Genomic DNA, 142,982 nt, shown 5'->3' on the forward strand with positions numbered 1-142,982 from the left:
TGCTAAGTATTGTTATGGTGTCAGATTTTAATGTTGATCCAGATCTAGTTGCATGCATCCAGCCATCTCAAACAGACGGATGGGGGTTGTATATTTGGATGCTTGTCTACAGCATCCACATGGGACCTCTCTCACTGAATCAGGGCAAAAGGTAATTATTCTTGTGAAATGGGAAGCAGCATTCTCATTGTGCAGTCCTGTTCATATGACCTGGGCCCCACTCACATTCACAAATTCCTCCATTTCAGAGGCTTTGCAAAGTACATTTACCTTGAAGTCTGCTCTGTAGCTAGATTCTTGCACAAAGTGATCTTCTGGGATAATGAACCCTTGTGTTGTCTTTGTGGGCCTTGATCGTTTTGCCCCAGTCCATGGACGATATTCATGCCTAAAATGATTTTGCAACATGATAGCGAGGTGTCTAACGTGGTACAATGCTTGAACATTCCAGTGCTTGGAAGGTTAGAAGGCAAGCTTGGACTGCTTGCTTATCACACTATAAACGGAAATCAATACTGGCCAACAGCCAAACCCTAAAAATGCGCTATAACAACAGTAAGCCAAGAAAGACAGCAACGCTTTGCACGATCAATAATATAAAATCTTAGGACCTGCATCAAATGGCTGGGATCAGGGACAAAAAGTACCTTGAGCTGGGAAAACGACAATGTTGGCATCAGGGGAACCTCACTGGGGAGCTCTCCACAGTCAGCCAGGAAAACGTCTGTCTTGTCATCCTCTAAACCTCACTCAGAGGTGGTTGGAGGAGGCAGTCCAATGAAGTGTACAGTCGTCAACCTTAAAACCTCTTAGGGATTTAGCCATAAATAAACGCTACTAATAAATATATCAGTACATTCACATCTGGAGAGGTGCTTTCAATATGAGACTACTATAATGCTTATATTAAATGTACTCCAGTTGCCCTCACCCATCTAAAACTAAGATAAAGTTATTAGAGAATTCAAGTTCACTGCAATATTCTTAAATCAGCAGAAAATGTGAGATGGCTGCAGTTCTGATTCAACTGCATTATACATAGGCTTCAGACTAAAATTTTAAAAATCTCCCCACTTCTTTGGAGGTGTTATGCCTAGAAGACATTCTCCGTGTCCTGCCAAATGTATTGCCCTTCCCCTTCCTTTGATAATTACTGGAGAACTTTACTATTTCAATACAGGCTCTTGCATTGCATTTCACCAAATAGCAGGTTCAACGCACCAAACACAGCTTATGTATTTGGGGGGGCCGCAAACCAAGTCATGCTGCACACAGAACATCTGACCCATCTTGGAACAAGCTGAGCCAAGATTAAAAACAAATCAGCATGGGTTTGGTGGTGGTGATGTGTGCATGGTTTAAAAGCATGATCTCCAGAGGGCTATGTACTCTAGGATATTGCCATGGAAGAAAGAGAGCAACTAATGAGCCAGTCAATGGACCCCTGTACCTAGAAGGCGCTGGGCATGGGAGTGACTGAATGAGTCCAGGATTTGGGAAACAGGGCTGTTCTGCTCAGCTGAGGGAGAATGATCCTGGCTGCAGCATGGCTTGTCTGTAACAAGAAGGCTGTACTGGTTATCTGTGGAACTAACAGGGTGGCAGGAATCAAAGAGTCCTCCATGTTTGGGATTTCTCTCTCAAACTGGCAAGGTGGCAGAAGAGATGAGCACACTTGAGAAAAGTATATGAAAGAAGAAATAACTGTTTTCTGCTATTTGCTTTCTCTATAAAGTACACAAATCCGTGCTTGTCTTACTGGATTCTGCAGAAAAGATGTACATTAAGTCACCTATAGAAATTTCGGCTGCAATCCTATAGGCACTTCCTTGGCAGTATACCCCATTTAATGCAGTCTAGTAGATTTGTATAGGATTCTACTGCAAGACTCCTAAAATAGCATTTCTTGACTTGATGTCCCTAGGTATTTTGGACTTCAGCTCTGATCAGCCCCAGCTAATAGGGCTGATATTCAGGAATGCTGGGAAGTGCAGCCCAAAGCATCTGGAGGTGCCATGCTAAAAAGATTGCCTTGTTATTTCCCTTTCTAGTGTCTTGTTTTGAATCAATGTCTGTCCCATTTATCTGCAGACAGTTGAAGGACTAGAAACATTGGGTGTTGTTGGGAAAGCACAGTGGGAGCTCCCATAGCTGAAGCCTGTGTCTGGGAGGTCCTGACCACCATTTCCTGGATCCCAGATCACACTGTGGTGACCTGGACTATTTAATATATAGAGTGCTTCAGCACTGGAGGGCAGGAAGGGGATATGCAGATCACACAGATACATGTTGTTGTGTGTAAATGCACCAAGATGCCATAGGGGGTTTTCAAGCACATGCATGTGGCGGCTGCCAGTGTCGGACAGTGGGAGACTGCTGGACTAGGAAGGCCCTAGGCTTGAACTCCCTACTCAGCTCATTGGGTGACTTCAGAATGTAGATCAGGTCCTATAACTTCGCTTAACCTACACACAGGGTTGTTGCAAGAATATCATGGGCAACGAATTATGTACTCCATCTTGAGTTCTTTTGAGGACAAGTGGCTATAATAAATATCCCATGTAAGTGGGATATGAATGGATAATAAAATGGACTGGAAGAGCACATAAGCACATTGGTTTCTTTGCAAGAGGAAAAATGGTGGCATTGAAATGGAAAAATAAATAAGTAAACGTATACAGACAGGATGACTCGAAATACCTAGCCTACCAAATGCCCACACTTCTATGGTAGTGCCTTCTGTGCGGAAAAAAGGAAAAGAAAAAAAGATGCAGTGCACACGATGGCAAAGAAGTTGGGGGCCAATGCACTCTACTCATGCTCCGGAACGCCGCCTTCCTTCCTTCCTTCCTTCCTTCCTTCCTTCCTTCCTTCCTTCCTTCCTTCCTTCCTTCCTTCCTTCCTTCCTTGCTCCCACTTTTGCGAGGCCGAGCCCTGGCCCGGGAAGGGGAGCCGTTCTGCTGACCGCAGCGAAGCCCTGCAGAGGCAGCGAATGCCGCCCTCACCTACCTGTAGGAGGTGGTCTTGGGGACGCCTGGCGGCGAGGAGGAGGCCCACACCTGCTTGAAGCCTCCGCTGTACTTGCTGCCCACCTGCTGGCCGCCCGCTGGCAGCACGTACACGTGGGAGCCCCCCGGGACCATCCCTGCGTGGGCGGCCTCGGCGGAGGCTCCCGCCGCGACGGGGGGCGCTCCCGGGGGCTCCCCCCTCCTGCTGTCGCCGACCCACGGCAAGGCGTCCCTCTTCTGTACCGGCCACGCGCGGAAATCCTGCTGGTACTGAGTCTCGGCGGCGAAGGGCTCCTTGCGGTGGCTCGTCTTTTTCGACGGCCTCCTGGCGCCCACCAGGCTGTCCGGCTGCTGCTGCTGCTGCTGCAGCGACGGGGCGGACGCCGACACGGGCAGCGCAGCGGTCGCCCGCGGCTGGGCAGGGGCTCGGCTGCCGGTGCCGGTGCCGGTGCTGCCACCTGTTGGGATCCGAGGCTGCTGGGGGCCGCTGCCGCCGGCCGCGTCCGCCCCCTCTTCGGCCGGCTCTTCGATGTCGGAGTAATTGTGGATGGTGAGCGGCACGGCCAGGTCCGACTTGTCCAGCTGGTTCCAGAAGCGCGCCAGGCAGCACACTCGGCTGATGCAGGGCCAAGCCATGGCGGCGGCGGCGGCACCACCATGCAAGGTTGCAGGAACGGGTGATGAGAGGGATGGAGGCGGCGGCGGCGGCGGCGGCGGAGGGGGTCTCTCACCGGGAGGAGGGGGGAGATCTGCAGCAGCAGAAGTGGCTTCCCCTGCGCACAGTTACACTTTCAGCTCGCCCCGTCACTTGTCAATATCAGCACCTCCTCCTTCTCACTTGCTTCCTTCCTCCTCTCCCCCACCCCCCGGTTTGGTCAATATCAGTCCCTCTTCAGGAGGTTGCCAAACACGTGATGCCCCTGTGCACCATCATTCCCCCCTCCCCGGGTGACAGCGGAGCTTAATGCTGCAGCATCTGCCAGGAATGCAAAAAAGAGTGGGGTGTGGGGAGGAAGGAAAGGGGCGGGGGGGGGGGGTGACACACAGCGCCAGTCTCTCAGGCTTTCAGCCATCCCATCCTCCCGCTTTGCCCTCTCTCTAGGAAATACCCTGCGCTGCTTGTCTCTTTAATCATCGCATCCAGCCCAGCCGAATTATTACGCATACCTAAACGCTTTTAAAGATTTTCTGACAGAGTTGACTATTCGACTCCGAGATCTATTGAGAGGCAGAGGAGAGAAACGATCAGATGCTAGGATGACCTAACGGGAATCAAAGTAAAGAGGGAAATAAGTCGGAAGCGGTGTGCCTTTGCCAATCTGAGGCACCGTTCATGCGTTTCCCAAGAAAAGCTGGAGCCATAATGCACAAATTGCAGGAACTACCCCAAAACACACTCCTAAAGCACTGACATTAGCGTTTCCCCCCTCCACTCTCCTTAGCTTGCTGTGTTCAAGTAGAATATTTAATAGGGAAGCGTATTTTGGAAACCATGAAGTATGCAACTTCTGTCCAGTAAAAAACTCAAGCTGAAGCACATACAAATCTGGTATTTAACACTTTACATGGACACGTTCGCATGGTCTGCTGCCTGTGAGAAGCTTACACGGAGATCAAGAGCAGCTCTAGGGGCAAGTAAGGCAACCAGGCAAGGTGGGAGTTGTCCTTTGCAATGAAGGCTGCAAGTCTACACATACTTTGCGAGAAGTAAGCCCCACTGAACACGGTGGCTCTTCCACACAGATATGCAAGCTAGAGTACTAACACTGTGATCCAACTGGCACAATCAGTGACAGTAATCTACTGAGTAATTAAATTGCATAATGAACAAGATTGTAAGAGGTTGATCATAGTAAGATTAGTTTCAGTGAACTATTGAAAAAATACACTGAATAATTTAAAAGATGTCCGATTTTAGAGATATTCCTGATCAAATCGCTATTTGATATTTTTCACACCATACATAAAGCAGTCACCTTGGGTTCAATCCAAAGATAATAGCAAAAATTCTAGTAATTGTGCTGCTCCATGTTCAAGAGCTAGTGGAGACGGTCTGAAACATTGTGCAGTGCTTTGAGCAAACAGAAGCATACCACTGGATTTGTTTCAGTTGAGCAGCTTGTTCCAAGTCAAAAAGCTCCCAACCCATTTAGAATACAGGTGCTGCAATCACCCCCATTCAATATCCTGCCCTGGTTTCATTTTTGTATCACAGTAGAAACAAAAGTGAACTGGGAGCACATTACAAAAATAGATAAAATATAGAAACAGGCATATGATTTACACTATCTATTATAATTTCATGTGGTTTTTAATTCTATTTTCAGTTTATATATTTTGCCCTTCCAGTTTGCAGGATGATAAGTCATACTTATAATCTATTGACCAATAGGGTGTAAAGTTAATCATGATTTCAGTGGCTCCATCCTCTGTACAATTAACTCCAGATCCAATCCCAAATTCTTTTCAATAGGTTAACAGTGTTTTCCAGAGTTGCCAGCATGTGCATATATTGCAGCAAAAAAGCAACAAAACAGGAATCTGGAAGAACCTTAAAGACAAACACATTTATTGCTGTGTAGAACGGTGTTTCTTCTTAAATGCTAGCATTCAAAGAATGATGGCATGTCTTCCAAACTGAGTAGTGGTTGTTCTAACTTGATGTTTGTTAACCAACTTGATCATTTTTCTTGACCAACCTGTAGGCAATGCCAATACCAACTTAAAAAATAAGGACTCATATAGAACAGCATTTTCAGCACTTGGTTTATGCCTATTTTGATCTGGTTTGCCATAGTCCTATGCACTTGTCCCAGTGTGTGATTTATATCTTTGGTTGTTGTTTTTTAAATCTATGTAGGCATAAGTGCCTTCTAAGGCAGAGGATGAGGTGGCTAGATGGAGTCACTGAAGCAGTTGGTGTGAGCTTAGGTGGACTCCGGGAGATGGTGGAGGACAGGAAGGCCTGGAGGAGTGTTGTCCATGGGGTCGCGATGGGTCTGACACGACTTCTCAACTAACATGTTCAGAGTCCCTTTTCATTAAGGAAAAGCCTCCCTGAAAAGGTTGTGTGTGTGGATCGACTTTCCTTGACCCCTAAACAAAAATGCTTTCTTGCCTGGCTAGAGGCTAAACAAAAGTATTTGGCCTCAGACCTGCTAAGTGGCTACTTGAAAGATTGTTGGAAAGAGATGGCAGGCAGTAGTGTTGGCAACGGTGAGCCATTTGTACAGATAAACACATGTGCAGTCTTGCTGAATGCACCAAACAAAACAGTACAACCCACGTGTTTTCTTAATAAGGTACTGGAGCTGTACAGCTGTGCATGTTTTCACACTCACAGTTCCAAGCATCTCCTTCAAGCACATGTAGCCACCTCATCCCAATTCATTACAGTATGTATTCATGTTAACAACGAGAACAAATTAATCATGTGCTGTGGCATTTTCTTCTGGTTTTGTTTCCTTCAATACTGCCTGCCAGCTTGCCAGGAGGGTAAAATGTCTGGCCAGGCCAGCAAAGTCTGCTTGGAAGTATATGTTATGCTTCTTCCTGAACCATGTGTCCCACTTCTTCAGAAATGCCAGCTGTTAAGGCAAATTGCCAGCAGGAAAAACTAGGCCAGATGGCTTAAGTGGGAAGGGCAGAAATTCTCTGGAGCGCGCAGCATAGCAGCAGGTGTTTTTTGGAATGTATGAGACCCTAACGCCGCTAAGGTTAGGAATCCCTCACCCCATCAATTACCCAGTATTCCAGCCATGGAAGGTGCTATGTAAACAAGTGAAATAAAATAAATCTAAACGATGGTAGTATTTGCCAGACAAATACTGGCATAAGGATAAATGACAAAGCATCAGGCAACAGAAGGGCTATGCAACAGCATAGTATTATTTTTTTCCTCTCCTTGCAGCTATCCAAGACAGAGATGGGTCAGACCTAACCAACATTCTTATTTGGAAGACTAGGAATAAGCCCTACCTTCATATGCTTGACCTATTGGGCAACTCCCTGAATTGATCAAACCAGAATTAACCAGATCATATGTAATAGCAAGTTCTGGTTTAAAAGTTCTTTAATAGAGAAGTAGTACAGGACTTGTTTTTGACCCTCCTTGGTCTTGGAGGAACAGAACTGCTGCATCTATAACCAAGGGTGATCTTTCATCAGTGGCTTTCAGCCCCACCAATTCCATTGCACAAGTGGTGCCCACTATGTATTTTAAGGGAACACTCATTTCTGGAATGAGGCAGGTCAACAAAACTTGGATAAGGAAGCTCTGCTGTCAGGGTCTGTTCCTGCTAGTTTAGGAGTATGTCCTTGCGAGTCACTTGTGCAACAGAATTGGCGGGACTCCCATTGTTGAATGGGAGTTGCAGTGGTCCATGCTGCTGGATACAGCCCCAAGCTATTAAGTAATCTTTGGCTGGATGCTTTTCAAAAATATTCCTGTGGCATCAAAATCCATCAGCAGAGATTTAATTTTCAGATGCCACTATTTACTAACTAGTTTATGTTATTGTATGCTTTCAACATGATTAGCCATAAAAATGAGCGATTAAAAACCGTACAGTTATATTTAACTCATTACAAAACTTTATTCACAACAAGCTGATAGCTTTCCTGTAGGAGGAACACAATCATCCTGGGGGGGGGGGGGGGTTCTTTTCTAATGTTTTTATTAAATTCTAAAGAGAAGATGCAGCTCTGTTCTAGTAATGAACTTTGGCTAAACTTTTTTTTAACTGAAGTGAAAGGAAAAATCAATCCTTGTTTAGAAGTGTCACAGCTTTTTTTCTGTCTTTAAACACTGCCAAATCAGGATAATCTGTGACAGTTTTCAAGCTTTGCAATCCCAAAATGTAATCTTGAGGAAGGAACCTTTGCACTGAGCAGGCTGTGATGTGGCATTGGGGTTTGTGGCTATAGATGACCCCCCCACAAAAAAAATCAAGAGGGCATTCTCAAGCCTTTTGAAGTGCTTAAAGTAGCTCTTTGGATCTCTGCATTGCAGCAACCAGTGTTCAGTGTTAAAGCAAATGCTTTGAATATAAGAAGTCCCCTTCAGGTGAAAGAATCAGGTAAGAGCATAAGAAAGGCGTTTCTTGAGATTCTGGAGAGCCAATACCCGTGAAAATATTTTAAAACTGTATTTATATCCCACTGTTTCCTTTCAAGGAACTCAAGCCAGTTTATGTAATTCTTCTCCTCTCAACTGTATCCTCACAATAACCACGCTCACCCAGTTAGCTCTAAGGCTGAGTGGGGACTAGAATCTAGATCTCCTGAGTCCTAGTCCTACAGTCTTCACCACTATACTGCACTGGCTCTCACTGAGAGTAAGTCAACAAAAGAGGACTTCAGAGTACCTATCATCAGAAGTGGTTTTGCAGCCCACAATCCCAATTTAGGTTGACATCTTGTGCACCTAAGAGGCTAAAGATTCTATACATTTCCTCTGAACCACAGTGGCTTGTTTTGATTCTGTCTTTACATTGTCCTTTGATGTCTGCACAATAATTAAGATAAATTCAATATTCTTTTGATTGTGGTGGAATATATCAAATTTTCAGGTTTGATATGATGTAACTATTAAAAAAAACTTTTTTTCTAAAGTAACAGGCAATAGCGAGTGAAAAATTGTGTGCTCAATCATAAGAAAGGTTACGAAACCCTTATCAGTACAAAAGAGTTTAGTTGAGATAACTTTCTTTGGAAGAAAGGTTTTCAGAACTACAGCCATTACATACCTCAATTCACAAATTGCTAATCACTTGAACAGAAGAGTTCATCCGATTTTACACATGTAGAACACTGCTGCAACAACTTTAATAGGAGAATCTAACAATGACCATGATGTAAAACAAATTATGTAATTAATTCCATGTACAAGAGAGCGCTGGAGTTATTTCTTAAGCAGCAACCTACCATGCAACATGGAAACTCACTTTTTGGAAAGAGGAGTTTCACAAGCTGATTGTGATACAGAATGTATGTTGGCCATTCAAAAAGAGAGTGAGCGAGAGAACATCACTAAACATGGAGAAGCCTCATACTGCTCTTAGAGTTCAGCCAATGTTTTAGACACTGCATATATACATGTGAATGATGCATGGTTTACTCAGCTATCATTTGATATAATTTGTGTACAAGTCTCTGAAGTTATTACTGGTCTTTTGAGAATTTGTACCTGCATTGTTCCTCTTTTCTGTTGATAAATACAACTGAAATAATAACGCTGTGTATTATATAACAGTTTTATAGAAAAAATTATTCTAATACACGCCAGATGATGGCATTCAGTTCCTTTTCACATGTAGAATTGTATTATATCCATCAATTACAATTCTTGCTTATTATCTCTAATCCCACATATGGACCAAGCTAGATGTGATCTGTACTCACTTTTCTTTTCCCTTTTTGAATAACAAAGCACAACCCTGGGGAGTTACAAGTTTGAACAGAGGAATGTAGAGGAAAGAGGTATAGTTTCATGATTTCTTTTCCAAGGCTCCCTCCTGGTTCAATTACGATCAGAGAAAGATATACATGACTTGTGTGTCTTGTCTAATTTGTAACACAGGATGCTTCCCAACATTTATAATGCATTTCCAAAATATGGTCTGGGTCTGTGTAAATGTGTGCCTATAAAATTAGAGCATCTGTCACTACTTGTCAGGCTCTGGCCTGCTCTGGTGGCCAGAACCAGAGGAACCACCACCTTATATGTAGGATCAGTTCTAGGCCTTGCTAAAGCTCTTAGGCTACTGACAAGCATCAGCTGGGAGTTCTGGGAAAAGAGGTATATAAGAGCCAGCTCTTCCCTCCAAAACTGGCCTCAGCAACACAGGGCCTTCTGTTTGCTGTAGTGCCGGCTCCTGGTTCCTGCTGTGCCTCCTGCCTTGCCATGTCTTCTGCATCTTGCCTGACCTTGGCTGCAGCTGGTTCCTGTCACGCAGTGTCTTTTGCCTTGTTATCCTGTCCAAGGTACCTGGCACTTCTGTTTTTCCTCCTGGTTCTCAACGCTTAGCTTGTTTCTGACCACATTCTTATTCTGCCCTAATGCATTTTTTTGGTTCCTGACCTCAGCCTGTACCATGACAATGATTTGAATTTTCCATTAAACTCTGCTTTTGGACTCTGTCTTTCATGAAGTTCTGTTGCCCTGATCCTGGTGCCTCTGTTGCTCTTGTCTTGTCTCTGGTCACAGACCCTGACACTACTCATATCAAACACAGACTGCAAAAGAATAAGGCAAGGAGAACATACCAAAGCAATATTGTATCAGGACTACTACTTGGATTGTTTCCTTAGCTACTGAAAAATACATTAGGCAAATGATGTCATTTTATTTCTGCTCCTAAATATTCTGTGAAACTGACAGATTCATTTAATAAAGCACTGATACAAATCTTTATTGTTTTAATTCTGCCATATTTCTTACCAAATGCATTATTTTCAAGCAGAAAGTTACCACAGGAGGACCTAAAGATTCCAGTATGTCTTGTGTAGCAACTCACTTTCCTTGTCTTCATCCGAGTAGCACACCATTTCTGTACAAGTGTCTTCTACAATGCAGCAGCCATGAGCCCCACCTCATTTCCTTGGCTTCCAAGTCCTCACTGTATGCCAAGCCTTTACAATTGGTTCTCTATTATTCCATATTAGACTGTTCCCATATGCTACATACCATCTTGAAGAAATAAAAACATAACCGCAGTGAAAAATATTTTCACATAACATTACAGATAAATAAAGTTTCAGTGAGTATTGTTCAGCCTCCTGACAAAATACAATTCCTAGCAATAACAGGATTAGTATATTTTAGCAAGCTTTAAATAAACAGAAAAGATATTCTCCCAAATGTCACCCCTTCATGGTAACAGCAAAATGTAAAAACTTACATTCCAAACAGAGCTCCACCGAGGTGTGCAGCATGATCAAAAAACTTCCAGCCCAGAACAAGTCCTGCACTGTCCAATGCGATAATTGCTTTTAAAGCCTAGAAGTAGGTAAATAATAAACAGCGATATTGAGAAGACTAGGACACCAGGCAGCACAACTTCGTGTTATCAGCTAATCGAACAGGGAAATGTCTTAACAACTTTCCCAAAAATGCATCTATTCCACGTTTGTCAACACTCTTCTGCTAATAGCTTGTCAACAGCTTATGAGACAGCAAGTCTGTACACAGATCTGAGTTAAAAGTCTCACTGTTGTCATGGACACAGTGGCTGCCCTTGATCAAGAAACTCTCTCCCAGCCCCAGTTCCCTGCATGTAAACTTGACATTTTAACAGGATGTAAGAGAAATGCATGAAGTGTTGTTGTATTTCAACTGTATCTGACATTATGATAGTAAATTATTGTAATGGCCCTGAATAATACATAGGCACTAGAAAGATGGGATAAAAATCTCCCTGAACTGTTTCAATTTCAGCTGCTCATTATAAAAAACTATAGAGTAACTTTAATCACTGCTGCTTTGGTCTCCTTGATTTGCTTTCCCTTCTTCATCCTATTATGTCTAAACCGTGTGGGCAGACTTGTTTTTACTGATTTTAAATAAGCTACTCCTGAAGCAAACATGTTTGTGGTGCAATCAAGATGTCTATACCCCCTGAACTCAAAGGACAACTGGCTTCTTATGGAGGGTGGAAAGGTCTGCTGAGGCAAAGGTTGCTTCCACATTCCTCCCACCCTGCAAAATGAGGTGCTGCTGGTTTACCTTGTATCTCACCTCCTCCCCACTGCACACCACAGGATAACCCTAAAGCCCTTTCTGCACTGACTGAAGGAATGGGAATCGAGAGCCAAGTGCAGATCCCCAGTCATGAATTTGACCTTGTACCTTTAAAATAAAAAATCCTATGGCTTAGACACTGCCCAAGAGCCACAGAACTGTGCTCTTTCAAGAGTAACTGGGAAAAAAGCGGCAGCTGTAATAAGGACAAACAAAAGACGCAACATGGTTCAAATAATGAAATGATAAAGATATGACAAATTGGGTTTTAGTAGATGGAGGCCTCTTTCATCTGCTATGCCAACTGAGAATTTGTCAGCAAATTTACAATTCATCAGTTAATATTGACAGATATACTGCTACAAGCTAAATTTTGAAAATGCAATTGGTTTTGAAATTTTTCTGATTTTTGTGTGTTTGTCTTAAAGAAAGCAGCATTTTTACAGATAACTGATAGCATGTAACATCAGATTTGCAGCAGATAATCTAGTTACATTGAGAAACATTTCAGGCTAAACTTTCATTCAATACTCTGGGAACACCCAATGCTGGACCTGATCCAAAAAACATCTGATCAGAACGCTGAGAGGCCCTATAAAACACTGAGACTGAAACATTAAAAAAAACTTACTGAAAATATGGCTTAGCTGTATGTCATTAAAAATTATGCTTTGTCAGCCAAAAAATACAAGTTCTGCTACTGGGATAAATTTAAGCAAATAAGCAATTTTGTACAGAATTTGCTTAGCCTGGGTGTTTCTATCTATTTGCATACTTGTGCAATTTAGAAGAGCTGTTTTTCCCCTGAATTTGGAATTGTTGAAGGAACTAGGTCTATGGCAGCAGGATGGCAAAGACAGAGGTGAGAGGGAAAATGGTAGGCAGCAGGTTCCACTAAATCAAGGATGGTCTGCTTGTGGCCCTTCACAAACTCTGCTCAAAAGCTTCCATCAGCCCTAGCCAACATAGCCAGTGGTGAGGGATCAAGGAAGCTGTAGGCCAAGAAACTGCACACTCCTGCACTCAATACGTTAGTCCACATCCTGGCCACTGGCATCACCACTCAGACATTTCTACAAGCAGAGTTTAAAAAACAATGTAACTAGTTCCATGTGATCAAGGGCTTTCTCGCTTGTTTAATGTTACTGCTTAAACAGCTACTGACACTGAGAATAAGACAAACTGAGTCATTTCAAAGGCTGTTCATAAAAGGGAAGTCAAGGGCCTACTTTTTAAAGGAATGGCTCCTGTCATGCAGAGAGTAGGACCTTGAATCCCAAACCATTTACTAAAGTATTTTTTCCAGTGTCCATAAGACCCCTTCATAATTTTTCATATTCTTTAGTTTGGAAAGACACCAAGAACTCACAAGTTAAAATCTCTATTATCTAATTCAAATATACACAGTGTAATAGCAGCACAGGATGTTCTGTATCACAGAGAATCTGTCACTTAGGCTTAAATAAGACTAAGCAAAAAATATATGCACCTTTGAAATGCAAACAAATACAAAATTTTGCTCTGGTAACTGATGGATTCCTTCCTTCCTTTATTCAAAGCCACTTACATTTCCAGCTGTAAATGTGAACATTGGAAGAAATAATATAGCTAGCTTGGCTTCTGGGATCTTCATACATACTGATGCAAGGATGGTCATTATAGCGCCTGACTAGAATGACATTAAAATACAAGAATGTACACGTTAAAATGACGGCTAAAATGTAGCCCTATAAATAAATTTAAATTAAATTAAAAACAGATCAGCAAGAAATCAATTTTTATTTGCGTTCACAAAGGTAAAAAAAATTCCTCATCTTTTCCCTGAGATTCAAGACTTTTGTAGAAGTAGTAAGATTTAATCATGGCCATTAATGGTTCCCAATAAGAAGGGGAAACAGTGTAGCAGGATGCCAGCTTATCAGTGGGAAGGATCCAAATGTTAAGTCAAAATCCATGGGCACTTAAAGAAAAGGATTCACTCACTACAGGAATTGTGGCAAATCTCTTGTCTAAAGGAATAATACTATATTTCCTGTCCAAGGATAAGACCTTTTTTCCTAAAATGGTTAAAGTTATCAATATGAGCATGAATACCAATATTTCTCATGAAAAATATATAATAAAACTACACTGGGGGCAAGCAGCTTTATAAGCAGTGCTCAACTGAATTTATTTCAAAATAAGTCTGCAAAGTATCAGGCACTGGTTCTGCAATCCTAAGTATAGCTAAAAGCAGTGGAATTTGCTTCCATACAAATAATTACATTTGAGACCAATTCATAAGTGTAGCCTGGCTCAATTGGTGCGTGCTTTGTCTTATTTTTGTACTATTAAAGGCACAATCCTATGCAAGCCAGGACAGAAAAGAAGCCTACTACTCCCAGCATGCCCCTGCCTTTGTTGGGGCATGCTGGAAATTCTTGGTCTCTTTTCTGTCTAATGCTGCATAGGATTGCATCCTAAAACCCCAAATAATGAAAATTTGAGCAGGCTGAAACATTTACTTCACTGAATAAATTTTGAAATTATCAGAGAAATACAATGTTTTCTTTTTTTAAACTAAGATGAATTAACCAGAATGTAATTATTTATTTTTGCATGAGTAAAGATTATAGAGAAATCCCAAAATTTTATTGCAACTCTATGCTCTTCTCTGCTGTAACATTTTTCAAAGATACCTTGATTTTGGCTTAAAGTAGCACAGACAAAGCTCAAAAAATAGCTTCTGGAAAAACAGGTAAATTAGTGCGTATTCAGTAGGACTCACAGCACCAAGTGATGGTCCAAACCTTCCTGTTGCCGTTTTCCAGGCATAACTGGCAAATGTGGAAATAACGCCTAAAAAAGAGAGAAAAAAATAATAAGGAACAGATTCACTGGGGACCACAAGATACTGACTATGGTTGCACAACACAACAACCCATCACAGGCAATTAGACATGGGACAACAAACCACCCTGATAACCTAACGACTTGTTATATGGGTTTTTTGACCCACAATGAACCAAAGCCACAAAACCTTCATCTGTCACATTTCTTCCTTCACATAAGTATTAAATGAGCCCCATAGCCTTTTTATATGGCAACCCTTCTCAAATGAGCTCTAATTTAAAATAGTGCTGATACCACTGGTGTTATCTACTTTACATGAGGTGGTGAATGGACTAGTAGCCCAAATCTTGTAACCCTACACTTAGGACAGTAGGGTACTGAGGGCTGAATCCAATACTGGATGGAAGGTTCAGGGCTATATATTTGCATACAGCATGCACACAATAACATTCCTTTCACATACGCTTCCCCACTTCCCCTGTCCCCAACAGGGATTCCCTTCCTACTGCTAGCAAGAGCACACTGCCCATATTTCCATTCCATGATGAGAGATTAGAGAAAAGGGAAAGCTTTCCCTTGGTGGGATGCCCATGGCTCCATGTACCACACTGGGAGTGGCTGTAGACAGTACATACTTTGTGGAAGTGTATTAAAAGTAATTTTTAGCAGAAATAGTAATGCTACTTTATTCCAATACCTAAACATCCACAGCTTGTTTACAAATTATCTTTACAGCCTAGAAATAGACAACCAATACAGATTGGCATTTTAACATTACCTGCAGAGAGGTACACTGCCAAGAATTGTTCACGTCCCAGAAGAGCGACTATGCTGGTTGAGAAGCTCCACAAAACATACATGTTGACTGCCATGTGCATAAATGAGAAATGACTAAATGAAGACAGCAACATTGGAGAACACAGGACACCTACGTAAATAGGGAACAAGCAGTTTTTAAATGTTAGCACTTTATTTCTCCATTTATACTTAGTTTTTGAACAGTTCAATTTGCAAAGTGAACAAAAACAGATTAGCTATGTTGTGTTTCTAAAACCATGTGTAAAAAAGGGGAATCACCATTCTGCATTAAGACAACTGATGGAGAAAAAAAAGGATGCCATTGTGAAGTTTTTAAATCAGGTGAAAAGGCATTGAGAGATAGCAGTAGGTATCATGTGGCCCTTTAGAAGATGCAAGACCAATTTTCATAACCAGTGGACCAAAGGTTCCCCAGTTCTGTATTATATGTCACATCCCCCTATTTTTAAAAAAGTATATTTTCTAGAGAATTTCCTTTCTCAAAGGAGCCAACCCTTCTTTAGTGACCAGGAAGAGAGCTCAGCATTCATGCCTATGATGCACCTCTTATGATGTAATTATACCAGAGTTTTCTCTCAAGGGTACGGGAAGGAGGTGTCAGCCCCTGCCTGTGTAATAAGCCTTACTTACCCACCTGCTTACAAATTTGGAACTCCTGGTGACTTAAAGCCCTCAACTGCAAGCAAGTGGGCAGGGAGCTTTGTCCAGAAAAAACAAGAGTTAAGCTGCACACAAAATTGCTACTTTTTTGCATTTAGATTTAGATTGCAAGAGCCTGCTCACACAATTGCGCTGTTGGCAGCTACAGCTGATTATGTCAAAGTACTGCAGCTGCATGCTGCAGAAGCTGCCCATCATTACCAAACATGTTTTTTCTCCTGGATATTTTCACAAATATTTATGACTTTTTAAAAAAAAATACTCGTACTTGAACGACTGCAAATGTATGGGTTTGGGGATGGAGAACCTTAGGTAGGCAGCATGCAGGGGAGGAGCTGCCTGCTAGGCCAAGTCCAGTAGGTAACTGCCTTGGTACTGCCCTTAGAGGTAGCAGACAAGTTTTTGTTCCAGTCCTAATCAACCAACAACAGCTTTTCTAAGGGACCCAGAGTTTTCTCAGCTAGTTAACTGTTAAAAACCCCTTTCCTCTGGGGAAAAATGGTGGAGAATGCACTTCTGCATTTTTCCAAGACTCCTGAAGCTCAGGACAAAGCACAAAATGTGCAATGAGAGAGGTTGAGGATCTTGCTGAAAAGGGGATTTTAATCCTTTCAAAAAGCATGTTTGCAGCTAAGGATCACGTTCACATTTGATTACATCTGACAGCTTGCACTTTGACAACTGCCTGGTGTAACTAAATTGGAGGTGGGATGTTAGCTGGTATGGCTGAGGGGCAATGCAAGTGTGACTACCCAGCTGAATTTGCCAGAAGGTACCTGCATGCACACTGCCCACCCAAGGCTCTCCATCTCTGAACCCGTGCAACTACAAGCATTCACAGTGACTCACGAATGGGCATAAAAATAAGTTTTCAAATATTTGCAAAGAAATTCCAGGTGAAGAGAGACATTTGGCAATGTTTGGCAGCCCTTCCAACATGCCACTGGGCACTTCAAAGCAACAGCTTATAGCTGTCAGAACAGACATCAGGAAATTCAGCTTGACAGACAGCTGTTGCAATCACTGAAAGAAAAGGCAAGAGGCAAAAAAGCTACAGCAAGCCAAAATAGCTTGAAGTTGATATAGAATTATGCTTTCCTCGCAAACTGTCCCTCGGGAAATTGCAGGAAAACAGAGGGGGAAGGCCAAAACCCACCATGAGCCCAATCATTTTTTAGGATTCACCATGAGTTGTCTGTTTGCACAACAACCAGCTAAGGTGGCTTGTCATGATGTGCAAACACAACCATCATCCCAGGTATGGTTAAAATGAACAACCCTGAATTGTTTGAAGAAAGATTCATCCACCGGCTGGTGTTCTACAGGGATTTGATATACTCTTTCCACACGATCATCTTCTTACCTGTCATTCTAAAGAAACTATACCACAAGTTATTACCATAAGGTAAGCAAAACTTTCACTTGTAAAAATGCATGTATTCTGCTATACAATACAAATTGTGATAACTGTCCAGAGAGCTTCAGCTGAGGGGCAGTATAAAATTGAATAATAGTAGTGATACACATGGTAGAATTATATTAAGCTATTAAAAAGCTATGTAGGGTAAATGGTTTCAACAGTTTCAGAATACTTTTATCCTACACCATTTGCATTACAGAAGCCAATTTGCTTGCTTTTCCCTTGAATTATATAGCCAAACCAAAACCTCAACTCAAAACCCAGGTAAGACACTACCTGTATAATTGTGCATGTAGTAATATTACAGTACACTTACGTGAAGCTGGATTAGATGTGAAATATGTGACCATTATTCGATGCAAAGAAGGTACTCGCCATAAACAAAATACCAAGCAATTGGCTGCAATAATGCCTATGAATTTGAGAAAAAAAAGTTTAGAGGCAAGAGAAGCTCTCCAACTATGTAACTCACAAAAATGTTTTTATAAACCCAAGCACTACAAAAGCCATCATGTGATTTAAGCAGGAATCATTAAATCTGAGAATCTAACAAGTAAAAGAAAACCAAGTTTAGGCTGTCATATTCCTTCCAGTTCACAAAATATCAAAATATGTTGTTTACTGGTGTCTCTTTAAGTATGTAAATAATTGCTTATAAGCATGATTTTTAATCATATTTGCTTTTCTACAAGACACTGAAGGGTCACTCACACACACAAAAAATAATGACCTCCTACCCTCAATTTATTTTTCTACTCACTGATGAAATTCTGAGGATTCTGGAGGAAAATGAAAGATTGTTGATTCCCATGTGTAAAACATGTTTTGAATTAGCAATGTAATTCCTGTCTTGAAATGTTGATTTATTATCACCTAATCCACATCTATACAGTAAAATGACTGAGCATATTTAATAAATGCATCAAGCAAATTCCTTGTGATATCCTGTTATAAACAAATTTCTGGGCAAGACAACTAACTCCCATGAAGGGAATGTCACCTTGTGTGAAACCAGCCTCATCACAGAGAAGTTCTACAGAAGGCAAGATGAACAAGTTCATATCAACACTGTGGGATGCATGTGGGCAACTTGCAGGCCTCCACTTGTTTTGGCATACAACTCCCATCAGCCCCTGCCATCACAGGTAATAGTAAGGGCTCATGACACATGTAGGCAAAAATATTGTGGCAGGGGGCACAAATTGTCCAGCCTAATATAGAATCCAAGTATATGACTACATATATATGCTTGCGTCCATATATGCCCTTCTCCGGGAACCCTCTGTGAATGAGATTAGGAGGGTGAGCACCCGGAGGAGGGCTTTCTCTGCAGTGACGCCCCATCTATGGAATGCACTCCCCAGAGAGGTCCGCCAGGCACCGTCGTTATTTGTTTTTCGGCGCCAGGCCAAGACCTTTTTATTTAAAACTTATTTTGTTAAATTTGTATTTATAGGATTTTAAATTTTTAGCCGAGATGCACCAGGGGTTTAAATAATTTTTTTATTGTTATTTATGTATTTTGTTTCTGTTGTGAGTCGCCCTGAGGTTTCGTTGCGATGGGGGTGGCATAAAAATGTTTTAAATAAATAAAGAATACTATATACCATAGCAATTTGCAGGGTGAGTGCCAATGTAACACTACATCCCATGGAAATGGGGGTATCCATATAATATTAACATGTTAGGACAAAACTTAACTATTTAGGGGAGCAAAATAAACAAATGCAGACAAGGCTGCCTTAGATCTAACAACTTCTAAGCATGGTATGAAAGCCATCCAGCGACTGTACTGTACCTGTTTTCCATATTTCTTTTCTCGAGAATGCCTAATACTTGTAAGCTAACACAAACCTGACACAGCCTGCTGCCCGTTGCTCAGACTATTCCACCACAGGTTAATCTGAAAGAGAATGAGTGAAATCAGCATTTTGGTCATCTAATAAACAGCATCTCAAGATAGCAGAATTTAAACTCATTCATCCCTTCATTGTTGTTGTTGTTAGTCACAAAGTCATGTCCAACCCATCGCGAGCCCATGGACAACAATCCTCCAAGACTTCCTGTCCTCCCCCATCCCCTGGAGTCCACTATTTTCAGTATACAAAAATGTGTACAAAATCAAGCTTTTAAATAAAAATCCTCTAATCCAGAACTTTTCCAAAAGACATTACAATTACATATGAAGAAAAGGGTTTATTCAAGTGTTTACACTAAAGCTTCTCCGAGTTAGTGCAAATGTACAAGTCCATTCCTTCCTACATCAGCTCCTTCCAAATGATGACACAGTCTTGTCAAAATCCCATTCCAGCTGGAAGTGATCATAAGGTACAATACCCAGCTTCTCTTGATTGATACAGGCACCAATAGCAAGATTCGAAAACTTACATGAAACATGTTGCAATCTGTTAGTTCCTGTTGCAGTATTCAGCTACACTATTTTAAGGCAATGGGATAAATTAGTCTGCAATTCTGATTGCTATGAACGTACTTACCAAAATACTATCTTCTTGACAAAATTAAAAATACAAACTTTTTTTTCTAAAAAGCTTCATCTCTTATATGATATGTAAGATATTAATCAGGCTCGAATAATATACTCACAGCTCATCATGGTTATTTATCCATGATAAGCCGTGTCCACAGACATCAGGCTGAATATGCAACCCATATATTGGAGTTGGTCATGTTACCCAATGTTGTAGGAACTCAGCTGGTACAGCTAGTTAACTTTCACATAACCCTAAACAGATGATGGGCTTTGTGAGGGTTGTTTACCCTTTGCAGAACCCATGCTCACCAGGTCCACACAGCACAACAACAGAGTATGGTCTGAAACGCATAATGCATCCATCATGTTAAAGCTAAACAGGTCTGGGGCTGACCTGAGCTTGGAGGGGAGACTACCTGGGAACCACATGTAGCCACCTTGAGTTCCACAATGAGAGAAAGGTAGGATATAAATATAAGTTTTGAAACTCGAGACCACACCCCCTCACAGTTCACCATGGGTAAAATAACCCATGGTGTAGTGTTGTATCAAATGAACAGCCTCATTGATTGGTCTACATTCACAGAAATGTCTAATATCAGCTTTGCTCCATGTCAACAATCATTGCTCTCCTATTTCCTTGGACCATCTTTCAGAAATAATGTTTTAAGGTACTTTTGCTCAGGAAATGCTTCTATTTCTTCTATTGAATTCTGGGGACCCCCTTTCCCTGCACTTGCTATCCCATTCAGCGATGTTCCTGCCTGCCCAGGAAAGATATTTTGAATCACTGTTGGGGAGGGAGTTAGGAGGGTCTGTTAAAGAAGGAAGGTGTAGGAAATACAGTCTTCTCCCCCTCTTCTGCAAGCTTTTTCTTTTTTTAACAATCAAATCTTTAATCTTTATTGCTATGTTTGCAATTATAAACAATACACAAAAATGAGAGAATACAAAAGCAGAATAATTTGCATCGGAAACCTTATTTTTTAATTCTATACCAGCGCATACCCATAGGCTCTGAATGGTTTGTATTAATTGTGCTAATTAACAAGGAAGATGTATTACTAGGATCACATCTGGTATTCCAGTAACAAACCAGTTTCATCTAGCCTTGAAATGATTTTCTGCCATCCTACTTTAATACAAATGTGTTGTCTTATTCATGATGACTATGTACAACACCTATTATAAAATGCACTACCTATTCATTTATCTTTTCCCATATGCTTTTCCTTGAAACATGTTAAGATGTTGCCACATGCAGTAAAATTAAGCGGTAACAGGAAACATTTCAATGAACATCTAACAGTGGTTGTATCTCGAATAGCTTCAATTATAGCATTTTATTCCCATTGGTTACCACACAAATCAATGTTCTAATGCAAGAAAACATAACTTTTCTTAACATAAACAGTAAGTTTCTTATACCTGCCTTCTGAAGTCCAGTCCCTTCTGTGGACGCATCCTGTCCATCCAATCTGCACGAGCATCCCCAAAATAATTCTGTACCCTGGCTTTGAGATTTTCATACTGCCAGATAGCAGCTGATCCAAAAGCACAGCCTGAAAACTATAAAACATTAGCAATATATTTACTAAAGTTTCCAGGAAACACATGTTATTAAGATCGTGAAAATGGTAGGTAAAAAATTATATCCTGAACAACAGAAGATAATGCAATGAGTTGTGCACTAAATTCTAGTCATGAGTTTTTTTAAAAAGTTTATAATATCAAAGGACATTTGACAGCTTTACTATAAGAGCTGTTTGTTTAACCTATAGTGAAGCTACAACACATCTAGCCATCACTATAATCCCGCATGTAGTCCTCACTCTGGGTTTGCCCTGTTGCGCAAGCCCAGCAAATGGGGTACATGAGATTTAAATAACTCCCATATAATCTATTTTAGGGTTATGTAACAGCTGTTTAACATAACCCACACTCACCAAGTCTGCATACACAATAACCCCCAAGTAACAGTAACAGGTGCAAGGTCATCATGCATTAAAAAGCCATCCAATGTATCAACCAGATCTGGCCACTAAATTGCTTTTGTGGTTTTAAGATTAGAAAAAAGGCCGTAACTTTCATAGTTCCATAATCAGAAAGTACTGATAAACGCAATTTCACCTGTCATAATGCTCCAATGAGCTTGCCTGCCAAAATCCTACCTCCAAATCCAACCTCCTACAAATCCAAGTTTACCCTTAAGAAATCAGTTTGCTAGATTCTTTTTATTTATGAGCTGCCCTATAGATGAAGCCAACATATATAATAAAAGCAATACAATAAAACAAAAATGGTATAATACATTAAAACTGTTACCTATTAAAAGAAACATCAATAATTCAGAAAAAATTGAGACACACATAACTGAGCAAGGAAAAAGATGGTTTCAGAATACAGCATTAAACATATCATTTAAAATAAAGCGAACAGATGCTAAGGATTCTTTTAAGAGGCCTGGAAGAAACAGACAGGTCATACCAGGTGCTCAACTGTCAACAAGCAGGCACCAGAAGACCTTTCTAACTAGAAACATCCCATACCAATTAGTCACCTAACCAAATCTCAATATCTCGGGGCACTCAAAACAGGGTCTCAGGGCAAAGAAAATAACCTTTTGTTATACAGGAACTGCTGCCAATTATATGCAACAATGAATAAATGCTTACCCCAACTGCAAAGATGAATGGTTTTACAAGCTTCTTCACTGAACGGGAAGTTTCATCAAAGACTGGCTCCGGAACTGGAGGAGACAAGCCACTTTTCTTTGGCTTAGAACCAATTTCTGTCTTTGGCCTCTGCAGAACACCCTTCTGTGCTGGCTTTCTAAATCCATTTCTCTGTTGTGTACACAGAGTAAACCTGATTAAATATATATATAAAATTTAGCACAAAATATTCTAAGTGTTTCAAAGATGCAAAGAAATGTCAGTTTCTTATTCAGACAAAGATAAATGAAAGCACCTTCTCAGCTACTCTGAAATTGTAGGACTTCTTTATTATTTTATTTACACAGAATGTAGCTTTAAAGCTTACATGCTAGCTTCTTTTATGGCTCACATAGTTAACTTGGGAATTGGTACAGCTGTAACACAAGTTTACACTATAAACTCTTTATTAGAATAATTTTGCATTAGTTTTCTTCCTTTTTAATGGAAAATTATATTACCAAAAGTTCATTGCTTTTTCCCCACAGCTGATTTCCATCTTTCCTATCCTCGATGGAGGAGAGAGCAGAGGCACAGAATCTGGACGATAACCATTCTCCACAAATGGCGAATGCATGGCGCCCTCCAACTCCCATCTGCCCCAGTTAGCATATCCAAGGACAAGAATTAGTGGGAGCTACAGCTTAACAATAGTTGGAGGACCACGCATTCTCCGTCGTTACCATAGCCTTTATTTCTTTGGCTGATATCCAAGAAAGCTGGCACTAGAGTGGGAAACCCTGCCAAACATCTTCATTGCCCCCTCCAGGCACACCCTTCCAATGTCCTTTTCAGCGTGCCCCAACAAGCCCCATCCTTGCAACTCGCACTCCCGTCCCCATAACCGTCCCACTTATGTTAAGTTACCTGTGCTCCCGGATTCTTCCACCTGCCAGTAACTCCTGCTTAACCCAAACCCGAGCACAACAACTCCACGCCATTTTTTTTGCCCTCTGAAGTGACGTTTCCGGGTCAAGCAAACATTTCCGCCCGCCATCGTAGAAGCGGGAACCGTGACGCCACTGGAGGACGTCACCCAAAGAAGGGCGGGAGAGAAAATCCCCAAGACCCGGAACGAGCAAAAGCATCTTTACCTTTCTTTGCGTGTCGCCAGAAACAGCGGTTTGGCTGGGTTGGTGGCAGAAGGAAGGGAGAGTGGCCAGTTTGCCGCTTTCTTCACGATGCAGTACTGAAAGCATTTAATTCAGGAACTCTTTGAAATCATATAGACCTTCCAGCTGCTTCCTAGGATCTTCGCATTCCGTGCGCCTCTAGGCGCCATTTTGAGGCAATTGCGGTCCACAGCATTTACGCTCCCATTTTATTAAAGTACTTTCCGTGCGTCCTCACGCCTACAGTGGTGCTGCCCTTGCAAGAGTAGAGTTTTTGCCCCTAGCTCCCTGGGGGAGTAGCTAAACTGGAAGATCCTTTCTCCGGTTATGTTAACACACGAGGGACAAACTGCGGTGAAAACGCAAACTGTTCTTTTAACTACAGTAAATATCGAATATAAGAAAGGCAGGTGCAAATAGGCTCGTTGACAGGAGAGGACTATGATTCAGTCAGGGTTAATTACCGTCATCCCCCCACCCCCATTCTTCACAGGGCTGCGGAGATTTAGCAAAATTCATCAGCAGAAGTTTTCCGTCACTGTTTCTTCGTGTTAAGAAATGGCACAACCTATTGGATTTCTGCCGATAATATAGTCAATGAACAACAGTCTTTCCAGAAAAAAAAGTGGCATATAGTTGTCAAAAAATCATTTAGCAGTTATCTAGCTGTAGGGATATCTTATGCTAATCTTGTAAAATGAGAACAAGCCTTAGCTATGGAAAAGGTTAAAGGGTAGTATTTTCATCTAAATGTCTTAGAATCTAAGACGATGCGGCAAAATAAACAACCATTCCCAGTGTACAGAGTGGGTGGGTTCACACATAATGCCAACAGACACTTCACAGTGATTTACTATGATGGGTTAGCTGAACCCCATGAAGCACCCACCATGAGCTTTACAGATAATTAGGCTGCTCATGACAGTTTCACTCCCTTCTCTTTAAATTATGGGAGCAATAAGTCACCTCTCCTTGAAAGTCACAAGCAAATTTGGCTCATTATGTCTGACTCTTAATTGTCAGAGGCGGCTTTCTCTGCCCCCTTAAGGGGTAGCCCCAGGGGGACTTTGAAGGCTGTCTACTATTTTTAAAATATTTTTTCTTCTTTATCCCCATTGCACAAACAGTGTTTGTTCATTGAAATGCAATCTGACTAACTTCCAGCCTCTGTTGGGACAATATGCAGAAGGCTTTCTGCTGCAAGGAGTCCGTGGCCAGCCCTCTGTGCATTGCTCCAGCCAAGGCTGAAAATCTGCTCCTCAGTAGGCGGCTCGCACAAGGTGCGCCACCCATTGGAACCAAAGGTGGGTGGGATTTTTGCCCACAAGGTGGCGATTGCTGCAAATAGCACTTCCTTTTGGTAAAATGCTTTTTGTTGTTTTCTCCCCCTGTAATCCCTATGAGAAGGCATGCTTGCATTTTCTGCTAAGCTTCTGGGAGGTTGAGGAAGGGTCCAATCTCTCTTGCTTTCTAAGAGAAAACCCATTGACAGGTGCCAAGGTTCACCTGTCAAATTTTGGTTTCCTTTAAAAAAGAGATTTTGAGTGGGGACAGGAAGTTTAGACTGGGACATCTTCAGAGATATTTTGCAGTGCAAATCTACCAATTTTTCCAGATCCTAATTATTGCAGAGTTCAGCTTAGAAAATAAAGCCAACCATGACTGAGGTGCAAGTTTCTTATCACATCACACAAAATACAGTAGGGTAAAAGTTCAAATAAGTAAATTAGAACATTTTTCCATGAAGAGAGATTAGGTTACTATCCTATACAATGTATGCTGGGAGTAAATCCCATTAAATTCACTGGGGCTTATTTCAGGGTAGACACATAGAAGCTTTCACTTCTGATTGATCTTAGATTAAAGCATAGAAGGACATGATGAGTTTCACGTTTGTTTGTTTGTTTATTGTCTCACCCTTTTTTCCTTCAAATGAACTAAAGGTGGCTTACATAATTCTTCGCAGGAGCCAATAGAATACTTTATTTATACCTAATTGCTGTGCAGGGAGAGCACAGCACAAAGAGACAGTTAAACTACGTATATGTTTCTTGCTGTGACACCCTTAAATCATCTCCTGTTGGGTCAAAAATGCTTTCAATTGGCTTAAATGAAATGTTTTTTGCAAATGGTAGTGAGCTTTGGCAAGGATGCCACATTCAGTCTTTGGGTCACTACATCCCTACTGCTGTTTTAAAAGTACCTGGCTGGCTGCTGTTAAAAACTGGAATGGAATTTTTAGGCAGGTGGGATAATCCTTGAAAATACTTCCTGGATTTTGTTTCCCAGCTGAGCTCAGCTGTGTGCAGCAATATACTTTTATGGTGGATCCAGAAATGTTGGGTTTTGGACCATCTCTTATAAGGATCCCCTGATCTTCATGGGTTTGGGGGAATATGGTTACTAAAACATGTTTCAATCAACATTGTGTGAGTAGTCTTTCCCTGGTCCAATGGGATTCAAAAGTAGTCACACTAGAGAGAAGGCTTTGAATAATTTGCAGCATAATACTGTGCATGCCTAATCAGAAGTATGTCCCACTGAGTTTAGAACTGTTTATTCTTAGGTAGGTGTATAGGCTGGTAACCCTAGTTAGTTCATTTGATCAATAAAGACAGTGAACTGGCCGGGAAGCCTTGATTTCTAGAACAAGGGGAAAGGTCCTAAGTATTACAAAACTGCCACTGTCAGTTTGGCAGAACTGACCCTCACAAACTACTGACACAGTGCTGGACTAGAAGAGCTACAGGGGAAGCAGAGGAAAACCCTGAAAGCAAAACTACAAAAGTAAGTCTGTATGAGTGTGTGTGATTTTTTGCCTTTAAAATAAACGTGATTTTAAAAAATTAGCTTTGAAATAATCTGATTAATTAGCTTTAAACTAAATTTGAAACGTTTAGATTAATTGTATATAAATGCCTTGACTGGGTTCACACAACACAAAAACCCATACTCAGAGCTGAGGGGTGGGTTTTTGTTGAACCATGGGTCGCTTTCTTGTCTGAAATTAGCTATGCTAACAGCCATAGTTTGTTAACTGTAAAGAACCCATGAAACAAATGTATGGACCTGGTTCATACAACTCTCCATGGGCAACTAACCTGTATTGGTTGTCACATCATCCAGACCCAGTCCTGGTTACCCACAGTGGCTTGCTTTTTTCAAACATGGGCTGCTCTAATGGTGAGCAACCCTTGGTAGATTGTCATGTCATCTGAACCTGGACAGTCAATCCCACCAGAGATAATTCCAGCAGCCAGAGAGGTGCATAGCAAAAGCCCCTTGCCTTTCTTCCCAAGCTGAACTGGGCCAGTGCCAGCCACCCCACAAGTGCCCAAGCACAAGTGCCCAAGCACTTGAGGGTGGCTAGCACTGACTTGCTGCCTCCTTGCCACAATCAAGAGACATTTTTTGCTCTCTGCACCTTTTATACGCTACACACTTTTTTTCCAGCAATCACAAAGGACAGCTTAATAGCTTTCATGATTCTTGTTTCAACAGCTTCTGACAGCCCCTTCAAAGTGCTTGAGTGACATCTTAGAGGGACTGTCCATGGCTAGCTAACTTTAAAAAAAATCCCTTTGCAAATATTTGTGATAATTATGCTTAAAACATTTTAGCCACACTTACATAACCGCTTCAGTTCAGTGGAGAAATTGGGTGCCGTGGTTGGGCACCTTCACTTCTGCCAAAGTGAAGAAACACCAACCATGGACACTAAAGTAAAGAAGGTCCCAAGAAGATGTTCTCCTCTTTGGTTTGATTAACAGCTGTCAGACTATACCAGAGGCAAATGTGATCTTGGCTTGTGAAAAGAGGATCAAAATTCTGTGTCTGTGGACCTGGACAGGACAAAACAGTTGTTTGGACTGGGTCATATGCAGTCATATGAAAGGATGGAGGTCAGTGGAAGAGTCAGTTTGATACTTTAAAGTGAGAGGATTACATCACTAACTGGAACATGTTGCCCTCCCCACTCCATTTGTGATGCACCTACTTTTGCTGTTTTGCTCCTCTTTTCAATGTTTTTCAGTTGACAACTTAGAATTGGACCTTGGCAACTGTCAGCAAATTTGCTGTGGTTAATTGTGAAACTATAGGCACCCTTGCCTTATCAGTTTTTATGTAAGCTACCTGATCCATTTTGCTACTCCTTCTGTCAACTGAAACATACAAGAAAATTGGCCAGGCAACTGACTTGGCCAGCCATAAGTGTGTATGCACTTGTGAAATACTTAAACTAATAACCATTAAAACTGTGAACACAATCCTGAAATGTTCTGGTCTGGAAAAAAAACAAAATGCTCAACTGCACATTTCGGCACGCCAAAGTCTGTTTTTTAATGGCAAACAGAAGGGATAGTGGGAATGGGGAGACAAGATGGATTCTTCTGCAAAGGACTCTGGGATACTGGCTGGAGGAACCAGTGAGCCTGATCATCTCTCAGGTGCACCATGGGTTGTTTCATGAACCCACGGTGCATAGCTTATTCAAAGACAGTCCTACTGTGTCATGTGAATATGCGCATTGGATTATGGACTGTGTGTTGTTCATGGTTAACAAACCATGGTTATCTCTACAGGATTCAATCCACATGCAACCATATTCAGTCTTGAGTGTGCACGTTAAGTGAACCTAGCCATAGAAACCAAATCTATATGTCAGAGAGCAGTTTTAACCTGACATACAAAGAAACTTCTACTTTACCATATGTTGAATTATGTTTTAATTTTTGCATATGTTTTGTTGTTTGTATCAGTATAGGTCAAATAACTAGCATGATATCATTTGATTTTTATTGCCAGAACATCAACATTTAACATAGGTTCCAGACATCAAAGTTTGAAAAGGTAGCTTCCTTGAAAACGAATCCATCACTGAAGAATGGCATCACGAGCTTTTCAAATTTCTGCACTGCTTCTGGCTTTTCTGGGTCTCCTCCTTGTACTTGGTACCACTGTGTCCAGTAACTGGAAAATTTGCATCACAGTGACAACATTTACTTGGTTTTATGAAGGTCTTTGGATGCACTGCACAACTACTTCTATGAGCGTAGTTCAGTGTGAGAAATTCCACTCCTTCCTATATTTACACAGTAAGTTGCCTGCCATCCTGGATTATACTTTTCCTTTGGACAGTCTGAACTCGCAGGTTAGATACCTAAACATTTAACAGTGTTGTTCATATACATATGCAAGGAGAACTTTTATGCCCTGTAGAAATGAGCTTTCTGTAGGATAGAGTCTATTCTATGAACAAATACTGAGCCAGTTCACATGCATAAACATGCTGGCTCTTGCCTGGTTCTGGTGCACTAAACAATCCAAGGACACAGGATCCATGGGTTCTCTGTGTTATCCAAATCTGGAACACTGAGTTATTGAGGGAGAAACAACCTAGAGTAATAACCCATGGTTTGTTCTTTGGGTTGTTTTAATGTTGGGTTTTCTCTCCCTCAAGAACCCAGAGTTTCATGTTCAAACCTCACAGAGAACAATGCAGGGACAGAGCAACCTTGGACTGTTAAGCACACTAAAAGCAGGCCAGTAGGTAGAAACCAGCTTGCTTGTGCTCAAACGACCACGGTTAATAAAATGCAGATTGTTTTAGCATGCAAACTGGGTCATTGTGTCAACAGCATCCAAGCCCTGTTAGTGAAAACATTCACAGTATTAGAAATAATGTACATACACTGTAAAGCATTAAACTTAAGTCAAAAGCACCACCAAACAGGAAGGAGCAATGCTGAGTGGGGCATGCTGGGAATTGTTTTTCTGTTTAAATTTCCATAGAATTGTGCCCTGAGTCTATTTACTCGTTTTATGATATGTGTCCTACATGAGTTGCTGTCCCTGTTTTTGTCTCTTGGGCATGCTTTGTTAAACCCTTTAGTGTGAAATACTAGAGTTGACATCCTTCAAGGTTCAGCATCTTTCCCAGCACCTCTGGAAATTCAACCTCAAACTGTCAGGAGAGCATTACTTTGATGATATGTGTGTTTTGCCCATGTTGGCTGGGCATCATAGAAGCTGTATCCAACACATTTAGAAGGCAACAAATTGGAGAAAGCTGCGTGATGCGGTCCCATCATATACCTTGCCTGCTGCACTACCTCCACTCCTGCTGCATGACATTATGTGTATATACCTGTGCTGGACACTGATGAACCTTTACCACAGCTAGAAACTCTGCTTGGTTATTGAGAATGCTAGAAAAAGCTGAATGTTTATGCAAGGCAGCTACCTGTAGCGTAGATAGTTTATCTGTCATTTTCACTATTTTCCATGGCACCCAGCTACTGTATAATTAAACTGTCATTTGAATGCTTACAATAAATCAGGAAGATTATCCCTGCATAAACTAATGATTTAAGTAGGAAATTTCTTCCATCTCTTAACTACTTTTTAATGATGCCTAATCTTGGAGACTTTGTCTCATGCTCTGATCCTTGTGCTATGTTAAATAAACATATAAATGATATCAGCTTTTCTTTTGCCTTGAGATTAGAACATAAATGCATGAGAATCTGTCAGCTTCACAAGGAATCTGTTCTTGGTAAATCATTAATGTTTACAAATTAACCATTCTGGAAAGATATTAGGGCCTTGTTCATTTTATGGTTGTTTGATGGAGGTATAGTGGCACAAGTATTCTATTAGATTAGTGACTTGTTCAGCAGAGGTATAACCATTTCCTATAGCAGATTTATGCTCTTAGGAGAGGTAGCTAACCTGGTCAAGACCAAAGAACTAAGAGCAGACTCTCTCTTTCTCTCCCCATCTCTCCCTCCTTCTTCTTTCCTCTGGTCCCCTCACTCCCCTTGCACAACATGTGGCCACATCCAAAGAAAGAATCATAGGGGGACAGAGGGGGACTACCTACTCCCTTTGCTTCTCTGGTTCTCTCCTTCTCCATTGCTAACTTCATTTTCTGTCAGTTCTCTTTCCCATCAGTAGCTTGGCCCAGGGTACGTATGGAGCTGTTTAGTATCTTCATGGAAAGAGTGTGTGTGTGTGTTGTGTTTCAACAGATCCAGGAATGATATGAAAGCACAGAAAGATTGCAAACTCTTTAGAGAGTAAACTAAAAGTTGCACATGATTTTCATACATTACCTATGCTTCAGTTCTCCCTATCTTATACTTTTAGACCCTGATGTATATTTTTCTCTAATTTACTTTGTCTTTTAAAATCATGGTGCATGTAAATTATGAACACAACTTAGCTTCTTCTGTCACACCCCCTGTTGCCTGTCTCAGTAAAAATGTAGATGAATAAGCAATGGCTATTCTACAGTGAATGCAACCAAATAACTCCTGTGAAGTGAAACAGTCTAGACACATTAAACAAAGAAAAGAAATGGACATAAAACTGTTCTGATAGCTAAAATAACCTGCTTGAGTCGCATGTGCATGATAGTATGGACTGCTACTGAGAAGTTTAATATTACAGTGTACAGCTGTCAAGAATACCTTTCACTGGGGAGACAGGGTGATGCTGTACAGTGATTCTTGCTAGATGAACAGGGCTATAATGAGTATACAAGGGTATTCCTATTTTTACCATCAGAATGTTGGAAGGTGCAAAATTGAAGAGCTGTAATTAATTTAGGGTCAGCTTTCCTGTATGACAAGAAAACATACATTTATTTCAGAGGCAGAACATTGGGATTTGAGATACTTAAATCAGGAGTATGGCACCACAACACAATAGTGAATGACTCTTTTGGTAATACTAGTAGAAACATCATTTTCACAGCCAGAGAAGTAATAGCGCTGCTTCTTGACTTGGCAGTAATGAAGTTTCTATAAATGTTTAATTCTTGTTTGACTCCTAGGTTTTAGGAATGCTAAATGAGAGCCATTGTGGTGTATGGTTATGTCTATAATGGTGGCAGCTCCTCCAGATTTTGAACAGGGGTCTTCCTTGTCCTGTCTAGGGATTAAGGCTTGAATTTTGTGCATGTAAAACTGAAGTATGTCTCTTCTCATCACAAGGAATACTCACACAACTGTGTAGGCATGAGGTAATGATAGGAAAAACCATGCTTTTGTTGGCTATCAATAGCTCTGTCTTTCAGAGCTGGGCAACTTTGGGAGATGTGGGGACCATTTTCTCCATTGCACAGACCTATAAGCTGGACTTCCAATTTGGCAGCAGTAGCCCTCTCCATCCTCACCCCCGGAAAATTGCAAAGGAGTGGTAAATAAGTTAGATCAGTTTGCAAATTATTGCTTGGAACAGTAAACAAGTCAGATTTTGCTTGCTTATGCTTTTTAACAGTGTGACTGGGTGAGATAGCAGGTCAGGTCTTGTCCACCTCTGTGGAAACCACTCATGGTTATCTGCCAGTACAAGTGGGATCAGCTTTTGGTACATCACTGCAAGCAAGGGTGCTTTTCAAAAGCAACAAAAAGTTTTGCCATATCTTAAAGACAGCCACACCTATATGGCATATGCTTTCTTCATCAGCTCTATAAAGCATTGCCCTGAGTTTTATACATGTGTGCATGGGCGCACAGGTGCATGTGTGTGTACACATGCATGGTTGATGAGGCAGAGTAAAACTGTAAAAGAGTGAAAGGAAAGTACAGATGCAGTGACCATTGCAGAAATGCAGAAACTACAGGCAGAGATCATTGTACATTGCCTCCCTGACTTGGGCTGAAAGCTTGTTTGTATCCTCAGCTGCCATGCATCCAGGAGGTTCTGGGTGTAGGTCTGAAAAATAAAGGGATTGTAAAATATGTACAGGGAAAACTGAAGTTGGAGCTTGTAACCCAACACACTAAGTGCACACCAAGATAGGGAAGGCTGCTTCAAAGGAAAAGAGAAAGAGAAGGGTATTCTAGGTTAAGTGTTGCATAAAGCACCTGTTGGAAGGTGATTCGAATTTCTGGGTAAGTGACTTGGGCCCTGCCCTGGACAGGGCTGCACTCCCTCTTAGGGACAGGGTCCGCAGCTTAGGAGTGCTCCTCAACCCGGAACTGTCTCTGGAAGCCAAGGTGATGGCGGTGGTGAGGAGCGCTTTCCTTCAGCTTCGGCTGATCCATCAACTACTTCCTAGCAACAGTGACACACGCACTGGTTACTTCCCGCTTGGATCACTGTAACGTGCTCTACATGGGGCTGCCCTTGAAGACAGTCCGAATACTTCAGATGGTGCAAAATAGAGCTGCTAGCATGCTGTCGTGGACTGGTCGTTATTCTCACATAATTCCAGTCCTCTATCAGCTCCATTGGCTTCCCATTGAAGTCCGGCTCAATTCAAGGTGCTGGTTATTACCTATAAAGCCCTAAACAGCTTGGGACCAGGATACCTAAAGGAACATCTTTTTCCCTATATGGCCACGTGCCCTATAAGATTGACAGCAGAGGCCCTCCTCCGGGAACCCTCTTTGAAAGAGGTCAGGAGACAGAGTACTTGGAGGAGAGCCTTCTCTGCAGTGGCGCCCCGACTATGGAATGCGATCCCTAGAGAGGTCTGCCTGGCACCATCATTATATGCTTTTCGGCACCAGATCAAGACCTTTTTATTTGACCAATATTTTAACATAAAGTAATTTTAATTGAATTATATTTATTTAATTTATTTTAAATAGATTAGTTTTATGCTCAGTTGTGGAATGGTTATTTTATTTAGGATTTGAAGTAATGTTGTAAGCTGAGATGACTGTGATAGATGGCCTACAAGTTTTCTAAATAACTAAATAATAAATAGATAAATAAAACTTGCTAACAATAAGAACAGTTATGCAATGAAGCAAATTTCTCCTATGAAGGTTTTCGAGAAAATGCATTACTACTTACAGATTAATATAACTGAGATCATTTCCCAGCCCCCTATTGTATCAGCCTTGATACTTCAGCGCTGATTTGTATCTGCCATTAATTGTCAACTTTGCCAGTATAAAATTATCTTTTGAACTGAAGTTAAGGATAAAATGTCACTCCCATGTATAGAAGGTGACTGGACTGCCAGTAGTTGCAACACTGACAGCAGGATAATATTGTCCACCACATCCTGGCTATTTTAGGAGGCATACGGCAGGTTTTGTGGCACACACAGCTATGTTGTCGAACACCTTTCCCAGCCCACCAGCAACTTCGCTCAGATGCAACTGCCTGTCTTTGTCTGATGGTAGAGCCACTTGGTCCTATTCATTAGCCTTAGCGCAAGAGAGTGACGGTCAGGAAAACTTGGCATAAAATACCACTCCATAATTTTTATCAGAAAAACTGATAAATACTAATTGCTCTTTTGTGAATCCAATACAATTATTTTTCCTTAAACCACTCCCCCAGTTATTAAAAGTGATATGTCACACATCTTATCATTCCATTGACTGAGCAAAGAGCAAAGGTAGCTTCTTTTTGGAGGAAAGTAGCGCTAGGACAGCAAGCAGCCTTGAATGGGGAAATAATAATTGCTTACATTTTGCCTTAGTGTAAAGTAGTTAATTTTATTAATATTTGTTGGTATTTTGAACCATGTCAGTTATTTTGGAGCTTACTGGCTTTGTATTCACATTGAGCGGCTGGGTAATTGTTGGAGCAACTTTATCAAATAGTTACTGGAAAGTCTCCACTTCATTCGGGAATGTGATCACATCCACAGCCGTGTATGAAAACCTGTGGCAGAGCTGTGCAACAGATAGTATGGGAATCTCCGACTGCAAAGAGTTTGGTACTCTTCTGGCACTTCCTGGTATGTTTTTCTTTATCTGGTGAAATAATTTGTTGGGTATGGAAATATATCTCATATCTGGATTAGCCTTCCACAATCTGGCATCCTCCTGTTGCACTGGATTGCAGCTTTTATCATTCTTAGATAGCGTGCTGGCTAGGAACAATAGGAATTTAATAGGGACTGCAATCAAACACATCTGGTGGGCATCAGCTCGAGGAAGACTGCTATGCATCTGTAGGTTGTCTTGCAACAGGAAAGACTAGTAAACTGGCCTTGCACCACCAAAGAGTTATCCAGGCTCTGCAAACAGACTGCTTGATTTAACTTCATGTGGGTTTCACCATGTTTTAGCAGTAACACTAAAAACATGGCTGTGAAAGCCGGACCATACGGAAGGCTGAGCGCCAAAGAATTGAGGCCTTTGAATTGTGGTGCTGGAGGAGACTCCTGCGAGTCCCTTGGACTGCATGGAGATCAAACCAGTCAGTCTTAGAGGAGATCAACCCTGACTGCTCTTTAGAAAGCCAGATCCTGATATTTCTGTTTAACACTTCTAGGATCAATATAAACAACAGTGGTGATAGCGGGCATCCTTGTATTGTACCCTTTTGTGTATCTATTATATTTGTAAATTCTCCATTGATTATAACCCTAGCAGACTGCTTTTAATAGATGCTTAATATCGCATTAATGAACTTTTCACCAAACTCCATTTGAACTAGTTGTTGCTTCATAAATTGCCAATTAACATTGTCAAAAGCCTTCTGTGTGTCCATGAATAACAGTGCCATTGGTTTTTCCGTATGCATCTCATAATACTCTAAAATGTCCAAGATAGTTCTCATATTATTTCTCATTTGTCTTTTAGGTAAAAAACCATTTGGATCTGAATGAATAAAGTCTGTTAAATACTTCTTCAATCTTTCTGCCATTATGGAGGCAAAAATTTTGTAATCCACATTTAATAGTGATATAGGTCTATAGTTCTGAATCTGTGTCAAGTCCATGTCTTCTTTCGGTATTAATGTAATGTTTGCCTCTGTCCAAGTATTTGGTATTTTAGCATCTAACAATGCTGCATTACATATATCCTTAAGAAACGTAGCGAAAATTCGTTCAAAGGATTTATAAAACTCTGCTGGTAGCCCGTCCAGGCCTGGAGCTTTGTCATTCTTTTGTCTCTTAATTGCCTCTATTACTTCTGTGATTGTTACTTCTTGATTCAATACTTTTTGGTATTTCTCCGGTAACTTCGGCAGGTCTCCCTTTTGGATATATTCATTTACTTTCTCAGTTGAAATCTCATCATTCTGGTACAGCTTTGCAAAAAAAGCTTCCACTATTTTCTTAATATGTATACTTTGTACTTGCAGTGGTCCTTTTCCATCCCTCAGTTTACGTATTAGTCTCTTCTCTCTTTCCTTCTTTACTTTATAAACTAACCATCTCCCTGGTTTATTAGCATTTTCAAAGAAGTTCTGTTTAGAAGGCCAGATCCTGAAGATGAAACTCAAATATTTTGGCCACCTAATGAGAGGAAAGGACTCCCTGGAGAATAGCCTAATGCTGGGATCAATAGATGACAAAAGAAGAAGGGGACGGCAGAGGATGAGGTGGCTAGATGGAGTCACTGAAGCAGTTGGTGTGAGCTTGAGTGGACTCCAGGGGATGGTGGAGGACAGGAAGGCCTGGAGGAATGTTGTCCATGCGTGGGGTCGCTATGGGTTGGACACAACTTCACAACTAACAACAACAGTAGTAACACTTATTTTGAAAAGAGAGAATGGCAATGTTTCCCCATTGATAAAGGATTATGTATCAACACACACTGAGGGTAAAGAACAATGCAGCTGTTCCTCACCCCCACGCCCAGATTCCATCTGGACATTTGCATTCACATGTTGAGTGAGACAGCACATAGCCTTCAAAGAGTTTGAAACAAAGGGAAAATGGGATGTGGCATTAGCCAGTGGTTTCTGTGTGTACAATTTTGGGCAGCCAAATATTTTAGAAGGACCACCAAGTTCAGGGTCAGGGGAGAGTGAGGCTCTTTTAAACACAATCAGTCTTCTGTTGTTCATTAAGGAATGGAAATCTGCCTGGTGTCTGAGATCACACATTTTAAAGTTGTGACTAAGTGTTATAGCTGTACCTCCATCCTGCAAGGACAAACTATGTCCTTACAAATAGGCTGTCACCATTCATGCCTTAATAACTCTTATGGATATTAATACTTAAGAACTCATAGTTTCCTATTGAATATTGATACTTAATAATGTATAGCTTGGATATAGTAACTGTTAACTTTAAGATTCCAGTATGGCACTCTGTGTGGGGCAACCTTTGGACTCAGTCCAAAACCTGCAGTTGGTGCAGAAAGCAGTGGTGAGACTCCTAACTTGGCCCTCCTGCTGACAGCAAGCAACACCCTGGCTAAAAGAACTGCACTGGCTGTCAACAAGCTATTGGGCCAAAGGCAAGGTGTTGTTGTTAACATGTAACTCTGAAAAACTCGGAAACAGGTTATCTTTGGTACTGTCCCACCCCTTATGTCCCTGACCAAGAAGGAACTTGATCCAGAGGTTCGCCTCAAGGGCTTTGCAAGTAGAGCATTTAGTGTAGAGCATCCACTCTTTACTGGTTAACATTATACAGGCTGCCATGACTCTGGCTTTCAGACATCTTCTTAAGACTCATCTCCTTACACAAATCTTCCTTGAAATGTGACCCAGCCAGCTTTGGTTTGTAGCACACAGTAAGAGTGCAATTTTATTGTTGCTTAAGCATTTTTACTGTTTTATTGAGAGTTGTTTTTATTCCACTGTTTATATGAGGAAAGCACTATATTAATTCTGAATTTAAAAAAAATATGGAGAAGGGTGGAAACATTTCCTGATCTTCCTTAAGCTTCTTAACAACCAGGCTAGCATGTTTACCAAGCAGTCCAAGTGCAGGAATAAAGTCAACTCTAGGCAAAGCAAGGCAATCAAATCAATTCTAGTTTCCAATTCAGTACATTTATTTAAAAAAATGAAGCTGAGAGAAGTTCAAACATAGTTTGTTTATTTTTAAAAAATAAAACTAACTAGTTAATCTTTACTTATCAAGAGAACCTAAGCATAACCCACCAAATCAGCTTAAGGAGTGGGGTCACCCTAAACCAATTTTGACCTTGGCAACCATCCAAAAAGATGAAAGGTTCACAATACAGGTACTTTCTATGGGGGCAGAGCAAATTCAAACTGCCAGTCAATAGCCTAGAAGGACCTGATGATGATCCTGCTGGTGATTTCTGCTTTGTCTACTTTGCATGATCTGAGTCAGCTTGAAGGCCTTGAGATGGTGATCTTAAGCTGTGATCGTGTACTCCTTAGTTACATCCTGTTTGGACTACTGTATGTGAGACTACCTTTAAGATCTGGCCCAGAAGGCACTGTTGACTAGGGCTGATTACAGGGAGCACATGAGTCCCTTGTTCCAACAACTTCACTGGCTGAATTACAGGGAGAATTCAAAGTGCTAATTCTGAATTTAAATTCCTATATGGCTTTGGACTAGGCTCCCTGAAAGATCATGATTTACCATCTGACCCTACCTGGATCTTAAGGGGCCCTTCTTTTGAGACTTGCCTTTAGAGGTGTGTTTGGTGGCAACCTAAGAAAGGGCTTTCTCAGCTGCCACTCCTAGACTGGGAACTCCCTGCTAAGGCCAGCTAAGTTTTCTCCCTCTCTGCTCTTGTTCTGCTGGCAGGCAAAGACCTTTTTGTTCAAACAGGTTTTGGTGGGTTAATGGGTCTGTTGCATTAGATGCCACTTTTAATTCTGTTGTTGCTGCATAGTCTTATCATTTTAATCAAAAGTGTATTATTTTTTAATAACACTGCCTTGCCATTTTTCTTGGTAGAAAAATTGGGTATCGGTCACATAAAATGGGTCTACAACTGCAGGTTATGTGAGGGGGTGGGGGAATGGGACAGTCTACCAAAGCCTTTCCATGCCTGGCATGCTTTTTATTAGAAGATCTTTCCAGGAAGAGGGGATGGTGGGCAGAGGTTTGGATTGCCATAGATAGGGAGCTGCTGATTTCATTGTTTTAAAAACTGTGTTGTTATATTTGAAATAAATTACTCAGCTTGTCATATAACTGATAAGGGCATCAATAAAAGTCCTGTCGTCATAAGGAAAATAGTAGCCACATATCTTACTGATACGTGCACTTGTGATGGTATATATGGTACTTTCATCCCGGTTGCAGGCCACATGGTCCATCCAGTGCACAAATGTTTCAGTCAGTCATTTTAGCAGTACCAGTGCATAGTCAGAAGGTATTATGGATTCCCCGCTGACCCACCTACTCCGCTGTGTGCATCAATTTAGCTATCCTGGGGCAACCAAAGGAAGTTGCCTGCTGCCTTGCATTCACCGTGCAGTATGAGGGAAGCAGGTGCCTCGTACAATCTCAAAGTGAACGCCAGAATCCCAGGCAAGACCTTGCAGGGGCTCAGGATGCAGATTCCAGAACACGTGCTGCTCACAAGCATTAGGAGCCACAGTGGGCAGGAAGCAGGGGGAGTGCCCCATCTCTCCTGTGATGTCAAGAAGCAAGCCAGGCCACTCAGATTTGTTCCTTGGGGCAACAAAATGTGCTTCTTAATCTGCCTTCAGTCCATCTATTGCAGGAACAGGGGTGGACAAATCAGTGCATTATGTTTCTCTCAATTTCTTTTTGTTTTAATCTTAAATGGGGTTAATCCCAAAATTTGAAAATATATTTTCAACACATATTTTAAACATATAAACATATTTTAACATATATTTTATTATATGTGAAAATCCATACACATTTTTGTGCACATTAATCTGTGTATTTTTGTGCACACTTTTGTCTAATAAGCACATTTTTGCAGGACATTTTAAAATATTAATTCCACAAAGGTATGCATTTTTGTGTGCATTTTGCCTTAATATGCACACTTTTTCTTGCATTATTTTAAGTGAAGAATATTACAAGTTCCTTCTAAGGGCACATTTTGTAGGATAATTTAGTTTTGCTTTGCATATTCCAGGTATTCATTTCATGAACCAACTTCTCTCTGCATCTTCTAGCCAGGAGCAGTATTGTCTGATAACCACATTTTCCAAGGTGCTTACCTTTGGAGTGGGCAACTGTTTTCCTGTCAAGGGCCATGTTCCCTCATGAGGAATCTGTTAGAAATCATGTTGGTGATGGTAGCCCGAAGCAACTGCGTTATCCCTTTTTCTTTCTGTCACCCCTTTCTCTCTTTCTCTTCATTCCCACCCAGCAGATTGCCAGAGAAGTGGCAAATCATTCTTGCTAGTTGTTTCCACAGACTGCATGCAGAGGGCTTTTGAAATTAGGTTGAGGGTGGTGGCCAGAAACCCCATTTTACAAAAGACAATACTTTGTTTGAAGGAGTGCCAGAAAACTGTCCTCTGTTTTGAAGGGCTGTCATCCAAGGCTGGGTCAAAGAGGAAGAGCTGGTCCTTGAAATTGCCTATCAATACTTGGCATGTAGATAGCAGACTGAACTGGAGAAATGTACTGTATTTCTATTCAAATTCCAATAGTAATTTCTATCTGTATAAATGACTATGAGCCACAAACACAAGCCATGAGCAGGATACACAATGTTGTGCAAATCAGTAGCCTCGTATGTGCACTTCTTTTTTGTGATTTGCAAGTGGCCGTTGTAAGGGCTGCAGGTTGCTCTCCACTGCTCTTTGGGTTCAGTCCACAGCACTTAGAGGAATGATTGGTCTCCCCCTTCCCGGGCATGGCCTGAGCACATGGCAAGTAGTCTTGTTTGGCTTCCCTTCAGCGCTCTGTACTTTGAACCTTATTCTCCATTGCTGCTTTATTTTGTTGCTGCAGCAGCAGTGGCAGAAGGCAATGTGCAAATGCGGCCATGGCTCGGTGACTAATCTGAGAGTCACACGAGGTAGCGGAAGGTGTTTTCTGACACCTCTCTTGGAGGAAGTCTGCCTTTGGAAACCTCAGTGTTTTGGGGACCCTTCCGATAATTCTCTCAGCTTTCGGTTCTCTGTGTCCACACGCTGTGCCCAAGGTTCACAAACAGATGAATGATTTAAGTTCACCGAACCACAAGCCCTACTGAGTACGATTGCAACATGGGCCCTGGGTCTTCAGCCAGTGTCCAACAACAGAACAGGATATCTGATGGCTAATAGGTCAACTGTCTGTCTGTGACATTTTTTATCCTTTATCTGCAGTCCTCAGTTTTCAACATACTTATAAGCAGAGCACAGTCAGAACAAAAAGCTTGATTTTTTATCACAGAAGAGTAGAATGGAGGGAAGGACCATCTCCCGGGTGTAGTAAAGAACAGGTGTCATTTATGCAGAGGGCCCCAGTTTCAGTTCCTGGCATTTCCAATCAATATGGTCAGCTAGACTTTCCCAGGCAGCATCACAGCTGGGAGGGCTTTCTCCCTCTCAGAGGATAGGATGCAGATTTCCCTTCTGCATATTTTATATATCCTTTTCCCACCCAGGTTCAGATGAAGAAATCAGGAAAATAAAGATGCAGTCATAGACATGTGAGATAGCATCATGTAAAATGTTTCTGACTGTACAAGTTGCTTAGAGGTTTTTTCAAGAGCCAGTCACTCTCGCGTCTGTCACAACTGGCTTTCAGATGTCGGCTTCTCTTAAAGCAGGGGTCCTCAAACTTTTTTAACAGGGGGCCATTTGAAAGGTGCTGGTGATGGGTGCGGGCTGCCAAGGTGGTGCAGGCGGGGGGGGGGCGGGCCAGAATGGGGGGAGGGGCACATGTGCATGCACATGTGCGGCGAGGCACCAGCTTGCTTGGGCAGAGATCCTTTTCTCCGAATGAGTCCAAAACGATCTCCTTGCGAGCAAGCCACCGCTGGGCACACACACTGAAAGGCGGAGGCTTGCTTGTGGAAGATCCATTTCTCCAAGTGAGTCCAAAACGATCTCTGCATGAGCAAGCCCCCACCTCGCTGTGCATGTGGCGAATCCAAAACCTGTATGGCGGGCCGGATAAATGGGCATGGTGGGCCGGATCTGGCCTGCGGGCCGTAGTTTGAGGACCCATGTCTTAAACCAAATATATGGTTCACAGCTCATAGTCAAGTGTTAGATCAATGAACAGGAATTGCTGTTTGACTTGTTCTATAGAGAAACTGACTCCTTTGGTCGTTTTTTCTTTCCTCTGCAGCTTATATTCAAGCATGCCGAGCCCTGATGATCTTGTCTCTTGTGTTGGGTGTGTCTGGCACTCTTCTGGCATTGCTTGGTTTAAGGTGCACTCAGCTTGGGACCGCAACCGAAACCAAAAAAGCAAAGATTGCCATGATAGGTGGAATGATGTTCATTTTATCAGGCAAGTTTTAAGTAGGCAATATATGAAAAAAAAAATGGGATCACAAGGATAAAAGGAACTACAGGACATCTAGCATAACCCCTGCCATGAGGCCTCTCACCAGTTAAGCAACTGTAGTTGACTAGAGTATGATGCAAGCAGAGAATAGGGACCCCACAGAGGGTGACTTCCTAGAGCAAAGGTTTGTCTGAAACCTGCATAGGGAATATCAATGTGCTTTTCTTTATACACTGTAATCCAATTAGTTAGATAGCCAGCTTGACTATATAAGTGCTATTTTAAATGGAAAGCTAAACAAATCTGTCTTTCAGATTAGTTTCCTCTTGTTCCCAAGATATGCAGGTATTTTTTAATCTTCCCTTTGGGCTAAACTCTTTCAGTTGGTTGTTTGAGTTGTCTGTGTTAATGGACAGGGCTGGCTCAAGACATTTTGTTGTATCAAGGAAAGAACACGCTGGTGCCGATCTCCCCATCCTGTGTATGGCAGCCGAGCAGACTGGCACCTTAATTGCACTTTAACATGGGCCTCAGGACAGTATCCTCCACCACCCTACCTTAGTGCATGTGGCTAGTTCAGAGCAAGGCATGTGGGAGACGCTGCTCTCTTATTCATGGATGATCTGGAATTAGGAGTGAGCAGTGAAGTGGACAAGTTTGTTGATGACACCAAACTATTTAGGGTGGTTAAACCCCAAAAGGATCGTGAGGGTCTCCAAACTGGCATCAAGATGGCAAATGCAGTTCAGTGTAAGCAAGTGTAAAGTAATGCGTGTTGGGTTAACACATCCTAGATTTAAGTATAAAGTGATGAGATCTGAGCTAGCAGTACCCGACCAAGAAAGGGATCTTGGGGTTGTGGTCAACAGCGAAACAAAACGTAGACCCAGTGTGCAGCGGCTGTGAAAAAGCCAAACTCCATGCTACGCATAATTAGGAAAGGAATTGAAAGTAAACTTGCCAACACCATATTCCCCTTATACAAATATACATAGTACATGCTTTAGTACAATGACACTAAAAATATTGTGTACAGGTCTGGTCACAGCACCTGAAAAAAGATAATGTAGAGTTGGAAAAAGTACAAAAAAGGGGACTAAAATGATCAAAAGGTTAATCATGCATGTATTTTCACTGGGCGAGGTTATGGACCTCTTAAACCTCTCAGTCAGCCTTTATTGTTTCCTCAGGTCTCTCATCAATGGTTGCTGTTTCATGGTATGCAGCAAGGGTCATGGCTGAATTTTTTGACTCATTGTATGGTGGAACCAAGTAAGTTAATAGACCTTTGTCTATTTTTACCTTAACTCAGCAATTCCAGTGCAGCAAAAATGCAGAGGATAAGCATTGTATGATTGAAGATTAACATTAGCATATTATCTGGTGTAAGATCTATTGTACGGGAAGCAATACTGTATTTGGCATGCTGTTTTCTGTGTTGTGCTTCTTTTCACAAAGATTAACAGTATTAACAATGCTGTTATCACACGTATTTCTGTAATACCACTTGACTGCTTCCTTGTCTTCCCAGTTCCTGACTTCATTCTCTTGGTCAGATGATCAAGAGGCAGAAAAAATAAGGCTTCATCCTCTTCCCTCTGGGATATCTAAATCTGTGATAGAAGAGGGACTGGGGATGAAGGCTTATCGTATGGGAGAGCCCTACTGTGATCCCGACTCACCTTGCCTCTTGACACAACCCATGAAGGCCACCTTTTAGGTAAAAGAACATTTTACCCTCCTGCCGGAGCAATAGCCTGGAGACCTACAGGTTTTTGAACTTTGCCTCCCCAGCTCCATTTTTATCTTAATGGTGGCCATTGTACAGGTATAATATTCAACAAAAATAATAATAGCCTGATTTGATTGCATGATGCTTCTACAAAATGTTCTTTACTCCAGATATGAACTGGGATCAGCACTGTACCTAGGCTGGGCTGGTTCTACCCTTTCAATACTTGGTGGGATCTTCTTGACATGTGCATCATGCAAAGGAAAACCAAAGTAGGTGAATTGTTCCTATTCAAGAGTAGTAGGTATAAAGTACACATGTTTAACTGTATACTTAAAGAATGTAAGGGGTATATAGTTAAAATGGATGCCTAGAACCAAAGGACTCAATGGAGAAGACAGTCATGCTAGGGACAGTCGAAGGCGGAAGAAGAAAAGGAAGGCCAAATATGGGATGGATTGTCTGCCTAAAGGAAGCCACAGTCTTGACTTTACACGTGCTGAGCAGGGTTGTCAAGGATTTTGGAGGGGTTCCATATGTTGGAGATGACTTGAGGGCACATAACAACAGAACGAAGGGAATGTAACAGAACCTGAACATACCAAACTGTTCACAAAAGCTTAACATAGTACCAAACAACTGACCGGTGTATGTATCAGGTTAGCCTTCTGAAAATTTGATGTGTTGAACTATTACCTATTTGTCACATTTCTAGACTCCCCTTCCTCCAAGTTACTCAGGGCAACATGCACAAGGTGTTGTTTTACCTTCACAACAACCCTGTGAGGTGGGTTAGGGTGAGAATAGGGACTAGCCCACAGTAATGCAAAGAGCTCTGTGACTAGGCATGAGTTTGAATCAAGATCTTCCAACACTCTAACCACTGCACTATACTGACTTTTTAACCTTTAGCATGGGCCTGCAACTGTTAGCTTGGAGAAGGCACTCTGGCTCCAAAATCAGCAGGCAGCAGTCTGTTTCCACTTGTATTGTGCCCCTCTCTGGACTGGGGTACTAATGTGTGAAGCAGCACTCCTTATGATTAATTTGGAGAATCTCATGACTATAGCAGTCTTCCAGATGTTTTTGACAGTTCCCATCAGTCCCAGCCAGCATAGCCAATGGCTAGGAGCACTGGGCATTGTTGTTCAGGACATGTGGAGGGTAATCGCTTGGAGGAGGCTGGGCTTTCTTATTCATGGATTAGATTGCTTGGGAGGAGGTGGGATCTCCTTTACTGCAAGAATTTAAGCAAATGCTGGACTAAGTGATCTTTGAGATCTCTTCAAACTCCATGAATCTGTTGATCTCTGTAAGCTAAAAACTGTTTATGTTGCATTTATATTTTTTCTGAGTAATGTCAAGATCAGTTATAATTCTCCAAAGGAGAAAGAATGGATGAGAGAGGGTGCACAGCACTAGATTAATACCTCTTTTTAATTACAGGGCCCAAAAACATGATTACACCGCTGCACAGAGCACCAGTGAGCCTTGTATTTACATCAAGAAATCTGAGTCAGTCATACCTGCCAAGGATTATGTTTAGATTATTTAACATTTTATATTCTCCAACTCATTGCAACATCACCACCACCATCCCTCCACCTTCAGACAGAAATTTTTCTTCTCAGTACTGAAAGCCACAGCACATATAGAATTTCTGAGAATGCATATGAACTGTAGGGTCATGGGAAGTGGCCATATGAGAATGCTAGTCACAACAATATAGCATATCCCCCAAACTCAACTGGGAATGGCTCTCTTCCCCAGCCCATTTTGTTAAGGGCACAATCCTGTGCATGGCTGACTGGGGAATGTGGGGAATTGTAGGACCTTTTCTGGTCAGAACATGCATAAGATTGCAGCCTAAATGTGTGTTTTTTATTTTACCAGAACACTGTAAACCTATGAGAATTCTCAGGAAGAATATTACTGAGAACTGTCCAGAGGGTTTAATATTCAGCTGAACATTGATAGGTAGTGTCTGATGAATGAGTTAGCTCATCCTGACTAGCTGTCAAGGACTTCTTAATAAAGCTATTATAATAGTAGTGTTTATATAGCTTTGCAATGCAGCCCTATGTATGCCTACACCAGAGTGCGTCTCCTTGTTTGCAGCCTCAAAGTGTTCAAAGTGCTTCATGCACTTATCTCAGAAACCTTTACAACAGCCTGTATGTTAGGCCAGAATGGCCCCATATTGCAGCCAGGGGAGTGAGTGGAGGTGGGGAGTGAGTGGCTGCAGCTGCAGTAGTGGTGAGATTTGAACTGGGGACTTTCAAGTTCACCACTCTTAGCCACTGCTATAGGATCTTTCTGCTGCCAGATGTGTTAAGAGACATTTTGGCAAGAAGCTTAGTTACATTTTTATAGCAACTTTTTAAGAATATAGCATTGTGCCCTCTGTAGTAAGTAGCTTTTTGTGTTTTAAAAAGCAGACTTTGAAGCCTGATTATAATTGGGGTGGGGGGAATGGACATCATAATCTTCTAAGTAGAAGATTGCTTCCACAGCCAAGCTTAGAGGTATTCCCAAACAGTTGCTTTTTATTATGTGATGTTCCATCACTCATCACATTTCTGGTAGAATATGCCAACTCAAGAGTAGAGTACTCTTAGCTGAGAAAAAGATGATGTGATTCTGAGGTAGTTCAGGGCTGGGACTTTGTGAATGTCCTCCAAACATTGTTGGACTCCCACTCATAACAACCTCAGCTAGCGGTATGTCCAGAGATCAGATTATAGAAACTCGTTCAACAGTTTCTGGAAGTGGAATTTAGGCTCCCAATATAGATAAATTATCAGCTAGAAACAAAATTATAAATAGTCATAAAATGCAAATAAGGATAAGTTTACTGAGACCATAAACCCAAACCAACCTTTATTTTGTATTCTAGCAAATAGTTTCATCTCCCGGAAGTAGTTCTGTAGATTCCAACACTTCATTCCTATGATCTTCTGAATTGCTATTTTTGTGTATTGTTTAAGTAAAAGCAAATACTTTATGTATAGCTGATTATCACAATAATGTCTATGCAGATGGCTTGCAACATGTTAAATGCCATATACCATATTTGGTGAAATAAAAATATGTAACTGAAATGCATTAAAACATATTTTATACAACATTTCACTCTTCTCTTTCTTAATACATAATTGACTTGGCCTCATGGAACCCACAAACCAGTCTCAGCTTGTTCAATAAAATCAAGATGTCTCCTTCTAGAACATTTTCTTTCTGGCCATGAAGGATATACTTCTGTTTTCATACATAAAAACTTTTGGAAATGTGTGTGACAGGGTAACACATTTTCAGGTCTGATAAGATATACCACTGGTAGTCACAGTCTTCTAAGCATCTTCAAGCACACATACTTTGAAAGAGTTTCCCCAAAGTATAATCTGAATCAAAATATTTATTGTGAAGTTCTCTTTGGAGAAGAATCCACCTGATGCTCCCTTTGTAAATGTTCTTCATATTTCTGTAGTTGAGACCAAAATCCTGCATTAGGCTCTGCTACTGGCCTGGCAGTCTTCACAATCTAAACAGTAGGAGATGAGGGTACAGAGAAACAGATATTATACACAACAAAGGAAATTACTTTCTCATTCCAGCAGATCAGCTCTAGAAATAAGACATTCATTCAGGGAAGCATGGGCTTATTAGTTTAAATCCTCCACTAACAGCTTGGAAATATGTCACTTCATTAAGTAATAAATGCAAGTTTTAAATGGAGAGCAGGCAATGAAACAAAACTGAATAAAGAGCAAAAGCCTCAGAAAGTTGGTTGTAAATAACAATAGAAAACCACATGCAGTACACTAACAAGACATGAAGGAAGATGCAAACATTCATGGTTATTCATTCAAAAATAAATAAATCCGCCTGATTTCAGTCCAGCTTTAGTTTTTTAGCTCCTGAATCTGACATTTTAAGATTTAGCTTCCATTAAGGTTCTAATGCATAAATATTTCATGAGACCGGGGGCCGGGGGCCGGGGGGGGGGGGGGGGGGAGAACAAGCTCCAGACACAAATTCCTATGTAAATCATGCTTCCTCCATCATTGTCTTTCTGATCGTTTTGTTGGTTTCCGTCTCCGCCCGACGGAGTCAAGGCTACGATACCCCATAGCGTCTAAGGTAAAATGCTGACTCACTTCGTATCTCTTCATTACTGAATTTAAACACGCAAGTTCTCCAGGTCAGTTTCAACAACACAGCTCTACTCGTTTTTCCAGCATGCTGACAGTACCTCAAAGGCATCTCTCAGGCTGAGATGTCGGTGCTTCATCAAGTAGGCAGTGCAGACAGCTGCAGATCGACTGCGACCATTTTTACAGTACACTAAGCACCTTCCGCCACTCCGGACTGTGCTCTCTATGGCATCGCTGCAGCTCTCAAAATATTTAGCCAGGTCCTCTGCTGGATCATCGAAGACCGGGACTCTCCGCGTTTGGACTTGCTGAACATTTGGGAATGGCTGCTGCCTGGAGACATTGACACAAAATGTAATTCCCTCTTGAGCAAGGAGATTCTCGTTGCAGGCTGACTTGGAATTGCTAATAAACAAAGAATCGGTGACCTTACAAAGGGTCAACATTTGATAGGGAGAAACAGCCTTGCAACAAGAGCTGTTGAAGCTGTTCCCAAAGAGTTTGGGACGAAGACAGGAAGTAGCGTGGTATTTAACGCTCAGCTACGTGAAGTCACAGTACTCCGGATAGCTTGTTCTGAAAGTAGCTGTGCACTGTGCTATATTTATTCTGCTTGTAGTTGAAAAGATTACATTGCAGGCTGTTCCAGTACAGTAAAAGTTGCACTAACCTCAATAGAACAATAGAGCTATTCAAAACTTTCCCTAGCAGGTTAAAACAAAAAACAAAAACGGGCACGGGAAGGAGAAGTACAAGCTGAAGGAGCAGGAAGGCAGCTCAAGGTTAATCAGCAAATGGTCAAGGATAATCTAATTGGGTTGAATGAGTTCAAATCTACAGGGCAGGCTGAACTCCATCCTAGAGTCATAAAGGAGCTGGCGGAAGAACTCTCGGAGCAGTGTCTATTCTCTTTGAGAAATCATGAAGGACAAGAAAGTGCCAGATTATTCAAGAAGGGCAAATGTTGTTCTTAACTTCAAGGAGGGTGGGAGGCGGGACCAAAGTCCAGTCAGTCTGACATCAATTCCTGGGAAAATTCTGGAGCAAATTATAAAGCAGTTGGTTTGCAAACACCTTGAAAACAATGCAGTTAATACTACAAGCCAACATGGATTCCTCAAGAAGAAATACTGCCAGACTAATCTGATTTCTTTTTTCTTTTTAATTAGGTAACCTCCTTGATGAATTGTGGGAAAGTTGTGGACATAATCTATCTTGACTTTTGCAAAGCTTTTGACAAAGTGCCCAATGACATCCTGATTAGCAAACTAGCCAAAAGTGGGCTAGATGGAACCTATCAGGTGGATCCAGAGTTGGCTACAGGATCGGACTCATCAATGGCACCATCTCAAACTGGGGAGAGGTTAGGAATTTGGATTTACTCCACACTATTTGCTTATGAGAAGTTGCAGGCTGAGAAGGATAAGGCTGTAGAAGAGAAAGGTCTTCCAGGCACAATGCAATACGCTCTTTTTAAAATACATTGCCCTAGCCATCCAGGTCTCTTTGCTTTTCTCTTTCTCAGCATCCAAAATTAACCCAGAGCATCTTTTAGCTTCCCTGTCTTAGCTACAATTCCATCCAAGGAGTCCATAAGAGACATTTTTAGTGTTTATCCTACATAATGCACAGGACTCCAGTTCTGACAGAGGAACAGTCCTGTCTGAATCAGCCTCTGCCAGCAATGAGAGAGAACAGTCTAGCTTCTCAGACTACTGGAACATCTAATGAAGTGTTTTAACACATAAACCCTCCTAACATGCAGGAGAAAAATAGCAAAAGGGCTACCAAGTGACCAAATAACAGCAGCTGCTCAATAGCAATATCAATGCTTACCCTTATGTTTTAGTTTCCACATCCTGCTGCTGCATGAACCGAAAGAAATATGATTGCTATAAAAACTTGGAACCTTTAGATATGTGGAAATCAATGCCCCCAATTGATATACTGTTTAATCTTGCCTTAAAAAAATAAAAAAATGTGTGCCTCCCCAGCTGTTTACCCATCAAAGAACTTGTTATATGCAGGGGCTCAGAACAGATTCCTGTTTCTTGCTGTGTTATGCAAGAATTACATCTCTGGACAGGATCATTTTATTATAATATAGAAGCCATTGGTCGTCACTAATGCACGGGGACCAGGAGAACAGGAGCAGATTAGATTGTATCCCTATGTACCAAGCATGGAAATCTTGAGCAAGAGTCAGTACGACAATTGAGTTCAGCTGATACTGTAAACGTCACAAGCTGGGCTTCTGAGCCAACAGAGGAAAATGTTGTGTAACACTATGGCCTTATTCTGCGAAGTGTTGTACCTGAATGAGCTAAGTTTCATGCTGATGCTGTAATTTTAAAATTAAAACTGATAAATATATATCAGTCTGGAAAATTTCAGTGTGAAAGGAAGACAACATGCAACTACTTTTTCTGTCACTGCTAAGAGATAGTAGCTGGGATGTTTAGCATGTTTCATTCACTTGTCCAGCTGGTTGGTGATAAAACACCTCCCTCCACTATGCATATGGCAATATATGATGGAAGAGTTTTCCATTTATTTTAACATAACTTTACCCCACTTTATCAACCAAATTATTTCCAAGAATTCCCACAAATATGTAAAATATTCACATGTGTAATTAAAATGTAAATTATGCAGATAATGAGAACAACACAGCAGTCAAGGAAACAATACTAAAAAGCAGCAAGCAAATCCAAGCAATACAGTCCTCAGTTAAAAGGGCCAGGCAAGCAACCTGGGCCTGAAACCCACAAAAGAGTGGGCACCAGGGAGACAAACCTGAAAACTGGAACGCCATTACGAGCTTTGAAGGAATACAGATGTGCGATAAAGAGGCCCCAATCTGCAATCCTTCCCATTCTGAAGTAGTCTAAATTTGATTGTCGACATCAGACATGGAAATACTCAGGCCTGGGGACCACTTCTGAACCTCGAGTGACCCTAATCCGGCCCTCTCGGGCTTCTCAGCTAGCCATATTTTTCTCAGTCACTGACCATTTGGCTATTGTGCCGGACTTCCTATTCCAAAAGGTTGGAATGTGTCCTTTGACTTTGTAAGAGGCAGTCAAGAGGTTTATGTTAAAAGATACTGCTAGACTATCTGTGCAGACAGTTGTTCACACAGAAGACACCTTTGAGTCACATGATAGCCAAGCGTGAATGCAGGAGAGAAAGCAAGCAAAAAGTGGAAGGAGCATGTGTGCACACACAAAGATTAATGATGTGGTCGTCAGCCATCACGGTCTCTAAAAATGGCATATATACAATAGCCAGGCATGCAGAAATCAAGTAAAAACACTGACGATCTCTTCCTGCTTTGAGAAAGGGTTAAGATACCCACCAAACCTGTGAGAGTGGGAGCAGCACTTTCAGAAGATTGAGGCAAGTGGGCAAAACACACTGATTTGTCCAAGCCCATTCCCAAGACCAGGTGGAGGTTCGTTAGTTCATTCGTATTTATTTGTAGCTTTTCTATACCATCCTCTTACCAAGAGTCTCAGGTTCTTCACAGGGCAACGACCGAGAGAGCATCTCCCAGAAACCCATCATGGTTACATCAAATTTCATAGCACCTTAAGCCAGGCAAGCTGAAAAGGGATGCCAAGCTGGCAGATGGTCAGCCTATGCTTGAGAATGGACTGGGAGATCCAAGTCATAATGCAACTGTTCATAATGTGGAGCATCTGTAACATGACTGTAAGGCAACAAAGACCACTAACATACAGTGCAAAGGAAGGTTATAAACATTTGAAGTTTCCCAGGGGACTCACAATAGTATTTATCCTTCTGTAACCCCTAGTAGCCTCCATACTACCATTGCTCCCACCCAGTAGTAACCCCATAGCAGTTCTTGTTCTTTTAAACCAAACACATACAGATTCTCAAGTGATCATTGAATTGTAGGCACTGTCTGCCAGAATATCTGGATGTATGTTCCTGAGACTGGAAGAAATGCAGCAAAATCAACCCAGTTCCATGGATCAGGTGGTGATGTTGCTCAGGAGCTCCTGCCTTCACAGTTCAAGTTGGAAACATGGTGACATGGTCAGGTCAGCACCTCAGTCTTTATGCTCCACCTGTAAAATGGGAGTAACTACCACAGGGTTGGTGTGAATCTCAAGAATTAAAAAGGACCAGAAATCACTCTGTACACTTAAAGTGCTGCATATATAACAAGAACTAATTGCATCACAGGGTCAGTGAAAGATGAGTTCAGCAGCACAATCCATGCCCCATCAACATGGCATGTACCCGAAATTCGACAAACAAGTGGAATCATCACCACAAACAAAACTGGTGAATCCAGAGTAATATTGCAAGGGAGTTTTATTTGAAAAACCATGAAGTTTGAAAAATATTTTCAGTTTCTCAAGGGAAATAAAATTCCATATAAAATGCATGGACAAAAATATTTGGTACAAATATTCATAAAAGGGTTACTGTGAAAACCCTCATAGTATACAGCCATGATTTCCCACACCCCAACAGCCAGCCAGCAATGAAAGGAAACTAAGCAAGAAAAAGCACTGCTTGGATAAAAGACCATCCATTATGCTTGTACCTGGAATATTTATTAATGTGATTCAACATTTTAAATAAGACATGGAGCACTTCTCATAACAACTTCTTCAGATATCAAATCTCCAAAGGAAGGAGAAAGAACCAGAACTGCTACCCAATGTTTCTGCAAAACAAGCAGCAGGGGGACAAAAAGCCAGACGTTTTTGGAATGAAAAAAGGAGGCATCAGATCAATAAATAGGTCAACCCAAGAGCTCTCCACTATTCCAAGTGAGGTGGAGAAGGATTAGAGTTCTTTCCTGGATGCTTGCTAGCACGAGGCTGCCTTGAACATCTGCATCCGCCATCTAAGTAATGTAGTCTGCATGGGAGAAAGAACTCAGGCAACCAAGCATGGTCTGCAACCACCCCTGTAACCGCGCACCTGATCACCTGGAAAGACTAGAGTCCTGAAAACACTGTAGGCCTCACCGTGGAGGTCCTTCTACTTTTCCAGACAAGGTTCCAAAATCGCAGCAGCCCCATAAACACTGCGGTCTCCAACTGGGTTGCTCAGTTGGTGTTCCTCTGAGGGATGGGAAGGTTTTCATGGAGATACTTCATACTCCCTTGCTCAGAGAAGTCAGACACAATGTGATTCTCTCCTCTTAGCAGCCACTTCGTAGTCAACAGGCCCTCAATTCCCACGGGCCCACGAGCATGGATGCGTGATGTGCTGATGCCAACTTCAGCCCCTGCATGGATAGGATGGGAGAATTTAGTTCCAAGCTGGTGAGAAGCTGAGTGGAAAGAAATTCTCCAGTGGTGGAAGTCACGTTTTCCCAGTCACATCCTTCCACATTTTAAAATTCTCCCCAATACTCTCTCACCCTTCTGCACTGCATTGTAAGTCCTATTGGTTTTTTGCCCTGTCCTTCTCAAGGCTTCCCTCTTTACACATCAACAAAGTGTGGATTCTTTTTTTCAGTGTAGTCCCATAATGAAAGCCTGGAAGCAGTTAACTCATCTGCACCCAACCAAGTAATTTCTTCCGAAGTTTCTTTCCACTAGAATTACCACCTTGGGTTAAATTTTCAGCATATCCTGATTTACCCACATGCTTCTGCATAGGTTCGTATACAAGTTGTGTCCAGAAAGTAATGAGAATGAAGTCCCTGTGCTTGAGAAGGACTCTGTGAAGGGAGAAGCTGGCCAAGGTCACTTGGGGTGGGGTGCCAGGAATACCTTAGAACACTGATCAGTTGCATTGCAGCCCTGTCGAGTCGAGACATTCCCTTCTGTGACACCCTGTTCAAGTGCCTCGTGTTAAGAAAAATCAAGTGAGTTTGGAACAGCGGTACGCAATAAATTTCTGCGGGTAAAAGTGCATCAGAAACTTTGGAAATGGTGAGGAAGGCATATGGAGAAGCTGTGCTATCATCTGCACAAGTGTACCAAGGGCACAAGTTGAGATCAGCTCAACTTGGATCCTTCATCACAACAAGGATCACAACAACGCACCAACAATATCACAACAACACACCAAGTCACAGTGCTTTGCCTGTCAGAGTGTTTTTGGCTGAAAAACACATCATGGTACTTTCCCATCCACCCTACAGCCCCAATTTGGCTTCTTGTGACTTTTTCATCTTCCCAAAGATGAAGAATGGTTTGAAAAGACCCCGTTTTGGCACTGTGGATAACGTCCAAAGGGCCACTATGCAGGCTCTGAACGCCATCCCACTTGAAGACTTCCAGGAATGCTATGAAGAATGGAAAAATCACCGGAAGCGCTGTGTACACTCACAAGGTGCATCCTTTGAAGGAGACGCAGTTCAATGGTAAATTTTTAAAATATTCTCATTACTTTCTGGACACAACTCGTAGGTTTACCGGCTTCTGCTACTGATCGCCTCAACTATATCTTGCCTGCAACCCATCCTTATTTGGGGATCTTGATGAGAGATGGGAGAAACAGGAAGGCTCAAGTTCATCGAGATCCTCTAAAGTTCTACCTCAAAGTTTCGCCCAACTCACTCTCACTCCCACTCTGAATTGCAAGCCCTTTTCCCTTTGTTGAAACAGGAAAGATTGTCTCCTTTTAAAGTGCACACTTGAATGCCCATTGGACAAGGCATGCAAATGTGCATTTTTAAAGTGCTCATATTTCTAAAGTACACATCATGTGAATGAGCATCTTCTTGGGAACACACAATCTTTTCCTGCAAAGAGTGTTCATTAAGGCAAATTCTGGTCCTAAATGGCTGGATACAAAATTCACATGCGTCCCTGAGCTCAGCTCCCCTTATTTGTCACCAAGGCCTTTGTCCCAACTTAAGTTTTTAGCTGTCAGCCCCAAACCAGTCAGAACTCCTTTTAGATCCCTCAAATCCTAAAACACCTTAAAGCTTTTTAAGAGATCTTAGGCAAATCTCCTTAAATATTCTTTCAAAAAGGCTGGATCTGTATTAAAAAGGCCCAGTTTCGACCTCAGGCAAGCATTTTCATTTGGCCTCAAGCAGCATGGAGCACTTGGCACACGACTTTACCTAGTCCAAAGCGATAGCCATCCGAGAAGCGGGTGCTGGCATTCCAGAACACACAGGCACTATCCAGGTGCTGGAGGAAGTACTCGGCTGTTTGCTCTGAGGGAGGCAAAAGGAAACGTCTCAACACACACATGGCTTAACAACCAAATAAGTGCCAGATGCAGCCAGTCAGAGACTATTCTGTTACAGCAGGCCTTTGTCAAGGCCTTTATTATTCTGTTTGTTGTTTGCCCATTGATGCACATGTTGCAGGGAAAGCGAGGAACAAACGTTTTATTGCAAAGACTTAAAAAGGACCTACAACAAAACACTGTGGTGCGAAGTGCTCCTGTTCAGAGTCCAGCCATTCATGGCATCTTTCAGATGCTTCATTCCCTCCATCTTGTCCCTCCTGACCTTCCATCTGCACCCCATCAGCTGGCCAACTTTCTGCAACCACAGAGCTGTTTCTGGGGGCTCAACCTCCCCACTTTAGGTTTTTTGTCTAAGGACTTGTTTGTATTTGTACAAACGCTGGGATTTTCTCAAGCCTGCTGATCCCTGCTTTCATGTATGCATGATTATAATGCTTTTTGGCTACAGAAGGAGTTGCATTCTATTTGCTATTAGTACAATGCTTTGTACAATTCTCCCTCTCTTGCTTCCTCTCTTTCACACACACATGCATGGGGAGCTCAGTGTTCAGGGCAAGCAGTCCCCCAAAAGCAGAAATGGCCCTATTAGGGCCCCCTTCTGAGGCTGCTTTTGGACCATGACATCTGCAGGTGCCCGTTCTCCACCTCTGCCGCTCTGCTAGCATCAGACTGAGTCGCCTAAGAAAATCTACTGCCAGTGTGAGCGATGCTCCAGTGCCCGGGAAAGGGAATGCAGGCAAGGGAAGGTGCTGTGTGCCAGTTCTTCTGACACGGCTCGGACAGCAAGAAAGAAGACACAAACCGCAAAGGAAGCCGTGCCCTAGCAGGCCCTTTGCGTCTCAGCTGGGAGTCGCTTCAGAAGTGGCCCTCCAATGCACTCCTGGGCCCTCCAAGGCCAAGCAGAAGTCCCTTGCAATGGAGTCCACCACATACTGCCCGGTGCGCTAGGAGCGTTCGTGGGGCCACTAACCATTCTCTGTGATGATCACATCTGTGTGGGAGCTCCCGTATTTATGAATGTGCTCAATCGCATCCTGTGCACTCTCCACCACTTCAATACAGCACTCCAGGTCCCCATATTCGGTGCGGAGCGACTTCACCTCGGATGGGCTGAACGTCAGATAGGAGGCAAACTTGGGGCCAGCATGAATCTTCACCTGGCGGAAGGCAAAACAGTTCACAACACACTCCTCTTTCATGCACCCCTTATATAAAATGGTGGGAAAGGGTCATGACTCAGCAGCAGGCCGCATGCTTTACGTACAGATGATGTGGGCTCGATCCTTGGTAGGGCTGGGAAAGACCCCCTCCAACATCCCAGGGAGCTACTACCAGTCAGTTTAGATACTAAGGAGCCAGAGCAACCAGTGGTCTGACTCAGCACAATGCAGCTTCCAGAGTCCCTTCCTATGTGCTTCAATAGAAAAGCACCTTCCCCTTTCACTGCTGGAACAGCTACTGGAGCAGTTCTACCCCATATTATGGGAAGTGGCTGCTGGACACTCATAAGAACCTAAGAATTGTCCTGCAGAAGCAGATCAAAGGCTAACCTAATTCAGCATTGAGTTTGCACAGTGGTCAACCAGTTACTTATGGGAAGTGGGACATGAGGGTAACAGCATACAAGGGCATGCCTGCCTCAGTAACACTGCTCAGCTTCTTTCAATGTAGTAATTCAAGACCCTCAGGCTCTGAGGTAGTGGGGGGGGGGGCATTCACCATCCAGCCTCAAGTCCTCCATTCATTCTCCTTCTGTACTGCCTACTCCCCTTGTTGAAGAGTCACATCTCCAAAAAGCTGGGGCTCAGATGGCTTTAATGCAGACCTTTCTAAATATTTGTCTTCAATGGCTCTCTAGCCTAGGCAGAAGCCCCAGTGCCTATCCCAAGACGAGGCTGTGCCACTTGAGCAGAAGGTGTTCTCAGGAAAAGCCACCTGCTCTTCTCAGAATTGCAGAGGGGGGCCAAGCTGTCTCAAGCGACAGTCCCTCCAGATGCACTCTCGAGATCCGGAGGAGGAGGAGGAGGAGGGCAGACGGCTTTGCAGACCCAAGGTTACAAAGCGAAGGCACTCAGACAGAGTGTGAGAAGCTGCCCACCTTGCAAAAGGAAGACAACATTTCAGAACAGGGAGGGAAGGCGACTGAGGGGACAAGAGGTGAAGCAACTGGGCCCGTTAGGACGAGTCTGATATTCCTGCTCTCTAGGCCTGAAGCAGTGGAAACCACCCTGAGGGTGGAGCCAGAATCTCTTGAAAAGGGAGGGAAGGAGGGGACACTTGGTGCTGATTCAACTCTTCGTATGGAGAGACGCTACTCCCGTATCTCAAAGAGATTGTCCCTTCACTTTATGCTGTTTTGAACCCTGTAGAGCTCAAATAAAGGACTGCTCCTAAAGCTTTGTCTGAGAGGGTAAGAGACAGGTGGCTTGACAAAAATAATCCTGCTGTGTGACGAGCGTTCACACTGTGATTGGTGCACATCGCTATCCCTCAAGGACTGCAGTCACATGCAACTCACAGCAGGCGGCCGCCTTCACTTGCCTGCTCCATGCGCAACATGTCAATGATCTGGTCAAACACAGGCGTTCTCAGCAAGTCCCGGTGTATTAGCAACGTCTCCAGGGCATTGCAGGCTGCAGGATATTCACATTTGGAGTCTCTCACTGGATGAAGGACCAAGCAAGCGAGTTACACACACCTTCGTGCTACAAAGCCGGGCTGCAGAGTCCAGCGCAGGGCAGACACCCCTGCCTGCAGCCCCAGGAGGCCTCTCCCCATTCCACTTGCCCCACCCCCATTCTCCAGAATGGGTAGGTACTGTCCCAGCCTTTACAGTTTTCCCCAGTTCCACTGGATTGAAATGGCTCTCCTAAATTGTGCTTTACGCTAAAATAACTGGGAAGATGACAATTTGAGGCTCTGCCCCTTTTGTTCCACCCACCACTGACATGTGCATCCCAGGAAGCTTCTCTGAAACTGAATTTGGCCTGTCAGCTGAGAGAGAGTCAATGTCTGTACTGCAGAACATCTACAATAAGCAGGTTAATGGGAACCACATTGATCATTTCTCCCCTCACTGCCCATCACTGAGCCGCACCCTTTTAGAGACAAAAGCCTCTCTCACCTATTCTAGTGACTTTTTCAACACTGGCCTCCAAGTCCACATACACATGACAAATTCCCTCACTGTGCCCCATCACTGGGATTCCTTTAGAAGCCTTCTGGATGTCTCGAACCAACTGGGATGAGCCGCGGGGGATGATCAAATCGATCAGCTTGTCTAGATGGCAAAGGTCTTCCACCTCCTCCCTCGTATTCACCTGTAAAGACCGTGGCATTAATGAAGCCTGCCCTTAAAAGTAAGGCATAGGATAAAAGCACAGAATGGAAAAGTGAACACAATGGGCAATAAAAGATAAGAGTGCAGCATCAATTTTATGGAAGTGCCCAGTTGTTTCGTGTAAAACCAAGGACTAGCCGTTAAACATGCAGACTGTAGAGCAACCAAGTAAACATTCACCAAAAGTGGTATAAACACATTTACCCTCTACAACAGGTGTGGGGAAACTCAGGCCTGGGAGCCAACCTGCAACCTCTTGGGGTTCCCCAGAGAGCAACGCGCCTTCCCTGGCCTTATTCCCTTCCCCCGACAACCGGTCATTTGGTGGTTTCCTGGCCTTCGTACTGTTTTCCCATTTTAGAAGCCAGAATGCCTCTCCTAAGGATTACGTACTGACAATAAAAGCACCGAACCAAAATATACTGGTGCTTTTAATACTTTTGATCCGTCCCCTTGCCTTCAGCCTCCTACCACCACCACTGGAAAGCGGTTCCCAAGAGTGCTTCTGAAATGGAATTCTGTCCTCCAGCTGAAAGGGGTTCCCTATTTTTGCTTTATAGTAGCAAATGAAAAAGTCCTGAATGGCCCACAGGCTCAGATGCCAAACATTCCCAGGATCCCTGCCTATTCCTAAAGAACTCCCTGTGCTCCGTGAACCCAAAGATCTATATTTGCTTTAGATACACAACACAAAGAACAGAGGAAACATTCAAAGTTGATGCCAAGTAGAATTTAAGTCACCCAATACATTTCAGTGAGGAAAAAAGTCTGCCTGGGATGCAAACTAGAATAGAGTTCTTTTGTGACAGAATAAACTTTGCTGGATTTCTTTCTATTGTGAATTCTCTCTCAGACTTTGTTAACTCATTGTACTAGGAAACCAGCATTTTAAAAATTGGAGCACATGGGCTTTTTGACGTTTTCATCCCAAATATTTCTCGCCCTGACACCTGCTGGAAGCTCCCTTCTCTTCTGGTCCCCTTTCATGCTGCCGCTGCGTCCTCCCTGGCTTCTGTGGTCCTCTCTACTCACCAGCTGCACGGCATCCTTCACATTGTGGAGGGAAAGGGCTTCCTGAGTCAGCTGGTGAAGGATCTGATTGCTGTGAGTTGCCTCTTTGCCCCCTTTAAGCAGCAGCCCATTTCCACTGGCAATAGCCAAGGCAGAGACCTATTGGAGAGAAAACGGAGCAGGGATGGACCTTCATTAGGAAACACCATCTGCAACTACCACAGAGCTTTCAGTGCGTTATTTACTCACTTATTTCATCTTTATTAAAATGTAATTTCATGGTGTTCTGAGCTCCTTGAGCAAATTTATACTGATTCTGCAAGAATAAAATTTATAATGCTGCATACCATGCATCTGGAATCTTTGTTGACCTTAGTTACCACCCAATTCCTATAATTGCCCTCCTTACCTCCTACTATGCAGCATCAAATTGTCATGGTCCAGGCAAGTTAGGATCTCTCCCCAAAATTAAATATATGTTTTTTATTCATTCATCCCATCTACAGCCAAAAATCTAAGGATGACATACATAATAAAAACAAATACACATTATGGGGATAATCCTATCAGGACAAGACCCAGACTTTTGACTCCCTCGGGCAGAAAAGCAAACAGTGGCTCTTTCTTCAGGCCTGTGGGTGGTTAAATAGCTTTGGCATCTGAGAAAAAAGCATCCCATAAACAATTCTCAGGAGAAGTAAAAATAAATGTATCTACTATTATTTGTTTATTGCATTTATATGGTGCCCCATAGCCAAAGGGCACTCTGGGTGGCTTACAATCAAATAATAATAAAACAACAGTAAAAGCAATAGAACAATTAAAAGAGTTAACAACGTAACATCCATTAAAAATACAAAATCTAACAGTCGGCTAAAAGTCACAATAAAGCAACACAGCAATAAATTTAGGACAATATTAAAAAGCCATTAGCCACCAAAGCACCTGTTAAATAAAAACATATTTACCTGGTGCCCAAAGGAGAACCGTAACAGCACCAGGTGCGCCTCCTTAGGGAGGGTGATCCCCAGGTGGGGTGTGATCGCAGAGAAGGCCCTTCCCCAAACCATTTCTCCCCTCACTTCATTTGGGGATGGCTCTTGGAGAAGGACTCTGATTGGTCAGAAAGGGCTAAATGGAGACTGGCGTTTCCTCAGATATCCTGATCCCATAAACCAATACGTAGCAATGCACTAGCCTTTTCCGCACTAGCCTTTTCCAACAACCTAAACCAACCGCTGAAGCCACCTCACTCTGCCCAATGGACAGGACTAGCACGGCATTCCTAAAGCAAGGTGGCCCAGTGGTTAGAGTGCTGGGTTGGGACGCAGGAGAACCAGGATCTAGTCTTCACTTGACTATGGAACTCACTGGGAGGCTTTTGGATAGTCATGGACTTTCAGCCTCACGATCCAGAAAGTGCTAAGCATTACAAGGCTAGCTAGAAAGGAACAGGGCTGGGAAGGGGAAAGATCACTTTCTCTGTGCAGCTACATGGGAGAAAAGAGCATCCTGGAGTGGAGCCCTGGGGGAGGAGTCTGGGCTATCTCTCTGTGGAACTCCCTGCCTCTGGATGTCAGGCAAGCACCACAATTGTTTTGGTTCTGACAGCAGCTGACAGCGGTTTTTATTTAAACAAGCTTTCCTGAATGGGCAGCCACGGTATTATGGTGAAACTTGAGTATGTTAATTCTCTATTTTGACTGTTTTTGCTTTCTATTTATTGTTCACCGCTCAGGAATCTTATGGGCTTAAAGCAGTATATGAATGTGGTAATAAATATATAGCACATATTTCTAACCCAGTTCCACTGCCTTAAACAAGATGACTGCAAAGTAATGGGTAAGTCTGAGGACCTGTGTGGTCAACACCATAATATGAACTCCCTTCACAGCTCTTACTCTCCTTTTTCACAAACTTAAGAAGCAGCACCTTGTTTTATCCTGAAATGAAAGCTTGAGTCTCCCTCTAGAATGTGACTTCTGTTGAGCAAGTGGAATAAATGGCTTGATTCTGATTTGCACATGGGTTCTGGAGGGTTGGTGGGTGCAGAGTCCCAGCTTTTATAGGGACGGGGGAATATTACCGGAGTGCTTGAGCACAGCAGACATGTAGACGCGAGCTCATCCACTTAATCCCAGTTGCATATTTGGGCTAAGATAGTGGGGTGAGTCCATGTTGATTGCAAAGCTCTCGTGTAGTGCTAAATATCAAATGGTTGATCTGCTCATATAAAACTCGGATATTTCAAGGTGCATCTGGACAGCCATCTGAGAGGGATGGTTTAATTTGGTGTCCTGCACTGAGCAGGCGGTTGGACCTGATGACCCTCTGGGCCTTTCCAACTCTATTATTCCATGATTCTACAATTCCACTTTGTTCTCCAAGGAAATAAAGGGGGAAGCTTGCAATAAAAGTTATTTCCATTCCATATTATCTTAAATGGTCTTGCCCTTGTAACTTACCTGCGGGAGACAGTCAGGCCGGGATTCAAAGATCACTAATAAGACCCCAATAGGCACAGTCACTTGCTCCAGCTCCAAGTCCTTTGCTATTCGTGTCCTTCTAAGGACCCGGCCAACACTATCCTGTGAAGATGCTGCAATCTGACGCAGCCCAATGGCCAGGCTATTTAGCTTGGAGGTTGACAGACTCAGTCTCTTCAACAAAGGCAGGGCCAGCCTCCCTGAAATGGAAGCACATGCCAGCACATCAGGGTACATTATCAGGCTGCCAAACTCAGCCACCCAAGCCAACCGTTCAAGTGGTCCAAATTAAGGCGAGTCACAGCCTGAGAAGGCCAAAAAAAGGAGGGGGGGAGGGGGGGAGGGGAGGGAATTTGCCTCTTTCAACCTGGGCCAGGTAGACACAAACACTCAGAATAGGAAGACAGCTCTTGCTAATTTGTGTAGCTAATGAACTTGGATTAAAAAGTGACACATTATGATATATGAAGAGAGAATAACGAAATCAAAGCCACAGACCCGAAGGGCTTCCTTCGAGGCAGCAGAGCATCCTTCCATTGTGTCACAGGAAGACTGAATGGCTCTCATTCCAGGATCCAGATCTTTGAGTGGGGCAGATAATTCATGGGAAGAGGCTCAGCTGAACCAACAACCCAGATGGCCAAAGCCACCTCCATGTTTCCAGGATAAATTCATCCAGTCTGGCAGGCTCAGACATCAGCCCTGGGCCTGATGGAGAATATCCCCACTCCATAAGCAATGGGGGCACTTGTGCTTCCTTACTCTACCCACATTACCTTTATTCTCAGCTTCTTCCATATCCTTTTTGTTGGCCTGAAGAATCTCTTCTCGCTGGTCTGTCAGAAGGTCAGCAAGATGATAGATGATCTCTGCTCTCTGTAGTAAGATAAGCAAGAAGCCGCTCGGCATTTAAGTGTAACAAGCTGTTTTAACTTCATTTGACATTGGAGGCAAGAGTAAGGGACACTCTCACTCAGCGGAACAAGCACTGTGTAGGTGCTGCTCATTATTCTTTCAAATGAAAAAGATTGTATTTCATAATGATACTCAACTGGATAAGGACAGCACTCAAACAAAAAGTACTGATCAGTTTTTAAAATTAAATAAATCTTGAAAAGTACACTTACACATTTCCAGAGTGCCCTTTTTTCCCACTATACTTGGGAAAATCCATCGCTCTAAAATGTTCACAAGAGTTCATCTCTGTGTGGGGTCTACTGTTGCTCTGGCATATTCACAATGAACTGATATAGTGCATTTGAGGGCTTTAAAGTGCATCCACTGGCCAACTGGTTAGCTACCTGTTCAGGCTGCAGCGCTGCCAAACTCCTGCCTCCTGCACGAGCCATTTCGGCCTGCTGCTCCACCGTTGGGCCTTTGAAAAAAGAGCAAGGGGGAACGTCATGTCTACCATAGTGTCAGTCCCAGCCATCGCACACACTGTGGTTAGAAAAGTTACCCTTCCCCACCTGATTCATAAAAGTTGCTTAACACACACCCCAAGTTCAGAAAGAGGGAGCACACATCTCAGAAACAATTTCTCTCCTGCAAAACAGTGGACATCCATCCAATAAAGCATTCCCCTCACAGTTTTCAAGGCCCCAAATGATTTTCATTTTCCCTAGTTTCTTCTGCAGTATTCCCTAACCTTGGTATCCTCCAGATGTGGTGGATTGCAACTCCCATAATTCCCAGCTGGCATGAGCAACAGAATTATGGGAGTTGCAGACTGACATGTTGGGAGAGTGCTAAATGGGGAAGACTGGTTTAATCCTCCTAAATATTCCTTACCCTGGCTGAGTGCCACTCACAAACTATAACCCTACCTGCTGGCTTCACCTCAGAAAAAAACGTGCCGACTTTTTTTCCTTCTACAATGTCTGTGATGACATGACCAGAGATCTTGGGATGAGTTCCATTGGCAATCACTACCGAGGTACCTCCTTGGAGGGCCCACAGGGCAGCCTTCACCTACGAAGAAGAGGTTTTTAAAAATCATATTTCCAAACAAACTTAATCATGATTTTCTGCAGCTTTCTAAGAAATCAAATCATGTTTCTGTGAGACACAAAAACCAGAGGCAGCTTTCACTGTAAGTGCTTTGTAATTGTAGTCTCTCCCAAAGCCAGAGCAGGTGAAGGAGACTCCTCTACCCCCACACACAGAATTGAATCAGTATAAAGGCATCAACTGAAATCTCATCCTGCCCTCAAGCACCCCCCCCCCCCCCCATTAAAAGCAAAGCAACACGGAAGGATGCTGGACCAACCTTGGCCTCCATGCCTCCCATCCCCACCCTCGATTTTGTTCCAAACGTCACAGACTGCTGGTCTCCAGGATAAAATATGTCGATGAGCTTTGCATCATCCGATCCTGGGGGACTGTCAAAGAGGCCTGAAATGAAGGGATGGGAATGAGCAAGAAGTCCCCTTCTTCAAGAAGATTATGGATACATAATTATAAAACAATATCCTTGTATCCTACAAGTTGGAGGCAAGGGAAGAGGGGAAAAGCTTCCATTCAGCTGGCCAAGATCTCAGAACTGAGGGACCCATTTTATTTTTTCACTAAATCCATTTGAACCACCAACCAGAGTCAGCTGCAAAAGGTGCACCAACAATTCTAAAACTCTGAGCCCAGGGATTTGAGTGCCAGAACTGAATGAAGCTAACAGTTCACCATCCATTCCTAGTTATACCAAGCCTTTTCATTTCAGTAGTAAAATGGAGTACAGGAAGTAAGAACAAAAGACTAAAGTTGGGATCTCTTTCCTGTCCACCCCTGAGCTATGGCACTTTCCCAATGGCACAATCAGTATCACGTCAATTGCCAGTCCCACAAGCTATCATACAAAGGGAAAGCAGGTTCAGGATTAGAGCCCCAAAAGCAAAACCAGAGACCCTGCATGCTCCTTTTCCCTTTGGAAATTATTTCATTTGGTGAGATCTGAAGCCATTCCAAAGCTTCCCCTCAAAATCCTTTCTTCTTGACCCCTGCCAGACAAGGTACAGACTGCACTTCTGTTTGTAACAACAGAACACCCCCTCCTTTCAGGTGCGCTTTGTAAACACAGTTGGGTGCGCCACAAGCATCACCCACAGAGTTCTGGTCCAGAGCTCTTCTGAGCCAGAATTCTGCAAGGAGCTCAGAGCTGCACTATCAACTGAGCAAGAAGATAAAATGACTCTGGTACCCTCGACATCTGAAAGAATGATCAGCAGGTCAGTCTTCATTTCTACAGCCAGCCGTGCTGCTAAACTGTCGTTGTCTTTCACGCTAATCACCTGGAACACACATAAGAGCCAATCACAGTGATGTTCTGCCAGGAAGAGTTACCACCTGCCCAGCCAATTCTTAGAAAACCAAGCACACCGTGCACTATTTGTATGGCGAGGAGTCATGCTGCTTGCACTGAGTCAATTCCTGGCCTCTCAAGCAACACCAAATGCTCCTGCCTAATGCGCTGCATCCACAAGCAGCAAGACAAGCATGCCAGTGCCACCGCAGTCCATGCATTGCTGTGCCACTGCGAGACTCCTTGCAGAATCCAAAGCCTTTTGCCATTAGTGTGCAGCACAGCTCAAGAACGAGCACGTTAGCAGGTCTGCGAGTCAGCAAATGCCAACCACCCAACAGAGCATTACCCACGTTTACCCCCTGCAGGTCACTATTTGGCTCTGGGGGAGGAACCACAGCATCATTGGTGTTGATGATGGGGACAATGTTCATCCGCAGCAGCTCATGCAATGTCCCATTTAAGTTGCGCCGCTTCTGTTCGTCGTGGAAATCCAGGTTGGTGACCAAAATCTGGAAAGATGAAAAGAACTGTGCTGACAAAAATTATCCATTATCAGTTTCGGCATGAGCCAGGCCAACAAAAACATAAGTCAAATACTAAGAAACCGTCTACATTTTCAAAAAATCTACAGCAAGGAAATATGCTCCTTGCTGAGTCATGAGAGACCCCTAATTGGTGCAAAATACATGAGGCAGGACTAAGTGAAGAGCAGGACTGGCAGTATCCAAGAAATGCATTTAGGGTAACCTAAGTAAGTAAGTAAATTCCCTCTGCATTTAGGTTTACCTAAGTAAGCAGATTTATTTCAGTGTGCTCCTTAGCAAATGCAGAAAAGAGAACTGAAACTGTCAGAGTGTCCCCTGAAAGGAACAGGTGTCTCTGTTCACAAAGTCCATTGCTTACATAGCATTCCTTGGTTAGACAAAGGGGATTAGAAAGCTAGCCCAATCACTGCAAATTGCAGTAATCATAAATACATCCATTAACAATTAACTTATCTTCTTGTTTTGATGTTGATTTACAACAGGCATGGACTTCATCTTGTGTCACAAAAGAAAGTGTGAGTTATACAAGACACAGTCAACATCCTGGGTTATCCCAGATGGGTATGACTTATGACATCCTGAGTCTTCTCAGGGATGTGTAGTATTTGCCTCCTCGCAGATACATATGGGGAGCTTCCCCCCACCAGCCTAGAATCTTTTCTACTCCTAGATCAGGTACTGGACTGGGAGGGAGGGTCCGTGTGCTGGCAGGACCTGGAGCTCGAGGATGTTGCACGGAAGGCTATTCCAGATGACAGAAGCCATGAGCAGAGCTCACTGTCACTGTAGAACAAATACAAAGCCTCCTACCTGAGCTGCACAGATGCTGTATTGTGTGAACATGGCCTCATACAGAGCCATCAGCCCGCTCTGACCAGCAGCAGCGCAGGCCCGCGCCTCCAGCACAGGAATGGCCTGCAGGGAGCAAAGGACAGGTCAGCTAGTCAGGGCGGCACCTGTACCACTTGTGATGGCCAGGTAAATTCTGACGCGCAGGTGTTCATCACGATGCTGCCTACAGCCATGACTCCAGTGAAAGTCCAAACATTCAGGTGGCTGCGCTGAGCCATATGAACCAGCCACTTCTGGCACTGCAACCTAGAGCAGGTCTGTTGCAAATCGAATGGGCCCTGCTAGCGCATTCGAAGACTGAGCTACCCCCAAACTGTTTGCATTGCAGCAGGAGTCAGTAGGCAGCTGCTGGGGAGATCCGTTTACCCTCTAGTTATGGCGAGGATCGCAGCTAAACACGGAAGGAACAGGGAATTAGTGCTGCACCTCTGCTCACGAAAGGTGTACTGGTGCTACACTGCTGGTAGCAAGGCTGTGGACCACTGGCTCCCCTCCCGGTTACTCACCATGTCCTTGAGTTGGTTCTGCCCCGAGTGCAGAGCCTGCCTCACACTCTGTGACAGCAAGATCTCGTGACGGAGCCGCTGCTTTCCAAAAGCCACAGCCCCACTGGTGACTATCATCATCTCCCGTCCCTGGTTTTGCAGCATGGACACCTGGTGGCAGGAAAGAAGCAGGCTCTTTCTGTTCTAAAGACAAACTCCCTGCCACTAATTTTTGGAGACGGCTGCACCCATTTGTGGGAACCCGCTTTTTCAATGCAGAAGGATGTCTAGCTTCCCCCACCTCCACACACCCCTTTTGATCCTGCCCAATCCATCAGTCCTGTGCTATAGGAGAGTCACCCTCTTCCTGCTATAAGGCCCAAGAATGTTTAGCAGCTTAATGACAGCTGCACTCCCACCTCAACCACTCTGCAACAATCCCGTGCTGGAACATATATTAGAGAGGAGCATTCACACCATGTGCCTTTACTGATGGAAGAGACTGATAGGGCGTGAGCCTATGCATGCTTCGACAGAAAAAAGTCCTACAATCCCCAGCATTCCACAGTCAGGTTGGACATTGTTGTGGGGCTTTTTCTCTGCCTCTGTTTCCTTTTAGCTTGCGCCCAACCTCGGGGGTTTATCAGTTTTGCTAGGAACCAGAGGCAGATTTAAAGATTCCATCTGTCTCTGCGGAAGCCTCAAAAACATCCCCCTTCACCTAAATTCCTGCTTCCCTTCCCACCTCCTTCCCTTCAGGCACTGGCCATGGTTGTGCCCCCAGCACGAAGGGGAGCAAGCTTCTCTTACCCCGGAGCTCCTGTTATAAGGGCTTGGGCTTGCAGACTGGGAGCAGCAAGCAGCCAGCCACCAAGAGGGCCCCCTTGCCACTGACCTGCTCGACAATGGATGCCAGCCGCCCCAAGGCCAAGCCGCATTCGTCCCCTCGAGTCACAACAGCGCTCCCCAGCTTCACCACAATCCTCTTGGCATGCTTCAGTTCACTGCGATGAGCAAAGGACTTGCCGTGGGTTCGGCTGAGGGGTACCGTGATGAAAGGGATGTTACTCCAGCCTCGGGCAGATGTATTCCTGAGCACCAGGTTAGGAGCCAGTAAGCCTGTGGTTGGAACATGGCAAAGGCAAAAGATAAGCACAGCTAAGTACGAATCCTCTCTCCCTTTTCCAGGTCTCAGGTTCTCAGTTTGACACAGAGTGGGGAACCCGAGTACACACACAAAAAACCCCTAGAAGGGTGTCAACTCTTTTTCAGTCTGAGGGCTCAATTCAATTTTGAAAAGCTCTCAGGAGCTGCATTCCCATGGCAGGGGTGGAGGGTGGGGTGGGGGACTCAAAGTAAAAGGGGTGGGGCCAAAACACCAGCATGTTGCAACTTAAAGCTCTTCCTGCTAGTAATGAAGCATGGATGATGCAGTTTAACCTTCCAGAATGGAAGAAAAGAGATCCCCAAAAAAGCTGGGAAGCCACAAAATTACAGGAGTTGGGGAAAGTGAAGTGAGGCCAAGGCAAGGAAGGCTGGATTGGGACCTCAGGCCTCAGGCTTGCTTGGTTTATTACCATCAGGTTCATTACCTCAGTCTTATCACCATCATAATGCATAACCTCAGCAAGGCTCTCCTTCCCCTTGATCTGGGTTTCCAGTGCGTGTTTGGGCAACATAAGCATGAAGCCCGATGGGCTAACAGGGGAGTGGAACTGAGCTCCATAAAACCAGATTGTTATTTTCCAGTACTTTTCCTTTAGACCAAGGACTCCTAGCACTAACAATGAAAAGGCATTGTCCAGCTATCCTGTCTGTGGATTTTCCACAATACAGAAAAACGACAGAAGTGCTGGGAAAACACAGGAGGGTTATGAGTGGAAGTCATCGCCATCTGGGTACACATGCATGGTAAAATTCCATGACTATGGCAGGGCAATGGTGCTAGGAAAGTCTCATCTGGAAGCACCTTGAATGTCAGCCAAGGAAAAGAGGCTTCAGAAATATTTTTTGCCTTCCAGGTTGATGCTTCCACGGGATGATAAAGTAAAAGCAGGGCACTGTCAAGGGAAGCATGCTGCCATTTGGCCGCTTGTCGCTAGCAGTGGGAATCAGGGAAACAAGTCTAGCATCCTGCTGAGGTTTCCCTGTTCTTCAGTAGGAAACACAGGACCCTCCTCCAGGACACCACTCCCTCTGGTCCCCTGCTTTGGGTACTCACAAGGGTGGGAGCCAGCCACATCGGACTGTCGCCAGAATCGTCCCGAGGAACGCAGAGAAGGGAGAAGAGCAGCTCGGCACAGCATTGTGAACACCTTGGTGGAGCACCTTTTTCACCTGCAAAAGAACAAGGAAGCTTCTATGGCTGCCACCCAGACAGTCTCCCCAGCCTGATGTAGGTAATGTGGAAACTCTACAGGAAACAGAAACATTGCAGACGGGGAGAGCGGCACCTTCCTGAAACCAGGATTTCTTTCAGCTTTCCAGTTTGGGGGAAAATGTCAGACTCAAGCATTTTTTTTTCTTTTCCAGAACAGTGCAAAATACTTTTCAAAGTAGCATTTTAAAATACTGCTGTTCCATGGCTGCTGAATCCCTAAATCCAACATTCAGTAAACTCAGCATTTTTCCTGCTTTTGTTTGGATAACTAAATAAACACACCTCTTTGGATTTGAATTGGGGGGGGGGGAATCTTTTCAAAAGTGGTAGAAAATACAAAGTATCTAGTGCAGACTAGAAGTCTGCCAAGCATTTTGCTTTTCATTAATTAAATCTGTGGGAAGGGGAAAGGAGAATCGTGAAAGAAGCTCCTGCAGAAGAGTCAGGAGGAGAGGGTTAGTTCCTGAGCTCCTAACCAGAGCAAACATTTTCTTAGCAACCGCCAGTCCCAGAACTACCACCAGAATGAGCCACATCAGCTGCTGCTAAAAGACAAACGCTGCCAGCAGCTGATGCAACCTGACTGCCAGCACACCAAGCATCACCTCCTTACGCCCCACAGTGCTGCTGCAGCTGATGTACAAGCTCCACGTTGCAGCACAAAATCCAAGCTGAAGGCTGAAATGTCAACAGGGAAGCAGCCTCCAGCACAGACCAGAGCCTTAACCAGCACCAGCCTTTATCTCTTTACTTGCATGCCCTCGTGGTTCCAGTTCCAGAGCAAATTTTCCCAGTTCCAAAAGCTAAAGGGCTGCTGCTTCTGCCGTGCACTTTAAAGGAAGGAAGATGAACAACTTGCATAACCAATCTTGTAACAAGCACTCTTGGTCACACTACACACATTGGTATCTAGACATATATCTGTGCAACGGAGCGTGCCCCCTGAATTTGTGGGTCAACCTCCAAAATACAGGGAAAAGTTGGGGGGGATGGCAATCGGCAGTTGAAACAGTGTGCATGATCCATAGTGCTAGAGATGCCTTTTTTCTTTAAAATAATTGGAAGGAACCGTACAGAGTGGTGTCCAGGAAGGGAACAAAATGGCTCCTGAACTCCCAAAGTAGTCCACTCATGATATTCAACTAGAAGCAAGAGATGGTGGCTTAGCCTTAGCTTAGGAGAGGCTTCTTGGCTGGCATTTGTCCCAGGAAGGCATGGAAACTAACCCGGAGGAAGAGCTCTCATAAGATATCCTTACAATGTAATCCTGCGCACATCCACAATGAAACAGATCCAATGCATCCCCTGGAAGTCAAAAATACATGCTGTAGGATTGCATGCACATCAATGGGTACCTGGGTTGGGGTTAGCATGAGGGCTGGTTGCAGATAAATGTTTCAGTTTGACTTCCATTTTCTCAAGGCACACCACTTTGTTGCCCCCAATTTGTAGTGCTGCCATCATGTCTTTTCTTCTATCACTCCAATATCTTAATAAGGTATTGGAATGCTAAGAAAGAGGATTCATCCAGAATTACAAGACTCTTCAGACACAGTGCCATGACATCGGATATACAACTTTTTCATGCCTCCTGCCCAAGAGGGGGCATGTTACATGCTTTTCTGGCAGCAGCGGAAACATCTAGATTCTAGAAGCATGAAGGATTTAGCTCACAAATCCCATGTGATAACCTCCAGTGTACACTGAGGCAGCACAATTGTGCTGGGACAGAGGTACACAGGGATAACAGTTCCTGCATTCCCTCAGCACAGCCTTGGTTCTGATAGCCTGCCAAACAGCTGTAGTGTTTGTTGCAATTTTTGGAAAGCACACTAAAGCTCTACAATTCACAGATCTATGGCAAGGGACAATGTGAAACGTGACTCTTCTACAAACTATGTTCTACAGATTTTATTCCCAGAGTCCTGTCAGTTATGTCCAAAGAAAGTAACCTGGAATTTGTTCCTGGAATATTTTGTTAGAGACATATGCCTTAGTCTGGTGGTTAAACTTTCTGACAGCAATTTATGTTGCGATGTGTAGCCGAAGAAGCTGAAGGGCAACCTGCCAAGAAGCAGTGAATGGGTTGCAAGGGACATGCATTACGCAAAAAACCAAACGTGCAAGGGTGAAGCCCATAGAAAACAACTAAGCACCACTTTATTTTGGTGTGGAGATAATTTCAGCGTAGGAAATTTGTTCCATAATGTCTGAAGAACTGCACGGATGACTTTGCTGTCCCAATTAGAAGGGTGAACAGGAACCAACAAGAGTATGTTCTATTCACGTACTTAAAAACAGTCATACACTTCAGAGATTACAGCATGCATGTTTCCTTTTGTGGAGACAACTGCCATGAGAACAAGCCACAATGGATGAAAAAGCCCTCAGTGTGATACAATCAAGCAGCCATATAATTGGCATTCTATAGCTACTGAGCAACTCACTTTCCTGGCCTGTTTTGCTGGACATTTTTTAAAAAGAGTCTGTTGTAATTCTGTAACCCTTGGGGTTCTCCTCCCTCTGGTTTCACAGCTTGTTTCCCTTTTGGCTGCACTGCTGACAGTTAGTATGTCAGTAAACGACTCTGCATTTCCTATGAGGAGGGTTAATCCAGAGAAAAGTTGCCAAGTGCAGGATGCAAAAACTGTCTGCAATATTTGTATGAATTTTCTTTCAATGGACTGTGTGGCAATGAGGAATGAGGAGAAAAGGGGCATGGGGATCTGACTGAAATATTCTGTGCAGATAGAAGGGATCTGAAGCCACTGCCAGTCCTGCTCAGTCCTACTGGTGTTCATTTACAAAAAGTCAAACAGCGTAAAGATACAAACAGTCCACCATCAAAACCTTTGATGATGATGATGATGATGGGGTATATTTAAGCGATTTTGATTTCCTTCTGCAAGCAGGGCAGCTAAAATAGCTGCTTTTTTTCGTATGTTCCTTACTCCTTTGTCTAACAGGAGAACAAAGATGGTTTCAGACGTGATGTCACATCTCAGCGTGCCAGACGTCACTGAGGAATGAACAGGAAACACAAGAGCCCCGCACTTCCTCTGCCACATTCTCATGTTTGAAATATGGAATGAAGTTCTCTGCCAGTGAACTCCAGAAGTTCCTCATGTAGGATTACCAAGACCCTGGAGAGCAGCAGCAGAGTGCATTACAATGCTTAAGAGATGACCCCATCTTATTCATCTTCCATCCTTTAAGATACCCTTGGCTATAAATGGGGCAGACTTTCCATTGATAAAGTGAGGTGTTATTAAAAGAACTCTGATGTAAAAGTAGAGAGGATTTATTTGTATCTCTGTTCAAAAGAGATCCAATTCCCATAATCCCATAGCACTGTAAGTCACCCAGAGAACCTTTGAGTTATGGGGCAGCACAGAAATGGAAATTAATTAATTAAGCAATCAATCAATCAATCCCTTCTTTATGGGATAACTCTGGGTCTTTCAGGTAGGGAGAGCAGGCCCAAGGGAGGATGATGAGAATGGGAAGGAGCTTAAGTTTAAGTGAGAATAGGCAGACTTCAGGCTTCTGGGACATCCTTTGTTTTTTAATTAGGGCCTCAAGGTTCATTAGACCTCTGAGAAGTCAAATGTAAAACAATGGTGTGGGGGGGGGGGAGAAGGGACAATTGCAGAGCAGAGCCTCTAGACAAAGGAACATGATTTCAGTGCCAGAACTGAGCTAACAGTTCTTTTACACAGGAATCTACTACTCCTGGTTTCCTTCCCAAGCTTTCTACATTTCAGCAGCCTAATTTCAAAAGGAAATTTTGCCTATTAACTGCTCCTATTGTTAATCAATTAGCTGAAAACCTTGCTAATCAACTGCAAACCACCCAGTGATCTACTGGTAGACCTCAATCTACCTTCTACCCTGTTCCTCTGAACTAGAAGGCCTCCAGAGATTGTGCTGTGCAGACGCAGCACTTACAGGAAGGAAGGTGCTTCCAGATATGGGTTTTATTATATCATCATATGCACAACATTTTAGTTGGACAGATAATGTCATGCTCCACTTATTACTCCCCCATCTTTTCCCATTACTTCTTACATCTTTTGTCTTACCACTTAAAATCCGCTTGCGGGAAAGACATGCTAGCTCTCTGTGTGGAAGCACAAAGAAGGACTGTGTGGGGAATGTGCACCCCACACATTCTGTCTGGGGCTGAGGGTCTAGGGGTACATTTATGCAAAAAGTTATGAACAATGACAACAAGCAGGGAGGGGAGGAAAGTCACCTTGGTTAAGGTTCCTTCAGAATCAGCCTTCAGCTGGCCAGATAAATATTTAAACTACAGACAGAAGGCTAGTTTCTGATAATTCCTCAGGACCAGATTAAATATAAAACTGACCTGCTAGCACTGCATTCCCAAGGAAGCTTCAGAATAGAAGAATTTTAAACAAGCCATCATATGATACACTTTTCCTAGTAAATTTGCCCTAGTGAGGAATTCAAGATTTTATTAATCTTCCTGCTGTTTTCCTTCCTCTCCTTCCTTCTACTATCTCCTCCAGCTGCTTAATGTTAATATACAGCAGTTTAAAAAACCAAAGTAGTTGTTTTGCAGTTATTGTACATGCGCATATTTAAGACAGTGTTGCCTAGTGGTTAGAGTGTTTCAGTGGGGCTTGGGAAGTTCTTGTCCCCAACTGACCGTGAAGTTCCTGGGTGAATTTGGGCCCATCACTTACTTTCAGCCTAACCTACCTCACAGGGTTGTTCTGAGAAGAAAATGGAGGAGAGGAGATTATATCAGTCACTTGGGTTCTGTGCAGTAAAAAGGTGGGATATAAATACAATAAATGAATAAATAAATAGCAGCTGTCACTATCATTAGAATACAGAGCTTTAAAAAAGCCCTGTCCTTCATGACTTTATGGAAGACAGGAATATCAATTCTTTTGCTGACATAGTACTAGTATACATTTGAAGTCTTCCAAAACAGCCCTTGGTCTTCTACTCATCTTTTGAAGTCTGTAGCACTGGGGGACAGAGCTGCAGAATCGCCAGCCAGCAGGGCATTACAGCCTGTTCAAGCTGACCTGATAACTCGGGAATGTGTGTGTGTGTGTTCAAGGTTGAGTAGCTTCCCCAATTCTCAAAGGGACAGCTCTTGGGCAACCTTCCATGTTCCTGAGCAGGCTGGGTAACCGTCTTGTAATTAGAAGAGTTGAGGGGGCTACAACAGAAAAGGCAGACACAGAGCTCTCCTTCCCTTCAGGACACTGTTTTAATCACAGCCATCGGGCTGCAGATACTTCTCTGACTTGTGACTTGCAATCTTAGCAGGTTTTGCCTGCCTTTTCAACCCAGCGCCTTTCTAAGCAGCTCTTTCAGGGACCTGTTCCAGGGACTTGCGGCAGATTGTGTTCAATACTGTTTTTTATTTGCCTTCCACAGGTTTTCTTGAGGTGCTTCGAGTCAGCTTATCCTAGCTGGGAGCCCACTTCAGTCTCTTTATCATTCAATTATATAAGCCACCCTTGGCTAGACAGCCACAATTTGGGGCTTGCCTTGACATTGCCCCTTGCCACTGAGCTCATGCTGATGTGATGGGCAATCTCTCTAGTTCCAAGTCCGGAGATGAGTTTGCTGGCTCGCACCTGCAGGACCAAAGCACTTCAGGTGCCTCAGCACCCAAGCGACAACCCCCAGCCTTTGCCTTATTGAGGACTGTCAGGCTTATGCTGAACTAATCCCTAGCCCCATCTAGAGCTTTTCCAGCCCCACCTGGAGATACCATGGACCAAAGCTGGGGCCCTCTGTGTACAGAGCAGAGCAGGTGCTCAGCCACTGGGCGACAACCCACCCCATCAGCAATATCATCAACAATACTGTTGTTCTACTTCACAAACATTTCCTTACCCAAAAGCTTCAAATTTTGCTTCACTCAGGAATACTGACACGTTCTACTTGCTTGCCGCAATACAGGAAAGGTGAATTGTGCCATTTTTTCACCTTATTTTTCTGAACTAAGCTACCAAGTTTTGCCTCAACTTCTAGCATTCTGCACTTTTAACAGAGCAAAATGAGCCCTTTGGTCCTGTGAGACTTTAGCAAGTTCATTAAGATCTTAGCTACATGGAGATTTGCATTAGTCAGAAACAAGACTCTGGACTGGGTTTGCTACTAACATGAACCTGTAAATCTTGTTTCTTTTCCTGATTGTATTTCCAGCACCCTAGCAGAAGCAGGTTGTATTTAGAAGAGCAGCTGAAAACATGTCCACATCACTACAGAAAAGCAGTGCAGATATCAGGAAAGATTCAAGCCTCAAGCTGTACACTATGGATCAAAACTGTTACACCTTCTTCCAAAAGTGAAATTATTCCAAGTAAGGGGGAAAAAAGCAAAAAGCAATCCTGTAGGGCAGTAACCAAATATATAACTGCCTTGTATAGAGTGAGTCCACTGATCCATTTTGACCAGTGTCGTCGTCACAGATTGGCAGTGGATCTCCAGAGTTTCAGGCAGGAGATGCCATGAATCAAACCTAAACAGGTGCTCTGCCACTTAGCCACAGCTCCTTAGTGGAGAGCAAAGGATGCATCTTTCAGTTGCATGCTGGTTTCTCAGAGCAACATCTGCCCAGATCAACAGATACAACAGCAATATCTCTACTTATACAGCCTCCTAGCTTTGTTCCCTCAAGTAAAACCACAGATCTGGTTTCATCATCATTCTCATGCAAGTAGAACTGTGCTACAGCTACGCAAGCAACTTTGTGTGGTGCCACAAAACAGGACCTACAAACAGGCAGTTCACAGCAGACCATCAGAAAATTCAGGAGACATACTTCTGCCTTGCTTCAGGGCAACACTACCCTCCATATATTTGACTTCATACACAATAAGAGCATTTTGATGTAACAGAAAACTATGGTTCCTTATCACAGAAGAGAATCATCGGGGTAACAGGAAACAATGGTTCATCATCACAGAAGGGCTTCTATGTGGCTGACTTCCAACCTTCCACTGATTAACCACAGTTTAACATTATATGCAAACATTGGACAAATTGCAATTAACTGTGGTTTTCTGAAACAATTTATTTATTTATTAAAACATTTTTATGCCGCCCCATTCACCGAAGCCTCGGGGCGGCTTACAACATAGTTAAAACCTTGTTTTACTAAGTTGTGATTACAAATAACTATTGTATAGGGTTTAGATGCAATGCTAACATTATTTGAATATAAAACAAAAAGACTGATCTTCTTCCATGGACAACTTAAAGGAAAGAGGAACACATATCTAAGATTTGCCTAATCTCTTTTCCGTAATCATCTGATTTATTGTAACACTCAATGATATCTAATGCAAGTTTTAAAATATATTTATCATTTACAAATTTATTGATTACTAATAGGTTTTTGATTTGATTTTACAACTGTTTAATACCTCTAGGAACCATTACTAGATAGCATTTAATGCAGCATGCCAATACTGATGTAACCCAACATCTTATCAGAATTACAAATATATTGCAATTACTTTTTGCTTTGCTGATTTAAACTACTTCCTTTAAAAAGGTAGATAGGACAGGTGAAAGCACCTACTTGAACCAACATATATGTCCCTGTAGTTTAGTCTCTAACCTCCAGAGTTGCAGGTCCTCTCAGCTTTTATTCAATACCTTCAAAAACATTGTTTCCTTGGAAGAAGATATCCAAGCTTCTACAACCAATGAAAATAAGCAGCAATGTGCATACACCAGTAAGAATTTTTTTCACCTGCAGGTTTTCTGGTCAAAAAGTTGCTCCAAAAGACATATCATTATATACTACCTAAACCATTTAAAAATGTATATTCAGGATACATTGTCTGAAAGCAATTTATGGTGTTCAGGCACAGGCATAGTCATTACTTAAATGTGCTTAATAAAAATAAGAGGAAACATTAATAACTTGCTCTTATGTCAAGACTTACCTGTCTAGTTCTGGTTAAGACTATCCCAAAAGCTTCCCTTGGGAAAATTTAAGTCTAGAGCATAACAAGCTTTAGCCAATCCAGCTTGTCTAGTCTAGTCTAGCAATTTTCAGTTGCCCAAACCCAACATTTCAGAGGAAAACTACTGTTACCCCCACCCCACTAATTATCCAACCAAGCTGTGCCAACTGGGGAAAATTCCGGTTCAAATGCTAGCGGTTAACAATAGCACCAAAATAAGATCTAATCTCTGACTTTGGAAGAACTGGCTGTGTTTTGAAGATGCTAGAAAGACTTGGTTAAAAAAAAAATCTATGTTACCGGACAACAGTTCTCACCCATAGAATTCTCTGACCAGTATCCATTTGGTAGCTCTGTTTGGAAGTAAAGCCCCATGAACTCCACTGTTCAATCACCATTATAAAGAACAATAAGCAACAGGAAAATCGGCTGTTTTGAAGTTGGTTGAACTCACCCAAATCAGTCCAAACACTTTTAAAAAGAAAACAGTGAAGACTTTAATTTGCACATCAAACAAAATGAAGCTCTAAAATGCTGACAAAGATTGTATGCACATGTTTGAAGTGTTTTTCCCTGTAAAAATGACAAATATTATTATTCTAATTTAAATGAAGGCCTTCTCTACCAACCCTGGTTCTCATACTGAAGGCTTCTTGGCTTTGGAACTTCCCAGTCATAAACTTATATGGATACATCTGATGAGGTGGCTCTCTAACCCACAAAAATTTTATGCTATAACCAAGACATGATTTTATGCATGTCAAGACAGAAAAAAGGCCTACAGCTCCCAGCATGCCTCAGCTAGCCATGCCAGCTGGGATGTGCTGGGAGCTGTAGGTTTTCGTCTGCCCAAACATGCATAGGATTGCACCCTAAATCTGTTCTTTTTAAGGTGCCACAAGCCCCTTTATTGCTTTTTCTGGTCAAAGGCTAACATGGCTTCTTCCCCTCTCAAAACATTCTGTACAGTTATTGTTAAACCAAGGCTACCATTCATGCACAGTCCTCACTCCTTTATTCTATGATAAAGTGACTCAAGTTGAATAATGGATTTAAGGAAAAGATTTGTGAGTTTGTTTCATTCAAATAGCCAGATACTTATGCTTTGCAAGCTGATACATACATACATACATACATACATACATACTTAAAGGGATGACTTTGCATTGCAGTATGTGCCAAACAGGGTGTCCATCCCTCATTTTCAGCTACCAGATGTATCTGAATGCTGTCAACGAGTCAGATCCATTCCCTTGATTCATGAAACCACTTTTTCACTACAGCAACAGACCAATAAAAAAAAAAAAGAAGCACCAGGGGATTTTGCTCTCCTCCTCATTGTTAAATAATGGCCTCTGTCCCTACCCCATAATCCTAAAAGCAACAAGGTGTATAAAGAGGGAGACACAAGTGTTGAGAGTAGCACAGATGGAACGGTTACATAGACAGGTCTGTGTACACAAGCGTGACATATTTTACCAATCGGCAGCAAAGCTGAATTTATGCCACTCATCAAATGTCAAAGAACAACAAATAATTTTAAAAGTGATTCCATTCAGAGGCTGATTTACAAACTCTTTGTTTCAAAAAGAAGAAAGCAACAGGCTCAGGCAACATCACAGCTTCAAGGAAAGAAAAAGTTACTGAGTCCACTGTTCCTTTTTTAGGTGAGAACTGGGCTTCATCCAAAGGTAGGGTGCAACTGTAATAACTGAGTCCTCATTTATAAATACAAGATCATCAGGACTGGTATAATTATTTATGGCAACACAGTTTAATGAACATTTTCTGTCTGGAATCAGACTTTGCCCTTTGCATTATAACAACTTGGAACTCTGCTCTCTCATAGGGAACTCATCTCAGCCTCCCAAATGTCTATTATAAATTTTATCAGGCTATTCCAGAAAGGCTATCATTGCAAAGGATGTGATGGGATGCACAACTTTCTCTCGCAAAAGCTAAGCTACACTTATATTTGATTTCTTTTTTCTAGATGAATGTGATTTTGCACAGCTATTTCTTTCCTGAAACTGGACTGCATGGTGGAAACCCTACTAGGAAGCTGGTAATCTTCATCATAGGATCCCCACACTGATGATACGAGGCCTGCGCATGAAACCTCAAGCAGGCTAGCAGCAGCGCTGAAGGCACCAGAATGCATTATCACAGAGACACACTGAAAGACTCAAAGACAGCAGAGGATTCAACTGACAGTAACTCACTCTTGGGGAAAGCTCAGCTACACACGCAGCCCTCTTAATAATGCAAAATAACAGTGTTTTACCGCGCCTTAAAGCTAACAGGTTGGTTTAGGTACAGGGTTTCATGCATACTGCTTGCTAAGTGAATGCCTATGCCAAAACAAATCTCTTGATCTTTGAGATGCCATAAAACTGGTTTTTTGCTGCAACAACTCAACACGATCACCCCTCTGGAAATATACAAAGGAATAATCTTTGGACCTGGGGAGCTCTGGTTTCACACCCACAATCTCTACCAAGGATTAGACCCCCAGGACGAAAGGACGGGGAGAAGCCCACCTCTTGCCAGCCTACTTGTGCACACATCCAGGCCAGCAAAGCCCGCTAATAATCCAAATGAAGCGAAGAGAAGGTGTCCTCTCTCCCAGCAGGAGCCGGCCCGCTCAGATCTCAGGGAGGACTGGACGGCGGGGTGAGGTCTATAGCGCCTCACTGCTGGGGCAAGACCCACCCAGCAGGATCCCGCCCTCCTCCGAGGGCACCGTGCGCCAGCAGAGGAGCTACGAAAGCGGCGCGATCAGGGCCCGCTACGAAAGCGGCTGCTACGAAAGCGGCGCGATCAGGGCCCGCTACGAAAGCGGCTGCTACGAAAGCGGCGCGATCAGGGCCCGCCTTCCCCCAGGGCTGCGCCCAGCAGCACCACTTACCAGCTCTCCGGGTCGGGCCGCGGCTCTCGGCGCTCTCGCCCGCCAGCGAATCCGACAGCGGGCCCGATGTCGGTGGAGAGACTTCCGGGAGGCGGCCCCGCCCACCGCTTGCCGCGTGGCGCCTGCTGGGCAGAACCAGGGCTTCTGCTTCTCCGTGCAAATGATGGACGCAACCAGCGCGCGATTGCGCTGTGGAACAGGAGTGGCAAATTTGTTGGATAATGGCAGTAGGTTCATTGAAGGGCTCAAAGAGTCGCTTTGTTTTTGTTGAAGGCTCAAGGTTGTTGACGATCCTCCCCCTAGTTGTCCTCAGAGGCTGCACTCCAGGGAGGGAAGGCACTACTGCAGCACAACTCGAGTAACAAGAGTAATGGCTCCTTAAGTCTCTGGTGTTACTATGACAGTCTACAGGCCTGGCCCCCCAACAAGGGGCTGCAACTGAACCTCGCAATCACCAAACATCACCATCCTTGCATTATAGCTGGCAGTTACATTGTTTCATGCAAGTTTAATTTCCAGTTCCAGCACTAGGACAATGAACTGGTACACTCTTCACTCAAATTACAAGTGTTCTGGTTTATGGGAACACAGCCATACAGGCCTACCTTTGAGACATTTTAGAAAGAAGTTATATTAAGAAAGAAGAGGTGTTCCTTTCTGAAAGTTGCACCCATCAACTTTTCAGAAGCATACTCATGCCTCACTCATACTGAGTCTATAGCATTTGAATGGTGGTGCATGTTTAGCTACTTGTAGGAATTCATCACAAAAAGTGTATTGTCTTCTACCTGTACATCTCTCGTACAGTGTGAAATGGAGTAGCAGTACAACATGAAATGGGATTAGTTTTGTGGGTGTAAGATCCAAATTCACATCCTTAGTCATAAATCTGATATGCAGCCAACTATGCCTCCACGTGCTGTTAAAAAAAGCAGGTTGCTTACCTGTAACTGATCTTCGAGTGGCCATCTGTGCAGTCACACATATGGGTACTGCGCCTGCGCAGTGCCTGTGGCCAGAAGATTGATAGCTAACGGTTTTTGGTGGAAAGCTCCGCTCCCCCTCCCCACTGTGGCCTATAAAGAGTGGAGCATCCGCCATTTTGTTCAGTCTTTGCGACCGAACATATGATATCTTAATAATTTTAAATCTTTTTTTGTGTGTGTGTGTCAGTACCGTAAAAAAGGGGGATGGTCAGTACCGAAGATGCCTTTCTCATCGACACCGAGCTGTCGATGCGTCCACTCACCGACACCGAGCGGGGCTGGCAGGTGGGTTGTGTGACTGCACAGATGGCCAGTCGAAGAACATCAGTTACAGGCAAACAACCTGCTTTTCTTCGTCGTGGCCTCTGTGCATCACACATATGGGTAGATTAACAAGCTTACCATCAAGGAGGGAAGGTGTCCTCAGTGAAGAACAGAGGAGAGTACAGCTCTACCGAAGGAGCAGTCCCGTTGAGCTCGAACATCGAGATGGTAGTGCCTGGCAAAGGTGCAAGGGTTCGCCCAAGTAGCGGCTCGGCAGACGTCATCAATCGAGACCCCCAATGCGAACACAGACGAGGTTGCAACAGCTCTAGTAGAATGGCCTCGGGGAACTGAAGGCAGTTCGAGCTTAGCTAACTGATAGCACAAGACAATAGTGTGGACTATCCACTTAGAAAGTCTTTGTGGAGTGACTGGATCGCCCTGATCCCTAGTAGAATATTTGATGAATAGCTTACTGGATCGTCGAATAGAAACGGTGAACATCAAGTGAGTGCAACAATCTTTCCAAAGGGGTTGACGGTGATGGGAAAAAAGCAGGCAGCACAATGTCTTGTCCTGTATGGAAAACTGTAGACACTTTGGGTAAAAAAGACGGGTCGAGGCATAAAACGACCTTCTCTCTGTGAAAGTTTAGATAAGGAGTGTCTATTCGAAGAGCGCAAAGTTCACTGGCCCTCCGGGCTGAAGTGACAGCTACAAGAAACGCCGTCTTCCAAGAAACCAATTGCAGATCCACCGTCGCTAAAGGTTCAAAGGGGGCCTTCATAAGGGCCTGCAGAACTACAGAAAGGCTCCATGTGGGCATAACAGGTCTAACTGATGGGTTAAGATTATATAGTCCCCTCAAAATTCTCTTGAGGATAGGATGAGAAAACAGAGGTGATCCGTCGACTAATCCATGGTGGTAGGCTATCGCAGCTGTATAAACTTTAATGGACGACGGCTTCAATCCAGAATGGTGCAATTCCAGGAGGAACTGAAGAATTTGTTCAATAGATGAGAGGAATGGGAAGAACGAACGCGACTCGGCAAAGGTGGAAAACCGTTTCCATTTAGCCTTATATGACTTCCTTGTGGACGGCTTTAAGGCAGAGTCAATGATATGCTGAATATCAGGGTGCAAAAACATCGGATTCGAATTGTCTTGTCTCGAACTGGATGGTGCAGAGAGATCAGAGAAAAGGGAAGCACCCGAGTGATTGGATTCAACAATTGGATCCGAGGTGGTCGAAGTCATCGTCGGTACCGATAGATTAGTAGAAGCTGTCGGATTCGTAACTCTCAAAACCATCATCGGCATCGATGGAACGTCAATCACAGAATTCGCCACGCTGTTAGGTTCAATGAGAGCAAGTCCGGGTGGCGAAGTGTGCCATCCACCTGTGTTATAAGATATGGGAGCGATGGAAGATGAAGAAATTCCCTGCGAGAGATGTCAAGTAGTTTTGCAAACCACGCTTGACGTGGCCACCAAGGGGCAACTAGTATCCCTGATGCCCGGTCGTGCACGATCTTTGCTATGACCTTCATCAGAAGAGGGATCGGAGGGAAGGCATAGAAATGCATGTTTTTCCAAGGGATCATGAATGCATCCCCTAGGGATGCGTGTCCGATTCCCGCTCTCGAACAGTAAGCCTCACACACCCTGTTCTGTTGGGTAGCGAGTAAGTCCACATCGGGGAACCCCCAGCGCCTGAAAAGGTGGTTGCGTGTATGAAGGTCCAGTTTCCACTCGTGAGAGGTGAACATGTGCCTGCTGAGAAGGTCTGCGTGCACGTTGTCTATGCCAGCCACATGAACAGCCATCAGCGCGATGTGTCTCTGAATGCACCAGTCCCAAATTTCCATTGAGAGTCTGGCTAGAGTTGGTGACTTCGTCCCTCCTTGTTTGTTCAGATAAAAGACGGTCGCTATATTGTCCGACGTTATCTGAACGATCTGATGATGAAGGAGGTCCTTGAAAGAACGAAGGGCCTTGAAGACTGCCAGTAGCTCCAGGAAGTTGATATGATTCGTGGATTCTAGACGATTCCACGTACCCTGGGTAGATAGGCCAGAGCATATCGCTCCCCATCCTAGGAGAGACGCGTCGGTGCCAAGGGTTATCGTAGGAGGTCGCACCCTGAAGGGGACTCCTAGCGTAAGATTGGTCGGTTTCAGCCACCAGTGCAGAGAGTGGAGCACGGAAGATGGGATCCGAATCAGTTTGGACTGTGGCTCTCTTTGAAGGTGATACACCCTGTTGAAAAATAGTTGTAGTGGGCGAAGCCGAAGTCTGGCATGTGGAACCACGGCAACTGAGGACGCCATATGTCCCAGGACCCTCTGGATAGACCTCGCCGTGACCGTTCCCTCTCGTCGGATTCGATGGATAAGGCGAGCAAGGGTCTGCTGTCTGTCTTGCGGGAGGAAAGCTTTCTCCAACGTCGAATCCAAGCGGGCTCAGATGAAGGTGAGCGTCTGTGTCGGAAGAAGAGAAGATTTCTCTGAATTAATACGTAGGCCTAGGTCGTCTAGTAAGGCACAGGTCTTATGGATGGCCGCCAAGAGTCCTTCTCTGGACTGTGAGACCAACAGCCAGTCATCGAGGTACGGATAAATTTGTATGCCCTGAAGGTGTAGGAAAGCACAGACAGGAGCCATGCACTTGATAAAAACTCTCGGAGCCGTAGCCAGTCCAAAAGGTAAAACTGTGAGCTCATAAAGTTGGCTTGCAATCGCAAAACGAAGGAAACGCCTGTAATTTGGGTGAATTGGAAGTAGGCGTCCTTCAAGTCCAGTGAGGCGAACCAATCCTCTCTCCTTAACAACGGCAAAATGTTTTGAAGGGTAGTCATACGAAACCTTCTCGGTACAATAAACGTATTTAAGTTCCGTAGATCCAAAATCGGACATAGACCACCATCCTGCTTAGGGACCGTGAAGTATCTGGAATACAATCCGTGAAGTCCGTCAGATGGAAATACTTGACGAATCGCTCCTTTACGAAGAGTTGACATATTTCGTCGAGGAGTACTGGTGAGCATACAGTAGACCGGATTGGACTTGATGGAGGAATGATGTCAAATTCTATTCGATAGCCGTGTTGAACAATGGATAATACCCACCGGTCAGATGTGATGGACTCCCAAATGGGGAGTCGGCTTCGAAGCCAATCCCCAAATGAGAGGGGGGTGGGTATTGAAGGAGTGCGAGGAATGGTTTGCCAGTCCCGTCAGTGTTGCCTCCAATCGTCAAAACAACGGCGGCCCTGCTGAAAATGCTGTTGGGGCTGAGGACGGCGGCACTGCTGTTGTTGTTGCTGGTGGTGTTGAGGCTGCTGCCTCGGTTGATAGGATTGCCTGTAGGATGGACAATTCCAGGACCACTTACGTCTGGAGTGAGACTGGATCTCCATCCTGTGTGCCGTCATGGAGCTCCTCGATTCATGGAGCTTCTTGAGCTTATGGTCGGTTCGAGAATGGAAAAGCCCGGATCCATCGAAAGGCATTTCCTCTATCTGCCGCTTGGTTTCTTCCGGGAAATTACAATTCCGGAGCCATGCATGCCTCTGAAGAGAAACGGCACCAACCAAGGCCCGGGAGTCAATATCCACGTGGTGCCTTGCCGTGGATAACTGCTGCACCGTGACCTGCATGGCTTCCTTGATCAGGACCTTCGCGAGATCACCCTGGTGGTCTGGGAGGGTGGAGGCGATGTTGTGGAGGCGCTGCATAATAAAATATTGATATCTCGCCAACATCGCCTCATAATTTGATATGCGAAGCCCCAAGCCCGAAGTAGCATAGACTCACCTGGCCAGGGAGTCTATTTTTCGGCCCTCTCGGTGCCGTGTGTCCTCTCGCCTCTCTGCCCTGCGAGGATTCGATGACCGCAGAGTTCGGTTTCGGGTGTTTGAGGAGGAAGGGAATATCCTCTTCCTGAACCCTGTACATCGACTCATACCTCCTGGACGTCAGCTGAGGATGTGATGGCAGGTCCCAGGGCTGCGTCATTGCCTGCTGCAAGGTGGTTATGAGCGGCAGAACGATAGATGTCGATTGCTCCCCGCGGACGATGTCGTAAAACTTGTCCGTCGATGGTCTTGAGTGCTGGGCAGCGTCAATGTCCAGGGACTGGACAAGTCTCGACATCAGCTCCGCGAAGGAGACATGGGACTCGTCGGGTGACGCAGGACACTGGGATGTCACAGCGATGTCCGGGGAGGTTGAGTCGACCTCCGAGTGAGCCGAATCGGCACCGTAGTAGGGTGGGGCTGAAGATGATGACTCTGCCGGCGAGAAAGAGCGTCTGCTTCCACTTTGTGGGGATCAAGGTGGCACCCGCCTCGAATCCACTGATTGCAGTTGGTCACGGGGTGGAGGGGATGATCGTGCCCTGGGAGCAGGGTAGTACCCTACAGAGTGCGGATTGCCCCAAATATGGTAATAAGGGCGACGCCAACTCTCCGGGCATTGCTCTACCGAGCAGCTCCTCCGGCTCCCTGGTGGAGACAGGCCAACGTCCGTTTCCATCGTCACCGCGGGCATGGGTGTCGGTGACCCCACCCTAGGAGGGGAGTCCTGGATTTCCCCATCGGAAATTGAATCCCGTAGAGTTGGAAGGGGTACAGGTGGGAGGTCAACCGAACGGCGGGGAGACCCTTGAGGGGTAACCCGCATAGCCTCCTGGAGGACCGGTTCGGGCGGGGTCGGTACCGTAACTGCCACTGGTGCCGAGGGTCCCATCGGTTCTGAATTCCGATGTCAGGGACGGTCCGGATGGTCCAAGGTCTCAGACTTTTTTGGAGGCTTGGAGACCTTCTCCTTTCTGGACTTCTTATGGCCTGCCGACTTCTCTTCGGCGTGCTTCCGCTTTTCATGCTTCTTTTTAGGTGAAGCAGAGGGGGCCACTGAAGCAGATGCACCTTCGTCCGAAGGCCGTGAGGGTGGGGCCACAGAAGCGGAGCCAGGTTTTGGGACGGCAACGAGTGGGTCTGATTGCATCAGAGCCCGATCCCAAAGGAGCCTCCGAAGCCGGTTTTCGCAGTTCTTCCTGGCCTGCTTGGAGAAGGCCAGGCAATGCACGCATTTATCCATCCTATGCCCCTCTCCCAGGCAGAGGAGACATAGGTCATGTGGGTCAGTTGGTGCCATTTTTGACCTGCAAGCCGCGCATTTGCGGAAAGCCGCTCGCTGCGCCATTGCAGAAGAAGAGGAAGAAAAAGAGAGAGAGTGAAGAGGATAAGTATATATTTTTGTTTTTTATTTTTTTTGATAGATTGAAAGAAGAAATAACGAGAGAAAAGCTACACAGAATAATAAGCTGGGAGCAAGGAGAGGAAAAAACTAGGATAAGAGGACAATTCGAGAATGAGGTAATAGTCGAAGCGAAAGTCGAAAGCGGCACGAGGCACAGCGAACGGCGGTCGCAAAGACTGAACAAAATGGCGGACGTTCTGCTCTTTAAAGGCCACAGGGGGGAGGGGGAGGGGGAGCGGAGCTTCCCTCCAAAAACCGTTAGCTATCAATCTTCCAGCCACAGGCACTGCGCAGGCACAGTACCCATATGTGTGATGCACAGAGGCCACGACGAAGAATTAATTTATACATTTCAAAATGGGATGTGTGTTTAAATTAAAAATGTTAAAACATTACATATTTTGAACCAGTACTGAGGTGGAACAGAAAAGGAATTGTTTCACCTGAGTGTCCTAAGCAGTGGCACAAGGATCACTTTTTTGTTTCTGGATGTGCACCGATAACTGGGGGAAGCTTGCTTAGAGAATGGAATAAAGTAGCGCTTAAGACCTTTGCTCACTACAGAAGGATCATGCAGCTGAATCTATTGGCTAACAAGAACATAATGCCATGTCCACCTGTTTTTCTTCCACAAAACTAGTCCCAACGTTATTTGAAACAAATGAAGGGACAGCCCCTTTTAAGCTGCAAGTGTTTGAAGGCATGCGGTATACTTTACTTAGTGGTCTGCACTTGTCCCCCAAGCAAGAAGACAGAAGGACAGTTTGGACCTATGAACTGTACTTTAAACAGCTATTATCATATTGTTTTATCAGAAGACTGGTTTATTTTCAGAGAGAAGGAAAAAAGGAACTCAAGAAGCAAGCTTCTTTTGAGACAGCAGAGGCAGGTCAGGAAACAGTCTGTTCCTAAAGGCTATCCATGCAGGAGTTGGCCTCATGCTTAAACTGATAAAGTCAACAAAGATGGACTTTGCTATTATGTGCTCCATGTAGCCTAAATCCAGACAGGTAAAATGTAGTTTACAACAGGGCCACACACCGGAATCATGTGTCCCTCACAAGCAGAACTCAGATTTGTGCACCACAGAAATGAGACCAAGAAACACAAACCATAAAAATAAAATGCATGGAATGGCACAGAACTAGCACTGCAATCCTGAGTACCATCCCTTAGAAGCAAATTATAGTTAAACTGGACTTACTTTAGACTACATATAGCTAATATGCAGCAAACCAGTTAAATATACTTGAATGTCAACTCAAGGAATACACGTACAAATAAAAGAGTAAATGAGGGAGACAGAATGAGTTTTTTAGGTTTAATGCACAATGACAAAAAGAGCATTATGGAGCTTTTGTTAAACAAAGTTTGAGATAGATTCATTTCAAAACTAAGGTTTGTAGAACTAACTCTAACCTTGAACTAAACATGTGGACACAACTTCCCAGCAGTTACTATAAATCTCATCAAAAGGCAGGGAAGGACATACCTTGAACAAAATATATGTTCTTAAAAAGGGAATATACTTCATTCATAGAAACTCCCTTACATACAGAAGTAATTGAGCAATGAAATGTACAAAATTTAAATTCTGTAAACATTGCTTTTGTGTAAAAAAATATAGCCTTCTTATAAACTGTTATAATAAAAATAGCATTAATTTTTAAAGCATTTAAATTGAAATGTTTACAAAAGTATACACAAAATAAAGAAGCCATGTCAGTCATGCTAAAACCAGTCCCTATCATTAGAAGGTTTTTGAAAAGATGGCTATGAAAGCCCAAGTTATCTGGACCATATTATCATAATGGATAAATCAATTGGTATCAACAATGGTTACCCAATAGCTTTGGCTGGTAGTCATATTTTGACTTGTCCTTTTCAAATGTTTCTTCTACCTTACATGTATCTTCCAGAAAAGTGATATATTTGGTAAAATTTCATAAGAAAAATAGGGCGGACACACCCAGTGAAGCAGGGATGATGAAAATTACAGTCCAACACATGTGGACAGCACCAGGTTACAGAAGGCTGCCCTACAGGGACTTGCTCTTACTTTCATGGTCTTGCAAGGCCTACAGTAGTAGAAGTCCACTATTGGCTTGCAGTATACCTCAAGCTAGAAGACTTCATATGTACAGAGGCATTAATCCTGTTACTTCAAGATAGCAAGTCCCTCATCTTGTCAGGGCAGTTTTTAAGATGATGGTTGTGTGACAACAAATATGTGTATATGATTCCAAATACTGGAGAAGAACTTGGATCCTTTTCCATTCCAGGGGAATGCTATGATGCAATCCATACATTAGGACAGGCCTACTCCAATTACTTAGGCCTAGAGAAACACAAAGTAACATGACTGAAAGAAAACATGCTGGGGTTTGGGAATTATAGCATAGTTTGAAGAAGTAGGATAGGCATTCTATTTATACTACATTAGTGTCAGAGAGATGTGTATTTGTAACAGGATGACCCAAGACACATGCTTTCATAATTTTACAATTTTTAGGTATTGGATTTCATTATTAAGGCTTTTTAACAGTGTAACATATTAGGGGGGAAATCTCTATAGAGTATAGATTGTAGCACATATAAAACTAAAGCCCAGTTCTTACTATATACTTAAATTTATACGATACGCTTGAGAATTTACTCTTGAGCATTTAAGTCCTGTCAAATCCAACACCAGAACAACTAAATCAGCAGCCTCAGGTATCACAGAGAGGTTCATTGTTCAGTAATCATGTCCCAGTTTGAACTCCTCTAGGAAAGGCTACAGCCTATCATGGGCAGTAAGGTAAAGGCAAAGAACTCGTGCTTTAGGAACTAATGACACAAGGGCATGATTATTGGAACAGTATCAGTTTTTAAGGATAACCCCTAAAGATAAATAATTTCATTACCAAATGTCCCAAGCTTCCCACTAACAAAAGAGAAGGCAAAAGAGAATGGAAATTACAAAATTCTTCCTACTCTTCTTTTTGGGTGGGCGGGCACTTCAAATATGGCACCTCCCTTAAGGCAAAAGCATTTACTATCATGGGTTGCATGCCCAATTGTTTATTTATTTATTTGGGATATTTATATGCTGTCCTTTGCAAAAGCCTCAAGACGGCTTATTGTCATATATGTGTGTGACCAGCTCACCATGGCTGTTAGCTTGTGTCAGTTCACTTGACACGCAGATTCTGCTCTTCTCCCTCCATTAGTAGTGCAGACAGTTTTGCACACTCCTTCACCGTGGAAGACGGCAGCTGATTCTTGGTAACATCATAGCAAGGCTCTATGATCTTAATTCTCCTGATAGCAAGATGTCCCTTTGGTTCATGAGATGTGTAGTTTGAGAAACATCAAGGACACTAACAGAGTACCAGCCAGGCTGCCTGAGCTGCTCACAGCCCCACTCAATGCCATTTTAAAAGGAAAGAAGAAATCATATGGAAGTTTCCAGTAGACTCTGGGCTGACCACGTGGCGGCTCTGGCCTTTTGGTAACATCTGTGAAGGAAGCCGCAGTTGTCAAAGACAAAACGTTTGTATATATGCCAAGGGACTGGAAGGAAAAAAACACAAAATATCATGTCTCACAGAATTTTGTTTTAGTTCTTCTCTTATATCCAAGCTTTGGGGCAGTTGGGAACAACAGTGGAGAGAAATGTAGGAGAAAATTTCTCCACTTTCCTCTTAGCTGACCATAAATCAAAACTTTAATTTCTTTTAGTTTAGAAAAAGAGAGTCCTGAGACAGTTGCATAGGGAGACGGTACATTAAAAGAAGTGGCGTGTCATGAATATTATTCCTTGCTATTGCTCAGAATGGTGGCACAAGCTACTTTACAACAAAGAAAACTGAAAACTATTTATTTTCCTTGCTATCACCTTCCCACTAATAAAATTGTCCTCTCTGGAGAAGCGGGAATTTGCAGAAGGAAAGTAGGCAGAGCATAATTAATATCCCCCCATACCTTAGCCAAAACATTCTGACATGCATTTGCAAAATTCTTCTATCCTCTGTTTTGTTTCCATTAGCTGTGAGTCTGAAAGCTACTTGCTTCCCTCATGAGCATTACAGTGGCAATTGATGGTACTTTACTAAATGAAGAACAAAGCTCTTGAAGTATAGAACTTTTGGTCTAAGCAGATTAAGTTACATACCATAGATAAGAGTTATATTCATCTTCCCCAAGATCTCCTCTAGACTTAAGTAGATTCCTCCATTTTTCTCCCCAATGTTTTCCTAAAATGCTAGTTAAGTAGTAGGATTTCTGATTTGCCATTGTGATTGTTTTTCCTTTTTAAACACTTTAAAAATAGGAGTGAGCTAAATGAGGAAGTTGTGTGATGGTAAACCATGCCTGAGTGTTATATGCATAAGCCACATCAAACCTTGGGCTTGCATTCTCTTTCTTCCCATTTCCTCCTCTGGCATGTATTAGAGAGGGTGACAGGAACCATCCACTTCCAGCTTTAAATCTAATCACAGTTCCTTATTGCATCTAAACCCAGGGCTCTCTTGTTACTTAAAACTGTAAGCAATCAAGCCAGGATCATAAAGCACATTTTAAACTAACAAAAGTTTAAACAAACCAGAGTTCTTGAGTTTGGATGTAACAGCAAATTTTGTTTAGTTTTAAGACACAATAAAAGCTTTTGATCTCCTCCTCCAGCACACAGAAGAGAGGGGAATTGAAGTAGCTAAGACTCATTGTGGCTCATGTATGCAGTACATTTTATATTCTAGCTAAGACTCATTGTGGCTCATGTATGCAGTACATTTTATATTCTATCTAGACAGGTCCAAAGCAACTAAGAAAACAAACCTTTCGAGGCTTGCAGCGATAATAGTACCGTCCTCCTAACACTTGAATTTCTGGGTTAGACAGGAGGCCCACGTGGGCCCAAATCACCTGAATCTCCAGGGACAAGGGAACCATACAGTCAATGCCCTATAGAGAAATTTAAAAATTAAGTAAGAGTAATCTCAAAGAGCAGTAATTCTGTTGGGTAATTAACAGATTAACTGTGGTAAAAAGAAGATCCATGATTATTTCAGCATCTGTGTCTAACCACTGAGGAAAATGGGAAGAGACAGTTGGTATACATGGGGATTCAGAATGTGAAATCAGCAGTTCTCCTTCAATTGGGAGGAACAACAGAAAATAGAGCAGGGCATTTGGCCCAGTTAAGACATTTTTATGGGTGCAGTAGGAATTATACATGTGCTACTGGCCTTGGCAAAACACAATATGCTCCTGCTTCACAAAGCTGAAAGAAAGAGTTCTCCTAAAGAGTAAATGTTATCATCTTATCCTTCACATGCTGTGGGACAGCTTACAAGGGGAAGCCAGAGACATAGCAGCCTGCTGTCTTTCTGTGTTACCTGGATGTGGCATCTGTGGGTGAAGATGCTGTTCCATTCTCCAGGATGGCCTGAGACAGCATTACCAGTTATTGCCAAGCTCCCTGGGCTCTGTCCTCCCTGGAAGACTTCATATAGCAGTTCCTGCAGATGTGTACAGTTTGCTTCCTGCAGCTTAAAGGGTACACTGTAACCAAGACAGAACAGAGAGAGTACATGTGTATGTTGTTTCAGGGTAACCTAAATCATACAGAAACACATGAAATAGCAGTGACATTTAATTGGCCTTGCTATATTAAATTCTTTTAAAACAAAGGTTTTACAAGTTATTTCATTTATGCATTGAGAAAATGGGGCAAGAAAAGCACAAAATGAGGACACTAAGATGCTGTCCTGAGCTAAAGACATTCAGAATTCAAGTGAATGAATCCCAAACATTACAGAAGTTGAACCTTTGTGGAATATTAATAAATCAGGATGTAATGAAGGCACAACTTGCAATGGGGAACAAGAAAATAAACCCTTGCAAAATTAATTAGTTCATGCACTAAACAGGAAACAATCCTGCTTTGTTATATTTAACTGTGAACCCTGAACAAGTGTGCAAACACGTAAGAGGATATGAAGAGCATTACCTGAACTGGCAGACTGTTATCATATTCTCTCCAAACCGTACTTTGTACCTCTCGGTTACTGAACACTGGCCATTGTCCTGATTCTGTAAAACGGTTACCTGAGGAAAGAGCAGTGTCAAGAAGAAAACTAGCCACTCTTAAGTTTTGTGGAGAGAAAATAACTGCAGCAACAGTATTTTAGCTTCTATACATATTGATTTTTTTAAAACATCTCTTTTCCTAGGGGTCTGGAGTAGGTATTAGTTAAGATAACCTGTTTTAGTTCAATGAAGAAAAAAACCCAAGTCCCCCACTATTTTAGCCTCCATGACTGAAAGAAGCGCAAATATGAAATACTCCACAATGCTTTGTCCCATTAAAGAGAGTTCTCTGCTGCTGATTAAGTGTCACACGTAAGAAGTAAAAAAGAACAGCACTGTCAGTTGGTCAATTTTAGGCACTGTATCAGGACATTTAAGAAATAGCATTTCCCATGCACAAACCTGACATACTTATAATTCCTTGTTGGTTCCATCTCATTGGCAACATCTTAATAAACTAACCAGGCTCTTCATACTTATCTGCTGTGAATAATTACTTTGCTTATTTTGCCTACTATCAAGCTTTAATTGAATTGTCACAGACAGTACTACCTGTACTTCACTCTACACTCCCCCACCCCCATATGCGTGTGCATCCCTCTTGAATAACACTTCATGATCTGATCAGCTCAACTCTAGTTTATGACAGCTTGTGCCATAGTAGGTCTGTTAGTCTATAAGGTGCCAGGAGCCTATTGTTTTTTCTGCAACAAGCTAACACAGCCATTCCTCTAGAAGTTTATATTAATCTGGTACTCCATAACATAATTAAGAGGGAGCTTCACATTCTGCAGTGCTGGTCCCATCCTCACCTAATAGCAACAGTTATGAACAGGGACCACAAATGAAGCCCTATGAGAGTGTGAAAGCACTGGGCATGTTTAGCCTCCAGAAGACAAGACTAAAGGGAAATATGTTAGTAAGTCTGCCACAAAGAGGAAGACCAGCACAACAATGGAACCAATTTCCTAGGGAGGTTGTAGGCTCTCCCACACTAGAGGCTTTCAAGATGCAACTGGACAGTCATCTGAAAGGGATGGTTTAACTTGGGAGTCCTGCACTGAGCACAGGGTTGGACCTGACGGCCCTCTGGCCCTTTCAACTGTATTGTTCTATGATTCTATGAATGGTGACAGCCACATGATTTTTCCAGTGGGCTCAAAAACTGAAAAAACAGAAAGATGCAGCAATAGACTTGATTTGCATATCACCCACTGAACTGCAGTTATTGGATGGCTAAAAGTATGTAGACCTCAAAAGAGAAGAAAAAATCCAGGCATAGAAAGTAAGGAATCATGAGTGCATAAGCATCATTTAGAAAAGCTTTTAATAAAGAACTGAGATCAGTTGACCTAGCAACACAGTATAGCTATTTTTCCTCACTGCAGATAAGGACTGAAAAAGGAAGAAAAGTGAGCTTTCTTAGTCTCATTTGCAGGTTAAAATGGGAAACTGTTGCTTGAGCTTTGAACATTAATTCTAGGCTTGGCTCTCACAGGACAGTGTCACTTCCTTACAAACATTCAGTAATCCAAAATACAGCACAAGGAGAAATCAAAACCCTTCATTTGGTTTTCTTAGGGCATATCACTAAGATCTCTGTAACATACAACTGTCAACTGGGTGGGCAACCTATGACCCCTGGGAAAATTTCAGAAGTCCTCTGGAAGAAGCAATTTGTCCCTTTCTTGGCGAGTAACTGTGTGAGAAGGAAGAAGAGCAGAAAGAAAGAGAAAATAGTTATAGAATGAGAAAAGGGGTTACCCACTTGCTTTGGGCCCTGTCTACTACTGGCTGGCTCGATCTATCCTATTAAGGAGCTGAAATACATTGAGTGTGTGTATTCAAAGGTGTGTGTGTGTGGGGTGGGGGGTTGTCACTTCTGCCAGCGATCAAATATAGACCACCATGTTGCCTAACAGAATCTCTGGCCAAACTCACAGAACTGGTCTCAGATTCCCCCAGACTGTTAATCCTGGGGGATTTCAATGTTGCTTTTGAGTCCAGTTTGTGTCTGTTGCTGCCCAGGAATTCATGTCAACCATGATAGCCATGGGCCTGTCCAAGTTGGTCTCTGGACCCACACATTCTGCCAGGTGCACACTTGATATATTCAGCAGTAAACAGATGGTTTTGAAGACTGAGGTTTCTGCACCCTCAGTCTTGACTTGGTCAGATCATTACCTAGGCAAGCCTAAGACCACAGCCCCTTTTTGTACCCTGTAGAAATGATGGACCCATTAGAATGGTCCACCCACCGAAGACTTCCAGATCAAATAGGTTTCCAGTCAGCCCTAGGGGGTTCTTTGTCACTTCTGTCAGTGATCCTGTTGTGTCCCTAGTCACAAAATGGAATCAGGTGTTGATCAGGGCCCTAGACATATTGAAAACAAACACTGTACTAAGAAGGATACAGGCTGCTGGCTGCCATTGTGGAGAGCTATTAGTGGTGCTCCCATGATATAGCCAGGATTTCCACTTCTCCGTTTGGTGAAAGAAGGGATCCTACTCTGCAAGAGACAAATGGGGTGGGGGGGAATGATGCCAACCATATGATATTATCCTCTACATAATGCTGAAATGTAATAATTAGTAACACAATTAATATGCCAGAGATATAGGTACTGAGTCCACTAATACCAAAGCCAACAAATGCCCAAACTTTTGCTGCTGAAACTCTGACAATATTATCATTACATGAATTCCCTGCCTTTCTTCTTGCAAAGAACTCAAGGCAGCTTACACCTCTTCTCCATTTTCTCCTCACAACAGGTCTATGAGATAGATTAGGCTGAGAGTCTGTGACTGGCCCAAAGTTACTCAGTGGGTTTCCTTGCTGAGAGGGGACTGGAACCCAAGTCTCCTAAATCTCAGTCCAGCACTCTAACCATTAAGATACACTCATTTTTACAACAGTGCATTCAAATACTATACATTAGCCTAGAGGCAGCAACACAAATGCTGAAATGCAGCTGCTCCTGCATTCATTTACCAGACAGATGAATGAATGCAATGGAAGAATACTGTCCAGTTAGGAATCCCTCCATGAAAGTGGCAGCCATTAGAAGAAAACAATTGTAAGAAAAGATAAGAGAGCTTGAAAAGAACATAGGCTTCCACCATCTCCATAACATTTCTTCCACAGCATACACTCAATCCTTTCTCTAAGCACATATGGTTAAAATGTGTATGAAATGACCCTCTCAGAAGCCTCTTCTGAATTATGAGCAGCCAGCTCATTTCCGTACCATCAATACAGCAAGGCCCACAATGATGCGGACTTTTTCTCTCACTAGACAAAGCACAAGGAACAAAAAGATCCATCTGTACCCACCAGCCCCAACTTTGACACTACTCCCCAGTATAAGGAAGCATGAAAGAATAGATACTGACCCCAAAATGCAGAGAAAAGTGTTGCTGCAGTGTGACTCCTGGGTTCCCAGATATACTGACCAGTTTGAACTGGACGGAAACCTTCTGAATTCCATGGGTCCCATTGAACTCCACCTGATATACCACCTAGAAACATGACATGCCAGTCAGTGGCAGGCAGGGCATGAACTTGGGACAGACCTTGTCCCATCTGCACTCTCCTCTACTAACAAGGGGAGCATTTGCTGACCTAATGAGGTACCTCAGAAACAATGTTGTGGCAGGTCCTGCCATTCAGTGAAGGTGATGCAGGTTCTGAAACAGGGATTATGTTTACCTGGGGACACCAAAGCAGATTTTCAATTTTCAAAAATCATTTTGACCCCACATCTTTTCATAACCATACTAAAGCCCAGAATTCCCAGCTTGTATCCATATTGCACATACAGTGCCCACAACTGCTCCCCTGCTTGCAGCCTGATATTTCTGCCTGTTTTGATTCAAGTCTACTGCAAAATCACAGCAATGCATATGCAAACCAACATCCAAACCACATCTATTTGCATATATTTAGAACCCTGCTTCCCACCCAGTCAATTTACTGCGTTATTTCTTCTAGTGATCCTTTTGAGACACAAACTTCATAAAGAACTACATGCAACTTCGGGGGGGAGGGGGATCCTCATAACTCAGGAAGAAAAGGAATTACTATTATTGACATAACCTCACCTGTAAGGGTTGAAAAATAGTCATGTTGACTGGAACCTGTAAGGGAAAAGCCAGATATGCTTTGGTGTCTGTACAGAAACATACAATTTGCAAAGCTTTTATCTCAGTGTGACAACATTTATTACAATGTTGCCTCATGCAGGCATTATTTAGGAATTGCCATCCTTTTCCATAAGGCCAAATCTTATTAATGTCTGAAGCTGTCCAGCATGAATTCCAACTGTTTCCTCAACATTTTCAAGTTATTAAAAAGGAAAGAGAAGGCTTTTAAAAATCAATTCTACATTGGAGAGGCAGCACCAAAAGAGCTGCACTAGAAAAGATGGTCAATATTACACCAGAAGAGCAAGATAATACAGTCCACTGGAGACGAGTGATATGACACCTTCAGCACACTGAAATGATGGTAGTATGAAGCTGCATCCAGTGTAGGGTCAGTGGTACAACTCTTCACCAGGTCAGTAAAGATCCGAATACAGCTTGTGCTCTTACTCTCCAGGAAACCTATGAAATTAATAAGCCAAATAAGAGGAAGAAAAACAAGTAATAAATAGCAGGAGACCACAAGTACAATCAACAGGGGCAACCTGTATTGGTCTTAAAACAGGGCTTCCAGTAGCCAGGAGCCAGCATCATGTCACCTGGCTGTACCATATATGCTGTGTGTCAACCACAGGCTGGCTGAGTGAGCTCTCTGCCTCAAAGAGACAGTCTAGATTGTAGTACAAGTTTTCTCATCTTGCTGAATACTTCAGAAGCCTACAACAAAGATTCAATTTCTGTCTATCAGGCACTATAAAGCCCTAGCCCAGGGATGGCAAACCTTTTAGAGACAGAGTGCCCAAACTGCAACCCAAAACCCACTTATTTTTTTCCAAAGAGCCAACACTACAATAAAACCTGAAAACTGAGGTTTTAGTTTAGAAAAAACACCTCACAGTCAGTTCAAGCAAATATATATATATCTCCTTCATAATGCACTGACTGGCCATGCGAAAGCTCAGACAAGTCGCAGCTAATGAGTCGCGGCTTGTGACATCATCACCTGGTGCCGCTACTCCTTGCCAAGCATGCGCATGGCCCCTATGTGTGCTGTTACCTGACGCTTGACTGCTGGGGTGATGCTGGGGCGGCTTGACTCACATACAGAAAGAGAGGGCTCTGCTTGCCCGCTGTGGCATGCGTGCCATAGGTTCGCCACCATTGGACTAACCCTATCCTGGTGCACTCCCCTAACCCTTTATACCATAGAAAAGAGGGCGATTTTGAAAAAGCCTTCCTTGAGTAGATTTTTCTGCACAGCTCAACATTTCTGCCCATTCTAAACACACTCCAACCATCAAAATCATGCCAGGACACTTAATTTTTCTAAGCTTAACCCAATAATGGTGAACCTTTTGGAGATCGAGTGCCCAAACTGTAACCTAAACCCCACTTATTTATCGCAAAGTGCAAACACTACAATAAAACCTGAAAAATGAGGTTGTAGTTTAGAAAAAACAACTCACAGCCACTCCAAGCAAATACACACACACACACACACCCTTGGCAGCACTGTGCACTGACCGGCCATGCGAAAGCTTGCACGAGTCGCAGCTAATGAGTCGCGGCTTGTGACATCATTGCCTGGTGCCGCTACTCCTTTCCGAGCATGTGCATGGCCCCCATGTGCGCTGTTATCTGATGCTCAGCTGCTGGGGCGATGCCGGGGCGATGCCGGGGCGACTTGGCTTGCATGCCAACAGAGATGGCTGTGTGCGCCTGTTGTGGCACGCGTACCATAGGTTCGCCACCACTGCCCTAGCCTATATAACAACTTGCCTTACTAGAGAAGATCTCACCTGACCAAGCTTTTGCTCCTTTCTAGAGCCTGACCTCCTGGCTGGAATTGTTTTACTTACTAAAGTTCCCCGACAGGTTGTTTTTTTTTTAAACCCAAACAAATATCCACAAACTTGATGGTGGGAAGTAAATAGAGAGAAAAGTTACACACCTGCATAAGCTGTTCCAAATTTCCCCTCCATTTACTTTCAAAGCCATTACATTTGTGTACATTTCCTTCCATTTTCTTCTCAGTTTAAAAAAAAATCACAGATACTTGCAACTGGTTTTTCTTTTAATCCACTGAGGTAGCAAAATGAGATGCACCAATATGGGTGGCATATTTACTTACACCTTCCCCCACTCAAGGGGGCTGTATTCACTTCAACCCATGCAGCTTCCTTTTAAGGGTATTTTTAAAAATTGCTAAGGGAACCACAGTAAGGATCTCCAAAAATGAGCCACAAAAAGCTAAACAGTTAGTATCTCAAATTTCTGGCATAGCTAGAGTATTTTGAAAGTTCTGAAAGGGTAGAGGGCAATTGAAGTGTCAGTTCAACACTTAAAACCAAGAGGATCACATCACTAAGGGGAAAAAATTCTCAACCTTCCCTGCCCGCACAGTCTTTCTGTGCACTTACTCCCTCAGCTTTTACTCTCCATTTTCATCATTTGACACCTGAAATAGGCAAGGAAATTGACCAGCAAAGACTATACATATCAGAGATCCAAAAGAGTATACTTGTGAAAAAGCAACAAAAATAATAAAAATTATGGGCCCAACTGCACATTTCTGAAACACAGATTGTTTTTAAAGCCAGGGAACAAGCAACAGTCCTTCCAAAATGCCATATCAATATTTTTGGAAGGACAGCCACTGGTGAGATCACAAAAAAAGTAAGAGGCACAGGGATTTTTGCTGCTCTTCTCAAGCAGCTCTATAGTTGATTGTCACTACCTGTAATAAAATATGTCCCCTAGGTTCAGAAGACATGGTAAGACATTGCAGGCAAGAAAAACACTACAAGTCAAGGGTTCTCAGCATGGCTTATTCCAAAAGCCACCCCATGGTAAACACTCTTGATACCAGATGACACAACAATCCACTATGACTGGCTGTCCATGGTGGAATGTGCCTCTTTAAAAATAAAGTTAGGCTGTACCTTATGTTTGAATGTACACTGTGTTGCAGGTTACAGCAGAAAGGTTGCTTTGTAACTTGGGCCAATCTCTCCTTGTACCCAGTTAGCAAACAGTGAATAATCAAAAAGGGGGTTGTTTACTCCTAGTTCTTTGGAGCAGGACACAGGAAACCTGAATCTTAGTCACTTTTACAACCTCTCAGTGGCTAGCTACCAAGACAGGCAAAATCTGTGAATCACTGCTAACAACTATTCGGACTTTGCTGAAATCCCTATGCTCACCTGCAGGATTCTCATCAATGCAAAGTTGGCTGGTTCCCATGCCTACTGGTTGTTTGAGTACACTCAATACAGATGTTGAAGGAAAGTATGTCTGAATGGGGTCCCCCACCTGAAATGGAAACAGGAGAGATGAAAAAATCACATCCAGGACCACAGGATAAATATCAGTTTGACTTCATTAGACCTTTTCCACTATACTCATGAAGATGGGCCTTTGAACAAGCTTACATTGTAAACTACTAAGCAGGCTTCATCATCCCAGAAAATCAGAAGAAAGATAGAGACTGAAAGAGAAAATCTAATATTGAATACTTCTGTCTAGGGAATCTGAAGCGCTGAAGATGTTCAACTCCTATTAGTCCCAGCCAATGTGCCAATGCTCAGGCATGATGGAAGTTTCTGGCCAGTATCTGGGGATTCTGTAAAATAACCCATGGTGTTGTGCTGTATCAAATGACAACATTTTGCCAACCTAGTTCCCTCCTGATATTTTGGACCACAGCTCTCACTGTAGTAAGAGTTGTAGTGAACCACATCTGGAGGGCAACGGGTTGGCAAGGGCTGCTTTACTACTCACCCACCATCCTCTTCTTCCTCCTAAGCAGAACTTTACTGCTAGCTGAAAGTCAGCTTACCCGGTAAAAGGGAAATGGAGATGGCTGAACTTGCTCTACTGAGATAAATGATGATCCTCCATATTGTGCTGAAAGGGCTGCAAAGTTCTCTTTTGTAACCGCTTGTGGCTTCTCTAAATAATTCAGTCTTGCTGTATGTAGAAATGAGAAAAAAGTAAGCCCAACAGTAGCATCATTCACTTCATAAATCCATCAGTGGTAAACTACAGATACAACCAGTACTTTTTCAGGGCAAGTTATAAGACTAAGTGCTTGTTAGAAGTTTATCCTTCTGCCCCTTCCAAATGCTGAAAGGCGGCAGTTTTTCTGTGATACCCTGGTTATAAAACACCCTTCTCCAGAAGGCTTTCTTGGTGCCTCCTTTCCTTTCTTTTAGACATCAATTCATGATTTTTAAAATTATTTCATACACTGTAATGTTTTGCAATATAAAATAGTATTGTGAGGGTGCTGTCGGCTTAAACACTGGAATTCAAGTTTTACTTTGCTGTTTTAATAGTGAAACGGATAGTATGCCGATTTGGTTATTGCTTTTAAGTTGGTAATTATGCATTTTATTTTTTTAAAAATACACTGTTAAACACCCAAATTTAATTTTATAAAGAACATATATATGAATATTTTTATGACTCCATCCAATGTAGCTACCTGTAGCCACCTGAACTTAGAGGATTATGGACATCCAATGGAAGGCAGGAGAGTAATTTTAGTCATTAATAATATTAATTTAAAAATTGTTTCCCAGAATGAGTATTCAAGACAATTATAATAATTTAATATAATACAAACGCAGTATATTTGCAGTTGCTCAATCACCTGGCCAGAACCTATCCCATGAATAGATAAATGATATCCAATATTTTTATTAAGTTAATTCTGCCTTTCCATGGCAAATTATAACTTTGAGTGTCATTTTCTGGTACAAAGGCTGGATTAAAATAAAATAGTTATTTTATTTCTCACCATGGCAGTCCAAACTTTTTCCTTTGTACCAGAAGAGGTATCCATGTTGATCACCCAGCTTTTACTAAGAGGATCCTTGCAGCTACTAACATAGAACTCCCCAGAACCACTAAATTTCTGGGGATTTGATATTTAGTATATAAGGGCAAACTGTATTTCATAGTCTGTAAACTCTTTGATTCTGCTTATTGCCTTCTTTCACTATTCCTTAACAAAGTTTTAAGGAACTTTTGTGATTAAGTACAAGTTTCTCTGGCTCAGCTGCTACAAATTACTAAGCACTGTACTGAAGCAACAGCAGCCACTCAGTGCTTCTGCACAAATGTTGGGTAGTTCTGCTCTTCAGTAGAGTGCAAAAACCATGTAAGATTATTTGAGGAAATAGATAAGGGGAAAGCAGGTCTGCTAATAGCACCTTGTAACGTATTTTATGGTTTAGCAGAGAGCATCCACTCTTTCACTCTTCATAAAACATCAATTTCACACCAGCAAATTATTATAGTAAGGTAATACTGAAGTGTTTACAGAACAAGTATGCAGAACTGCATAGGTCAGGTCCTAGTCACTTTAGTAACAGAATGACATCCGATTTTATGAAGCAGATATTTGCAGCTGAATCAGCAAAACAGTGACCTTTTCAATTGCACTATGAGATTCATCTAACTGAATAAACCCATTAAGAGTCTATGCTTACTTCTGTGGCAAGCTGGATATAACGAGCAGGACAACAGTCAAGGACATGAAAATCAAAGGTATAGATCTGGATTCAGATTAAAATGCAATTCTATGCATGTCCATGCCCAATGAGTTCAATGGGGGTTATTTCTCAATCTCAATCAATCAATCAATCCTTTATTTGGTCATTGACCAGCCAATAAATAAAACTCAAATTCAATGGGGGTTATTTTCATGTAAGTCTGCATAGCATTGCAGTCTTAGTCATGCTTGCAGGCAGATGAGTCGTAACTGAATTAATTCCCATTGATTTCACTGGTCTTCTTAAATTAAAGCATAAAATAAATCTAGATCTAACAAAAGGAAACCAATACATTTTGTTTAGCTACTGGATTTTACTAATGCTTTAAATAAAGGGATACCTAAAAAAACCCAACCCCAATGTATTTGCATTTTACTGTCAGAAAAAAAAGGGGAATAGGAGAATGTTGAAGTTATAAAAAGCAGGGTTGACTATTCACACAAACTGAGAAAAACAATCTGTTGTATAATCTATTCAGAAATTCTGGAATTCATTTCACAAGATTTAAAAGGAAAAGCTACATAAACAAAAGGCTATGATACTCCTCTATCTTCAGCAAATGCTGAACAGCACATTTTACACTTATATTCCTGACATGGCTTCAGAGAAGAGTCTTTCATGAGAACAGCAACCATGAGATTGATCCAAACTTACAGTCATTTAGCTGGATACAGAAGAGCACTGTACATCCATCAGCAAGGATTTCAGTACGATAAGGAGTGTTATTTCGGAAAATGAGAGATTTTTCCAGACATATATGACTTGTAGCCCTAAGCAAAAATAAACAAAAACCAAAGAATCATACATTGTTTATGCAGACTCAAGTCTATTCCACACAGTTTTGTCCAACATATATGGCTAAATGCAACATATATGGCTAAATGCAACATATATGGCTAAAGACTCATTTACCGAATAGCCTTTTTTATATTCCTGGCAAACAATGAAGTGCAGTATTATAAATAATTAGAGAGCTGCTTTTCCTCCTGCTGATATTTTTGTGCTGTTTGTGATACAAGGAGACCATACAGAAGCCATACAAATCTGCTTAGTGTCAAAGTTACCTGGAAAAATCATAACATTCATTAAGTGTGTAGAATCTTACAGGTTTTAGTTTCATATTATAGAGTGGAAAACCACTTTTTCCTGTATGAACCTGCCTGTAATTTGTGATCATAATCAAAGGCCCTGCTACTTTATTCTACTACCGAGAAAGGCTAGGTTGATGGGAATTTGAGACAAAACTTTTTCTGTAGTGATATTCTGATTTTTGAACTATCTCTCCAGGAGACAAGATCAGCCCCCTCCTTATTATGCTTCAAACAAGCAATGGTGATGGTTCTGTTATTCTGACCTTTTAATAGTGCTCTTTAATTTTAATGCCAATCTCTACTTTGCATTAAGCACACTGTATTAAATACTTTTGGCTGCTTTGATTTTATCATCTATGCAATTTACCATTATTTTATGTGATTTGTATATTGCCTGGAGCAGTTATTAGGTGACAGGATGGTTAAAAATTTGAAGCTAGCTTACAATGACATACACAATTGAGCCAGCTAGCTCATTGCTATCTACTCACAGCCTTCACCCAACCTCTAGATGTTTTAGAATTCAATTCACATCAGCTCCAACCAGCGTGGCAAATTGTCAGGAAACTGGGAATTGAAATCTAAAACATGTGGCGGGCAGCAGGTTGGGTAAGTCTGCTCTATTGTGACTGGCACCAGCTGTCCAGTGGTGGATGACTTTTCCAGACCAGCTTCCCAATAACATTTTAGTCAAAGATGTCAGGGCTTGAATTGGGAACCTTGTGCATATAAAGCGTATGCCTTACTACCCAACCATAAGCCCTCCTGCAAATACATTTCCAAGAACAAACCAAGGCAGAAGTAATAGCAACCCAGAGAAAGCTCCTTTCCCCCTTTCCATATATTCATAGAAAAGAGAAAGGAATTCTTCCAGTTCTCTGATGCAGTCCAAGCGACACAGTTTCCAAACCTACCAGCCATACTCAGAACACATACTTGAATAACACATAGGAAACGTCAGAGAGGAATCTGCTAAAACTCACATGATTATTTGCAAAAAGCATATCTCTGTCACTCCTTCCAGAACTCTTTTGTACAAGCAATCAAGTCTCTCCTCTCCCAAAAGTCTAGACTTCACTGTTGCCAGATTAATTGGCTCTTCAATCTAGTTGCTACCCTAAAGTACATGTGGATCAAAAGTGCACACACGCAAACACCAAGCAGAGGAAAGTCAAACTTGCTCACTCCTTTCTGGTTCCACAGCCTACCCACTTAATAGCGATTACATAAACTTATTTCACCTGATGCTGCCTGGAAGACAGAAGGAAAAGGGGCACTCGGGGCTGTTCAGGTTGCATTCCGACCCACAGCTAGAATCGCAGCAGCAGTTGAGGTCACAAAAGCCTGGGTGCAGGTCGCACGAGCAAATTGGCAGCAGTCCTGCTTTTTGTCGGGTGGGGAGACAAGAGTGAACGGAAAAGAGGATAAGGGATCAAGAGGGCCGGAAAGGCCGTGAGCCATGAAAAGGGCTCAGTAACGTATCCCCAAAGCGGGGGAGGGTAACAACATCGACTGCCCCGAGCCATCGACAGCCTCTCCCTCACCGTTTCGAGGCCCGAGGCTCTCCGCGCTCTGGTTTTCGGTCGTCTCGCTGGGAGCCGTCGCGTTCGTAGGAAAGTCGTCTGCTCTGAGAGTGCCGTTTTCAATCTCCAGTTCAGCCTTCGCCGACCCCAGCACCGACAGCCGGAGAAAGAGCAACAAAGCGAGGAGCGGCTCCGTCGCGGCCATAACGGACGCATTTCTTCGTTGCTAAGAGATCGGCGTCGCAGCCTCACAACGCGCGAGCGCAGAATGAGCACGTCACGATCCCAACTGCAGCGGAGCTAGGAAGGAGTTGCATTTACGAAGCAGAGATAGGAAGAGCCGTTGGAGTCGTCACTTCCGGTCTCGATACTTTCTCCCGCCCGTGTGGCGCCTTGAGGGAGAGCTGCATGTGGAGAAAAAAGGAGCAATCAGCCTTTGTGCTTGAGTGGCCGAGGTTCTTCAGAAGTAGTGACAACAAAGGCAGCTGTTCATGTGCTGTCCAACTCCGGCCTTACTTTGTGCGAAATACGTACCGTCGGAATGTGAAAACACTGAAATGCAACGTACCTGCCTGCAAGAATGGCGCATAAGGAGTTTGCATGCAATTAGGTGCTTAATTTCGGTGGATGAAATCATAGGGGGAAGGGGTAATCTAGAGAGAATGATTTTATGCTGCCATTGAAGGGTTGTTTATAATGGGGAAATTCGTTTAGAAATACAAGCAGCCTCGCTTCTAACTTGCAGTCTTCTAACTTGCAGTCTTAATGGCTACATTGTTCGGTTGTTAGACCCAACAATGTAGCGTTCTCTCAGCTACTGCCCATCTCCCAGCCTGAATTAGGGGCTTTGTTGGCGTTAGCAGAGTGTTGTTAAGTGTCACAAAGCTTCTAAAGACACTGTTTATGAAGTCCTGCTTATAGTAGTTTCACTGAAATGAATGGAAGTTAGAGTAATTGAATAAAATCTACAGGAAATGAATCCGGAATTAAAGCATGTCCTATCTTCGCTGTTACTTTTTGTTTGGCCAGGGTGGATTTCTGTCACAGCTAAGATTAAATCCTGGATTTCTGTGTTGATTTATATGGGCAGTTCCAATTTCTGCTCTAAGGTTTTTACTGTAAATTTGGCAGTACTGCAACTAGAAAGTATCATTAATGTACTTGGAAAATGCAGACTGACTTTCCCCAATCTGAGGTCACCCAAATGTGCTGGACCTCAGCTCATATTGTCCTTCAGCCAGTGAGTCCGCATCTAAAAGGCATCAGTTAGGGAAGGCTGCTATAGTGCGTGCATGCGTGTGTAAAGGGGATATGTAGGGAAAAGACACATGTATTTCAAAGCAACAACTACTACAATGCTTTGCAGCCTGGAGCTAGAGTTGAGCTTCTGGAAAAAGCGGGGGGGGGGGGGAAGCAAAGGACCATGAGGACTCCATAGACAAGAGTAGGCAACCACTTATAGGCACCACTGTTCTACCAGACATCTTTCTTTCCTGTCAGGGAAGGCACTCAACCTTGGTAGGCTCCCCCTTCCACTTTTTAAAAATTAACATTTTCTAACTGGCAGCTGGGATTGCTGTGAAATAGGTTTCTTTTAGTGCTGAAAACTGGCTTCGAAGGAGTTGTTTATTGTGCTTCGAAGGAGTTGTTTATTGTTTATTCAGACCCCACCTCTTCCTTTTACTTAGCCATTTGGGTGGAAGTATTTGTATTTTCCCATTCCTGCCATGGTAGCTATTTTGTAATGGCTCCTGGGACAGTTTCTCAAATTGCCATGTGGGCCCATAGTCCCAACATTTGCCTACCCCTTGGAGAAAGAATGAGGAGGAAAGATAATGCAAGTGAAAAGAGTATAATTCAAAGACCAAATGGCATGAGTTCATTTCTTTCTTCTCAGAAATGCAGACTATGGTAAGAGGAATTCTAAGAGAAGTCATGCTTTCCCGGGGTAGGGATATGCTAGCTTCAGTGTTGTGGAACAGCTAAAAAAATACTACAAGAAAAAATTTTAGCCATACTGATCATGAGTTAATGTTTATATTTAATAATTTCATGTAAAAAAAGAAATCATCTTACTGGGTTGTCTCCTGTTTGATATGACAGTTGTCTGACTTGGTTTGCCACCATCAGCTCCACTAGGGGTCACCAACACTTAAGTCTAAACTTCTGTGTACCGGCTGTTTCATTCCAGTTCTGTGACACCAATGGGTGGATATTTTAAAATATGCAAACCCTATTAACTGAAGGGCAAAGATACTCTGGCTTGTTAACTACAATCTGTGGGATTATGATCGAACACGTCTAAGTCAGACTCCTCCCTAAATGTAACAATAGTTGTGATAGTCGACCTAGTTGGTATGAGGGGAACTGCAGGTTCACACATGGGGTATATGTGCTTGGCTGAGGAGTTAATGGGGCAAAGCCTCTGGTTTGTTAGAATGTGTTCTGTATTTTTATGGAGAGAAGTCCTGCTGTGTCAATATGGCATTGCTACTGTTCTTGCACAATCAACTAGAACTCAATTTCTAGGATTTTAAAAGTATTCCTTGTTTCACTTTTAAAGCCACAGTCATATCATTTTGACCTTGAAAGGTATGTTACACATACATGAGTTAATGAAGCACAGTAGAGGGAGCTCTGTGAACCATGAAGGTGTAGCTGAAATTGCATTTCCCATGAACTCCCCAGGTGGTCTTAGATAAGGCCTCAACTTCTGTTTGTTGTGCACAGTCTTAGTAGTGGATTGTTGTAAATATTACTGAGATTACGTATGTGAACTGTTTTGAACCCTCTAAGAAAATATGCAGCAGTATTAAGTAATTAAAACAAGGGATTATTTTATTTCATTCTGTTGCCTGCAGTGTTTAGTTGTGACTCCAGCTACTTTGTTGAAAGTACAGCCTGTGCAAAAAGCTGGTGTCCAGCTGGTGTTCATCTTTAGGCAGAGTGAAGCGGATGCCTCAAGCAGCAGTTGCTGAGGGATGGATGGTAATAGCCAGGAGCTGGAAGGCAGAGCTGTGTACCCGTTAAGCTAGCCTGTTGTCCTCAGCTGCAATAGAAAAAATAGTCCCATCACCAAAGTTGAACTAAGTTTCAGCCCTTAGTCTGGTTGGATTTTGTAAACGGGATGGGATAGGTGATTGTGGCAGATGATGTCTGCCTGGTCTGCAGCATGGCTGGTAATAAGGAAGTGCCAGTGCTGCATTTCTACAAGTCCTAGATTTACTACATCACTGATTCTCTCTCTCTCTCTCTCTCTCTCTCTCTCTCTCTCTCTCTCTCTCTCTCGCACGCAGACTGGGTGGGTGGGTTTGCCCAACACAGCAGCCCACACTGCAGCACAAACCCACCACGTGTCGTCTGGGTTGTTTTCCCCGGGTGCCCACAATATGCCTGACAGATGATCAGGCACATGGTGGGTTCCTGGGCACTCCCTCCCACTTTGGTTCTCCTGCAGGTATCCCAGAGGGAATACCAAAGTTTTTCTCCCTCCATGATCACAAGCTGAAAGCCAAGCTGCAGGTTTTGCTGGCCACCCCAAAGTGCTGCTTGGGGAATTTGTTATGGCTCTCACTGGCAGTCCTCTGTTAGCCATTTGTCAAGAGATGGATGAGGTTTTTGCCACATGAATTAGTGGCGAGGTAGCTTGACCCATGATGCGTCATGTTGCCTGGGTTAGAATGATATGTCAAGCCATCATCAGTCTAACAACTTCTAATGGTTTATAAGCTAAATGATGATGTGACTGCCTTGCTTACAGTTATGGTCACTGCACCCAAAAAAAGACATGGTAGAGTAGGAAAAAGTATTAAAAGTGGTAGCTCAGATGATCAGGGGGTTACAACAGCTGACATTGTTTAGTTTAGAAAAACGGGCAAGTAAGGGGAGAGATGATAGAGATATGCTGAATTGTGCATATTGTGAGGAAAGTGCAGAGGGAGACATTTTTAGATGCTAGAGCCCTGAGTCATCCCATTTTTACTGCAGGTAAGTTGGCTGAATTAGCCTTAATATGGGGGTTACCAAACTTTGGCCTTTCAAAATACACAGAACCTGGGGAGGGGGCATGATTCAGTGTTGCAGTATTTAAGAGCAGAGACTTAAGTCTGGCAACTTGATTTAATCTAAAAATCTACAAAGGAAACCTGATATTGGATCCCAGATGCCTGGCACAGAATCTCTGAGGTGTGTAGGATAAGCAGAGCCCGAGTCATAATGTATATGAACAAGTAAATGAGATTTTTTTGTACAGACAGACTTGCAGCTGGCATTCATAACTACAACACACATTTTTGTGTTTTGGGCAGCACTCTGCTTTGCAGTGACACCAGCTCACTGACATCCAGCAGCAGCTACCTGGCAGTTCAGACCCTTGAGACCCTGAATCTGAGATGTTGGATTCAGTGATAATTTATCAGTTTTACTCTGATGTTCTTTGTGTGTCTTCCAATATTTTCTTATGCTTTTTGGTATTATTACCACTTTGGCTTTGTGGTCTTAGTAGATGTTTCCATAGCTTTATGAAAAATGACTTTATCACATCACCTATTTTAAAGCAGTATTTCAGGAGGACTGGATAATCTATTTATGCCAGGGTGCAGAGCATCAGCTTCCAGCTCCCAATCTGGTTCTCCTGGGGTCACCAGAAAGGCACACCACTTTCTTCCAAGCACCTGATCATGTAGTGGTTCCCTGGCTTTTCTGCAGTTCCTCCTCTTTTTAAATTTCATTTGTTGTTGTTCAGCTGTTCAGTTGCACCCAACTATAAGTGATCCTATGGGCGAAATCTTGCCACATTTTCAATCCTGTGTCACCTCTTTCAGCTGAATTATGGTTTGGCCCGCATCTTCTTTGATGGAGTCTAAGTACCTCACTCTTTGGCAACCTGGTTTTCTCTTGCCGCTGAGCATTCCAAGTTTCATATCTTTTTCTAATGAGTTTGATTGTATAACGTGGCCAAAATACATGAGTCTCAGCTTTGTTATCTGGCTGACCAAGGACATATCTAGTTTAATATGCTCTAGCACCTGCTTGTTTGCCACTCCCGCTGTCCATGGAATGCGCAGGATCCTCCATCAGCACCACAGCTCAAATAAGTTAATTTTCCTCTTGTCTAAACTTTTTCATTGTCCAACTTTCACGACCGTAGGTTGCTATAGGAAAAACAGTCACTCAAGCCGATCTGCACTTGGTTGCCAAGCTGATGTTCTTGTTTTTCTGCACACAATTCATAGATGTCATTGCTATACAATCTAGTGAAATTAGATTTCATTTTTTCTGGACTGCACTCATTTTTGCAAGTAATCAGTGATCCCAGGAAATGGAATTCAAGCCCAGCCATGCACGCTTGTCATCACATGTGTGTCCAGTCCCAAGGCCTGAGAAACGGGGAGGGTTGGGGAAAGACCTGACAACCTACCTTGGAAAATCTCTCCAAGAAAATCCTATGGAGCAGTTCTCAAATTTCATGAGTAGCAAGTGCCTAAGGTTGCCGTTTTTCTAAACTAAAAAGCAGTAGATGTTGTCGCTTTTCCTCATAAGCCATTGTGAGGGCTCCTCCAGCAGAAATCCAGAAAGCTGTCTAGCAAAACACATCCAGTTAATGCTTTGATTCCTTAGAGATCCTACTCTCCAAGGAAGCAAAGCTGAAATTGCTTAGTGGCAGCTGCTAGACTGAAAAAGTCCCATCATTAAGCTGCTGGAACATAGAGTAAATGACTTCAAGCCTTCTCCATCGTATTCCCATCCATGTTAAGCTACGTTTTCCAGCTGGGTGTCTTTGAAACGAGCAGTTATGCTCAGTTAGGTGTCACATACTCATTTCAGGAAACGAGCCAGAGCACTAGTTGTTACAGACTTAGAGCATGGGTAAAAGTTGCACCATGGAATGCAAGTCCAGAATTTCTGCCTAGGCCCTAGTGCTACATGACTAGACAGCTAGACAAGACAGACCATGAGCACAAAGAAAGAAAAGCCATGCTCTTGCATTTCGGCCCATTTTGTTTATGTCCTTGGAGATGTTTTTATCCTGACTTTTGACTTACACATTCTCAAGGCAATTTATAAAGCAAACAAAGCAGCATAAAATGAACAAAGCACAGTAACAATATTTAAAAGCATCAGTAAATCAGTCAAATGGAAGATAAAACTAGCAGAATTTTCATAAATATCAACAAAAAACTAGGGTGGACTTGAGCTGTTGACATGTTTTGGTTGCTGACAGTTCAAGCCTGAAATCAAGTGTGATCCTGGTATGTTAATATCCATTATACAATATAATTGTGAAAAGACAAGATCTGTGTTTAGTAGAAGGTTCGAAGATGCATCTGTAACTGAATTGATGACCACAACATGGAGCGATAAAAATCTTACTGCTACCTGGATATCAATTTCTCTGAAACTGTTGGCTGGGAAGAACATCTTTATTCCCCTGCAGGATCAGGTAATTGAATCTTAAAATTCTGGATGCATAATAAAATATCACAGGCATATTTCTTAGGATATTATGGGCAAAGCCTGTAAATTTTTCACTGTTTGTAATACAATACTGGATTATAATACTTTACAGTAATTATATTACTGCAAAGCTGCATCCACCAATATGAAACTGAAATGTGAGTACATGATCGTTCATGCTAGAAAGCTTTCCATTAGAATATAGCAGAGGAAACAAAGTAAATCTGGACTTTGTTAAGAGACTAGCTGCCTTCAGCTCTTCTTCTTCCTCATTTTTCATCTAGAAGTGCAATTGTCATCAGGATATTTGAACAGTTCCCACTGCAGATGGTAATTATAAAAATTGTGACCTTGGGTGTTTGACTTTGCTTTTTCTTCTTCCCTCCCCATCCTCCTTTCATTTTATGTCTTTTGGATTGCAATCCTGAAGATAAAAACTGTCTTGTTCTTTATTAATTGTAAGCTGCTCTGGAAGTTTTCCCAGCTTGAAAGTGGGATAGAAATGCTTTAAACAAATCATCACAAGATTTAATTCTGAGTTATCTCTTTGATGCCCTAAGAATGTGCAAAATGTTCTCAGAGTTGGAACTTTGATGCTACCAGCTGTGATTGGGGGTGCCTCTTTGTCATAATTACGTTGTGACATGCCATCAAGTCATTTCCAATGTATGGCAACCCTGGGATGAATGCCCCCCGAAATGTCCTGTGCTTGACAGATCTGCTCATTTTCTGTTCGAGCCATATCAGAAAAGCTGCCTTAGTGGCCAAGAGATATATTCTTCAAAGATGATGCCTTTGTTTTCACCCTTAACATGTAAACAAGAACTTTAAAATCTGGGAATAAAAGAATCCATATTTTAAAGAATGGAAACAAAAGAATACAACTGCACAGTCTGGAGCTCTGAGGATGAAATCCTCAACTAAGTACCTGTAGTATCTAGAGCTAGTGTAGTGTGGTGGTGACAGTGCCAGACTGGGACCTGAACCTGGGTTCTAGTCCCCACATAACCACAAAGTGACTTTTGGCCAGTCACAGACTCTCAGCCCAACCTACCTCTCAGGGTTGTTGTTCTGGGGATAAAATGGAGCCATGCTAGCTGCCTTGACTGGTTGTATTTCTCATATCCCATGGTGCTTCAGAGGAACAACATGCAAGTTAAATATATTGCATATTTGCTTTATATAATTTCCCTGCCAGCTCCCATGCTGTTCTTTATAATGCTTATGTGCCTTAACATAGCAGAAGTAGTGCACACACACTCATGGGACGTGTTTGTTTATGCTTGTGCAGAAGAATGTCATGCTTAAAAGGGGATCAAACTCTGACATTCCATTTACAACTTTAATGGCAGCCATAAAGAAACTGAGATTGTGAACAATTTTGCATAACTTGGCTCAATCATCAGTTCAGGGGAAGCCTGCTGCCAAGAAATTGAAGACTGACTTGGAAGGGCAGCAGTGAAGGAGCTAGAAAAGATCATCCAGCATTAGGATGTTTCACTGGAGACCAAGGCCAAGATCATCTATACCAATGTGTTCCCCGTCACAGTGTGCGGGTGTGAAAGCTGGACAGTGAAGAAAGCCAAGAGGGAGAAAATTCATGTGTTCAGAACATGTGCTGAAGAAGAGCTTTGTGAACACCCTGGACCAACCGAAAGATGAACTAGCGGGTCCCAGATCAAATAAGGCCAGAAATTTTCCAAGAAGCAAAAATGGCAAAACTGAGGCTGTCATATTTAGGACGTATCATGAGAAGGCAAGACTTCCAGAGGAAGACGATCATACTAGAGAAAGTCAAAGGCAGAAGAAGAAAAGGAAGACCAGAAGTGAAATGGATTCACTCCATAAAAGAAGCCATAGCCTTGAGTTTAAAAAAGCTGAGTGAGGCTGCCATGGGCAGGACTTAGGTAAAGCTCCAGCTTGATGTGGAAATGTGTAGTCCTTCAAGATCTGTGCAGTACAGAGTTGATGAATCAAGGCATTACAAAGGTTAGGAATCCTTTGTTGCCCTGGGGGCACTGGAACCTGCAGCCCTGCCTTTCTCAACTTTGTGCCCTTCAACGTTTTTGACTGTGGCTCATATAATTTCTGGTCATTGGCCATACTGAGGGGATCTTGAATCCAAAATATCCAGAAGACAGCAGCTTGAGGAAGGCTGCTGTAGCCCCAGTGGCTCACCATACAGATGAGCAAAATCCTTGAGTTTTAGACCAGGCAGCTACTGAAATTGCCATTTTTTCAGGAATACAGAGATTTTACAGTAGTAAACTATCAAGGGGCATTCATTTATTCATATCTGGGAAGACAGGAAGGTATGCATTTTCCAGATCTCTTAAGAACTAATTCCAAATTTCTAATAGTTGGTTCATCTATGTGATGTGTGTCCTGCCTGCTTATTGCTAAGCTGGCATTTCTTAATTGGAACATTTTGTTCAACATAGACTTCAGATATCAAAACAAACACTTTTGCTGTGAAGCTAATTATGCTAGGAGCACCTCCTTGTCTTCAATTCCCTGCATAGTGGAATTGCCACTCTCTGGAAACAGGAAATGCTTCCTTTGGGATCCCTTCTGATTACATGCAAGTGATGGAGCCCACAAAGGGGGAGAGAGAGCTGTGGCAGTCAATTCCTTACTTTTCTCTGTTTATTTCCGGGTTTAAATCTCTACCCAGACACTAATTATATTCGGAAACACCATCCCACGTCATCCATTTCCTCTTTTTATTTTTCTAATACAGATTGTTTGGAAATTTATCACAGTCTACCTGCTTTCCTGTATAAATCTTTGCTAGCAGAATTTAGGGAAATGGGTGGTGATCCGTTTGTCAAAATTTGAACTTAACATTTCAGATTCTGGCCTTGGAAGAGCACTTCATACAAGTTCAAGGTATAATGGAAGCAGCAAGCTGGTAACAACATAATGTAACCCTGGTGACAATAACTCCAGTCTTAGGGTTTCCATTTCCATATATTTTAATGACATATGGGTAATCTTTTTCTTCCTTTCACTGTAAAAGGATAAACCTTTCTATCTGTGAAAATTTCATGGAGGAAAGAGCCATGTTAAAAGCAGGAGATGTTACATTATTGCGGTTAAATGTTTTTTAGTCGCAAAGTTGCATCCTACCCTTCACTCCATGGACAACATTCCTCCAAGCTCCCCTGTCCTCCCCCATCCCCCGGAGTCCACTCAACCCCACACCCACCTCTCCAGTGACATCATCCAGCCACCTCAACCTCTCCTGTCCCCTTCTCCTTTTGCCTTCAATCATTCCCAGCTTCAAGGTCTTTCCCAATGAATCCTTCCTTCTCATACTGTTAAATAACTTTAGGCTAATCTGGAACTCTAGACTAGTCTAGTCTAGTCTAGTCTAGGCCAGACTGCTGCAATGTTCTGTATGTGGAGCTGCACTTGAAATAGTTGGAAAACTGTGATTGAGGCAGACTGCAGTTGCTAGAATTCTTGTGGGAACTATGTTTTTGGACCATATAATATCAATTCTGTATTGGTTACATTGGCTGCCTATTAGTTTCTGGTCCCAGTTTAAGGTGCAGCTCTTGACCTTTGAAGCCTGAAACCATTTGGGCCCAGGTTTTAAGGATCACCTATATCCCTCTGTCCATTAAGGACAGGTATGCAGACACATCAGTAAAGACAAGATTCAAGTGGAGGAGAGGACATTTTCAGGAGTGACCCCACATCTTTGGAACTCCCTTGCCAGGGAGGTGTGCCTGGCCTCGCCACTCCTTGCACTGAGAAGAACTTTGGAACTCTCTTCTCCATCTGATCCCATTGCTGCTTGTCTCCCAAGGAGCTTTGAAAGCGTTTCTGTTCAAGTGCACATTTAACCAATTTGCTGTTCTAGACTTTTAATTTTAAACTACGTTTAGTATTTTATTCTGGTTCTCTGTTAATTACTTTTCTGTGCTAAGGATGTTTTCTGACTGCTGCTCATCTTAACTTTGAAATTGCATTTTATAGCATTGTTTTGCTTTGATGCTTGTAAGATTTAGAAATCTGTAAACTTCCTTGTGAGGCAATGTGTCTTGAAAGACAGGATAAAAAAGCATAAAATAAATCAGTTGCAGGGATGCAAATCAGAGGCTACTAATGGATTCCAGATTGGTCAAGTTATATAACTTGGGTTCAGGTTTCACCCATATGAACAGCACTGCTCCATCTGAGACATTCTATCTACATGTAATGGCACCTCACCACATAACATGCAGTTATTTGCACTGGATTTCCTTTGGAACGAGGTTTCTGGAGGCTTCCTGGAACTTTGTAATATTTGTATTCATTTACAAGTACACAGGCTGAGCAGAAGTGGAGGTGTGGCATTAAACTCTCCAGCAGATGTTGCAAAGTTCACTGCACCCCTATCGGGTTGCTCCCCAAAGATGCTTCCAAAGCTTGGTCTCACTTTCTCCCCAACTTCTGTTTTTTCACACACATGCAACTTGAATTACATAATCTCAGATGGGAGGGGGAAGGTGTGGAAGGACAGGCAAGCTTCCTTCTTCAAAACTCTCCCCTGCCAGCCTCTGCTGTTTCCTTGCTATTAAAAGAAAGAGGGTCCAGGGGTCAGGCACCATTGAGTGTAGGCATGGTCAGGCACCTTTCAAAGACCCACACCTCAGCAGGGGCCACTAACAGGAAGGGCCCCTGAAGGTGGTCCTCCTTTCCACCATTGTACCTATGTGCTTTCCGCCTCTTGCTCTTGCTCTGGCTGAGGTAAGGTAGTGGTAAGAAGGAAGTTGTGGCAGCCATTTATGCTCCACCAAAAGAGAGATCACTCCAAAAGAGGGTATCAATTTGTGTGATATTTGAACATGCACATTTATGTATAAGGAGAAGACTGACCAAGTGGCCTACTCGGTCTACTACTCATGTAGTAAGTGTGTATGGGTCCCTGTGCAGTTCCTCCTTGAGCCTTAAAGCAGAGTTTGACTGCTCAGTCCATCAAACAGACAACTGTCATCTCCCAGCATTCCAAAGCAGAGGACTGTCCTCTTTGAAGTTAGACACCTGTTTACCCTGCAAGCAAGTGGTAGCAATGATGAGAAAGACAATATGGAGCAACAAATACATTGACAATGGCAACATGAAAGTGTAATCAATGACTGGCTACACACAACATAGCAAACAATCATGACCGACAACTTGTAATAACAATCCTATAATATATGGATCCATGATTGATTAGCAAGGACAAATCAAGCTTTGGCAAGAATTAAAAGATGGAGGAAAAGATTTAGAATGGCTTCTTTATTATCAACTGGTTTCAAGATTGAAAAAGGAACTTCAAACAGGAAATGGTACAATAAGAGAGTTGATGGATTTTGAAAAGGCAAACATCCAAAAGACCATTTATTAGGATGAGTCTATAAACAACTGCTTGAACATGACACTGAAACTCAACAAGTAAGAACTTTTATGATTATGATTTTCTTCTATCTCAGAGAAGAAATACCATCCTGTCAGTGGGAATCCCTGTAAATGAAATAAAAGTTACCACCAGCTAAACATTAGGAGAAAATTGGTATAAGATGCATTTTTGGTGGTATATTACCCTGAAGATATACAGAAAATAAGAATGATAATGGGAAATGTTGGAAATAAAAGGAAGTAGATGGGATTTTTACCATATGCAGTGGACATGTGATAAAATTTTAAGAAACTGTAAACAGATACATGTGGAAATGCAGAGAATTCTCAAGATTAATTTTCCCATGAACACTAAGAATATGTTACTGAGTATTATACCAGAGAATCTTCCAAAGACTATGCCAGAGTTATTTAAATATATATCAGAGACAAGAGTTACAATGGTATCAAAGTGGAAAGCAGAAGTCTGTCCAACATTGGAAAAATAAGCTAGTTAAATATGCAATAATGGCAAAATTAATGATATAAATAGAAGACCTGCCAAATAATTCAATGAAAAATGGAAAGCTTATTATGAGCAATTCAACTAATTTTTAGGAAAACAGAATTTGTAAGAATATCATTAGACATGCATATCATGCTAAAGGTATGATAGTATTTACAACTGTTTTGATAAATCAGATTAATCTGTTGTTGGACCTTAAGTGAGAATGACAAGTCATGGCGGGTTGTCATATTAAGTGAACCCACACCATTTCCATGCAGTGTGGTTTGTCCAAGAGGAACAAGTCACTCTGATGAGCTATGGGTTGCTATAGGGTTTCTTGTACCCACAGGAGATTGTTAGGTTATTTCAACAGCCCCGTTATGAGCATTTGGAATCAGTCAGCAAACCACATGGCAAGAACAGCAGAAAACCCCTGTTGCTCTTGACAAGCTCCCCGGGGCTTCTGCTAAGGTCACCTGACTGGCAAATGCTCAAGCAGCACTTGGGATGACTGGAGCTGACTTGGTGTCCCATGACAGGATCACAAGTCTTTTGGCTCACCATGACTTTCTGGTCCATTTGACCCATTTTTTTTGTTAAAAAATCACAGTCTCTGCCCTGCCCACTGGCATTTATAATCTCCATGTTGATGGTTCCTGACAGGCTTTTCAAGGTGTCCCAGCAGCGCATAGGATGGGCTGCCAGTGAGTGTCAAACAAAGTGTTTTGTTTTTGTTTTGAGTTGCACAGATAATGTGCACCCTTTTTTCCTTTTATCATTTAGTTGCATCTGTGCAACTGAGGAGGTGCACAGCAGTGCAAGTACAAAAGCTGAATGCCTCAGTTGCTTCAGTGTCCTGGAGAATACTTGCCATCAAAAGGCAACAGGTACCAACCCTAAACATTGTATAAAAGAAGCTCCAAATGGAGTTTTTCTTTCCTTCTTTCTGTCAAAGGTGCAAGGGATCAATCCTTGCTTGAAAAAAGGAAGTGGTGAGTTTTGCATACCTTTCTTTCTTTTTGACCTGACTGCCCTCAGGACACTGCTTGTGGTCTTTTCTTCAAGATTGTAGCTACTTAGGGTAGTGCAAATGTGCTCTCCCTGACTTTTGTGGGGAAAAGGAGTTTTGACAGCTAGAAGTTTTAAAGGGGCAATGGTTGTATATATCCTGTCCGAAAAGCACCCATTGCTCTGTCAAAATCCCCATTGAAAGTTAGCTGTCAAAACTCCTTTCCTTAGAAAAAGGCATAGGATGTAATTTTCTGAGCAGGTAGAGGCTTGGATAAAAGTGCAAAAATGTGTATTAGCCAGAGAACAAAAGAGAAAAAAAATATGGATTTTGCTACAAAGTTGGTATCAACCTCACCATCCCCTTTTTGCAAGTCAAGATTTCTCATGCATTTGTTTCACCTTTTGACAGCTGTCAAGGAAGAGCAAAGGGAAGAAAACCTCTTCTGGGCACTGTCCAGGTAGCTCCCAAGTCATCACTCCAACCAAGGCTTCAGATTCCTCTACTTGTGGAACAGTGCACCTCTCATTGTGGCTGCAAAAAGTATTTTAAAAAATCATGTGCCAACCACTAACAGTCCCTCCAATGTGCTCCTTGTACTATGAAAGAGCTGCCAGTGATTATCAAAAGGGAGATAGCAAACACTGGCTATCTAGCCTTAGATTGCAATTTTGGGTGTGGGGAAGATTAAAAGCTGATGTCATGTAGTGATTAATAGTGTAGGACTGAAACTCAGGAGATCTGGGTTCTGTTTAGGGCTAGAAGCTGCCTTGAGTTCCTTTGAAGGAAAAAGGTGGGATTTGAGTATAATAAATGGACCAAAAAGGGCTACAGTGGGTAAGGAAGCGCCCATGATCATGGCGGAGAAGAGGGAGCAGTCGAGTTCATTCTGCCATGAGGTTTACTGGGATACTCAGGGAGGACTGAGAGGGGAGGAGGGGGAGGAAGGAGGGGGAAGAAGGAGCCAAGCAACCCACAGGAAGCCAAATAATCTTTTGGGTTTACACAACAACCAAACTACTGTGCGAACTTGTCCTCTGAGGAAGGACACCTACTGAGGGTGTTTTGCCCAACGGCCCTCGACGACCTGGAGCCAGCTCTGAGTTAGTCCCTATAGCAGCCGATTGTTTATTTGACAATGGGAAGCGTCCAGCCAGATGACATCCCTGGGCTGGTAAAGAACATAGAACAGCTATGCCCTACTCTCTGGAAAGCAATTTTTATTCTTGTTTTTATTTAAGATGCAACATTTTAACACAAATACATTTAGTAACCTCTCAAGGCATTGCTTCAAGGGAAGCCATGTAGCAACTTCCTGAGCAAGTGGCAGCCCTCCTTGTGCAGCTTGGACTAAGCAAGAGGTAGTGCAGTGCAGACAAGGGAGGCAGGGAGGAACTAAAAACCATGAGCTGGCATTGCCACATATTGCAAGTAGGGGGTTCTCTGTAGAGAAAAAAAATCAACTGTTGTTACGTGATGATTCAGTGTGTGGGATTGTGGTAAGGGAAGAATGCTATTTTTCTTCTTGTATTATATTGCCGTTCTTGATGGGATTTGGTTCCAGGGAGCACAGGTTATGGAAAAAGATTTTGAGAAAATGCTTGATTGTCTGACCAAAAATAAAAGCTTGCATTTCTCTGTAAGGGAGATGGAATTCCTGTGGGAAAGGAAAATACTTCTAAGAAATGTAGACACAAGTAATTGAATTCAGTTTGTGGGAACCCCTGGTGAAGAATTAAGCACACAAGCTACGGTGTGAAGATGCACACACATGCACCCCCCCCCCAGTGGCTGCACAATTAGATTTCAACCAAACTGAGAATATCTAAGAGTCTGGCCAGATGAGAATCAGCAGATCAGAAAATCAGAACAGAATCCAACCGTTACCCCTTCGGTCTTCATGTGCTCCACAACCACTTTTTGACAGATGAATGGTGAAGCGGTTCCAGTTCCACAAAGCTTGCATCTGCCTCCTGGCAACATGTCCCTGGGTGCACTATTGTGTTCCTGTTCTTGAGTATTCTTCAGACCTCAGCTCTTTCAGCAGCATCTGGGTGCAAGGGAACTAAGCCAACCAAACAAACACATGCTGCCTCGTGGAAGTTTCCCAGTGTTAGGAAAATATGTTTGCACTACAGTTCTCCATTTTTGGTTTCTAGCTAAAATCTCATTTAAGGAATATGCACCGGTGTTCTACACCACTGAAGGAATATATCAGTCCAAAGATGTAGCTACCTGGTTATTTGGTGTTTAAATGCTCCCGAAGTTAACTACTGAAAGGTCCTAATTATCTTGCTCTCAAATATAAGCATGTAACCTGCGGGCTCAGAAACCCTGGGAGCGAGTCAGCAATTCACTTGTATTCTGTGGAGGAGAAGATGGAGCAGAGTAATGTATAATTAGCGCTTTTCTGCTCATGACACCTTCACAGACTTTCACATGATCACAGACATGAAGCTTTCAGAAAAAGCTCAGATCTGACGCAACACGACTGCCCTAACCTATCCTGTGTCAAATAGTATTTTTTCCTTTTGTTTTGTTTTTCCTGAACTTGAGGTGTTAAAAGCTTCTTGCTTCCTGAGGCTAAAATGGATATTGACTAGCAGAGTTTGTGCTTATATTGTTCTTTATGGGAAATGTCCTGGGCTCAAAGGAGCTGTATCTATTCCTGAAATGGGTTTCTCAAGATTATTTTCCAGCAACTATTCCAGCAGGCAGTAATGGAGAGATGTAGGGTGGGGGGGGGAGCAGGGCTATTCCACCAGCCCTGCTTTTTGAGAGACCTCCTCCCGAAGGCTCCTCCTCTCCTAAGTTTCACTATCAGCAGCCATTCGAGCAGGTTTTAAAGAAGGATATGGGGAGGAGGGAAGCAGGGCTGTTCCAGCTCTACTAAAAGACCACTTTTTGTCTTCCTTTCCCCTTTCCTTGCGTGTCATGTCTTTTCACATTGTGAGTCTATGGAGAGGGACCATCTTGCTTAACTGGTAGTTTATCAGCTGCTCTGGGAATATTTTTGGCAGGATAAAAATAAAATGAACAAATCATTTTGAGAGGAAAAGGATGTTTTGATAATTCAGACAAAAATTGTGATATTCACTATTCTGAACTAGCACAGAGTAAAAAGTGACTACAAAAGTGAAGTTATGAGTAATCACAGTTTGTCTGGTTTGTTTACATGGTGACAAACTGAGGAAAGCTAAAAATCAAAGCAAAGGCTTCTGATCTTGTGCTCAAGGTGAAGTGGAGATGGGAGCTCATGCGCATGTAGCTCACCTGTTGAATGTTAAATTACTGTGGGGTTGTGTCCAAATGCAGTTTATGTAAGCACCCATGTACAAATTCAACCTATAACCTAGAATTCCTGGCTCTCAAGGGGACTTTTCTTGGTCATAAGCCCTACTGAGTTAAGTGTGCATAGCAGTGTAGCCTTAATCTTATTTCTAAGGTGGAATGTGTGGGTGAAATATGTTGTTATACCTTAGGCAGTGCAATGAAATGCTACAGGTTTATAGTGAACAGGTAAGTATTAAAGTTTCTAGTATCTAGGCTAGCAAATGAGTGAGTCTTGTTTATCTTAGTTTCTTGGACTGTGGAGTATCCCATCCCAGTTGGGGGTTCTCAGGTTCACCAGGCAGCCATTTCAGCCAGTTTGTTCACACCATTTCTGCATTCACTGAGCAAGAGTCTTAGATTGCCTGGGAGATCAGACATACCCATATTGTTTCTGGAATACATACTCAAGTGGTTTTTTTTTTTTTTTAAACACTTAAGAGAAGTGTTTAGAAAAATCTCTGGGCCATGAAATAACATACACCTAGGAGGGACAGATACCTTTAACTCAGCTTAAAAGCCTGTTTTGGAAAAAGAACTCCTTGTTATGTGCTGAGGTTACTTGTTGAAGTTCTGCACTGTCAACGATAAAGAAGATGCTTTCCCCTTAAGACTTTCCCCTTTGTGTGTGCTGTGGGTTTCTGTGTTGCTAACTTTAGGTGAAGGAGAGAAAGGATCAATAAATGTTTTATATATTAATGTACATTTTAGTAGCAATTGATGGTGCCAGAGATGCTGGTACTCCTTAACCAGGAACAAGGTAATAGCCATGCTCAGTGAAGGCTCCTGTGGGCAGAACACAGTGGTGCCATTGGAAGACCCAAGCCTTACTCAGACGGCCTCCCAAACGCAGCAGGGCTAGTTAGTAAAGACATATCTAAAGAGGCTTACCACCAGCAGACCATTATATCCAGTCTCTAAAATATTTAAGTGTATCACTGGGAAAAGTGATTCCTCCTTGCTCGAGCAGATTTTTTCCCTCCTCTGCATCTGGTCCTGTATTTCATTTGCATGTCATTTTTAATGTATAAATCGCATTGCTTCATTGCAACATTCAGGATGATTTACAGCCCACGGAAGTGACACCCATCATCCTAGAACCATTCGATGCGATGGAAGACGCGCCAGTCCTGGGTGCGGGGCGGGGGCGGGGGAGCCGCGGCATGTGGACAGGTCCGGCTCGTTCTGCGCGAGGGGCCTGGCAGGCAGGAGACCTGAGTGCGGGACACTGAAAGGCTGTTCTGTGATCAGCCCAGTTCCGCCCCTTCGCGAGCCGGTCAACTTGCAAAGAGGGTTAATCATTGTTCTGCAGCTAGCAATGCACGCTTTTCTCCGGAAAGGACGGGCGCATGAGACACGCGTCTGCCTCAGGTTCCAGTCCTGGACTCTGCGGAGGATGCAGGCGCTGCGGGGCAAAGAGGGGCCAAAGGGGAAGGGAGAAAAGCTTCCCTAAGCGAGGCTGGCCTGCGGTCCGGCTGCGAGGCCGGGGCAAGCTGCAGCCCTGAAGCAATGCGCTGCCCGCGCCGGGTGCAGGCAGCCCGGTCTTCTAGGCTCCGTCTGAGGCTTGCAGAGTTAAACTAACCCCTCCCACAGAGCCGGACCGTTAAATAGCCGGCCGCGTGTGCCCCTTCGCAGAGCCGGCAGAAGCTGAGCGGAGGAGACGGCGCGGAGAGGCGAGGGGAGCGGGAGTGGGCACACAGGCGCTGATGGACGAGCCAAAGGGTAAGAGAACAAACTCAGTCGCTCCGAGCGTAGCGGCGAGCCCGCCGCCCCGCTGCCTTCCCAGCCCGACGGGAGCACTGGAGAGGAGCGGGGGGAGACCGGCCGGGGGGAACTGCTGGCCGTGATGTCAGCCTCCGCACAGACAAAAGTTTGAGGGACTCATGCATATTCATGAGAAGTAGTTTTGCCATTCAGGAGCTAACTCAGTCAAGGCTTCCGGATGTATCTCCAAGCAGCGGCGGCGGCGGCGGCGACTGCAGAAGCGTACCTAGATGAGGACGCGTCCGCACGTCGCTTCTGAGATGATACGTGTCCTGTCAAGGAGATTGATTTGGTCTCTTCGACATGCAGCTTTTCTGCATTCCTTCCATGTTGTGAATCTGGCATGGACTTCTTGCTCCAAGCTTGGATTGTTTGGAAAGGGGCAATGGAAGTTTGTGTCCGCGCGCGTGTGTGTTATAAACAGAAGACTTATCTTGATTTAGAAGGGCAGAGACCAACGAAAGTGATCGTGGTCTTTGGGTGACTAGTAAGGCCTGAAGAATAGTCTCTAGTGGTGCTGTTATCTTGGATAGAAGATGTTTGGTGTGGGGAGCAGTGGATTCTAAATGTGCGTTTGACCATGGCCTAGTATGGAGATGCAGAGAGAACAAGGTTATGTGAGAGGGTGATTTCACTCAAGAAGCGAAGCGCTGCCATTTTCTGCTCATTGGTTGCCCTGTATATTCACATTATCTTCTCTGTCTTATTTTGCATGAATAATCAAATGTGACATATAGTCTGCATGAGAGTTTCAGGCTCAAATTTAGAGAGGAAACCTAATGCTAGAGGTATTATGCACGGCTTCATTTTTATTTTGTTTTAGTAAAAAGATGATAAAAGTGGTGTAAAATCCCTGGGATGGATAGAAATGAATAACCACAACATCTGGATTCACACAAAGTACTATGAATGAGGCAATTGCACAATAAAAGCCTACTCTTGGAGCACTCCACCTTTCGGGGGAAAGTTTCCTTATCCCTGTGTTGTTTGTGCTATTGCATCCAAAAGGCAACAATTACATTAAGGGAAATAGTAGTTTATGGGCACCGGATCACACATTTTGCATGCAAAAAGTCCCAGGTATAATCCCTGACCTTGCCAATTAATAGGGTCAGGTGATGGGAAAGGCTTTTGCTTGAGACCCTGGAGAACCGCTGTCATTGCTGGACTACATGGACAAATATTCTGATGTGGAATAAGGCAGCTTCCTTTGTGTGTGGATGGCCCAAAACAGGTCATGTTAAAAAAGGATGCAATGCAGCCAACGCTTTTAAGATTTTACTGCTGGCTGTGCAGAGAAGCGCTTCTCACAAACTACTGGTGTGGAGCAGTGATTCTTTTACAAGACAAGTGTGTGTCTGGGAGCTGGGAAACTGATGGTGAGAGCATGTCCATCTGCAGCTGTAAATGTACATTGTGGCATTTTGCATTGGGATATATACAGGATAGATAGTCCTGGGGCCGAGAGGCAGGTAGGCAGGCCCTGAAGTGAACAGGATGCGCACATCTCTGTTGGCTTGCCTTGTTGGTGGCGGAATGGTTTTTCTGATAGAAGGCTGTTCTTGTATCATGGCTGAAACTGGGTCGTTGCAACATTTTTTGTCACTTTCCCGACTGCACCTGGATTTGTTTTGTGCTGCTGAGGAAATTGTGTCGCTGGACTTGTCAACGCCAGAAAGGGTAGATCTCCTATTTGTTGGGGAAAGTCTCTCCCCTTTCTGTGGTAGCCTGGCTTGCAACTTTCCCTTCTGAAAGGAAACACAGGAGGAGAAACTACTGCAGATAAATGAGTTTGCTTCTGTGTCCAGTGTAGGCTGTTGACTGATTAGTGCAGGAGACTTTTTACTTTGCGGAGAAAAGGAGAAATACCCAGGAGTTGGTTTGAAGTACTGTACTTGGAAAAGTCTTTGTGCAAGTTGTTTGAAGTGTTCATGCAACTGATGAGAACCTAATCTTCCCCAACCTGATGCGCTCTCTGTGTTTTGGAGTGCAATTCCCATCATTTAACCAGTAGGGCACAATGGTAGCTGTAGTCCAAAACATCTGGGGAGCATTAGGTTGGGCAAGGCTGGATTTAAGGAAAATAAGTAGATAGTTTCTGGAAGGGAAAACCCTGCCTCTTGGAACACCCTTATCCATGAAGTTAAAGAGGGATGTAGTTGTAGTGAAAAGGAACTTTAAAGGGAGATTTGAGTGAGATATGGCAGAATTAGAATTCTATACATATTGCCAGAGGGCTTGAATTAGGGTAAGACTCTTATCATGCTACATATGTTAATTGCCTTTCCTAGGACCAGGATGTTGGTGTTATCAGCTGCAACTGCAACATACAACAATTGTATGCTGTTGATGATTGTTACAGCCTATACAATCTTCATTGAATTTCCTTTTCGCTGCAGTATCTATAGTTCTCCACACCTTCCACCCTATATGTACTATATGTAAATCTGAAACTCCCATAATACTTTATGTATCTGACAATGGGCCACGGGTTGTAATTCACAAAAGCTTTTGCCAGTATAAATATGTTAGTCTGTAAGATACCATAAGACTGTTCTATATGTAGATATATCACTGATTTAGGTTTATGTACAATTATTCTTAGATGGTGGTGCAATTTGGCAATTTTAAATTATGGATTTAATGCACTCGTTCAATTCCCCCCCCCCCCGCAACATAATGGTCTTACATAATGGGGGAAAATTTTGGGTGCACTTTGTATTACTTCCCTGTCTTCAAAATGTGCTAAGTATTTCCGGACCCTCCTGTTCCTTCTGCTGAATGGAGCACTGGACACCCGCCCCCAAGTCCTGCCCTGAGCAAACCACTGCCCTTTGAGTTCTTAGTTCTCTGTGTTACATGTTAACCAAAGAACTGCGGCACAGCATGGATGATGCCGCACTCTAGGATGGATGTTATTGCCAGTGAGGCTTGGTTGCCGGATTGCCGGATGTCCTCGCCAGCTGCAATTGCCTGTTCCCAGATCAGCTGGTTCCAGCCTCCTCTTCATTAGAATGCCCTTGCAACAACAATGGCCCTGGCCCCTCCAGGTTCCAGACCCACCCAGGGGCAAGTCTGCGCATCCTTATTTGAAATGCAAGTGAGGCTGAGGCGAGGACCTTGGTGGGGTTGGGAGCCCTGGATGCTCGGGCCAAAGAGCATGCATTCCTTGAAAGCATTCCTGTAGGGCAGTCTGTGACCTGGCTTTCTCACACGAACTGCTCTGGACAGTTCATATTGCAGAGGAGCTTCTTGTCCTCTTGCATCTCTCCAGCCACACAGATCACGAGAGACTGCACTGCATTATCCGCATCAAGCAAACTGCACCCACCCATACTTCACCTTTTTAACTTCCCCCTCGCCGGTGGCAACCAGTAGATAAGAGGTATTTTCCCTGCCCATGGCTGCTGCAGCAATGACCTTGAATGGCAGCATGCAGGCAGAGATATGACAGGCAAGGGGGGGGTTTCCCAGCTGGTCTTCAGACCCTTTGAGGAAATACTCCAGATACTAACTTCAGGCTGTCTGAAGCAGGCTTCCCTAAGCTCATACCCTCCAGGGGTGTTGGGTTGGCAGAGCTGGCTCAAAACGGGGGGAGCTGCACTCTGATACCATGTTTTATGTATGATTGTAAACCACATTGAGTGCCATGTTTCTTAATGGAATGGCAGTGTATAATTAAAGCAAGAGTCAGGACTACATCCGGAGGGCACCAGCTAGAGGGAAGCTCATTTATTTTGTAGTAGAATAAAAAAGAAGAACCTATTGCTTCTTCATGTGAGTGTGGCTGATGTGTTTCTGGAGGACATAAACTTCTCACAGCACAAAATGCCGCAGAACTGCAGGCTAAAAGTTTGGCCAAACACTCCCTAACTACTTGCGTCTGCCTTGATGCTAGGCAGTTAACATGCAGATGTTTGACATATAGTTTGCTGCCCAGGTTGGACAACCCACAAAATTGTTTGATTGCATCAGGGCCTTAATGAGAACCAAGTCAGACTGAAGGCTGTAAGAAGCTGAGAATGTAAGGACTGGTACATTCTCTCACATTAAAATTGTGGTTTCATGCTGAAATTCTTGATTGTCAAAATGATAGTGTCAAATGCCTCATTTTAAAACCGATTTGGAAAGAGGAAAAGAGAAAGGAAACCAGAAAAAGTGGTTACACACACTCATACAGAAGGTACCAAAATGTATACACATTTTAAGAAAGGAAAAACCTGCATTAAAAACTGTTGCATGGTGACACTAGCATTCATTTGATTGACGCCAACTTTTGAATGTCATACTACGCTTGCTACCATAATTCAACCTCGAAAAGTAACACATAGATAACATCTCTTAAAATGTGTGTACATTTTTGGCACCCTGTTCACTTTCCCCTAATCTTTTCAGACTGATAAATCCACACAATGTAATGAGTGAATGGAGTGCATTGTCATATTGAAAACACTCCATCACAAAGCAAAATAGAGTTCTTCATATTATTTTCAGTTCCTTCAATGAACAGTGAACTGGAATTATTTAGAAACCATTTGCCTTTTATGAAGAAAGCACTAGCAAGCACTTTGTTACGTTACTTAACATGCTTGAAGAAAGTTTCCTAACAACAATGGCACGTTATAAATATCTTGGCCAGGATGTTATAAGAGCTGATGGTGTCCTGTTACTTTATAAAGCATTATATTGTTATGGTATCATTTTAGCTAGCATTTTAGCCAAAGGCGTTTTCAGAGAGCCCACCATCAAAATCTGAGCAATTCATTAAGAAGTTTTGACTACAGTATGACCAAGTGCTCATGTATCTGAAAGCAAGCCACCATGTAAGAAAACTTCTGGAAGTAGTTCAAGAAATGGTAAAGAAAGATGTTGGCATATACTGTAAATCCTTCAATGCACTGCATTCATTATGTGAAGAAGGGAAATTTGGACAGACAGAAAGCAATGACTTGGATTGTTTAATTCTGAGTTGTCTGTGTTGTCATGATGTATGAAGGCAGCTGTACTAACAAAGAATAGTTTTGTATTATTAGAATAGTATATAATAGAATTAAATAGAATTGTAGCCACAGATGGCTTGTTGCTGGGTTGTGAATTCTGGGTTTTTGTAAGCATGTGTTGTCATTGTGTGTGAACCTAGAATTGTGGGTTATTCTTGGATTGCTTTGCCAGGCTGCAGAGGCAATAGGCAAGAATGATAAAAAACCTCAGCCCTTCTACTTACCAGTACAATAGTGTCACAAAAGCATTTAGAATACAGAGAAGGAATGAGGAAACAACCAACCAGGGGCTGAGGAAACAAAGCATGGCTTGTCTGATCATCTGTCAGACAAACCCTGGGTACAGCAACAAACCATGGGTTAAGTAAATGTGTGAACCAGGTCCTTATTCAGTTCTCACATAATGACAATCCAAAGTATGGGTTGAATATGGGTTGTGGTTGAACTGTGGGTGGTTACATGCAAATCCTATACTTTGGGTAACTGTGAGTTGTTAAGTACAAATTCAAAGTTCAAAACCTTAAAAACAAACTATGAATTCCTTCCTAGGTTGTTCATGTTTAACAACCCATAGTTCAATACTGGTGCAGGATTTACACATTACAGCATTTCTTTATTTCTGTACCACCCCAGAGCTGAAGCTTTCTCACTGGTTTACAACAATCCATAAAACAAACAATAACGTAGAATAAGCATATTGCAAAAGCAGAAAAAATATTTAAAAGTTTAAAATAAACAATGTCAAGAATGACTCAACAACCCACAATTCAACCCTAACCTGTACTTAGCCCATATTCTAGGTGGTTGTTAGATGCAAGTCAGGCTATTGTCATGCCACTCCATGCATGTCTGTATAGATCAGGAACTAAACAACATATCATTTGGAACATGTTATAGGTTTCCAATCAGCATTTACAGAATAAAGAGAATTTGAAAGGCAGGTACTGTTCTGTGGAATACCATGAAGCTTGAATTTTCTGCAATAAGAGAGAACAAACTAAACATCATTAGTAAACCCCAATATATAAGCAGAATAGGAGAGCTCAGCTTGAGTGTGGGTGAGGCATACCTCCTATGATGTGTGTCTAAAAACTGTAGATTTACATCTTTGTGCTTTCATATTTTTTAATCTGGCTGTGCTCTTATACTCCTACTTAGCAAGACCTATGCTGTCTGCAGTATTTATTGACTCTTCCTTAACAGTTTTGAATATAGAATATGGACTACATCGTGTCTTGCTTGCTGTGTATTAGCTGTTATGGATTGGTTGGACTTGTTAGTTCTTATCTTTGGAATTGCCATCCTTTGGTCACTTAGTTTTTATGGAGAATTAAGATGACATTATTGTTGGAGCTGGTGGTAGTTGGGCAGCTCCAGACACTCTTGGGTGATTATCGGGATCCATTTCAATTGGGCTTCAGACCAGGGTTTGGGACAGAGACTGCTTTGGTTGCCCTGTGTGATAACCTTTGCAGGAAGAAAGACAGCGGGAGTGCAACCCTGTTGATTCTCCTGGAACTCTCAGCAGGTTTTGACACCATCAACTGTGGTGTCCTTCTGGGCAGGTTTGCTGGTTTGGGATGTGGGGGCACTGCTCTGCAGTGGTTCCACACCTGTCTGGCTGACTATGTCCAGAAGGTGGTCCATGGGGTTCCACAGGGCTCTATACTGTCCCCCGTGCTGTTCAACATTTACATGAAACTGCTGGAAAAGGTCATCTGGAGGTTTGGGCTGAGCTATCAGCAGTGTGCTGATGATAATCAGTTCTACCTCTCTTTTACATCCAATCCAGGTGAAGCAGTCTCTGTCCTGAATCAGCATCTGGGCTTGATAATGGACTGGATGAGGGTCAGTGAACTGAAATTCAAACTAGACAAGATGGAAGTGCTGTTGGTAGGTGGTTTGTCTACTGGGTTGGGTGGGCATCACCATGTCCTGAATGGCACTGCGCTCCCCCTAAAGGAGAGGGTCTGCAGCTTGGAGGTGCGCCAGGATACAAATCTATCTCTAGAGGCCCAATTGGACTTGGTGGCCAGGAGCACCTTTCAGCTGTGGCAAATATACCTTCTATGCCTCTACCTGGATAGAAGGAGCTTGGCTACAGTTACTCATGCATTGGTAACATCTACGTTAGATTACTGTAATGCACTCTATGTGGGGCTGCCTTTGAAGATGGCCAAGAGACTTCAACTTGTTCAAGATAGGGCTGTACAATTAGTATCTGGTGCCAGCTCGCAGGACTATAGAACACCAATTTTATGTAAGCTTCATTGGCTACCAGTTGAAGTCTGGGCACAATTTAAAGCTCTTGTTTTAACACATAAAGTCCTTAATGGCTTAGGATCTGGTTAACTGAAGGACCATCTTCTCCCTTATATACTTATCCACGCATTAAGATCTGGGCAAGAGGCTCTTCTGAAAGAGACATCCCACGAGGAGCTAAGAGGGATGGTGAATAGAAGGGCCTTCTTGGTGTCTGCCCCCCACTTATGGAACCGGCTTCCCAGAGAAACTTGCTTGGTACCAACCCTGTTCTCATTTTGATGGCAGATGAAACATTACTCTTCTCCACTCATTTTAACAATTAATTTTAAGATTATTTAACCAATTTTAGTAGATCATTAATGCTTGTCCTTCTCATCCAGATATGACTTAGAATTATCACTGTTAAATTATTACTATTGTTATTCATATTTTATTGATGGTTTTTAGTGTTTTTATTGATTTGCAATTAATTTTTTGTATTCTGGCTTTGCTGATTGATGTACACTGCCTAGGGAGCCCTTCAGACTACTTGGTGGCATATAAATATAATAATACATAATAAATAAAATGGTCAAATCATTGCAGTCCAGGGTGTTCTTTATTGTCCTCCTATTTGTTCCTCTGACCTGAGTTGAATGTGTTTGGCTGCGTGTACTTAATGCAGCCAGAAGAATTTCTGGATTGCATTCAGAGCTGGTGGCAGGAGGCGGCAAGATTGGGGCCCACGGACATCAGGGGGCTTTCCTTGTCTTCACCGTGGCCGCCTGCTCATTCAGCTGTCTTTTGCCCTGGTCCAGACAGCAGAGGAAATGTGAAGAAGGCCACAGGGGGCTATGAAGCTGGGTTCTGTTCAAGGCTTTAGAACATATCATTGGAAACTTCGGGGATGGGCATAGTAGTGAAAGGGCACCTTGAAAAAAGGGGACAGTCTGTGTAAGCCACTACAACTTCTTAGAACCCTGAGAGGCACCATTTCTCCAGGTGCCTGACACAACCCCACAAAAAAGCATCAATTCCACCGCAACTCCTTACATGTGGAGGATGCGTACTCCTTAATGACTGTACTACCTGCTATCAAATGTGGACGTCATGGGTACCAGGAATGTGGGGGCTTTGGCTGAAATACAGAAAGAGAGAGCACCTAGGCAGCCGTCTCTCTCAGTCACCCACCCACCCCTGCCAATTATCTAGGCCAGGGTTAGACCTGTGGTCTTTTAGATATTGGTGGACTCCGGTCAGCAGAGCCAATGGCCAGTTCTGTAGGTTGCCCACCCTCATTTAGCCACATGGACTCCCTGTTGTATCTGCTGACCATTCCCGATCATATTTGTCTTACATCTCACAGCAAGCAAAGATGCTGTTCACTCTTTTGCTTTCTGGTTCTAATTTTATATAGCCAGCATTTCTTACTGGGTATGCTGTTAACACAGCAGCAACTCTCTGAGATGGGTGACAGAACTGGAAATGAAAGTGGGAGACTCAAGGGACAGCCTGGAGGGGGGCGGGGGACAGGGCAAGTGCAGCATCTGCCATAGTTGATTTTTAATTAGGTTTAACCATCTGTTTCTTTTGGGAGTGAACTCACTCCTGCATCAGTCATAAATACCAGTGTGCCACGGGAAAAGCGGTAGAATAGACTCGGCTTATAATTGTTGCTGTGGAGGCTGGTTGACCATTTCTGCTGGGTGGATTGCTGGGACCTAGTGCTTCTGCGATGGCTTCCTGGGGGCGAGGACTCTCTCAGCTGAGCCGCTGTGGGTGCCCAGCATGAGCCCCCTTCCTCACCGAGTCTCGCCTTCTTGCAGAACCACACCCCATTGTGGGGGTCAAAGTAATGGCCACATTCTTAAAAGGTTGCAAAACACTCTGAGGAGCTGAGGGTCGAAGAAGAGAACATCCATCTTCTGGATAAGAAATAGGTGACCATGACATAAACTCCAAGCGGCTCCTTGGCGCCCCTTGTAAAAGGGACGTAAGAGACTGCACTGAAATTGGGGCGGGCTCCAGGGGCTTGAGGGCAATGGGGGCCCTTCCTCTGTGAGGTCACCTTCCCACTGCCATTGCCACAAGCTGCTCTTGCTGCGCATCCTCCCGCGTCACTGTTACCACCCGCTTGCCTGGCAAGCAGCGAGCCCGTGGGCAAGGGGCAGGAGCACTGCTGCTCCTTCCTCACATTCCCTCTGGTGCCTGGACCAGGGCAAAAGGCAGCCGAACGAGCAGGCGGCCACGGTGAAGGGAAGGAAGGCCCCGGCTTACGTGCAGGTCCTTAGTGCATGCCCAGCCATGCCTACGCAGGATGCCGGCCTCGAGCTCAAATGGCACTGCAAGCCATGATTGGAAGGTCTAAGGCTGTTCATCCTACCCTGCTCCAGTCATCGCAAAGCCTTTCAAGCACCTGAAGTCTTGGATCACCTTGGGACACGCCTGTATAGTTCCCATCCCTTGCTCCCACTCTCTAGCTTTCGACTTGCCTGCTAACCTCACCAAGGTGATTATCAGGCTCCCTGCATCAAGCCGTTTTGAACGTCCAGAAGTTGCACCTGCCCATATTAGCATGTGGTCTACGGAACACAGCGTGTCTTACGTCATAACAGTAATTGTGGGTGAAATCAAACAAGGCCATGATATTGCAAACAGAGATGCTTTTAAACATCATAGATAAGAACAGCCAGTCCCTTGTGAGTAAATACTGCTGTTTATGGATCCAATCCATCTCTGGACCTTTTGTTCTTAAAAGCCACCTTTGAACCATGGCAGGCCTGGGAACCAACATTCCAAATCCTTCTGGGTTCTTAACGCTTGCCCAACTCTGGGAAATTCCGAACTGAGCTTTGTACAAATGTAGAACTCATACGTGTGACTACCAATGAGGTTGCAAAGTGGACTGCATTATACATGGGTAAGTGATGGTGATCTTAATTCACTCTGTTTTTGTTTAGCTACCTTAAGTTAACATAGTGTGTTAAGCTGCTGTGAGCTTAGTTCTGCCTGAGCAGCACTTCAGGACTCCAGTACGTGGTCGTCGTCTTACTCTCCTTGCAGTGTCTCATGACTGCATTTCTGCACCCTAGTAGCTTATGAGGCTTCCCTCCAATAGCTGTTTTGAATCTCAGCCCGGCTAAGGGATCTCTCAAGGCCACACCTGGTGTTCGTGCACTGTTGTTCTGAAATTTGTTAACTTGCAACAGGCAACCTAAAAGCCATGCTGTGATTTGAATGGGCATGCACTGGGATGAACTAACGTTTGCAGATCTCAGGGATGTAGAATTCTGCATTGCACCAAGCTTCTTTGGTTCTGAATGCACCTGTGTTCTTGGTGCCCTTTAATGAAAGTGCCTTTAAAGATAAAATCCTCCCCGTTGACTGAGAAATGCTGGACAGTGTGCATCTTTTTTCTGCTTAAACACGCAAAGGATTATGTCTGATGATGATGATTTTGATGACGATGATTTCCCACTTTTTTCTTACAAAAAAGCTCAAAGTGGCTTACATCATTCTCTTTCTCCTGCTCTCAGTCTTATCCCCAGAACAACAACCTTGTGAGGTAGGTTGAGCTGAGAGTCTGTGACTGGCCCAAAGTTACCGACTTGACTCCATGTCTGAACAGCGACTAGAACCTGGGCACCTGAGTCCCAGTCCCACACTCTTACCCACTACTCCACACTGGCTCTATTAGAAGCAGTGCCACTTTAGACCCAGCAACTCTCTGTGTGGATAAATTCCTTGAACCTCAAGTGGTTGAAGAAGGGAGCCTCCATTCTCATCAAATGGAGCCCTTCCTCTGCCCAGTTCCAGCAAGATTCTCACAAAGACAAAAAAAAAAAAAAAAACCCTGTAGAGACTGGCCCTTTCCTTTTGCAGCACACACTTTTTATTGGTTTAAATGTCTTAGGTTACGCTATAGTCACTGTCTTAGTGGGGGAAAGATAACATCGAAATGCTTAAATAAACAAATGGAATAGGGCATCATGACAGAACTGCGATTCAAGTATAGTAAATGTGGTTGCACTGCGCTCGGTGACCTCATTTAATCATGGCTTCCTTATCAGCCTAAAATTTCAGTGACTGTGAAATCTGCAGATCTTCTCACAATAGACACAGCAGGAGAGCAGGGAGGTATAATGGTTAGAGTACTGGAATGGGGCTCTGGAGACCAGGTTTCTAGTCCCCACTTCTATGAAGTTTGAGCCAGTTACTGACTCTTACCTTAACCTACCTCACAAGATTGTTTTGAGAATAAATCAAAGAGGAGTAGGATCATGCAATCTGTCTTGGGTTTCTTTCAAGAGAAAAAGGGTAAGATATATATTTAATGTAAACATAAATATAAAACATGAGCAGCAAATGAAAAGCTAAGCGAAAGCCTCTGATGGCATAAGCTAATAATATTTCAGCCAGCTTTTAAAATTGTGTATATGCTACTTTTAAGTTCCAGTCCACAAGCCAATAGAGTATTTTGATTTGAGCCAGTTTAATCACCTTGATCCGGACCGTAACAAAATCTGGCCAGTCTAAAATGTTCCAGTGTAGACTAAAGGGGATTAGATGAATAGTCATAATGGCAATATACGATCTTCAGCATCGGGGCAGTGCAGTTCTGCATACAGGATGCTGAGAACATGTGGAAGGCTGTGGTGCACCACGTCCTGCTTGTGGATTTCCCACTGGCATCTGGCTGGCCGCTGTGGAAACCGAATGCGGGGCAGATGCTCTCGTCAGTTCTAGCAGATTTTTTGTGCCATTAGACTGAGCACGAGTCAAACTTCCACCTGTCTTATGCTGCTCCCTCCGACTGCGTCACTTGGGACAGAAGAAATGCTTTCACAGCCATGCCTCACTGAAGCAGTCAGCGTGGCCCATCTGACCCGACCTGTGCCTGCATTGCCTTTTGCCTGTTTCGCCCCTGAGATCGAAGTTCTTGCAATATTTGCAGGGAGTGAGAATAGACTTTTCCCCAGACTGGCTAGAGACCTGGGCCAGGCACAGACTCTCCACCCAGCCTATTTCCTAGAGTCGTTGCAAGGATAAGACTGAGAGGAAAAGGAGAATTATGTGGGGAGCGGCACTGCTGCATGTGGAGAGGAGAATTAACCTTTCCCTCTCCAGCTGTAATGCTTGAAAATTGCCTCCTCTTTGACAATTAAGCATGGAACAATTCCCATTGGCACCATTCAAGTCTCTATGGAAGTGAGTGATTTGGGGCTGGGGCACTATAGGGCCCAGGGCTAGCAATGCCCCCGTTTCCAAACCTTTAATCATCCTAGCTGCCCTCCTCTGAACTTACTCCAGTTCATTTGCACGGTCCTTGTGCAGAACTGGACACTGTACTCCAGATGCAAGCTGAAGAGTACAGAGTTGTTGACATGTGTCATCAAGCGATTTCCAATTTAGGGCAAATGCATGAATGAGAAACCTCCAGACTGCCCTATCCGTGACAACCCTGTTCAGTTTCTGTAAATTCAGGGCTGTAGCTTCCTTTATGGAGTCAATCCATCTTGTATTTGGTCTTCCTTTTCTTTTCTGCCTTCTAATTTCCCTAGCATGTTTTCTCCATTGAGTTTTGTCTTCTCATGGTATACCCAAAGTATGACAGCCTCAGCTTTGTTGCTTTTGCTTCTACGGAGAGCTTGGCTTGACTTCATTTAGGGCCCACTTGTTCATCTGGCAGTCCAGAAAGCTCTCTCAAAGCTCTCCTCCAGCATGATGTTTTGAATGCATCGATTTTCTTTCTGTCAGTTTTCTTCACTGTCCAGCTTTCACCCCCATGCACAGTGATCAGGAATACAACAGTGTAGATGATCTTGGCCGTGGTCTCCAGTGAAACATCCTTAACAACTGAGTGCAAAGTAGAGTATAACAAAAGCCTTTTTGGTAAAATGCTTCACCCTGGGTTCTCCCAGTGCATGATGGGGATGAGAGCAGGGCTACAAAACTAGTCCCACTCTTCGGCATGCATGCATACAAGGTGCAGAGTGAAACCATTCACATGCACATCTGTATGAAGGAAAGCTTCCCCATCACCGGGAACTTTGATTGCACAAAGTTTCTGATCCTATATTCCTGATGCTGTGCCTTGACGGTAGAGCTGGGGCTAATTGGTGCAATTCACTCATGCTGGGAGGATTAATAATTTCCTGTGGTCTCAGCACTAGAAAAGACGCATCTCCCAACTTTTTAAACACATAATCCTTATTTTCTAAAGTGAAACTGAAACTGAGCATGCCGAAAGGAAAGAATCAAACCAGTTACTAGCATACCAGTGATCCTCTGCCTTGGTACTCCACCAGCAGCTATTACAGGGTATCTGATAAGGAAACAATTGGGAGGGGATGCATGAATGGAAGAAGGGAATGAACTCAGCTCACCCGTGCAGTGCAGACGCGGTGATCATTTCCAGCCGCTTGTATTCCAGTCCCAGCAGCTGCAGCTGATTAGGGGCAATCCCTGCCCTCCCCAGACGCGAATGCAGTTACATAAGGCTCTTATGCAGGCTGCTTCGTAATCTCCCCAAAGCCCCTGTTAAGTTTAAGGATACTCGGTCACAATGTGTGCTGCCCTTTTTGGCAACAACACTGAGTTTTAAGAAGCACAATAGGTGCCTTCCGAAGAAAAGTTAATGAAGAAAAACCTTCCCGCTTTCGCCACAGGAACAGACAGTGTTGGCGGTGTTTTGCGGTTTGAAGCTTGCAGTCGCTTGATTAAAGATCAGTGATGTCAGCAGACCTTTGGGCCTTGAAAGGGGCCCAGAAAAAGGTGGCTTGGCTGTGCTAGACAGAAAGCAGAACCACTGTTCGCACAGCATCATTGTCTTGCTGCACTGGAGGGGGGCATGAGATAGCTGTGACTCGCTGCTACATTTGCCTTCCTGCTTTAACCTCTGGTGCTGCCTTGTTGCAGAATGGCAAATGGAAGAGCTGCCTATTCACGTAGAAAGGAGAACACCCTGTCCCTTTGGCTGCAGCCTTAGGAAAGGGTTAGCGATCAAGAGAGGAGTAAGGCAGGCAGGCTGGTGTCTGGAAGCTCATGTCCTCATGCAGTAAGTTGAACCGGTGAGGCAAGGCAGGGTCCAGAGGTTATGAGAAGCCAGAGAACCAAGGTGCTCCTAGGGGCAGGCACAAGAAAGCAAAGTTTATGGGGGAAAGTCTCTTTGCAATGCCTCTCAGTATCTCTAGGGAAATACCCTCCAGATGTGGGGAACTACAACCTTGGATGTGTGAATCCTAGCTTCAGATGCTAGGCAAACCTCTCCTTTTCCTTGACATCTTGACCCATTTTGAAGGAAGGGGCAGAGTGGGAACAAAGCGTTCTGTGCCTACGCATAGTGCTCATCTCCCTTCTCATCAAGACATAATTCATAGCCTGAAGTGATATATGAACATGCAGCCACAGTCCATATGTCTCCTTGGGGGCACAGACTAGGTTGCGGAAGGTGGAAAACCCTTCAACTATTTGCAAAGCATTTGTCAGTCTGTGCCAGCTCAAAGAGGCAAAATTATTATAGTGCCCCATACAACTTCCTAGCTTTTACCTTACCTGTAACCAGAGCCAAGCTATTCTGGGTTAAAAGAAGCCTTTTACAAAATAATGTGTATCTCTCTTTCTGGCTTGTCCCTCAGAAAACAAACGAGGCTTGCAACTTCACCAGCCATGTGTGCAAATTAAACCAGAAGCCATTGGACCAGGGTAGGCAACTTTACTGGTCCCAGAGACTTATCTGGCAACTTGAGGAAGTGACCTGGGCACCACCACAAAATGGTCTTGGTACCAGTGAAAAGCACTGGCTTGCTGCTTCCTCGGTACAGGTTGAAAATATTGGCTTGTAGTTTCCTTCCTTCCTTCCTTCCTTCGTATGGCCCAGAGATGTTTATGGAAAAAAAAGAAGATGGCAGCCACTAGGGGCCCTCAATTTCTTTTGAACTTATCTCAGCTATTATGAAATGTTGCTGCTGCTGCTAATATTATGTTTTTCATATTTATTTTTTTATTATTAAGTAGGAGGAGTAGGGTACAAGAGGAGGCACCCTGACCCTCGCTTTGCTTACCCCTGCCATATATCACAGGAATGCAGACTGGTTGCACAATAAATGCTTCATCTGGAAGCACCCAGAAGCTTAGTTATACCTGCAGCCCCCAGGCCTTTTGGGATCCAGGCTGCCGTCTCCATCTTCCTTTCTCGTAGAACTACTAGGGCCACCTCTGCCGCTTGCCCACTCACTCAGCACTGCCGCGTTGACAGGGCTGTGTTTGGATGGAGATAAGAAACAGGCAAGAAAGGACATGGAACAAAGCACCAAATGTTTCCACGATACATAACTGTGCATATTTGCAGCGAGAGCAATGTGGAATTTACTGCCGGGGGGTATAATAGCTGGATTTAGAAAAAGGGCAATAAGACTCAATGGAGGGTAGAAAGTTCACCAGAAAGTTATTTCCAGCGTAATATTTTGAGCAAATGTCCCCAAATGTCCCTTTCCACCCCATGTGGAAAGTCTTGCGTTAATGCTCACATTACTGTGGTAGTATAGCATTTCCACAAATAACGAGCATAAAATGACTGGAGAGGGAGCAATCTCAGAATGGCATCTATGTAGGAGAAGCAAATTTTGGGTGGGAGAATGATCTGGGAAACTTATGGGGGTAGGGAGAGATGTTCATTCTTCCTGGTTGCTGGAATGTGAAAAAGCAAAGGACAGTGTTTTGGTATGGGCAGCTTTGGCCTCAAGGCTGCATGGATGAATGCCATAAGTGACACGCAAGGGGCCATCCCTGGAAATTATGGGTTTTGCTCATCCTGCCATTCTTCTCAGGGATTACTCCAAGGCAGGGGTGGGCAATTAATTTTCCTATGGGGCCACATGAGGAACTTTGACAGTTGTTAAGGGCCGGACCAATACACTTACAGCTCTGCTCGATATAGATCTCTATAAAAACAGTAAATGAAACATTACGAAGATACAATGAAAATGTGGAGCACAGAACAACACTATTTAATGAATATTCACAAAAACATTAACATTAACATTACATGAAAAGCAATAAATTCAATTCAATTGAGCAGATCCTTCAAAATAAAAGCCGTGCAGTTGCATTGCTTGCATCTATATTACGAAGATATATATTCGCGTTGACAGATGAAGGGCTTCTATTAGGGGAGCAGCCATAGCTCAGTGATGCAACCCAGTGAGAGCCCTTGGGTAAGCCATCCTGCCTGGACCTCCTCCCTCAGCCTCCCTTCTCGCCACCATTGCCACCAGCTGCTCTTGCTCCTCATCCTCTTTCTCGTCATTCCTACCTCTTGTTGCTTGACTGGCAGCCAGCCAGGAAGCAGTAGGCAGGGCCATCTGCTGCTCTTCACCACCACTGCTGTCTGGTCAAGACAGAAAAGCAGGTGAACAAAGAAGCCGAGACGGTGAAGGGGAGGAGCAGCTCCCGGATGTTCTCAGCAGTGGCCCCTGCTGGCACGTGGACCCTTGGCAGGTGCTCAGCCATCCCAGGATACCAGTCCTGGGTGGAGCAGCTGCTTTGCATGCAGAAGGTCCCAGGTTCAATGTCCCAGATCTCCAGGCAGGACTAGAAAAGAACCCTGCTGAAACCCTGGAAAGCCACTGCCAGTTCATGTCACTCGTATTGGCTATATGGACCAAGGGTCAGTGGAAGTTGTGTTCCTATCTCCTGACCAATCAAAAGGCATTGGGCAGCTACTCTCTCTTTTTCTACGGAGTAGATTTTTGTAACCATTCCCAGAGTGTAGCTGTGCCAGTCTACTGCAGCAAGAACCACAAAGAGTCCTGCGGCAGCTTAAAGACTAGTGCATTTACTAACAGTGGTTGTCCATAATGCAGCTATTGTTGACACCAAACATCCTGGCACTAAATACACAGGTAGGTGTGATAAAAATCCATTTTTTCCTATTCAACCATTTTTTCCTATTCAACTAGGGATAGAATTAAACCTGTTGATGAACTGTAATTAAGCAGTCTTTCATGCCAGTCTCCTGTGAGGTTACTTCCCTCCATAATGTCCACTTTAAGATCTGGGGCATGATATCCTGGATGTGAAAAGACAAAAGTCATGGGAAAATATGCTAACACATTGAAGATGGTTGTGTCTACTCCCTCCTTAAAATTCTGGAAACAAAGTAGGGCATTTGCGTGATTATCAGGCTCATCTGGAAGCACCCCAAATATCTGCTATTGAGCTACTCTATTGTATGCTCAGGGTACCTCTAAAGCTGGGAGTGAGCGGAGGTGATTGTCCTACTCTTGTTTGTCAGAAGAGTTGCAAAGTGTGTTGACTTAACTCAGCATTTAGATCCATTTATGCTTGGAAACAACAGACTGATTCTTGGTTTAGAAAGCTGGATCTAGAAACTTGAGGAGGGGCAGGATTTGCCTGTGTTAGCTTCTTTCTCAGAATTGGAAGCCTGCCCATATGAATGAGCCTGAAATTCTTGCAGAGGCTTGAATCTTATCAGTCCAGTGCAGCTGAAACTGCAAAACAAATACCGTTTTAAAGGCCTCAAAAAGGGAGTTGAGCAATCTTCCATGGTAACCAGGCGAGGGGGTTATTTTTTGTCTTTTGAAATGCCATATTCCTGCACCTGTAGAATATGGCACTTGAATGTCAACATGCAACAAGCCACATACTGAAAGATGATGATTTTTCAGCGTGTATTATAGACTTCCCATGACTTGCAAATCTATAGCCAGTTTAGAGAGTAAAGGTCTAAACTGCAAGATGCCAAATGTTTTCATAGAATGTTGAATGTTCAATTTATTCTAATATTTTGGGGATAATATCCTGTACTTTCCTTCATTTTGGTCACGAACATCCCAGCAACAAATATCTGCATAGCACAGTTTTTGCTTCAGGTGATTAGATTCTTCCTAAAGTTGTTACTAGCTCTCCACTTATCCATGTTGATGAGGCTCATCAAATGCATGTTGTTCTCTCACTACTCACGATTTCATCCCTGCTTCCTAAAGCAGCAGCAAATCCTTTAATCTCCAAAGTGAGGTGGACAGTTTGTTTTTAGCATATTTGTTAAACACTTCATAAAATGAATTTCTGTTGGAACTGCATACTTCAATTTAAAGCATAATGCTAGCATGATAACATCATACAATAACAGCAAGCACACAACAAAAGCATAACATCCGTGCTTACATAGGATTGACGTGTTAACACTTTTCTGCACTCCATTTTTACCCCATCCAGCTATTTTTTTGGTCTTCTGCAGGAAAAATGCCTCTTCTATGAGGCTAAGAGTAGCTAAAGGTGGCAGGGGGAAGAACTGGAGGATGCAAAGCAAAACAGAAAGGATTAAGAGTTCAAGTCCACATTAAAAAGAAGACGTGATGAGCACATATTTAGGTAGTTTGGAGAGCAAATTTCAGAGTCATGTACAGACTTTAGTGTGCCTCCATTATCCCTAAATTCATCAAGGACACAACAAATGTTAGACTTGCTGGGGAAAACACATGTAAAGGACATGCTCTTTCTCCTACATAGAAAGCTGATGAAAAAGCCCTCAATAAAGCAGCACATTAAATGCCCCACACAGAGAAGCCTGCTTGGTCCTCTGCATTTTGAAACTTCAATACTTAACTCATTTTGGGAAAAGGGGAGAGGCAAACTACACATTTCACACTATAATGCATGTAACAGTTCCCAGAGACCGTTTTTAAAGGCATCAACGTGTTTGTTTCCCTGCTTCAAATCACCTGGCAGTGGGTTCCCCCGTATGTAATTTTAAATGTATGTTGCATTTGAAATCCAACCTATGGAGGGAAGTGGAAGCCTCTTAGAAGAGTCCATTTGGACCAGGAAAAAGTTTCTTAAAATCCCCTGTCCCCAATTCCTGAAATATTTGTACTTAGCTATTGAGAGCGAAGGCTTCTGGGTAGAAACAAATAAACTATGACAGCCCTTCCCCACCGATTGACCACCAGATGTTTTGGACTACAACTCCTAACACTGCAGTCCATGCAGGCTGGAACTGATTGGAGCTGAAGTTCAAAACATCTGGAGAGCACCAGGCTAGGAAAGCCTCAACTGGGATATTACATATAGCTAGTTGATGATGTCGTATGGTTGTGTATTTTAAGAGGCATTTTTACAAATCTCGTGTTGACATAATTATAAGCTGCTCT

General features: G+C 43.2%; 7 protein-coding genes across 14 annotated transcripts in view; 2 read left to right on the forward strand and 5 right to left on the reverse strand.

Moving 5' to 3' along the window:
- MAP6D1 (MAP6 domain containing 1) overlaps positions 1-3,650 on the reverse strand; it is a 6,543-nt gene extending 2,893 nt beyond the window's left edge. The window contains exons 1-2 of the mRNA XM_044431261.1: positions 3,010-3,650; positions 271-388 (exon numbers count right to left, since the gene is read on the reverse strand). Coding sequence (XP_044287196.1) covers positions 271-388; positions 3,010-3,644 — 753 coding nt within the window. The 5' untranslated portion in view covers positions 3,645-3,650. The remainder of the gene's footprint in view (positions 1-270; positions 389-3,009) is intronic.
- A 5,030-nt stretch (positions 3,651-8,680) lies between these two features.
- On the reverse strand, positions 8,681-23,647 carry PARL (presenilin associated rhomboid like). Of its 2 annotated transcripts, XM_044436047.1 has the most exons (10): positions 23,552-23,637; positions 22,646-22,838; positions 21,399-21,539; positions 19,334-19,382; positions 17,796-17,891; positions 15,359-15,508; positions 14,516-14,586; positions 13,316-13,417; positions 10,910-11,007; positions 8,681-10,698 (listed from the first exon to the last, which is right to left on the reverse strand). In XM_044436047.1, exons 1-10 carry the CDS (start codon positions 23,623-23,625, stop codon positions 10,602-10,604), a joined length of 1,071 nt encoding a protein of 356 aa, XP_044291982.1. In that variant the 5' UTR covers positions 23,626-23,637; the 3' UTR covers positions 8,681-10,601. The 2 variants fall into 2 exon arrangements, 1 of the variants encoding a protein (XP_044291982.1); XR_006415304.1 differs by lacking the exon at positions 8,681-10,698 and having other exon boundaries at positions 13,238-13,417; positions 23,552-23,647.
- A 2,843-nt stretch (positions 23,648-26,490) lies between these two features.
- On the forward strand, positions 26,491-46,558 carry LOC123026430 (claudin-15-like). 3 transcript variants are annotated; one of them, XM_044436063.1, is made up of 6 exons: positions 26,491-26,583; positions 28,603-28,892; positions 41,708-41,872; positions 43,060-43,141; positions 43,772-43,873; positions 45,048-46,558. In XM_044436063.1, the coding sequence occupies exons 2-6, from the start codon at positions 28,682-28,684 to the stop codon at positions 45,145-45,147; spliced, it is 660 nt and encodes a 219-aa protein (XP_044291998.1). In that variant the 5' UTR covers positions 26,491-26,583; positions 28,603-28,681; the 3' UTR covers positions 45,148-46,558. The 3 variants fall into 3 exon arrangements, with proteins under 3 accessions (XP_044291998.1, XP_044292008.1, XP_044292017.1); XM_044436073.1 differs by having other exon boundaries at positions 26,493-26,587; XM_044436082.1 differs by lacking the exons at positions 26,491-26,583; positions 28,603-28,892 and adding an exon at positions 34,288-34,504 and having other exon boundaries at positions 45,048-45,154.
- DUSP28 (dual specificity phosphatase 28) lies at positions 46,551-48,468 on the reverse strand. Its single transcript, XM_044436096.1, has 2 exons — positions 47,854-48,468; positions 46,551-47,142 (listed from the first exon to the last, which is right to left on the reverse strand). Exons 1-2 carry the CDS (start codon positions 48,199-48,201, stop codon positions 47,017-47,019), a joined length of 474 nt encoding a protein of 157 aa, XP_044292031.1. The 5' UTR covers positions 48,202-48,468; the 3' UTR covers positions 46,551-47,016.
- Positions 48,469-52,081: 3,613 nt separating this feature from the next.
- ALDH18A1 (aldehyde dehydrogenase 18 family member A1) lies at positions 52,082-80,288 on the reverse strand. Of its 5 annotated transcripts, none has more exons than XM_044436120.1 (18): positions 80,228-80,288; positions 69,194-69,309; positions 67,868-68,091; positions 66,994-67,143; positions 66,446-66,550; positions 65,441-65,599; positions 64,986-65,076; positions 64,062-64,186; positions 63,619-63,763; positions 63,094-63,167; positions 62,569-62,668; positions 61,772-61,992; positions 59,328-59,465; positions 58,080-58,275; positions 57,497-57,618; positions 55,926-56,112; positions 54,822-54,917; positions 52,082-53,027 (listed from the first exon to the last, which is right to left on the reverse strand). In XM_044436120.1, the coding sequence occupies exons 2-18, from the start codon at positions 69,276-69,278 to the stop codon at positions 52,846-52,848; spliced, it is 2,400 nt and encodes a 799-aa protein (XP_044292055.1). In that variant the 5' UTR covers positions 69,279-69,309; positions 80,228-80,288; the 3' UTR covers positions 52,082-52,845. The 5 variants fall into 5 exon arrangements, with proteins under 5 accessions (XP_044292055.1, XP_044292085.1, XP_044292046.1 ...); XM_044436150.1 differs by lacking the exon at positions 80,228-80,288 and adding an exon at positions 79,860-80,064 and having other exon boundaries at positions 65,447-65,599; XM_044436111.1 differs by lacking the exon at positions 80,228-80,288 and adding an exon at positions 79,860-80,064.
- A 7,757-nt stretch (positions 80,289-88,045) lies between these two features.
- TCTN3 (tectonic family member 3) lies at positions 88,046-105,350 on the reverse strand. Its single transcript, XM_044436162.1, has 14 exons — positions 105,150-105,350; positions 104,847-104,985; positions 103,169-103,284; positions 100,795-100,925; positions 100,160-100,268; positions 97,300-97,418; positions 96,915-96,950; positions 96,448-96,522; positions 96,207-96,332; positions 95,228-95,323; positions 92,734-92,831; positions 92,120-92,285; positions 91,560-91,685; positions 88,046-90,293 (listed from the first exon to the last, which is right to left on the reverse strand). Exons 1-14 carry the CDS (start codon positions 105,331-105,333, stop codon positions 90,066-90,068), a joined length of 1,749 nt encoding a protein of 582 aa, XP_044292097.1. The 5' UTR covers positions 105,334-105,350; the 3' UTR covers positions 88,046-90,065.
- Positions 105,351-123,332: 17,982 nt separating this feature from the next.
- ENTPD1 (ectonucleoside triphosphate diphosphohydrolase 1) overlaps positions 123,333-142,982 on the forward strand; it is a 51,297-nt gene continuing 31,647 nt past the window's right edge. Inside the window, exon 1 of the mRNA XM_044436182.1 lies at positions 123,333-123,523. Within this exon, the coding sequence (XP_044292117.1) occupies positions 123,508-123,523 (16 nt within the window). The 5' untranslated portion in view covers positions 123,333-123,507. The remainder of the gene's footprint in view (positions 123,524-142,982) is intronic.

Source organism: Varanus komodoensis, unplaced genomic scaffold (assembly GCF_004798865.1).
Source record: "Varanus komodoensis strain SLA01 unplaced genomic scaffold, ASM479886v1 scaffold1, whole genome shotgun sequence".
Lineage (NCBI taxonomy): Eukaryota > Metazoa > Chordata > Lepidosauria > Squamata > Varanidae > Varanus > Varanus komodoensis.

What these genes read in the sequence shown, in the direction of transcription:
- TCTN3 (XM_044436162.1), bottom strand. Translation starts at nt 105,333, where the DNA reads ATGGCCGCGACGGAGCCGCTCCTCGCTTTGTTGCTCTTTCTCCGGCTG. An exon ending in ATCATTTCAGTGTGCTGAAG is followed by an intron (nt 96,951 to 97,299) that starts GTGTCATATCAC and finishes TTTCCCTTACAG; the next exon opens with GTTCCAGTCAACATGACTAT. An exon ending in ACAATGGCAGCCAGCAGCCT is followed by an intron (nt 92,832 to 95,227) that starts GTATCCTTCTTA and finishes CTCTTTCCTCAG; the next exon opens with GTAACCGTTTTACAGAATCA.
- ALDH18A1 (XM_044436120.1), bottom strand. Translation starts at nt 69,278, where the DNA reads ATGCTGTGCCGAGCTGCTCTTCTCCCTTCTCTGCGTTCCTCGGGACGA. An exon ending in TGTGGCTGGCTCCCACCCTT is followed by an intron (nt 68,092 to 69,193) that starts GTGAGTACCCAA and finishes TTCCAACCACAG; the next exon opens with GCTTACTGGCTCCTAACCTG. An exon ending in TGTGATCATCACAGAGAATG is followed by an intron (nt 54,918 to 55,925) that starts GTTAGTGGCCCC and finishes TGCCTCCCTCAG; the next exon opens with AGCAAACAGCCGAGTACTTC.
- PARL (XM_044436047.1), bottom strand. Translation starts at nt 23,625, where the DNA reads ATGGCGTGGAGTTGTTGTGCTCGGGTTTGGGTTAAGCAGGAGTTACTG. An exon ending in CATTCATCTTTGCAGTTGGG is followed by an intron (nt 21,540 to 22,645) that starts GTAAGCATTTAT and finishes AATGTTTTATAG; the next exon opens with TTTTCAGGCTGTGCTTTTGG. An exon ending in CACATCTAATCCAGCTTCAC is followed by an intron (nt 15,509 to 17,795) that starts GTAAGTGTACTG and finishes CTATTTACGTAG; the next exon opens with GTGTCCTGTGTTCTCCAATG.
- LOC123026430 (XM_044436082.1), top strand. Translation starts at nt 34,288, where the DNA reads ATGTCAGTTATTTTGGAGCTTACTGGCTTTGTATTCACATTGAGCGGC. An exon ending in TACTCTTCTGGCACTTCCTG is followed by an intron (nt 34,505 to 41,707) that starts GTATGTTTTTCT and finishes TTTCCTCTGCAG; the next exon opens with CTTATATTCAAGCATGCCGA. An exon ending in TCATGCAAAGGAAAACCAAA is followed by an intron (nt 43,874 to 45,047) that starts GTAGGTGAATTG and finishes TTTTAATTACAG; the next exon opens with GGCCCAAAAACATGATTACA.
- DUSP28 (XM_044436096.1), bottom strand. Translation starts at nt 48,201, where the DNA reads ATGTTGACCCTTTGTAAGGTCACCGATTCTTTGTTTATTAGCAATTCC. An exon ending in GCCTGAGAGATGCCTTTGAG is followed by an intron (nt 47,143 to 47,853) that starts GTACTGTCAGCA and finishes CCTACTGTTTAG; the next exon opens with ATTGTGAAGACTGCCAGGCC.